General features: G+C 36.7%; 2 protein-coding genes across 6 annotated transcripts in view; both read right to left on the minus strand.

Annotated features, from left to right (window-relative positions):
* Positions 1 to 14,687, minus strand: part of LOC106088463 (peptidylglycine alpha-hydroxylating monooxygenase) — a 17,389-nt gene extending 2,702 nt beyond the window's left edge. Inside the window, exons 1-7 of the mRNA XM_013253987.2 lie at positions 14,011 to 14,687; positions 7,273 to 7,330; positions 7,128 to 7,215; positions 1,839 to 1,911; positions 1,633 to 1,765; positions 1,511 to 1,559; positions 1,101 to 1,439 (exon numbers count right to left, since the gene is read on the minus strand). Of these exons, the coding sequence (XP_013109441.1) occupies positions 1,101 to 1,439; positions 1,511 to 1,559; positions 1,633 to 1,765; positions 1,839 to 1,911; positions 7,128 to 7,215; positions 7,273 to 7,330; positions 14,011 to 14,214 (944 nt within the window). The 5' untranslated portion in view covers positions 14,215 to 14,687. The remainder of the gene's footprint in view (positions 1 to 1,100; positions 1,440 to 1,510; positions 1,560 to 1,632; positions 1,766 to 1,838; positions 1,912 to 7,127; positions 7,216 to 7,272; positions 7,331 to 14,010) is intronic.
* Positions 14,688 to 16,603: 1,916 nt separating this feature from the next.
* LOC106088457 (obscurin) lies at positions 16,604 to 104,077 on the minus strand. 5 transcript variants are annotated; one of them, XM_059368519.1, is made up of 33 exons: positions 103,841 to 104,076; positions 103,171 to 103,325; positions 93,196 to 93,323; positions 92,972 to 93,127; positions 92,678 to 92,848; positions 88,150 to 88,315; positions 53,821 to 53,913; positions 44,999 to 47,507; positions 37,709 to 37,987; positions 37,207 to 37,363; positions 35,178 to 35,263; positions 34,757 to 34,892; positions 34,525 to 34,706; positions 33,026 to 34,447; positions 32,674 to 32,961; positions 32,435 to 32,601; positions 32,258 to 32,372; positions 31,959 to 32,195; positions 31,533 to 31,901; positions 27,038 to 27,294; positions 26,763 to 26,974; positions 26,563 to 26,702; positions 23,360 to 23,552; positions 22,304 to 23,296; positions 21,931 to 22,232; positions 21,512 to 21,866; positions 21,311 to 21,451; positions 21,048 to 21,233; positions 20,164 to 20,983; positions 19,402 to 20,102; positions 17,371 to 19,155; positions 17,199 to 17,304; positions 16,604 to 17,131 (listed from the first exon to the last, which is right to left on the minus strand). In XM_059368519.1, the coding sequence occupies exons 2-33, from the start codon at positions 103,177 to 103,179 to the stop codon at positions 17,000 to 17,002; spliced, it is 12,993 nt and encodes a 4,330-aa protein (XP_059224502.1). In that variant the 5' UTR covers positions 103,180 to 103,325; positions 103,841 to 104,076; the 3' UTR covers positions 16,604 to 16,999. The 5 variants fall into 5 exon arrangements, with proteins under 5 accessions (XP_059224502.1, XP_059224504.1, XP_059224501.1 ...); XM_059368521.1 differs by having other exon boundaries at positions 37,709 to 37,825; positions 45,839 to 47,507; positions 103,841 to 104,071; XM_059368518.1 differs by having other exon boundaries at positions 32,435 to 32,961; positions 103,841 to 104,077.
* Between the last annotated feature and the right edge of the window lie 13,344 nt (positions 104,078 to 117,421).

Below are 117,421 nucleotides of genomic sequence, written 5' to 3' on the forward strand. Positions count from 1 at the left end.
CCTTCGAAAATTACCAAGCTTTCGACCGACGGATATGGCTTGATCGACTCAGAATGTCAAGACGCTCAAGAATATATATACTTCATGGGGTCTGAGACGAATATTTCGAGGAGTTACAAACATAATGACGAAATTGGTAGACCCCCATCCTATGGTGGAGGGTATAAAAATTGCTTTAAAAAAGTAATTGTGAAAGAAAATATGGCCATCTTTTGATTTTCGTTTAATAGAAAACATCAATAAAATTTTATTTTCGTAGAAAATTTCGTAGGAATATTCTTAAGAAAAGAATTTCAAAAACGCGGAGCAACAGCAAGAGCCGATGGCATCGTCTAGCGTTCGAAGCCATCAATACAACTTCTAACAGATGCACAGAATCATGTGTACCATGGAAGTAGTGTACTGGTCGCAGACAAAAAATCTATCATTACACAAAAAAACACATGCATTGGGAAAAGTAAAGCTAATAGACAGGGTTGTCGAGCGTGGGAAATGTGGTATTTGTATCATAGAGGCCTTTTCGCAATAAACACAATTCAAATACAACATACCAACGTACGGCCCTTGAAGCCGTCAAACCTAATATGGTTGAAAAGTCATCTAACAAAAGACAAAACGCAACCCATAGTGATTGGTGTGTGTTGCGATCTCTGGCTATTCTTTTCCATTTGCAAAAAAAAATTCCGATCATTGAACTCGTCTCGAAAGAGAAACAAACAAAAATTGTGAAATGATGATGATCTTCGCCCTAATGGCTGGTACTATGTTCGTTTTTCACCGTTGAAATCCTATTTTTCACCATTACTTTTTTGAAACATTGCGAAAAACAATGATAAAGTAAAAATTTTATTAAAATTTTGCCATAAGCAATGAGGGATGGTCCTACTGAAAGAAATCAGCAAGTTTTTCTGCTTTAAAATCTATTAGCTAAAAAAGTAATCGCCAAAAAATATTGCCTTAACAGGCAAAAAAAAAATGAAAATATAATTTTTGTAGATTTCATATCAAAGTTTAATGGTTTTCCATGTTAGTCTTTTCAAATTATCAGCATAATCAATCTATTTTGCTTCATATACCCTTTACTATCCCCTAAGACTCACCCAATTTCTGTTATTCTCCTTCGATGACTTTCCATTGTACATCTCGCCGCTATTAAATCACCCTTGACAATTGGTTCCTTATCTTCAACAGGATAAAACATTTGTGGTGTCAGAGGATCTCGTTTGCCCAACAATGTCCAATGATGCATGCCATGATCATCGGGTCGCACTCGATAGCCCGAAACAACTTTGCCCAAACTATGAGTGTGTGTGCGATATGCTATGGGATAGATGGTTTTGTTTTCGCTGATCTCACAGGATGTTTCCATGTGTTCCACAGACATGGGAGGTATGGAGCCAGCAGTGCCCATTAAAAGGACACCAGCTAATTTATCCATGCTGTTGAGAAAATAAACATCAGAAAAATAAATAAACTTCGAAAGAAATGTTGGAATGTTAAAACAACTCACGGTTTTTCTGTATATCTTATAAAGACTCCCGAATCATCAGTGCTGCCATCTGTTGGTGATATTTTAAAGACAGTACATAACATTTTTGTTTTTCGTATGATTTAAGTATTTTTTTGTCTTACCTTTAAACTTTGTTATAGTGGCGTAATGCACCTGTAGCACTATGTACTTAATGGGTGAATCACTGCCCACCTTGAAACCCACTCCTTCAGGTAACTCCAGTTTTGGAGCATCTCTCGCCCAGGCATATAATATCTGTAAATACAATTTTTTTTATTATTTTGTTTAGATAAATTTCATTAAGATTTGTTTAGGGTTTTTGATTTACCTGTGAATGTGATTGAACTCCACAGGGACTTGCCGTATCTTCGGAAGACTTTTTGGCCATTTCACCGCAATTCCTGTGAAAAAGTGAGTAGTGAGTGTTATATACAAGTAAGGGTCAGCTTGTTTAATAAATCGTTCATATATATTGTCATATATTGTTATAATGCTGATCAAATCCATTTCTACAAATAGAGAATCTTAGAGATTTCTGCTCATACTATTAAACTATTGCTCGGACTATAACCACCCTACTGCTGTTGTTGTAGCCACATTTGGAGGTGGAGGTGGCGATCTTCGTCAAGACCTTATAAGTGAGCAAGCTCGCTCCAGTTCATACGATAGCTCGCAGCGGGAACATCATGGTTATTGGTCTTTAAAAGGCGTCAATAGATCTCCTTGTCATATCGAACATCATAGACACTCAGTATTTAAACAAGAGCCGGTGCCACAAGCCCTCTTACTGAAACTTTTCACTCGATACCGCTGATTGTCCACGACTGCAGTTGCAGGTACTACGTATAGAGCATTCTACTATCCGCAACATGTGGACGCCCAGCAGCTCCCAGCAAAGCTTGTCGTGATGACGAGAACACCACTCAGATTGCAGCTCAAAGTTCTAACCTGTGTGGTGCTCATAGTTATTCCCTGCCGGGAATCTTCCCCCTTGTCATAGAATATAACATTATCTGCTAGAAGAAAACTTTCACTTATTAAAAGCTTAAGCTAACAGTTTTTATACCATCCACCATAGGGTGATATTTTTAGTCGATCTAGCCATGTTCGTCCGTCCGTCTGTCTATCGAAAGCACGCTTACTTTCGAAGGAGTAAAGCTGGCCGCTTGATATTTTGCACAAATACTTCTTAAAAGTGCAGGTCGATTGGGATTGCAAATGGCGATGTGGTCCATTTGCAATCTCAATCGACCTACACGTTTTGATGTAGCTGCTATATAAACCGATATTTTATCTTGACTTCTTGAGGCACTAGGGGGCGCAATTTTCATCCGATTTGGCTGTAATTTTTCACGTAGTGTTTTGTTATGATTTTCAATAACTGTTCTAAGTGTGGGTGGTTGAAATCGGTACATAACATAATATGGCTGTCATATAAACAAATCGTGGGTATTGACTTCTTGAGCCTCTAGAAGGCACAATCCTTTTTCGATTTGGCTGAAGCTTTGCATGACGTGTTTTGCTATGACTTCCAATAACTGTGTTAAGTATTTTCTGTGAAAATCGATATTTTCTGTAAAAATCAATATATTCTAAGAAAATCGAAAATTTCTAAGAAAATCGAAATTTTCTAAGCAAATCAAAATTTTCTGTAATAATCGATTTATTCTAAAAAAATCGAGATTTTCTAAGAAAATCGAAATTTTTTAAAAAAACGAAATTTTCTAAGAAAATCTAAATTTTCTAAGACCATCAAAATTTTTAAGAAAATCGAAATTTTCTTGGAAAATCGAAATTTTTTTTACGAAAATCGATATTTTCTAAGGAAATCGAATTTTTTAAGCAAATCAAAATTTTCTAAGAAAATCGAAATTTTCAAAGAAAATCGAAATTTTCAAAGAAAATCGAAATTTTCAAAGAAAATCGAAATTTTCTAAGAAAATCGAAATTTTCTAAGAAAATCGAAATTTTCTAAGAAAATCGAAATTTTCTAAGAAAATCGAAATTTTCAAAGAAAATCGAAATTTTCTAAGAAAATCGAAATTTTCTAGGAAAATCGATATTTTCTAAAAAAAAACCGATATTTTCTAAGAAAATTGATATTGTCTAAAAAATCGTTATTTTCTAAGGAAATCAAAATTTTCTAAGAAAATCGAAATTTTCTAAGAAAATCGAAATTTTCTAAGAAAATCGAAATTTTTTAATAAAATCGATATTTTCTAAGGAAATCGAAATTTTCTAAGAAAATTTAAATCGAAACATTAAGAAAGATAGCTTGTATGAATACACCCAGTTTAAAAAAAAACCATGGCGTTTTCAAATTGACCTCACTTGTTCGTAAAATTGAATCAACACAAAGATGTTATCAGATCAACTACAAATGCTCATAAATCAATAGAAATTTTTCGTCAACGAAACGTTCGAAACTGTCCCCAGGCGTCCACATTCTGACAATATCTTGTATACATTTGTTTAAAGATTGCAAAAAGTTTTTCTTTCTGTTGAGAATCGAATCTGTGTTCCATCCATCCCACGGTTGTGTACTTTTTTATATTACAACTTAGAAGTAATATAACAAATTTTACAGACAAACCTGCTGGTTTTCTAATAAATGCAGACACATTTCTTGGGTGTTAAATTTTTAAAAAGTGGTGACTTTTAAGTAGTCATTAAATTTAATTATTTTCATTCTATTTCGCAATAGATAACAACGAAATGGAAATTTTAATGGTCCAAGTTGTTGTCAACCTGGTCATCCTGCTTGTGATACCTCCAAATATCGATCAATATTATATATTTTTAATCATCCTCATTTTCTATGTTGATCAAATGATGTCAGCCCGCCCATTTGTCCAAAAACCCAATACTAGCATACCCTTGGTCAGCTTCGCTACCCCCATTTATTAGTGCAAGATTTCCCATTTAGCCAAGGTGTACCTGCAACCCAATTTTCAGGTCCTAACTTAACACATAATTTAAGTAATATTTTCTACGTTTTAGTAGCTATATGTACGAATTTCTTCCAAATAGTACCAATAACAGCACAATATATATCAATTTTTATGCCCAATTCAATATTTGGTACCAAAATGTACGAATGTTCCAGTTGTACCTACATTTAAATTCCTATCCGTAAAGAAAGTACAAATGACACCAATTGCGTCAAAAAATATAAAGTTTTGAAACGATTACAAGCACACTTATTGGATGTCATAGAATAAGTCCTCGCGAAAAATTTCTGCCAAATCGGACAAGAGTTGTGGCCTCTAGAGAAGTTGTTAGGGAGATCGGTTTATAAGAGAGCTATATCCAAACTTTGACCGATTTGGCCCTTTTACAATCCCAACCAACCTATTAGGCAAAATTTGATCCTTTGAAAGTTAGCGTGCTTTCGACAGACGAAGGGACGGACATACGGACATTGTAACATTAGTCGTTTTTTTTGGAAAAAATAAAATATATTCTAATCTAATCTAAATTCATTCACTCTATAGGTCAAGGCAGCTTTTTAAGAATGCAGTTGAACATTGAGCTTAAACAGTCCTCTCGCTTGGGCTTAAAGTCACATTCACCCCAACACGGTCCTAACCACAATCACGCTGTAACTAAAGTTCATGGGTATTTCTTCTATGGCAAATAGGTGAGGTACGGCGGCTAAGCTTGCATTTGCTCTTCAGGTTGACTAATTCCTCTCAGTTATTTTGAAACAAGAAAACTGATCCTGCTGGCTACGCTACATTCTTAATACTAAAGTTTCTTAAGGTTTCTGGGTCAACAGGGAAAGATTCCGAAACAACATGGCATTTGGATGCAATAACATGTGTTTTCCACCTGCCACTTTCACACTTTTGGACACATCACTACTACGCGATGCATATATTCGCTTACACTAAATGCAGAGAAAATTTCGATTTTCTTAGAAGATTTCCATTTTCTAAGAATATATCGATTTTTACAGAAAATTTTGATTTTTACTGAAAATTTCGATTTCCTTAGAAAATTTTGATCCTTAGAAAATTTCAATCTTCTTAGAAAATTTTGATTTCCTTAAAATATATCGATTTTCATATAAAATTTCGATTTTCATATAAAATTTCGATTTTCATTAAAATTTCGATTTTCATAGAAAATTTCGATTTTCATAGAAAATTTCGATTTTCATAGAAAATTTCGATTTTCATAGAAAATTTCGATTGTCTTAGAAAATGTCGTTTTTTTAGAAAATTTCGATTTCCTTAAAAAATTTCGATTTGCTTAGAAAATTTCAATTTCCATGGACAATTTAGATTTTCTTAGAAAATTTAGATTTTCCTAGAAAATATCGATTTTCTTAGAAAATTTCGATTTTCTAAGAAAATTTCGATTTTCTTAAAAAATTTCGATGTACTTACAAAATTTCGATTTTTTTTAGAAAATTTCGATTTTACAATTTTTGTTTGTTTCTCTTTCGAGAAGAGCCCAATGATCGAAGATACAAATAGAAAAGGAAAGCCAAAGATAGCAACACACACCAACCACTATGAGACGCGTTTCGTCTTTAGTTAGATGACCTTTCAACCATATTAGGTGTGATGGCTTCAAGGGCCGTGCATTGGTATGTTGTATTTGAATTAATTGCGAAAACGCATCTATGATACAACCCACATTAACCAAGCTCGAGAACCCTGTTTACAACAGGGCAAACAACTTGAAAAATTAAAAATTTCGATTTTCTTAGTAAAAGTCGATTTTCATAGAAAATTTCGATTTTCGTAGAAAATTTCGGTTTTCATCGAAAATTTAGATTTTCATAGAAAATTTCGATTTCCATAGAAAATTTCGATTTTCATAGAAAATTTCGATTTTCATAGAAAATTTCGATTTTTATAAAAAATTTCGATTTTCATAGAAAATTTCGATTTTCATAGAAAATTTCGATTTTCATAGAAAATTTCGATTTTCATAGAAAATTTCGATTTTCATAGAAAATTTCGATTTTCATAGAAAATTTCGATTTTCATAGAAAATTTCGATTTTCATAGAAAATTTCGATTTTCTTAGAAAATTTCGATTGTCATGGATAATTTCGATTGTCATGGAAAATTTCGATTTTCACAGAAATTTTCGATTTTCTTAGAAAATTTCGTTTTTCTTTCGATTTCCTTAGAAGACTTCGATTTTCTTAGAAATTTTCGATTTCCTTAAAAAATTTCGATTTTCTAGAAAATTTCGATTTTCATAGAAAATTTCGATTTTCATAGAAAATTTCAATTTTCATAGAAAATTTCGATTTTCATAGAAAATTCCGATTTTCATAGAAAATTCCGATTTTCATAGAAAATATCGATTTTCAAAGAAAATTTCGATTTTCAAAGATTTCGATTTTCAGAAAAAAATTCCGATTTTCATAAAAATTTCGATTTTCAAGAAAATTTCGATTTTCATCGAAAATTTCAATTTAATCAAAAATTTCGATTTTCGTCGAAAATTTCGATTTCGATAGAAAATTTCATTAAAAATTTAAATTTTCTTAGCATCTCTTTTTGCGTGGTGTTACAATGTTATTATTTTAATGTCAGTTTTATTAGGTTAGTATCATTTCCAGATGCCTATGGTCTAAGTTGAGAAAGAAACTCACCATACAGTTTTACTTGATCCAGGTTCACCACAGCCATAGACCAGCATATGATGCGCCGTATTCATGGTGGCATTTGGTTCATAACCCACTGAAATTTTGGGAAAAAGCGTAATAAAAAAGCAACTAGAAAATATAAAATACTCACCTATATAATAACTTTTCGAAAAGTCCACTTTTATGGGTGTACACAGATATAACTCGGGCTAAAAAATTAAAATGGAAAATAGTTTTTAAAACTTTATAACGATAAATAAAATCGATGTAATTACGAGGAACTAGGCAAATGATGGTATTCATTAAAATTCATGCAGTATGCTAAATTTATATTCGAACTCTCATCAAAAACCAATATAACATTTGTTAGCCACAATAAAAAAAAATCTGTTTTTATTTTTTTACCAAAATATAGACTATAAATGAATTTTTTGTTTTAAATAAATTGGAATATCGAAATTATGCTTATGCCAAGCTTCAAAAATATATTTCGATGAGTCATTGGCCCATCAAAATATATTTTTAAATCTTGGATTAAGTGGTGTTGCAGCTTCAAGCAAGTACAGTGAACAAAAAAAAAACAACCATATCAAAAGCTTCCGAGTACGTGATCTTGTATTTTCCGCCTAACATTTTGCATCTCTGGGTATCTTGAATATTGTTTTTATATGTAAATGATGTATTACATATAAAAATGGACTAGATATGAATTAAAGCGATAAGGGTAACATTTTCGGATGATAGCGAGCTATCAACAGTCAGACAGATGTAGATTGGCATTGTGATTTAGAATATTTGTATAATCTTTAGTTAATATATCGAAGCATTACACATGTTACGATAAAGTTTTGTGAATAGCATAAAGAATAGCGGTAAAACTTCTCTTATTTCAAAGAATGCCGACCGATTTTAGTTTAGGAGCATCCAAAAACATACCGCCGAACAAATCGTCAAACAAGACAGTATTGCAAATTTGCCCATGAACATTTCATTAAAGAACAGGGGCAAGTCGCCAGTATTAGGGAAGCATTAGCCAGAGCTGAACATATATTCTGATGTTCCCGCTCGAATTGGAACTGTGGTGTTCAGTGTCCAAATTGCTGAAAGTTTCTACCAGTTTCGCATTCTTTCAAATTTCTTCCTAAAGTGTTTTTGAAAATGTACATTCCATTAAAAAAATAAATTATGTTCGAGAAATATTTGCTAAACAATTTTGGAGTATTGCATTGCATATCGTTATCTTTCACGCTTAAAGTGCCCCAACAGATTAATTTGGCTCTCAATAGGGGATCTTAATTGTTTAAATAAAACCACTTGAGTTAACTAGTCACAGTCCATGAGTAAACGCTTCTAAGATAACAAAATGGGCAAATGCAACATTTTAAACAAAAAAGTTTCAAAAGTTCAATAGAAAGTTTTAATGAATATAAAAAAATATAACTTTTTAATAACACTGTCGACTCAAATCTTAGGTTAAAGAAATTGCAAATTCACGGTATAGAGTCAAAACCAAAATGTATTTGGGTTTTCGGTAGAAAGCAAATTTGCACACAATTTGATGTTCAAGAAGATTTTGATTTATATGAAAAAATTAGATTTTTATGAAGAATTCGATTTTTTTGGGAAGAGAAGAAGAAAATTGGAAGAAAATTACTTTTGATTTTCAAAGAAAATTTCATTTAATTTTCAAAAAAAATTTTATCTTCAAAGAAAATTTCTTTTAATGCAATGAAATCGGACTTGAAAATCTTGGGAAAAGTTCAATATGCATGTAAAATTCGATATGTATATAAAAAAATTTTAAATTTTTAATTTGGAAACCGACAAAGAAAATGTTGACATTCAAAGAAAATTTAAGTTTTTATAGAAAATTTCATTTTCCATAGAAAATTTTATTTTTCATAGAAAATTTAAATTTTCACAAAAAATTTCGATTTCCGAAGAAAATTTCGATTTCCAAGAAAATTTCGTTTTCCCAAGAATGTTTCGATATTCAAAAAAAAGTTTTAATTTTCACAAACAATAATCGATTTTCGAAAACAAATTCAATTTTTAAAGAAATATTGATTTTCAACGAATAACGACCTTCATAGAAAAATTCATTGAATTTTGTTTTTTTAAAGAAAATTAGTATGGACATTATATTCACTGAAAATTTTTTTTTACGAAAATCTTCGATTTAGTAGAATTTTCGATTTGCATAGAAACTCCCTTTGAAAATGTATTTTCAAATAAAATTCCAGTCAATACTTTTGTCTATCAAACTTTTATCGAAATTTGAATTTGAATATTTCGATTTTCATGGAAAAATTTTAATTTTCATAGAAAATTTCGATATTCATAGAAAATTTCGAGTTTCATAGAAAATTTCGATTTTCATAGAAAATTTCGATATTCAAAGAAAATTTCGATTTTCATAGAAAATTTCGATTTTTATAGAAAATTTAGATTTTCATAGAAAATATCGACTTTCATAGAAAATTTCGATTTTCATAGAATATTTCGATTTTTATAGAAAATTTAGATTTTCATAGAAAATATCGACTTTCATAGAAAATTCCGATTTTCACAAAGACAATTTCGATTTTCATAGACAATTTCGATTTTCATAGAATATTTCGATTTGCATTGACAATTTCGATTTTCATAGAAATTTTCGATTTTCATAGAAAATTTCGATTTTCCTAAAAAATATCGACTTTCATAGAAAATTTTGATTTTCATAGAAAATATTGATTTTCATAGAAATTTTCGATTTTAATAGAAAATTTCGATTTTCTAAAAAATTTCGACTTTCAAAAATTTCGATTTTCTTAGAAAATTTCGATTTTCATAGAAAATTTCGATTTTCATAGAAAATTTCGATTTTCATAGAAAATTTCGACTTTCATAGAAAATTTCGATTTTCATAGAAAATTTCGATTTTCATAGAAAATTTCGATATTCATAAAAAATTTCGATTTTCATAGAAAATTTCGATTTTTATAGAAAATTTAGATTTTCATAGAAAATTTCGACTTTCATAGAAAATTTCGATTTTCATAGAAAATTTAGATTTTCATAGAAAATTTCGATTTTCATAGAAAATTTAGATTTTCATAAAAAATTTTAATTTTTATAGAAAACTTCGACTAACATTATATATCGATTTTCATAGAAAGTATGAATTTCCCCAGAAAATTTAAATTTTCATAGAAAATTTAATTTTTATAGAAAACTTCTGTTAACATTGAATATCGATTTTCATAAAAAGTATAAAATTCCACAGAAAATTTCGATTTTCATAGAAAATTTTGATTTTCATAGAAAATTTCGATTTTTATAGAAAATTTCGATTTTCATAAAAAATTTCGATTTTCTAGAAAATTTCGATTTTCATAAAAAATTTCCATTTTTTTTATAAAATTTCGATAGAAAACTTCGGTTTTCATAAAGAATTTCGATTTTCATGGAAAATTTAAATTTTCGTAGAAAATTGGGATTTTCAAAGAAATTTTCGATTATCAATTTTATTAATTTTTATACAATTTTGATTTTTACAAATAATATCCACTTTCAAAGAACTTTTAGTCTTTACAGAGTTTTCAGTACAGACCAATATATATTATCAGTTCACTTTCCAAAAAAATGTAATAAGCCTCCATCTGCAAAGTCAAATTTTCCCATTAATATGTTTCGCACATATCACCGAGTGCAGTCCGATTCAAGTCTAAGCTCAATGAAAAGGGACCTGCTTTTTATAGCCCAGTCCGAACGGCGTGCCACAGTGTGACACCTCTTTGGGCAGAAGATAATACATGTGTGCCATACCAAATTGTAGAGTACCTCACAAATGTCGCTAGCGCACAGTGTTGCCAAATCGAAAAATCTTGGAAATAATTCTGGAACTTTTGAACGGATGAAGATATGGACACGAAACATAACACAGTCAATGTTGTGGAATTTTTTAATAAGCGTGCAAAATTTGGGGACCGTTGTAGGTCTTGACGCTGATGCATGGGGGTTGAAAGTTGGTGTCCTCGTTCATGTTAAACTGCTGTCGATCGGATTCTCTTTTTTAGAGGTTTAAAAAATAAAATTTTTTGCCCATGAACATTCCACTAAGGAACAGGGCAAACTTCTCACATATCGATGAGCGCAGTCCGATTCAAGTTTAAGCTCAATGATAAGGGACCTCCTTTTTATAGCAGAGTCCGAACGGCGTGATGCAATGCGACACCTTTTTGGAGAGAAGTTTTACATGGCATAGTACCACACAAATGTTGCCTGCATTATGAGGGGAAAACCACTGGTGAAAATTTTTTCTGATGGTCTAGGCAGGATTCGATCCCAGGCGTTCAGCGTCATATGCGGACATGCTAACATATGCGTTACGGTGGCCTCTTTCAGAGGATAGGGCTCGTAAAAACCCTTCAAAAACATACTATAATGCCTATCTCTAACGGTTTATGAGTTATTAGACTTCAAAACTTTTTTTTTTTGAAAATTTTAGTCACGTTATTGTCGATATATCTGAAAATGTGGGACTATTTGTGAACCGTTTGAAATTTATTTACATCGTTAGGAAGGTTACAATATTCTACGAATTTATTCGGTTCAAAATCGAAATTTTCCGAAAAAAATCAAAATGTTAAATTCTTTTGTAAAAAATCTAACATCATTATTTCCTACATTACTTTTTTTCTCAAATTGCAAGGCACTGATTCCCAAGTTCTTGACACTTTCAAATAGCTCCACACGTCTACTTGCTACTAAAGGTTTCTACGAGGGTTGCCTTTTATATTTCGACATTAGAGAACACAAAAACAAATGGTTTTATTGGTTTGAAAATATTCCCCCTTAAGATCTTTCGACCAATCGACACGACACTATTTTTAACGATTTACAAATTTTGTAGGATCCAATGTGAACAAATTTTTTTGACTGTCAAATGTGGCACCACTAATGCCTATGGATGTCTCAACCTCACAATAGGTCACATGACGATCTTGCAATATCAGTTGCAATTTTGAACGACCTTCACGAAATTCGTCTTGGAGTGAACATCGCCCTCGGTTGAATTCACCATACCATCGGCAAACACTGGTCCTTGATAGAGCTTCATCGCCAAAAATTGAATTACGGGCATCGATGCACTGTTGTTGAGTTAATCCACATCGGAAGTTGTAAAATAAATGCACGAAAATTTTCACGATTTAGTTCCATTTTTCTGGCGAGATGAATCTTTTAAGTTAATGTAAACTACACAAATATCGCTCGTATGTCAAAATGTTCTGAGTACGCATAACCTCAAAAATTTCAAGCTTTACGATAGAGCTGTCATTTGGCAGATTACAACAAAAGGGTTGTCCAATCCCGAAATATAAAAGGCAACCCTCGTATATGCTAGCCATAAACGTGTGAGAAACAGCTAGTTTCACTAAAAAAAAGGCTCATTTTAGCGAGGCTTCTACTTTATTTTAGCCATTTTAACGCTTTATAACAAATTAGTACATATCTTATCTTTTTCTAACTCGCATAACTTTTGACTGAAGTAACGTTTTTTTGTCTAAAATTTATTTCACTTTAATTAGAAAATTTCCAAAACACTTGAATTGCATAAAAAATATCGAATATTAGAGAAAATACCAATTTTAAATCAAAAATTCGATTTGCATTCGATTCGATATGCAGAAAACATCTATCAAAATATATCGATTTTCAAAAAATATAAATTTTCAAGAATATTGATGTCCATATAAAATTTCATAGACATGTTCGCAAATCAGTTTTCAAATCAAAATCAGTTTTATTCCAAATTTCATTAAATATAATTCTGATGAAAAATTCAAGGAAATTAAATGTTTGATTTAAACTCATGATGTTATTCCTCATAAAAATTCAAATTGGATAACCATTTTCCTCTTTGAGTTTTCAATACGACCTATTATCTGAGTTTATTTATGAACAAACACTTGAAGTGAGCATATATGGAACTTATTTTTAAATTGAAATCAAAACGGCGATCTTGCTGTGTCTGTAATCAAAACTCAGTCAGGGTTATGAAAACCGATGGCGAGTCTTTTTTTTCCAAATGGGCAAATCAGCAAGATACTTCAATATTTGAGACATGGGGCCATGGCGGACAGACATGCAATGATTAGAATTGCGCTTATGGAATGAAATTCAGATTTTGTTGGCCTTTCAAGGCAGTGCAAAACAAACAGCAAAAATGAGCGAAAATATGCAAAAGAAGTGGCAGGAGGCAGGAGAAGTAACACCCACTTGGCTGCGCGACCCCAAGTAAATGCCAACAAAGCAGCAGGTATAGAACAGAGTTGGCGTAGGTTTCATAGCAACAGGAGATGGGACAACAGCGTCGTTATTGAGAGTGTAGGTGTTTAATTGTTCTTTTTTTTCTTTTGGTTTTGTGGGTTATTCAAGTGATGGCAACCACGGCACAAGAATAAAAACAAACACCTACGCACACACAAACGCATTCGTAGTCAAATGAAGTTGTTATTGCTGTTGTTGTTGATAATCCCGACGTATGGTGATGGATTGTTGGTTCTTGGCTGACGTACATCCCAAACTAGGTGTGTGTGTGTGTGTGTTTGATACAGAGCAGATGAAAAAATGCCACCTGTTAAATTTTCCCTCCACTTTCCTAGTTCTTCCCTCACTCACTCTCTCTCTCTCTTTCGCTCTTTATGGGGATAACCAAAATCGCAAAATATAATCAATCCGTACTACGCACTCTAATGATTTATGTGTTGTTTTTGTACAAGGGAGATGGGGTATTTGTTCTTAGCGTGGTGGGAGGTGAATTTTGCCTTTCATTTGCCTTGTTTTCCAGATTTTTTGACATCTTATTATTGGTAGGGGATTTTTTGAGACGCTCGAAACTTACCGTTTTCGGCCGTACATTGGGCATTAGAAATGGGAATCTCCCCACTTCTTGATTAACCTCCTCCCTCAACTGTTCCCTGTAAATGGAATTGTACTCGTCCTCATCCAAGATGCCATATGTTAGCGGCAGACAGCAAATAGCCAACACGGCCAAAATTGTTAACACTTGTAGCCTTTGAAGAGCCATCCCTGAGTTAAATGCCATAGCCAAGGAGTTTTTTTTTTGGCGTTTTATTGGTATGAATGAGTGTATGGGGGGTTTTTTCTTAAGAAATTAACTTTTGTTTTCTTTGTAGGTATGTGGGTTTTTTTGACACAATTCGATTTTACTCTTTTTGCGTTGGTTTATACTGGGTCTTATTGCTAATTTTGTCACTTTGGCTTTGTTGGGCTTAAATCACTTATATACAAAATTTGGGGTTTCTTCTTTTTTTTTGTATTCTATTAACTGGAAATTGACACTGGGTTTTGTTGTTTTTATGGTTTTTTTTCTATTGAGTTGTTGTTTGTTTTGTGTTGTGGTTTGCGCGAGATGTTACAAAATTATTGGATGAATTTACTTCTAAAATTAATAAAAAGAATTATGTGTACTCGTCGTTTTATTGTTCTCTAGTTTCGTCGTCACTCCGCTCTTACTGACTCTCCGTTTACGGTAGTCAGTGGTTGTCGTTCGTTTGTATTACAGTTGGCTGGCTGGCTGGCTGGTTTGGCTGTGCTGCTTTGCTCTCTCTCAGCTCAGAGCTCTGAGCCGCAATGGTGTGTGCCATGCAAACAGTGTTGCCACAATGAGGGAATAGCTTGAAAAGGTTGAAGGGTTGAAAATGTGATAAAGTAAATTATTTTAAGTAAGGGTATTTTAGATTTTATTTTATGTTGATTTTAATTTGGATTTCAATTAATAAGTTGAACTAAAATTTTGTTGTAAAACTTACGTTTTATTTACTTTAAGCAATTATAATTTTCTTAAGTTTTATTCATTAATTTTTCATTGGGGGTATACTAATTTCGTCATTCCGTTTGTAATACTACGAAATATGCGTCTAAGATCCCGATCTAGCCATGTCCGTCCGTTTGTCAGCCTTTCCGTCTGTCGAAAGCAGGATTAAAGCTAGACGCTTGACATTTTGCATAAATATATCCTATTAGGGTAGGTAAGTTAGGATTGTAAATGGGCCAAATCGGTCCATGTTTAGATATTACTGCCATATTAAACGATCTTGGGTCTTGACTTCATGACTCCTTTGCAGAGAATCTTTGGACAAAAACTATGCCACCAAGATTATGTTGGCCTGCTTGGAAGTGCGTTCAAACATGATCTATTGGAAATTCCGACGTATATCACATACATTTCCGACGCATAATACCTACGTCAAAAACGACATAAACCCAACCAAAAAACAGTTGTTGACAGTATTGAAAACTAATTTGGAAATCGAAAAATTAGTTTCAACTTTTGTGAAATTATGAATATGGCAACACTGGCGCATAGGTTAAAATGAGCTCCTATTACAGAAAACGTCTGACTTCGAATCCTGGCGACCACATCAATAACCTTTTTTTCTGTTATTCTTCCTCACTAATGGCGGCATTTGTGAATATCTTAACGTGTTCAAACGGCTCCGGAAGGCAGAGAAAAGATTTAAAATAAAAACTGATTTATATAGCAACAAAAACAAATTTAAAAATGATTTATGACGTTTACTGCTTTTAATACGTTTTATACAAGTATATGAGGTTTTCGACGTTTAGAACTTGTTGACAGCCGAAAACCTAAAAACCAAAATATATATTTTTAACTATATTTTATTTTAATTTATTATTATTTATATTATTATTTTTAATTTTATTTTATTTTATTTCATATCAACTTTTTTTATTTTTTTTATTTTATTTCGTTTTATTTTATGTCATTTTATTTCTAATTTTACTTTATTTTATATTGTTTTACTTAATATATTTTTTTTTTCTTTTTATTTCACCATTTATTTCAACAATTTCTTATTTCCTTATCAATAGCTTGAAACATATTAAATGGCAACGCTGGTAACCGTAACAGAAAACAGTGGTGAATCGAAACGCAATGAGATAATGAAATCATATTAACTGCTATAGCCCCGTTAATGCCTTTACAAAATTATTGGAACGTGGTGGAATGGAAACACTATACTCAACCAACATCAAGCCGCACTAACCTGTTTTGTTTTGGTCCACTTGCGTTGCGAGAGAAAACGCTTAAAAGAGAGCGGCAGAGAGTGAGAGCAGAACCAATAAGGTTAACTGCGGCCTACCACAACTGACATTAGGCCAACCAACCAGCCATATCATATACTCGGTTAACACAGCCTGTACAATCAGCTGTTAGTTATTGTCTCTGTCATAGCAAATGTAAGTAAGGGCATTTAGTTCCGTTTCCGTTACACTGACATTCCATTGTTGTAATCACAATGTCACAAAGGTTTTCAGGAGCGACCAATTAGGGGTTGCAGTTCAAAATTCATATAGGAATGCTAAATCCTTTGAATAAAAAAAAAGGTTGTTTTGTTTTGTTTTTTTAAATAATTATTTATTAAATAAAATAAATATACAACTTAAAATTGGCTTTTTGGTTTTGTTTAATTTTTTATAATTTTTTTTTTGATTTTATTAAAATTTTCTAAAAATAGTTTTCTTAAGAATTTTCATACCAATAAATTCAACAATTTTTTTATTTTATTTTATTTCTAGAGATAGCGGTTTGGTTTTTTCATAGTTTTCATGTTTCAAATAAATTTTCTCTATACAAATTTAGCATTTTTGAAAAAGAGTAGAGTTATTTCGTTTCGTTTAATAAAAAATGTGGGCGCTGTTTTGGTTTTTCATGGGGACGAACTTGAAAATTGTTTAAATGAGATTAGACTAGAATGCAGGCTGCCCAAGCACGGTCGACGTTGTTGCAGTAGTAAATGAAGAGAAATTGTATTAAAAATATAATGCATTCTGTTACAAAAGACTTAATAGGTGGTGAAGAGCTCTTCCTGTATGCTATTGGAACGCAATAATTGCGAGGGAGTGGGACCACCTTCATAGGAGATTTTGGGTGCAGCGCTGGAGGATTTTTCAGAATGATACTCATCGGAGAATTCCTAAAACGAAAGAAATGGGAAAGGTTTGATACAAATTTTTTTGTTTTCCCCTTTTTAAGCAGCCTACCTTAAGACGATTGCCTAGGAAATGTGCTCTCTCCCGCTTCTTAACCATATAATCGGAGGCCATAAGCCATCTGTTTTCCTGGCAGTCTTCGGTGTAAGGACGTTTGCTGTAAAAACAGTTCATATTTAGTCTCCATTTTCATGTTCCTTTTGTTCCAACCAAAACAACTCACCTTGGATGACGCTTGAACAAGAACATTATGAATCTTGTGGCCTCTGGTGTCACCTCCTTGTAGAGATTCTCAAATCGATAGCGTACATAGACAATATTCTGTTTGGTCTCATGTTCATCCACACCACGGAATGGACTGACACCGGACAACAAGAGATAGGTGAGCACACCCACTGACCAGATGTCGGTCTGAGGGAACACCGTCTCCTCCATAATCATTTCGGGAGCCTGGAAGTCCAAATTGCCACAAGGCTTAACAAGGCCACCCATCTTGCTGACACGCTTGGTGCAGCCGAAATCAATCAGTTTCACTTGCATGGAACGTACAGAAGCCATGACCACATTGTCGGGTTGTATATTCAAATGGGCAAAGCCGCGCCAATGCAAATATTGCAAGGCATCCAATACTTGGACAATGACGGTGGCCACCATTTGTTCGGTGTATTGATGGCGACTGCTGAAATAGGTGAGCACATCGGCACCCTGCAATTTTTCCATAATGAAAATGGCAATGGGCACATTCAAGGGCTTATAGGCAGCAAAGAGAGCGGGTATGCGTTCATGTCTAAGGGTCTTGAAGTTATCGAACTCCGCAACAATATCCTCCTCATTTTGATCGGTGATCTCGAAGATCTTGGCCACAACAATGGCATCACTGGACTTTTGAATGCCCTTGACAATGGTGCTGAATTGACCGCGGGCTATTTCGGAGATGAAGCTGTATTTCTCATTCACCGAGTGATCGGTGACCCAGTTGGGTGGCTCTCTCTCACAATGATAGTCGGTGTGCACCCGCTCCTCTTCGGGTACTACCTCATGGCCGCTTTCGGTCAATTGCTGCAAATGTTTCATGGCCTTGGTGATGTGAATCTTGGGAGCATCATGGTCTCCGGTGCGCGCCGACAAGGGTATACCCATCTCACTCCAGCCAATGCGATTGCGGGAGGCCAAACGGAATTGGTATTCGGTGTTGGGCTGCAAGTCATGCACCAAATAGAATTCGTGGTCGATATTGTCGGCAATGGTGGTCCAGGCTTCGGTGTCGGCCCGCTTGTATTGCAAACTATAGCATAGAACAGAAGTGTGGCCATCATCACGTGGTTGTTTCCAACGCAACAGAATCTCGGTGGCGCTGGCGGCAGATATTTCGGGCGAGTCTGGAGCATCGGGCAACGTGGCAATGACGACACGACATCTAGCTACAGTCTGGCCAACAGTGTTGCGGGCCACAGCCTTGTAGACGCCCACATCGAATTGCATGGCGGGCTCGAAGCGCAAAATGGAGCGGCCATCCTCATCCGTGTGGAACTTGATGCGTGAGTTCTCAATCAACACCATGTCGTTCTTGAACCATTGGACTAAAGGCTTGGGATCACCCACCGCAAAGCAATGGACATGGGCCGGGTGGCCTTCGGTAATGGCCAAAGATTGGGGCTTCTCGCGGAAGAAGGGTGGATAGCCCTCGCGTCTAGTCTCAATGTAGGCCTCGGCCTCGGTATATTGATCGAGGCGGGGGCCAAGTTCAGTGCGCAAACGACGTATGGTGTATGAGTCTTGGGCCGAGTACATGCTGATGCGGCTGCGAGTGCGTTCATCATCGATTTCTTCGTCCATGATGTCGGTGAAGCGACGGCGCTCACGAATAATGGGCAACGACCAATCCACACAATCGTTGGAGGCAAACGAGGGTGAGCGGCGATGGGCCACCTTCATGTATTCACGCAAGCGTACGGGGAAGCTGGTATCACGCAATTGCAACAAATAGGTATCGGGGCCATATTGGTAGCTAGAAAAAAACGGGAAGAAAACAGAGAGAAAGAGGGAAAAAAGAAAAGGGGAGGGAAAAAAATTAAACTTCCGTATGCTTAGACAAAGGTCATTAAAGCGAAAGCCTGGTTTTGTTGCTAAAAAGTCCTGTTTTTTTTTCTCAATTTCCAATGCAAGCAAGTAAGCCTTAAGCATTCCTAGAGGGCAATGGGGGAAGGCGCGCTTTCCTTTCTCCCTTGGCCCTCCCTCTTCGTTGGATACTTACTGACTCTCTGATTGTATAATGCCCAATTCATAATCAGGATGCAAGAATTTCGAATAGGTCTCAACTCTCTTAGTGCGTGGCTTGGGCTCTGGCGTGCGCTCTGGTGAGCCCTCTGGGGTGTAGACCATACCCGGGGGATAGACCATCTTGGAGGGATGGGTCCAGCAGCTGCTCAAACGACGACGTCTAAAGTAGTGCTTGCACGAAGCATTGCCATACCAATCCCTGAAGTCATTGTAATAGTTCCTCAGGCGATCGGTCTTAATGAGGTATTCCTCATCGGAGGCCTTGCGATCCAACATAAAGAACCAGGGATGTCTCAAGGCAGTCTTGACATCCATACGCTCCTCGGGACTGTAGACCAGCAGGCGTTTGATAAAGTCGCGACCATCATCCGAGATGTGAGTCCAGATGGAGTCGCTGAAGTCCCAATGGCCCTCCTTGATGCGGGTCAAGGTCTCACGATCGTTGGCACCACGGAAGGGATTGTAGCCGCCCAGCAAGACATAGGTGATGACACCCACAGTCCACATGTCATGGGAGAAACTGACGCCCTCCTTGTTAACCACCTCGGGGGAGACAAATTCAGGTACACCATAATCCAAAGTGGTCAAGGCATGGGTGTGTATGCGGCGGGCCAAACCAAAATCGGAGATTTTCAGGAAATCACCACCCACCACAGAGATCAAAAGGTCCTTGATCTGCAACAAACAGAGGAAGGAAATTTTGGCACACTTCACTTCAAAAATACCAAGAACTTACCGTCAAGCCCATATGGCCCATGCCGGCTTCATGCATATGCTCCAAACCCCACAACGTCTGCCTGATGTAATTGGCTATGTCACGTTCCCTGAAGTAATCCCTTCTCAGCAGATTATCACGCACCAATTCACCGCCAGCTGCCAATTCCAAAATCAAGGTGACATTACGCTCTGTATCGTAGGCATCATGCAAGCGTATCAAGTTCCTATGGTTCAGCATGTTCATCATTTCCAATTCATTCAACATGAAGGGACGCACTTCCGAACGGCCATACATAATCTTGGCGGCATAGTTGTCGCCCGAAGATCTCTCAGTGGCATGATAGGTAATGCCCTGAGTGCCGCGACCCAACTCATCACCAATGTCATATTTATCCTCAAAGCGGAAGTTCTTGGTGCGCACATAGGGATGACGACCATAGGTGTGCAGCACATATTGATCCTCACTATCCTCAATGTGCACCATGACGGAGTGGGTAACAGTGCCGGCCACATTGCGGGCACTAATCGAATATAGACCACGATCCTTGAGTATGACATCACTCAAGGCCAAAACATAGATATTGGGATCTAGGACACGCATTTTAATGCGGGTGGTCTCGGCCAAGGGCTGCCAGTCTTTGTACCAACGAATCTCCGGATGGGGCACACCCACCACATGGGCTTCAATGCGGCCATTTTTGCGGGCCATAATAAAGGTCTCCTCGGGACGTTTGGTAAAGCGGGGATATTCGGCAATTTCCAGGCGTACACGTTGGCGAGCCTCGCCATGTTCATTGGTGGCCACGGCCTCATACCAGCCTACATCGCGGTCCAACATTCTAAAGAAAAACAAAGTTAAAACTCAGACAGATCCTAGGAGTGACTTAAAGGGCTGCCACTTACTTGTTGACAAACAAAGTGGCTTGGCCATTGCGAGTGTAGCTGTAATCGAATCTGCCGCCAGGCTCAATAAGCATGTCCTCAAAGTAGTAGGTAATCTTGGGCTTGGGATAGCCATAGACATACCAGGTGAGTTCCACATTGTGACCCTTTACACCAAATGAATGTTCGTTTTCACGGCGTAGGAATCTGAAAGGCGGAAAAAGAAGAAGAAGAACATGAACTGCATGCTCTTAGGGGGGCTTGCCACCCTAAGAAATACTTACTGAGGAGCTTGGGCCAAACCATCATGGGGTGGACATTCAATGTCAAAGTCCTTGGGGAAATAGGGCGAAGTTTCTGGTCTAAAGTCAATGCCAGGGGACAAGTAGGTATAAGTCTTGGGCTCCACAGGCAAAAGTTTGGATCTGGAAAACAAATAATCTTTGAGAATAACCAAACACTTAAAAGGCTTCTTAAAGCCTTACCTATAAGTCTGGGCATAGGGACTGGGATCGCTAACGCCAAACTTATTCTCTACACGCACACGGAAACGATAATCCCTGAAGGGTTCCAAGTCCTTAATGTGACAGGCACAGCTGCGTATGCCAGTGCGTACTGTACGCCAATCGCCTTCGGGCATATCCATCATCTCCACTTGATAGGTGACTGGGTAACGGGGGGCTGTGGGCACCGAAGGCTTCCAAGCCAATTGCAAATAACGATCGGACATCTTCAAAATAATGGGGGCATCGGGCAGAGGGTTGGGCACACCGGTGTTTTTGTATTTCTTGAAATCGCGATACTGATCGGCCAAGGCACCTTGTACAGGGCCATCAAGAGCTTAGAGGGAGAAGAGGGAGAAGTTTAGGCTTTGGGATTTTTCCTATCAAGTTTAGCCACTTACTATCAAACACCAATTCAGCTTCACACTGCTCCTCACCATGAGGATTGAAAATGCGGCAGCTGTAGCGACCCACATCACCCTCATCGGCATTCTTAATGCACAAACGCAACAGGCCGCTGCCTTCGGTGTCGAAGTGCACACGATCGGTGGGGAAGAGTTTCTGGCCATTCTTGAACCACTCCACCTCGGGTTTGGGATACCCAGTGGCCATGGCCGTAAACTTGGCATCCATGCCAGGATAAATGTCAGAGTCACCGATTTTCTTCAAGAATATGGGAGGCTCAGAGCGGGCATGTTTCTTACTAAAAAAAACCAAAAAAAAAAAAAAATCAGCAGAGTCTTCTTTTTGCTCCCAAAACCTAAAATCTCTTACATTTCATGCACCACATCCAAACGGCCTTGGGTCAAATCCTTGCCCTCACGATTGGTGGCAATGCATTTGTAGCTGCCCTTATCGGCATCTCCACAGTTCTTCACCGTCAAGGTATGATGATCACCATCGTGCTTCATGTAGTACTTATCGCCATCCTCAATGGGCTTTTCATTGAAGTACCACTTCAATTCGGGATATGGCACACCGGAAACGGTAACCGAAATCTTGGCATCGCCTCCGTATACTTGCTGTTGGTCGGTAATCTTTTGTGTGAATACAGGCTTCTTATAGACCTTGCGGACATTGGCATTACATTGGGAAGTGTCCTCACCCAAAGGATTGGCCAACAAACAGCTGTACACACCGGAATCGGCAGTCTCGGCGGGCTTAATGTGCAAACCCACATGTTTGCCATCACAGGTCATGAGTATGCGTTCAGAGGGTTGTAGTGGCACACCATCCTTACTCCAAATCGTCTCGGGCATGGGATTGCCCAAGAAGGGTGCGGACATGGACAATTCCTGGCCTTCATCGGCATTGGCATCGCTCAAAGCAGAAATGAAAGCAGGGGCTTCTTCGGCAGCATTTTCATCGGTGACTGGGGCCACAAACAATTTGGCCTTAGAGGCAGCACTGCCCTTAACATTGGTGGCAATGACTTCATAGAGACCGGAATCGGCCACCGAGGGCTTTTCAATGATCATCGAATAGGTATTATCGGGATTCGATAACAAGGCATGACGTTTATCGGCTGCCGATACTTCGGTGCCATTGTGGAACCATTTCACTTCAGGTTGAGGATAAGCCAGAACCTTGACATCCATTTTAACGGGGAAACCTTCAATGCTGCGGGCATCCTTCAATTCGGCCACAAATTCAGGTTTACATTCCTTGGGCAAAACTTGGACCTTGGCAACACCTTGTACCTCACCTCCACGGTTGCTAATCACACACTTGTAGACACCGGCATCTTGGGGTGTAGTGACATCAATGCTAAGGAGAAATAGATTGTCTTAGTAAAATACCGGGAATTTTTGTTTGGGCAGGAATACTTACGCAATACCAATTTGTCCATTGGGATTGTTGATGAAATTGATGGCCTTGCTGGGACGTAATTGCACACCATCTTTGTACCATTTAATCTCAGGTGCTGGGAAGCCATTAACCTTGGCATTCAATTTTAGGGGTTCGCCAACAGTCAACTTTTGATCGCCAATGGGCTCTACGAAAGTGGGAGTCAAGGGCTTGGCTGGAAAAACAGAAAACATAAGACATCATCAGTTATGGAAGGGTATAGGTTAACCAAAATGGTACTAAAAAATGGTACCCTTACTGGACACATAAAAGCACAAAAGCAAAAACAGAGTATTCTGCATTGCAAACCTTAAAGAAAAATTTCTTAAAAAATATGATATTAGGTTAAAAATATCCCCTTTGTATTTTTTTGGTACCCTTAAACGAAAAGTACAAAATATGGTACCAAAAAAAAATTATCTAAAAACTTCGACAAAATTTGTTCATGGCATTTTTTTGGCTGCCATTCTTTTCCAATTATTAACTAAATATTGGTACTAAATTTAGTACCATGTTTGTACCTTTTTAAAAAATGGTACGAAATTAAGTGTCAAGAAAAGTGTCTAGGAAACTATAATAACTGATAAAAACATGGGTTCTTCGCATGGGATAAAAAGTATGAAACTCATTTTGGAACTATATAATGTACCATTTGGTACCTTTTCTGACCTACTTAAATGCCTAAAGTTATAAACAGAATTTTATTTTTTCAGAAACAAAAATAACTGATTTTTTTCAAAAAAATTTTTAACAGGTTAAAAATGGGCACAATGTGTTTAATTTAGTACCTTTTAAGGAATAGTACGAAATACAATGGCAAAAAATTGTCTGAAAGGTGTTTTTGGGTATTTCGTTTGCTGCTTTTGGATCAGCTACTAACTACAACTCAACAGAGAACAGGGTTCTGTTCTAATTTTGTATTTTGACAGGGTTCGCTTCGGTCTAAATTATTTACCACTTGTAACTTTTATACGAATAGAACGAAACAAAGTGAGCTTTATTTAAATGGTACCTTTATACGAATAGTACGGAATACAATAGGAAGGAAAGTGTCTGACAAATTATGACAATTTTATTTCGCTAACATTGAGTTGAAGTAAAAAAATAATATTGGTACTAAATTTTGTACCACTTGGTACTTTTGTAAAAATAGTACGAAATAAAGCGTCAAGCAATGTCCAAAATATTTGCTGCATTACATTTTAGTCCAATTCAGTGCAAGTCAGTCCGTCTGTATGTTGAAATCACGCTACAGTCTTCAAAAATAGAGATATTGAGTTGAAATTTTGCTCAGATTCTTTTTTGTCCATAAGCAGGTTAAGTTAGAAGATGGGCTATATCGGACTTCATTTTGATATAGGCCCCATTTAGACTGATTTAGGGTCTTAGGCCCATAAAAACCACATTTATTATCCGATTTTGGGATAGTGAGTTGTGTTAGACCCTTTGACATCCTTCTTCAATTTGGCCCAGATCGGTCCAGATTTGGATATAGCTGTTATATAGACCGATCCGCCGATTTAGGGTCTTAGGCCAATCAAACCCACATTTATAATCCGATTTTGCTGAAATTTGGGACAGTGAGTTGTGTTAGACCACTTGACATTTTTCTTCAATTTGGCCTAGATCGGTCCAGATTTGGATATAGCTGCCATATAGCGGTTTTTATGGTCTCTCTATTTAAGGTCTTGCGCCCATAAAAGTTTTTGGCCCAGATCGGCTCAGAATTGGATATAGCTGCCATATGGACCGATCTCTCGATTTAAGGCTTTGGGTCCATAAAAGGCTTATTTATTGTCTGAAATCGCCAAAATTTGGGACAGTGAGTTGTGTTAGGCCCTTCAACATTCTTCTTCAATTTGGCTCAGATCGGTCACGATTTGGCTATAGCTGCCATATAGACCGATCCCTCGATTTAAGGTTTTGGGCCCATAAAAGGCGCATTTATTGTCCAATGTCGCCGAAATTTGGGACAGGGAGTTAAGTTAAGCCTCCGACCCACTTCTGCAATATAGCACAGATCGGTCCAGATTTGGATACAGCTACCATATAGACCGATCTCTCGATTTAAGGTTTTGGGCCCATAAAAGGCTTATTTATTGTCTGAATTCGCCAAAATTTGGGACTGTGAGTTGTGTTAGGTTCTTCGCCATCCTTCTTTAATTTGACCCAGATCGGTCCAGATTTGGATATAGCTGCCATATAGACCGATCTCTCGATTTAAGGTTGTGTACCCAAAAAAGGCACATTTTTAGTCCGATTTCGCCGACATTTGGGACAGTGAGTTTAGTTAGGTTCTACGACATTCTTCTTCAATTTAGCCAAGATCGGTCCAAATTGGGATATAGCTGTCATATAGACCGATCTCTCGATTTTAGGTTTTGGGCCCATAAAAGGCACATTTATTGTCCGATTTCGCCGACATTTGGGACAGTGAGTTGCGTTTGGTTCTTCGCCAACATTCTGCAATTTGGTCCAGATCGGTTCAGATTTGGATATAACTGCCATATAGACCGGTCTCTCGATATAGAATTTTGTACCCATAAAAGGCACATTTATTGTCCGATTTCGCCGACATTTGGGACAGTGGGTTGTGTTAGGTTCTTCGTCAATATTCTGCAATTTGACCCAGATCGGTTCAGATTTGGATGTAACTGCCATATAAATCGATCTCTCGATTTTAAGCTTTAGCCCCATAAAAGGCAAATTTATAATCCAATTTCGCTGAAATTTGACACAGTGACTTATGTTAGGCTTTTCGACATCCGTGTCGTATATGGTTCAGATCGGTCTATATGGCTATTAAAAAAACCAATATTTGGTTTCACAAAATTGAACAATGACTTGTACTTGTTAGACCACTCAATATCCGTGTCGAATTTGGTCCAAATAGGACCATATTTCGATAAAGCTGCTATGGGGGCATAATTTATGCAATTTTCACCGGATTATGACGAAAGGTGGTTTACATATATACCCGAGGTGGTGGGTATCCAAAGTTCGGCCCGGCCGGAACATAACGCCTTTTTACTTGTTTGTACTTTTTTTGGTATTCTTAGTACATTTTTGGTATTCTTAGTAAATTTTTGGTACTTTTAGTACCATTTTGTTACTTTTTTATTACCATTTGCATAAATGTTCCAAATAAAATCTCAAATGTTTTAAAACTCAATTGAAATACTTACGTGTAACCGCTACAGCACACAAGGCCACCTTCTTGCCATGTTCGTTGGTAATGGCCAATTTGTAGGCGCCCGAATCATTGGGTGTGCATTCTTCAATTTCCAATTTGCACAAGCCCTCAGGGGTGGTGGTGATCTTGATGCTGCAAAAATATAAAACATAGTAAATTATTGAGTTTTTCTGCAAAACATCTGCAACTCACTGTCCACTGGGTTTAACTTCCTCGTTATCCTTATACCACTGAATAACAGGCAAAGGACTGCCATCTACAATGCATTGCAAAGTCAAAGGTTCGGTTTGATGAACCTCCTTGGTGGGTTCCAAATTCTTAACAAACATGGGAGCCATCTCCAGCATGGTAAGCTTGAAGGGACCCTCAGTGGTGCCAGTGTCATTGGAGGCCACAGCGGCGTACTAAAATATAATTGGAGAGAAGATATGGCAAAACTATTTTCACCTGTTTTCAAAGTTACTCACCTTGCCAATATCGTTCATTCTGAAGTGCAATACCTCAAGCTCACTGGCCATTTGATCGTAGGCTACAGCATTATCTTTGATGCGATACAAAGGTTCACCAGTAGCCTTATCAGTCATCTTATCATCAATGGGCTTGCCATCTCTGGTCCATTCAACCTTGGGCAAGGGCACACCATGCACCACTACCTGGGTCAGGGCAGGATGATAGTCATGTACCACCTTATCTTCGGGTGGTGTAATAAAGGTGGGTTTCTCGACTAAAAATTAAAAAAAAATTAATTATAACAACCTTTTTTGTTGTAAAAAGTCTCGGGTTTATTTTAGGCAAAATTCCTGATATTCTATACACAATTTTAAGCGGAATTTGGTAACATAGCCTATAGTGAATGATAAAATCCGGGAATTTTGGAAATTCCCAAATTTCTGGGATTTTAAATATATTTCGGAGAATTCAAATATATTTCTGGAAAATTACTAGTGCTATTTATTTTAGGCAAATGCTAAATTTTTTTATTCTATTTTTGCTAAATTTCTGGGATTTCGTAAAATTTTTTACATTTTGAAGAGTTTTTGAGATTTTTATACTTTTTCTGGGATTTCCATAACATTTCTAGGATTTTAATTAAATTTCTGCAGTTTTGATTAAAATGTTTTGGGGGAAATCACATAAGAATTAAGGGATTTTGAAAAAAAATTTGTGATTAAAAAAATTCTGGAATTTTGGAGCAAATTTGGGATTTTGATAAAGTTCTGCGATTTGGAGAACATTTCTGGGATTTGGAGAATATTTCTGGGATTTTGATTAAATTTGTTATATTTTGATAATATTTCTGGCAATTTTATACACTTTCTGACAATTTCAAAGTAATTGATTTAATTTCTGAGATTTTGATTTAATTTTCTGTATTTTTTGTACCTTCTGGGATTTGGATAAAATTTCTGAGACTTCGATAAACTTTCCCGGATTTTGAAAAAATTTAAAAGACTTTGATGATTTTAAAAGTATTTGGGGGAAATCACATAAAAATTACGAGATTTTGAAAAACATTTTGTGATTAAAAAAATTCTGGAATTTTGGAGCAAATTAGGGATTTTGAAGAAATTCTGGGATTTTGATAAAATTTCGGGGATTTTGATTAAATTTGTTATATTTTGATAATATTTGTGGCATTGTTCATCCTTTAGAATGACTGGAAATTATTTTAAATTAAAATTTTTTTACAGAACAAAATTTAAAATCCCACAGACATGTTTTTGATATCCGAAAATGTTTGTGTTGAGGCTCATGTTACATTTTAATGCCCATTTTCACAAATCTTAATGTAGCGTTAAAGTAGTTCGAAGTTCGAAGAATTTTATTCCAAAATATTTTTAATAAAAATAAAAAACAAATTTATTACCCTTCCAATTTTGCGAAATACACCACTATGAGCTGTCAACAGTTTTTTAAAACTATTTTAGAAAATCGTATGAAATCCCAGATGTTTAGAAATAGAATTTCATCAAAACCCCAGAGTTTTTTTATTCAAAAAAATTTTTTTTTTCATAATCCCAGCATTTTTATGTGATTTTCCTGAAATGTTTTTCAAATCATTAAAATCCGAGAAATTTTATGAAAATCTCAGAAACTTTATCAAAATCTCAGAATTTTGTCGAAATTTCAGAAATTTTAGCGAAATCTCAGAAATTTTATGAAAATCTCAGAAATTTTACCAAAATCACAGAAGCTGTATTAAAAATACAAAATCCTCAATTAAAAACCCAGAAATTTAATCAAAATCCTAGAAATTTTATGAAAACCCCATAAAGTATGTAAAATCCCAGATATATTATCGAAACACAAAAATTTCATCAAAATACCAGAATGTTTTCCAAAACTTTTACACAATCCCAAAAAATTTATAAAATTTAAAAAAAAAAGAAATTTTTTAAATTTTATGAAAATCCCCGAAAGTTTATAAATAATGGGATTTCAAAAAAATGTGGGATTATAAAAAAAATTTGGGATTAGGAAAATTTTCTGGGATTTTTAACAAATTCTGGGATTTTAAAACAATTTGTGCTTATGAAACAATTCTGTTACTTTGAATTAATTTCGGAATTTTGTAATAATTCTCTTATTTTCAAAAAAATCTGTAATTTAAACATTTTGGGATTTTGGAAAAATTCTGGGATTTCGTATAAATTCTGGATTTTGAGTAAATCCTGGGATTTTTAATAAATTCTGGGATTTAAAAAAAAAACATTATGGGATTTTAAAAAATAATGAATTTTAAAAGTTATGGGATTTTGAAAATTTTCTGGGATTTGGAACAAATTCTGGGATTTTAAAACTATTTGGGATTTTAAAACAATTGTGTCATTTTGAATTAATTTCGGGATTTAGTAAGAATTCTCTTATTATGAAAAAAATCCGGAATTCCAAATTTTGGAAAAATTTAGGGATTTTGGAAAAATTCTGGGATTTTGAATAAATTCTTGGTGTTGAGTAAATTCTGAGATTTTGAATAATTTCTGGTATTTTGATAAAATCTCCAATTTATAAAATTCTGGAATATTGGAAAAATTCTAGGATTTTAAAAAAATTCTTCGTTTTCGAATTTCTTAAAAATTTCCAAAAAAAACCCCTTTAACAATTATGAAAAAAAAAACCTCTTTAACAATTATGAGAATTCTGGTTCTGATCTAAATTCTGGTATTTTGAAAAATTCTAAGATATCACAAAAATTCTGGGATTGTAAAAAAAATATGGAATAAAAAAATTACGTTATTTGAAAAAAAAAGGATTCTAAAATTTTGAAAAATTTCTGGGTTTAAAAAAATTCTGGGATTTTTGAAAAATTCTAGAAAAGTTCTGGGATTTAGAATTTGCCAAAAATTTACTTTGCATTTATGTGAAAAAAAATCCAAAAAACTAAATTGCCCTTTAACAATTATGAAAAAAACTCCCCCCTTTAACAATTATAAGAATTCTGGGATTTTGATCTAAATTCTGGGATTTTAAAAAATTCTGGGATTTTAAAAAATTCTGGGATTTCAAAAAAAATCCGGAGTTTTGAAAAAATTCTGGAATTTTAAAAAAAATTCTCGAATTATGAAAACATTCTGGGGTTTTTCAAAAGTTCGGGGATTTTAAACAATTCTGAGATTTTGATAAGATTAAGGGATTCTACAAAAAAAAAATTTTATGAATTTAAAAAATTCTGGGATTTTGAAAAAATTATGGGATTACGAAAAAAATTTCCAAAAAATCCCCTTTAGCAATTATGAAAAAAAAACTCTTTTAACAATTTTAAGAATTCTGAAATTCGGTTATTTTCCATAAATTGCGGGATTTTGTAACAATTCTGGTATTTTTAAAAATTCATGTATTCTGGAGTTTTGAACAAATATCAGGGATTTTGAACGCAATTCTGGGATTTAAAAAAAAAACCGTAATTGAAAAATTTAAGATTTTAGGATTTTGAAAAATTTCTGGGTTTAAAAAAAATTATGGGATTTTAGAAAAATTCCAGAATTTTGGATTTAGAACTTAGCAAAAATTTCTTTTGCATTTATGTGATAACGAAAAAATTTCCAAGAAAAATCCCCCTTTAACAATTATAACAATTCTGGGGTTTTCATAAAAATTCTGGAATTTGATAAAAAATCTGGGATTTTGATAATAATACTGGTATTTTGATAAAAATTACGGCAATTTAAATTTTTGGCATTTAAAAAAAATAGAATTTTGAAAAAAGTCTTGGGTTTTGAAAATCTTCAGGGATTTTGATCAAATTATGGGATTTTAAAAAAAGTTAGGATTTTGGAAAAATTCTGGAAATTGAAAAAGTTCTGAGATTCTGAAAATATTATGGGATTTCTGGAATTTCGAATTTCGAAAAAATGTTGGACTTTGAAAAAAAATTGATTTAAAGCTCTGGGATTTTAAAAAATTTCTGGGATCTTAGAAATAACTCTGGGATTTTGAAAAAATTCATGGATTTGGGAAAATTACTAGGATTTTGAGTAAATTCTGGGATTTTGAATAAATTCTGGGATTTTGAATAAATTCTGGGATTTTTAATAAATTCTGGGATTTAAAAAAAATCTGGAATTTAAAAAAAAATTCTTCAATTTCCAAAAAAAATCTATATGCATTTATGTGATTACGAAAAAAAACAACTTCAAAATATTATGCATTTGGATTGCATTGCACCAAGTTACGACATTGAAAGATTTCCTTAAGTTTTCATGAAAATTTCTCAAATATTTCAAATTTATTCCGGGTAGATTTCTAAAATCTCCCGTATCATGGAAGATTTCTTTAAGTCATTACAGTACTTAAAATATTTCAAGACATTCCGGGTAGATTTCTAAAATCTCTCAGGATACGAAAAACAATCCAATGTTTTCAAATAAACAAGACAATTTTGAGAAAAACAATCAAATATGGAAAATATTTTTCAATTTCCTTCCAAATGTCAGTCCTCACTTCCCTTCTCTTTCAACTTACCATGTACATTGAGATTAAAGTCCTGAGCGGTAGTACCCTCATTATTGACAGCCGTCAAAGTGTAAGTGCCGAGATCATTGGAAGCCACAGCTTGGAAGACCAAACGATATTTATTGGCATCAACATCAGCGATGACCTCACAATTTTCATTATTGCACAAATTCTCATTGCCACGACTCCAGGTGACCTTGGGCTTGGGATTGGCCTTGACAACAACATCAAAGCAAACAGTTTGACCGGGCAGGCAACCCTGGTCTCTAAGGCCAATGATTTCGGGTTTGGATAACACATCGGCAAAGCAGCCAACAGTGATCTTGCCATATTTGTTTTCCAATTGCAACTCATAGCGGCCATTGTCCTCGTGGACAGCTAAAAACAAAGTAAATTAAAAAAAATTATCTCCTATGTGGGTTCAAGTTCACTCACTGGAATCAATGTTCATGGTGCAGGTATATTCCACCAAACCATGTTGCAATTCCTTTTTGGCCACACTCAATTTCATATGCTCATGATTGCCTTCGATGGGTTTGCCATCCTTAAGCCAAACCATTTTGGGTTCAGGATCAGCGGTAAAGACCACAGGCAAGCTAAGGGGTTTGCCCTTGTGGGTGCTGACATCGGTAAGACCCTTTTTGACAATGGGTTTGCGGTATTCGGCAATGCCTAAAGGAAAAACTCAAATGTTAAAGCTAAGAGTTCAAAAAATGTCTACAGAATCAACCCACCTGACAGAGAAAGTACACCTTGATGGGTCTTCTCGCCAACTTTGTTCTTGATGACCACTTTGTAGGTGCCAGCATCTTCCAACTTCAAGGATTTCTTTTCCAAACGATATTTATCCTGCAAGGAGATGTTTCAACATCAAATCCTAGTTTCTTTCCATTATTCATTTTTAAACCTACCCCTTCCACAATTAGGGCGGTATTGGCATCTTCCTTAATCTCCTTGCCATCCTTATACCAAATAGCCTCGGGCTTGGGAATACCATGGGCAATGACCTCATATTTCAAAGGCACCGATTCAAAGCTGTGTTGTTCAAAGATGTCCACATGATCGATTTCGGGTTGAGCTGAAAATGGAAGACAAAAACCATTATCCTGCCTTCTCCTCCTTCTCTCTGGTACAGCTTTGCTAGCCTTACTCAAAACATTAACTTGACATTTGGACACAGTCTCGCCCACATCGTTTTTGGCCCGAACTTCATAGGTACCCGTATCTTCGGGTTTACACAAATTCAAGGTCAAATTATATTCCTCGTAACGCTTGGAGTCATGAATGATCTTCAAGCGGGCATCGGCAGAGCATTCTTGGCCATTCTTGAACCATTTGACAGTGGCCTCGGGTTCCGAATAGATTTCGGCTTCCAAAGTAAAGCTCTTGCCCTCCTCCACTTCGATATCCTTCAATTGCTTCTTGATCTTGGGTTTGCCTAAGGGGGTAGCGAAAAAGAAAAATTATGTTGAGCTAAATTTCCCCTCCCACCCCCTACTTACACTTCACAGTCACCACACACTCCTGTTGCAATTTGCCATAATCATTCATAACGACCACACTGTAGGTACCCTGCAAAGCTGTGGTGGCCTCCTTCATAATCAGTTTGTAGTCATTGCCTTCCTCCTGGCGACGGAACTCCTTGCGCTTCTCATCGATCTCTATGCCATCGATGAACCATTTGATGCCCGGTTTGGGGTAGGCATCTACGGCCACATTAAGAGTAACATCGGTATCACCCTCGGTAATGATGAGATTATTCAGTCCCTTGGTAATCTCGGGAGTGCATTTGATCAGCAGCTTAGTCTTGCTGGTGGTGGAACCATGCTCATTCTCAGCCTTGACTGAGTATTCGCCAGCATCGACACGTGTCACTCCGGTTATCTTTAGGGTATAGCAATTGCCATCGGTGGATACCGAATATTTGCTGTTCTTCAGATTGATTTCCTTGCCATCCTGGTACCAGGTCAACTTGGACTCCGGGAAGGCATCTATGCGGCAGGACATGATGACAGTCTCCTTTTCGCCATGCACATACTCCTCCTCCAAGGTCTTGACAAATTCGGGCTTGGAGAAGACAGTGACATTCCAATACTCCGAGGTTTGGCTCAACTCATTGGTGGCCCTTATCGAGTAGTTACCCGATTGAGTCAATTTAATCTCCTTGATCTCAATGGTAATCTTCTCCGTATGCTTGCCCACACTGGTCGAGGACATTTTTACATTCTTCTCCTCAATGATGTCCTTGCCATTCATGGTCAAATTCAAAATTGGTTTGGGATTGCCCTCAATCTCAACTTCTATTTTAACAGTCTCTTTGACTTGAACCACAACGTCCTTGACCTTCTTGATCTTGGGCGGGGCCTTGACAACCAAGTTGATCTCTGAGCTATCCTCACCCAATTCATTCATGGCATGAATGGTGTAGACGCCAGCATCTTCAGTGGTGGCATGCTTGATCAGCAAGGACATGCTCTCATCACTCTCGTACAGGAATTTGTGACGGTCGTCGACTTTAACTACCTCGCCATCGTGCTTCACCTGGACGGCTGGCTTGGGGAAACCCTTGCATTGCATTTCCAGAATGGCAGTGCCTCCTACGTGCGTGTTAGCTTCACGGAACTCAATGATCAGAGTGGGCTTCTCAGGCTCCCGGTACAATGTTTGAACGGATCCTTGAACCGAAAGCTCGGCACTGCAGGAGATATTACCAGTGGTGGTTTGTGCAACGCAAGTGTAGATGCCAGCGTCCTCAGGCTTGACATGTTGGAACACCAAGGCTAGGGAATCTTCGTCTTCGCCGAACAAGACTTTAAAACGTTCTTCGGGATCAAAGGGAGCACCATTGCGCTTCCAGCTGAACGTGGCCTTCTCACCAGGCTGTAGAATTTGTCCAGCCAAAGAGCCGAAGGGATTTTTATCCTCTGGAATTAGAGAGAGAGAGAGATAAGCAGCAAAATGAAACTTTGAGAACATTACAGTTTTGTGATCGTTAACCTACCCACTGTGGTCACTTGGGCCTCGCACACAGCTTCGCCAAACTTATTGACAGCCTTGCATTGATAGGTGCCCGCATCCTCCTTGATGACCTCATTGAGCACCAACTCATAATAGCCCAAATAGTCTTTCTCACGCACAATAGTTATGCGATCAGATTCCACAACTTCTTTGCCATCCTTGAAACTGAGCAACAAATTAGAAAAATATTTCAAAAACAGTGGAAGGTTACCTACAATTGCACCTTGGGCTTGGGATCGCCCATCAATTTAATCAAGAAACGGAACTGAGTGCATTCCAACATCTCAGCATCCTTGAGACTGCAAAGGAAGACGGGAGCCACATTTGTTTGGCTTTCATCGTGACCGGAGGCTGGGAAAAAAAAAATTAATTTCTTTAAGTTTTTGTCTAAAAAATAATTTTTAAAGAATAGTTTTTTTTTTCAAAATAATAACCCTAAAAAATTTTAAAAATTTTATTTTAATAATTTTTTTTATATAAAATTTTAATTTTTTTTTTTAATTTTTGTAAATTTAGCTACTCTTCGTTTGATGATTCTTTCAAACTCTCTTAAACTCAATACCCAACTTGAAGAGATTTTAATTTTTCAGGATACATATCAAGTTATTTTTTTTAATGCAATTATCCTCTACTTACCTTGGCCTACAGCCAATTGAGCGGTACATGTGGTTACTTCGGCGCCAGTGCTGGCCTTGGCAGTATAGGCGCCAGTATCGCGTTCACTGAAAGGCAAAGAGAGGCGGTATATTAATTTTGCCATGTTTGGTGGTCGTAAAAATCTAGGACAATCTAGCCGTTTCTGTCCGTCTGTCTATCAAAGTCACGCTACAGTCTTTTACAAATTAAAACGTATTAAGTTGGCCGAGTTAAACCTTGGGAACCCACCACCATGGATTCTGCTAACAATGTACACTAGTGAGCTTAGTTGTATGGCATGTGTGTACTTTACGTACCAATTTTATTCCAAATCACTTACCAATTTTCTGCCGTAATCAGCAGACCGTTTATATGGGAGCTATATGAGGTTATAAACCGATTTGGACCATGCAAACTACAACTGTTGGAAGTCATAACAAAAAATTTTTCCTCCATGTGCTCAAGAAGCCAAATCGGGATATCGATTTATATAGGAGCTATATCAGGATATAGCCCGATTTGAACCGCAATTGGCGCTATTGCTTAACATCGTAACACTACATTTCAATTAACACGAGATTTCAGCCCAATTGTTTAACATATATGGCCTCTAAGGACTCAAGTTGTCGAATCTGGGGATCAGTTTATATGAGGTCTTTTTTTCCAAATATGAACCGATATATCCCATTGGCATCCACAAAGACCTACGACAACCGACAACGACCATAAGAAGTAGCTGTGTAAAATGTCAAGCGGATTTCGACTGACGGACGGACATGGCTAGATCGACTCGGAATGGCAAGACGATCAAGTATATATATATATAAACTTTGCTGGATCTCAGATCAATATTGCGATGAGCTACAGACGGTATGACGAAATAAGTATACCCCCAACCTATGGCGGTGAAGATAATGAACTGAAACTTAGCACAGGCTTTTTTGTCCATAGGCAGTTTAAGTGGGTGACTTGGGGATGTTGTAAACTAAGCAATGAATCGGGTTGGTTTTAACTTGAAAATCTAGTCTCGGAGGCCACCGCAACGCAGAGGCTAGCATGTCCGCCTACGAGATCGGTTTATATGGGAACTGTATCAAGCTATTGATCGATTCAGACCATATAAGAAACCTATGGTGAAGGTCATGAGAGACGCCGTTGTACAAAATTTCTTCCAAATCGGATGAGAATTGCGTCCTCTAGAGGCTCAAGAAATCAAGACCCCAGATCGGTTAATATGGCAGCTATATCAGGTTATGTACATACTTAGCACAATTATTGGAAGTCATAACAAAACACCTAATGCAAAATTTCAGCAAAATCGGACGAGAATTGCGCCCTCTAGAGGCTCAAGAAGTCAAGACCCAAGATCGGTTTATATGGCAGCTATATCAATACAAGAACCTATTTGAATCATACTTAGCGCAGTTTGTGGAAGTGATACCAAAACACCACGTCCAAAATTTCATTCAAATCGGACGAGTATTGCGCCCTCTAGAGGCTCAAGAAGTCAACACCCAAGATTGGTTTATATGGCAGCTATATCAATACATGAACTGATTTGAACCATACTTAGCGCAATTGTTGGAAGTGACACCAAAACACCATGTCCAAAATTTCAGTCAAATCGCACGAGAATTGTGCGCTCTAGAGGCTCAAGAAGTCAAGACCCAAGATCGGTTTATATGGCAGCTACATCAAAAGATGGACCGATTTGGCCCATTTACAATCCCAAATGACCTACACTAATAAAAAGTATTTGTGGAAAATTTCAAGCGGCTAGCTTTATTAATCCTTCGAAAGTTAGCGTGCTTTCAACAGACAGATGGACGGACATGGCTAGATTTACTTAAAATGACATGACGATCAGGAATATATATACTTTATGGGGTCTCAGACCCATATTTCGAGGTGTTGCAAACAGAATGACTAAATTAGTATACCCCCATCATATATACGTGGTGGTGGGTAACCAAAGTTCAGCCCTGTTAAACTTAATATGTTCTTATTTATCATCTCTATTAAAAATTACCTGCAATTCTTAATGTCCAAACGATATGAATTCATTGGAGCTTCAGTTTGTACAATGCGATCGGCTAATACGTCATCCAAGGGTTTGTTGTCTTTCAGCCAAGTGACTTTGCCTGGTTTCTCTTTAAACTGGACTTCGAAATGGGCGGGCTCGCCAGCTATATACCAAAAAACGGAATGGAAAGAAGGGACAAACAAAACAAAAAAGAGGAAGAGCATATTAAATGTTGATAATTCAAAAAATAAACAGTTGGCAACACTGGCTGTCTACAGCATTATAGCACTACTTTTGTTCTGTTTTTTTTTTTTATTCCATTTAATCATTTTTTTTCTTTTCTTATAACACAATATTTGTTTTCATGCCATTGTGCGTTGTATGAACAAAAATCAAAAAATAAATTGCAAAAAAAAATCAAAATAAAAAACCATGTGACAAAAATGATACAAAACAAAAAACAAATGTTGTTTTTTTTTCTTTGTTTGTTTGTTGGATAACCACTTACGTTGAACCTGTACACATCGTAGCATACGGATGACAACAGGTTTCTCAATCGATTTGGGTGCACGGCCCTCCATCATTAAGGATGTGGTGGAGCGTGCTCCGGTGGTTCTATTAGATGCTACGGATAGACGGGAGTAAGGACGATCTTCTAATTGACTTTCAGGTCGTAGTGTTAGTGTAGTAGTGCTGCCAACTAATGCATTTCTTGGTGCCTTTAATGCATCTACATCAGCTAGACTATCGTAAGAGGTTCCTCTCGAAAAATCGCGTGTCCTACTGCCTACATCACATCATGTGGGGCAATTGGCCAGGCGATTGATCAAGCATGCGATGCGACGTCAATCGATCACAGATAACGGCAGATAGCAGCAGCGGCATTAGCATAAGCCCGTTATATAAAAAGGCATATTCATTTGTGTCGTGTCGGCATGCCCATGCGTGCATTTATGATTCGGGACAAATTTTGATTTAGATGAACGGGATCGGGAGACGTGATATTGTGTATTCATTCATATGATACGATCATGGTGTAAGAAAATTTTGAATTTGGCAACATTGGCGGCATTGGCAGCGATATGATATTTGATTTAGCATTGGCATGGGACAAAATTTTTTGTAAAAAAAATTTCATTTTTGGGAAAAAAGAAAAACAAAAAGCTTTTTGTTAGACAGAGAGTAATTTTGAAAAATAAAAACAAATTATTGACACTCATAACGAATCAGTTTACGCTCAAGATATCAACAAATAGATATTCCATCAAAAATAAAAATCACATTTAAAATTGTTTTTTTTTCACATATTCTAGACAAACATACAAAAAAGTGCTTGGAGACAAAAATTAAATCACAAAAATTGGAAACATGAAAAAGGGAATTTCACTTTCAAAACAATTTTCGCTTATTTTATTTATTTTTTTAATTGTAAGTTAAAACACAAATTATAACATTAAAGAAGTCAAATGCAATAAATTTCCTAGGGCGGAGAAGAAAGAAGCATTCAGAGTTACATTTCTAGGGTTCCTTTAAAAATGCCAATGTATTTTTATGTCCACCATCAAATGATGGGGTATATTCATATTGTCACTCCGTTTGCAACACATCGAAATATTCATTTCCGACCCTATAAAGTAGATATATTCTTGTTCCTCATAAAGGTATAATACGATCTAACTAAGTCCGTCATAACGTATGTCCTTCCGTCTGTCCATTCGTCCGTCCGTCCATTCGTCCCTCAGTCCATTCATCCATCCGTCCATTCGACCATACGTTTATTCGTCCATACGTTTATTCGCGCGTCCGTCCATTCATCCGTCCGTTTATTCGTCCATCCGTTTATTCGTCCATACGTTTATTCTTCCGTCTGTCCATCCGTCCATTCGTCAGTCCATTCATCCGTCCGTTTATTCGTCCATACGTTTATTCGTCCGTCCGTCCATTCGTCCGTCAGTCCATTGGTCCGTCCATTCATCCATACGTTTATTCGTCCGTTCGTCCGTGCGTCCGTCAGTCCATTCGTCCGTCCGTCCATTCGTCCGTCCGTCCATTCGTCCGTCGGTCCATTCGTCCATACGTTTATTCGTCCATACGTTTATTCGTCCATACGTTTATTCGTCCATACGTTTGTTCGTCCGTCCGTCCATTCGTCCGTCCATCGTCCATCCGTTTATTCGTCCATACGTTTATTCGTCCGTCTGTCCATCCGTCCATTCTTCCGTCCATTCATCCGTCCGTTTATTCATCCATACGTTTATTCGTCCATACGTTTATTCGTCCGTCCGTCCATTCGTCCGTCCGTCCATTCGTCCGTCAGTCCATTGGTCCGCCCATTCATCCTTCTGTTTATTCGTCCATCCGTTTATTCGTCCATTCATCCGTCCGTTTATTCGTGTCCGTTCGTCCGTCCGTCCATTCGTCCGTCAGTCCATTCGTCCGTCAGTCCATTCGTCCGTCAGTCCATACGTCCGTCAGTCCATTCGTCCGTCAGTCCATTCGTCCGTCCGTCCATTCATCCATCCGTTTATTCGTCCATCCGTTTATTCGTCCGTCCGTCCATTCATCCATCCATTTATTCGTGTCCGTTCGTCCATTCATCCGCCCGTCCATTCGTCCGTCAGTCCGTCCGTCCGTCCATTCATCCGTCTGTTTATTCGACCGTCTGTCCATTCGTCCGTCCGTCCGTCCATTCATCCGTCCATTCGCCCGTCCGTCCTTCCATTCGTCCGCCCGTCCTTCCATTCGTCCGTCCGTCCTTCCATTCGTCCGTCCGTCTGTCCGTCGCTCTGTCTGTTGAAATCACGCTACAGTCTTTAAAAATGAAGATATTAACCTGACACTTTGCACACATCATTTTTTTTCCATAGTCAAGCTAGTTTCACAGATGTACTATATCGGACTTAATATTAATATAGACCCCATATAGACCGATTTTCGATTTAGGGTCTTAGGCTCATAAAAGCTGTATTTATTATCCTTCTTAGCTTATATTTGGCACATTGATTGGTTTTAAGATCAGCGACATCTTTGCCGATTATCGTCCAGATCCCTCTGTACATTAATATAGCCCCCATATAGACCGATCTCCCGAGTTAAGGTCCTAGGCCGATTAAAGCCACATTTATTATCTGATTTGGCTGAAATTTGTCACAATGACTTGTGTTAAAATCCCCGACATCCGTGCTGAATATGGTTTAAATCGGTCTATATCTTAATATAGCCCCCATGTATACCGATCTCCTGAATTAGGGACTTCGGCCTACAAAGACTGAATTTGTTACTGGATTTGGCTGAAATTTTGGGCAATGACTTGTGTTAAGATTCCCGTGCTGAATATTGTTTAAATCAATTTATATCTTACTATAGCCCCCATAAAGGCCGATCTCAGGCCGATAAAAAGCGCCTTTATTGCCCGATTTCGCCGACATATAACACTGTAAGCTGTGTCCAGCCCTTCGACGTCCGTATTGAGTATGGTTTAGACCAGACCATTTATATAGCCTCCATATGGATCGATCTCTCGATTGAAAGAACGAATATACGACACGGATGTCGAAAAGCTTAACATAAGTCACTGTGTCGAATTTCAGTGAAATCGGATTATAAATGCGCCTTTTATGGGGCCAAGACTTTAAATCGAGTTATCGGTCTACATGGCAGCTATATCCAAATCTCAACCAATTTGGGCCAAGTTGTAGAAAAATGTCGAAGAGTCTAATACAATGCACTGTCCCAAATTTCAGCGAAATCGGACAATAAATCCGCCTTTTATGGCTCCAAAACCTTAAATCGAGAGATCTGTTTATATGGCAGCTATATCCAAATCTGGACCGATCTGTGCCATATTGCAAAAGTATGTCAAGGGGCTTAACTTAACTCACTGTCCCAAATTTCGGCGACATCGGACAATAAATGCGCCTTTCATAGACCCAAAACCTTAAATCGGAGGATCGGTCTATATAGCAGCTATATCCAAATCTGCACCGATCTGGGCCAAATTGACGAAGGATGTCGAAGGGCCTAACAGTGCTCACTGTCCCAAATTTCAGCAAAAGCGGATAATAAATGTGGCTTTTATGGGCCAAAGACCCTAAATCGGAGTATCGCTCTATATGGCAGCTATATCCAAATCTGCACCGATCTGGGCCAAATTGACGAAGGATATCGAAGAGTCTAACAGTGCTCACTGTCCCAAATTTCAGCAAAATCGGATAATAAATGTGGCTTTTATGGGCCTAAGACCCTAAATCGGAGTATCGCTCTATATGGCACCTATATCCAAATCAGGACCGATCTGGGCCAAATTGACGAAGGATGTCGAAGGGCTTAACACAACTCACTGTCTTAAATTTCAGTAAAATCGGATAATAAATGTGGCTTTTATGGGCCGAAGACCCTAAATCGGCGGATCGGTCTATATGGGGGCTATATCAAGATATAGTCCCATATAGACCATCTTCGAACTTTACCTGCTTATGAACAAAAAAAAAGAACCTGTGCAAAATTTCAGCTCAATATCTTTATTTTTTAAGGCTGTAGCGTGATTTCAACAGACAGACGGACAGACGGACGGACATGTCTAGATCGTCTTAGATTTTTACGCTGATCAAGAATATATATACTTTATAGGGTCGGAAATGGATATTTCGATGTGTTGCAAACGGAATGACAAAATGAATATACCCCCATCCATTGGAGGTGGGTATACAAATTTGGACACTACCTGCTAATTTCAGGCAAATCATATAACAATTCCGACCTCCAGAGGCTCAAGAAATAAAATCGGGAGATCGGATCAGACCAATCGGATAAGAATGGCGGTTTACAGGGGCTCCAGATGCCATATCGGGAGATCGGGTCATTGGGGAGCTATATTAGGTCATAGATCAATTTGGACCATATTTATCACTTACTTATACTTATCACGTTATAACAGAACGCTACCTGCATATCTCAAATTGGGTCATATGGGAGCTATTGTAAAGGGTGATTTTTTTGAGGTTAGGATTTTCATGCATTAGTATTTGACAGATCACGTGGGATTTCAGACATGGTGTCAAAGAGAAAGATGCTCAGTATGCTTTGACATTTCATCATGAATAGACTTACTAACGAGCAACGCTTGCAAATCATTTTCAGTGAATGGGCCCTAGAAAAGTTGGCAGAAAATCCGCTTTTTTATCGACAAATTTTGTTCAGCGATGAGGCTCATTTCTGGTTGAATGGCTACGTAAATAAGTAAAATTGCCGCATTTGGAGTGAAGAGCAACCAGAAGCCGTTCAAGAACTGCCCATGCATCCCGAAAAATGCACTGTTTGGTGTGGTTTGTACGCTGGTGGAATCATTGGACCGTATTTTTTCAAAGATGCTGTTGGACGCAACGTTACGGTGAATGAACACATTTCGAACCGAACACTGATTTTGGTAATAAAATTCAATGATTTGCAAGCGTTGCTCATTAGTAAGTCTATTCATGATGAAATGTCAAAGCATACTGAGCATCTTTCTCTTTGACACCATGTCTGAAATCCCACGTGATCTGTCAAATACTAATGCATGAAAATCCTAACCTCAAAAAAATCACCCTTTATATAAAGTTATTAACCGATTTAAGCCATAATTGGCACAGTTGTTGGAAGTCATAACAGAACCCAACCTGTAATATTTCAGTCCAATCGGATACGAATGGCGGCTTCCAGAGACTCAAGATGCCAATCCGGGAGATCGGGTTATAAGGGAGCTACATCAGGATATAGACCGATTTGACCATAATTATCAATAATGTAGGAAGTTATAACAGAACCTGCATATCTTAAATCGGATCATACGGGAGCTATATAAGGTTATTAACCGATTTGAACCATAATTGTCACAGTTGTTGGAAGTCATAATAGAACACAACCTGTAATATTTTAGTACAATCGGATACGAATGGCGGCTTCCAGGGGCTCAAGATGTCAAATCGGGAGATCGGGTTATAAGGGAGCTACATCAGGATATAGACCGATTAGGACCATATTTATCACGAATGTTGGAAGTTATAGCAGAACGCTGCCTGCAAAATTTCAGCCAAATCTGGCAACAACTGCGGGTTCCAAGGCCTCAAGATCTCAAATCGGGAGATCGGGTTATAGGGGAGCTATATAAGGTTATAAACTGATTTGAGCCATTTGTTGGAAGTCGTTGCAGTACATTACCTGTTAAATTTCAGCCCAATCGGATAAGAATTACGTTTTTCACAAGCTCAAAAAGTCGAATGGAAGAACCATTTTATATGGGAGCTATATCTAAAACTAAACCGATGTGGCCCATATGCAATCCCCAACTAATTACATCAATAAAAAATGTCTGCGCAAAATATTAAGTGGATATTTTTTCCGTTATCGTAATTTCGACAGATGGACGGACGAACATGGCTTGATCGACTTAGAATGTCAATACGATCAAGAATACATATATAGTTTATGGGGTCGCAGATCAATATTTCGGGATGTTACAAACAGAATGAGTAGGTTATTATACACCCTTCTCATGGTAATGAGTGTAAAAAAGAACTTAGAAATAACAACATGAATAATTTGAGACGTATTGCTACTGTCCTGAACTACATATGGGAAATATTACAAACCAAAGATTTGAAAGGTATACGAATAACATACAATTTCTCCTTCTGCACACTTTTAACTTTTTGCAAAAATGCTTTTGAATGAATGCTTGTATATTCCGACTATCCCGACCTACTTTATGCCGCCTACCACGCTAATATTTCCACTGTACGGGTAGCTGATGCAAAGAGTTACCAAGTTTATACTAATACCTCCCAAATTAGAAATGACACACATTATATTGGGTTGCCCAAAAAGTAATTGCGGATTTTTCTTATAGTCGGCGTTGACAAATTTTTTCACAGCTTGTGACTCTGTAATTGCATTCTTTCTTCTGTCAGTTATCAGCTGTTACTTTTAGCTCGCTTTAGAAAAAAAGTGTAAAAAAAGTATATTTGATTAAAGTTCATTCTAAGTTTTATTAAAAATGCATTTACTTTCTTTTAAAAAATCTGCAATTACTTTTTGGGCAACCCAATATTTGCGACATTGACAATAATTCCTTACTACTTATTGCAAATTCGCAACCTGAAGAAATTAAAATTCAGTATTCACAAAACTTAATATAGATTTCCTTTAAGAACTGTCAAATATACCTATTTTAGGGCCTCATTAAGTTTTGTGAATATGGGTTTATAATAAACATATAAACACTTGTCCTGCCTACGTTTGGATTGAAAAAATCCCCTGACAACAGAAATAAGCCTATATTCTTACTGCTTTTAGAGTTTAAAAACTAAAGCCTTGAGAGACATCTATAGATTTTAATGCAATCTTTACTTATTTGATTTCTATTGTGAATGGTCGATGCTAACGTCCTCTTCTATGACGAAAAACTATAAAAAAAAAATTACCTAAAACATCAACTGACTTAATATTATACCTTCCAGTTTGCTGATGTCTAGATAGATTGGTTCCTACTGACCCTATCTACGTACGTTATAACAAAAACAACAATCTATCAACAAATATCTTTTGTTTAACATCTTTTATTTTTCTATCTGGCACACAATCTCTAGTCAGCTGTTTCGACCGATAATATCAAGTTATCGATAACAAATAGCACATTGAACTTTTAATTGAGACAAGAGTAAACTAACAAACTTACTAATCACACACGAACACATCATGTCCCCACACACCAACATGACAACAGTTAAACAACAACACTAAACACACATCATTAGCTTACTCTCATACTGCTTGCGTGAAGCTACCGATAGATAATCCTCGGTACGAGCTACACTATGCTCCCGCGTATGCATACCACTGTACATGGATTCTGGATATTCATCTTCGTAATCACTTAAACGCGATGGTTCTTCAACAATTTCATAGATGGGTCGTTTATGGCGTATTGGAGGTGTAAAAATGTGAATAAAATCACGCGACGAGGCCTTACTGACCGTATCCACAGCATATTTGGTGGAATCTTTCGATTTAAGGACCGTCGATTTAATGGAGCGTATCTTTTTTTTGGCATTACGCAACGAGTTATCATAGTCATCGGAGACATAGATGCCCTCCAGAAAATTGGCTGATTTCATTTCTAAGGCCTCATTATGCACTACAACTCTCGGTATTAGGGTAATAGGGGGAGGGGGCAAGGGTACAGATTTGACTAATAGTATCTCAATGGAAGTCTCATAGGCAATGCGCGGTAGGGGTTGAAAGAAGCCAGGCATGCGCACATAATGCGGGGGCAAGGGTGGAAGCGGTGGTTCTGAACCATCGCTGAAGCCATCGCGATTTTGTTGTATGCTTGAGAGGCGGTTATTCCATAGGGCAAGCGAAGCGCTGTCTTTGATGGTATATACATTGGTGGGACCCCCAGCGCCGCCACCGCCGCCGGAGGCAGTACCCTCACCTCCGGCAACTTGACGGCCTAGGGATTCCTGATAGCCGGCAATGTCGGAAAGCTCAATGGTCTTGTGTCGGGGTACTAGTTCTTGTGTAACGGTAATTCGTGGTAGAGCTATAGGCTCGGGTTGAGGCGTTAAAGCGGGATTTGGTTCAGGCATTTCGATCTTACCAAGATTGTCGGTTTCAGCTTGTTGAACTTGTTCAAGTTGTTGCGATGATGCACTTGTGGTTTCAGCCTTAGCTGAGGTTGCAGTTGAGCTGTGAGCTTCTTGGGAAGCTTCAGCCAACGTCTGACAACTTTCTATTGCCTGGGCGATTGTTTGTTGGACGATTTCCTTTGATTGCTGTTGTACCTCGCTGGTGATAGTTTTTTGGACTTCTGTGGATTCTTTGAATTCCTTGAGTTTAGCCTCAAAATGTTTATTGGTCTCGGTGGGTTGTTTAGCCCCCGTTGCTTGTGGAACTTCGGTGAAGTATTGTTTTTGGGTGTTTTCTCTCAGCTCCTTGAGCTTCGCCTCCAGAGCTTTCTCAGCCTCTGTGGTTGGTTTCACCTCAGTGGACTGTTGCACAACAGTCTTCTGTTGGACTTCAACAACCTTTGTAGCTTCCGTAGATTTTTGTACTTCTGCTGCCGATGGAGTTGGTTTAACCTCCTGAGAGGGAGCTGAGATGGATTTGGTTGGATCAGCCTCCGCTGGTAGGCTTAGAGGTTCTGGGGCTGCCTTGGATTGTTCCTCTTTCTTTGGCTTGGTTTCTACTTCTTCTTTCCTCTTTGCTGGTTCTGGGCTGGTAACTTTTTTCAAGGGGCTCTCCTTGGCCTTGGGCGGTTCCTGTGGCTTTTCTGGAATTTCAACGCAAACTTCTGTCTTGGTGTCTTGGGATGAACTGAGATTCTGTTGATGCTGGCGATCTACCACCTGTTCATTTTTCACAACCACCTTTTGCTGTTCCTCCACAGACTGCGATTGAGTGGTGGTGGTGGTGGTGGTTGTGGTTCTCTCTCCACCTTCTTTTTGTGTGTGTGATACCTTGGAAACTACCTCGGATTTTTGTTGTATCTCCTCTGAGTGTTGCTGCTGCTGCTGTTGGACCACTTGATTTGAAGCCAAGGATTTTTGTACTGATTTGGTGCGATTATATAACTCAATGGATTCTTGTTCTAAACGCAGCAGCTCTTGATATTCCGCTTGATAGCGTTCCTTCTCCTCCTTGCTCAGGAAATAATCTTTGGCCACATCCGAAGCCTTGACACTGGAATCCGGATTATAGGCCTCGGCCTTTTGCGGCAAACCCAAGGAGATATCCTCCAAAACCTGTGTCGAGTCAATGCGTATATCGTCTGCCCTATGTTCCTGCCAGGTAACGTCCTTATCTAAGTGCGTACAAATCTCTGCATACCATTTCTCTCTCTGAGCCTTATCGTCTTTGTGTGGTTTCAGGCAAATCGGTAAATTGGCACTATCCTTGGCATTCGCTTTGGCAGTGAACTTGATTAGATTCTGTGCTGCATTCTCCTCCACCTGACACTCGGGCAATTTGATCAGATCCTGTAGGACGAAAATTGATTTTTGATCGCCAACCTTGCGAACCTTGCAGATGAGAATGCGTGACTTGAAGAGAAAGAGATAACGTTCGTGGGCCTTGTTGTCCTTGTCAATGACCGTCCACCATTCATGCAGCAGCAGGCGTCCGATTTTGCTGATATTGCCGCGATATCCTTCAATGCTATTTAGAAATGCGCTATCATAGGCTCGGCTGGGAACGCTAAGCATTAACTCTAAAGCCTTTTGGATATCTTTGATATTTTCTTTTAAGCTCAGTGAAAATTTAAGCAAATCCTGTGAAGTAAAACAAAGTTGTTTGTTCGGTTTTTCTATTTTGAAGGTTTTTTTTTTGAGTTTTAGTTTGTTCTAGAGAGTGGTTTGCTGTGCGTTTGTTTGGGAGGAGTGGAGGAGGAGGAGTAAGGCATGTTTTAACGGATTCAAAGGAATGAGTCATGTACATTTTATAAGGGTAAGCTAACTTGTCAAAATTCCTACTGAACCCATCTATTATCTATCAAAAAAAAAAAAGATAAAAATGATCAGGCTTGCAAATCCGTAAGCCAATGAGAGGACACTCAAAGCGACCACAATGCCCATGGGGATCTGAAGAAACACTTTTGAGAAATCTGTCCATGCCTTTAAAGACAGTTAGCAGATAAAAAATTTCACCAGACAAATTCCTTCTATGACCCTAAGCTGGTTAAAGTCTGGTATCGTATCCGCACCCAAGTGAAGGAATCTATAAACCCCAACAGCCGGGCATTGACATAGGTAATGTACCAATGTCTCATCATTTTCCCCGCATACCCTACTCACGCTGTCGCTTGCCGCATCTTTCCTGTATAAGTGCTCCCATAGTCATATGTGTCGCATAAGGATACCGAAAGCTATTCTGTTTTTATTCTGGTCCAGTGCAAGTCGCATGTTCTAGATATAATTCCAGTGCAAAGCTCTCCTGGATAGTTATCGATAACACGCAACAATAAATATTAGGTTGCCCAAAAAGTAATTGCGGATTTTTCATATAGTCGGTGTTGACAATTTTTTTCACAGCTTGTGACTCTGTAATTGCATTCTTTCTTCTGTCAGTTATCAGCTGTTACTTTTAGCTTGCTTTAGAAAAAAAGTGTAAAAAAAGTATATTTGATTAAAGTTCATTCTAAGTTTTATTAAAAATGCATTTACTTTCTTTTAAAAAATCCGCAATTACTTTTTGGGCAACCCAATAGTTATAAGGGATTAATAAAGATTTGCACTATAAAGAAGCAAAATAAGACAAAGCTACATTTCTCCCAGGGATCTAAAAGCCGACATACGAATAATCGATTAACTTGATTTTCAATGGTTAATAAGTTGAATAATCGATAAGTCCACTTTAACTGCCATAATCGATAACTGCTTATAATTTTAATACAAAGAATTTTGGCGAGAAAACCAAACGTTACAGAGCGATTGTCTAAAATTGACTTTTGATTGTGCTCCGAAGTCACAACTAGGCTCGGACTGCGTCGCCACGAAAGGTTTCGCCTGTAAGTCTAGTACTGATTTCATACGCAGCGAAAATGCCTATTAAATTATAGTGAAATCCGACGGACTCTATTTGCCTGAACACAATCAAAATTCAAACAACAACTCACACTTCGTCACCATTTCTTTCAATGCGTTACGGTTATTCGGGTGAAAAGTCGATGTCAGTACAAGACTTTACCAAACTTATTCATGGCAATCCTCTGGCCCCTACGGCCAATTCGTCTGTAATTTCGTTCCCTTCTACTCCGCTGTGGCCCGGCACCCAAACACCATCCCCAGATAAGGCTTTTATCTCAATCCTACACTCCAACACTATTTGTGACCGTACTGTCACTGTTGTAAGGAAAATGCTTCAGTTCTGAGACGACATTTACATTACCTTTAACCTTATCGTCCAGTTTTTAAATGCCCTGGTGAACAGTTTATGGTCCCTGTGAACATCTTTACGGACAAAAACTGGATATCAGGGTAGCTGTATTCTTAGAACTGAGGCATTTTCGTACATTTGTAACCTTTTGTTGAATTCACTTCAACAACAGCAAGAAAATTATTTATGGCGCCATCTATGGTGTTTAAGGTGGAGTTACATACCTCGCGCAGCACTTATACGTAACTGCACGTGCGTGTCAAAAAAATAAAATGGCTTAGTTTTTACTGTGTGAGTTACACAACAAATGCACGCACGCATCTGATGGAATAAGTTAACCAACTCTTAAGGTGGAGTTGCACACCTCGCGTAGCACTTATGCGTACTTACGCTTAGTTAGTTAGTTTGTATTGTGTGGGTTACACAAATTCAACAAAATTGAGGACACCGTGACGCTGAACGCCTGAGTTCAAATCCTGGTGGGACCATCCAAAAAAAATGCTGGCAACATTTGTGAGACACTATCCCATGTTAAAACTTCTCTCCCAAGAGGTGTCGCCTTGTGAACTCGGCTATAAAAAGGAGGTCCCTTATCATTGAGCTTAAACTTGTATCAGGGCGCAAAAAATATGATTGGACAATGTAAGCATGTCCTCCTATGGCGCTGAACGCCTGAGTTCAAATCCTAGCGGGACCATCAAAAAAAATTTCTCCTAATGCTGGCAACATTTGTGAGACACTGTGCCATGTTAAAACTTCTCTCCCAAGAGGTGTCGCCGTTTGAACTCGGATATAAAAAGGAGGCCCCTTATCATTGAGCTTAAACTTGAATCAAGGCGCAAAAAATATGATTCGGAAATGTTTGCTGTTCACAAATGGTTTCGCAGTCCGTAAATTAAAGAAATTCTTTTATTAAAATCATATTAAATCACATCATTGCCAATCTCCATTGAAATTAACTTCGGAAATGACATAAATAAGCTGATTTTGAGAAATTTGTGCGCAGCAAAAGACGCATGGTTTGTAAATTAACCAAAAGAACGCATGTTAGCCCATTAGATTGTTCAAGTAAGCTTGAGTGCGGCGCGTGGTATGTAACTCCACCTTTAAGATCACAACAGAATGAGAGCGTCGATCTTTGTTTTTGAGCTTCGCGTTGCAAAAATGCTACTCTAAACACAAATTCCACAAAAGCAACGCGGAAAAGTTACAAAATGTTCAACTTTGATGCCTGAAGGCGAGCGTCATTCTGTACTGCCACACCCGAAGTAGTGTTTTTAGTTGTCAAAGTTAAAACTTGTTTAACTTTTGCGAGTTGCTTTTTTAACTTTTGTTTGCAGGGTTGAATTCATTAATGCGACGCTCCTCAAAGCGCTCATTCTGTTAAGGCCTTAAGTACCGTCGTGTTAAAAAATGCAACTCTGCAAACAATTTTCAAAAAATCAACTACTAAAAGCACTATCTACATGTGAAAGCACTGACTGACGCTCATTTTCAAGCGCCAAAGTCATGATACAATTTAGAGGTAGCGTCATTAGCACAACAACAAAAATCTACCCCCAACGAAACTACCTTGACTGTCAAATGCCGTTAATCGAAATGTCAAAGTGGTTTTAGATAAACAAATAAACTTTGTTTTACAACTTATCTTCTTCAAATCCGTTTTATATTTGTATTTTCATCATTATAACACTGTTGTTGTGCTTATGTGTGGAATATCGGATCAAATTCAAATTCTTTTTAAGATTTTAGAAAATAATCACAGCTGTATTATCAAGCATTTGACATTTAGATTAACTGAAAAATCAAAACAAATATAAAAAAATTTACTCAGCTGTTTGCATGACCTGCGTCAAAATTTTTTAACTTTACCGTATTGCTTTTGTGGAATTTGTGTGCAGAGTTGTATTTTTACAACGCGACTCTGAAAAACAAAGCTCAACGAGCTCATTCAGTTTTGGCCTTAAGGGTGATCATGCTGCAAATTAATTCATTCTAACCGTCTACACTGCTCTTTAAATCCGGGTTTAATGGCTCGATCATCTGTTTTCCCTTTATGAAATCAGCTGACGAGAGCCTTAACTCCGGATTTAATGAGCAGTGTAAACGGGGCTTAAAACGTTACCACGGAAAGCTTAGCTGAAAGCTACCGGGCACGTCCACAGGTTGCGGAAGGTGGAAAGCTTCGTTTTTATGCAGAGTAGCTGCAAATGCGGCTGCGGGCAGTCAGCGATTTTCGAGAGGAGAGTCTAAGTGAGGAGGAAGCCACACTGGCTCTTACTTAAATACTGAGTGCCAATGATACTCGAGATGACAAAGAGTATTATTGGAGCCTTCAAATAACCAATGACCAATATCAGCGTCTGTTCCCAGGTTAGGGGCAGCTGGAGGCGAGCGTCGGATCTTGAAGCAAGCGGCTTTCCACAACGAGGGATACATGTGCAGTCCCACAAAACCCATGCGGTTGGGCCGTGGGGCCAGAAACCCGCCCCGGAAAACTATGAGAACTATCATGAGAAATAAAGGAATAGTAAAAGCGGTGCTTAAAATCGTGATGGCAATATGGCAAAGGAAATTGCATGATATCCTTTTTTAGTTGTACTGGATGGAGGCCACCGTAGCGCAGAGGTTAGCATGTCCGCCTATGACGCTGAACGCCTAGGTTCGAATCCTGGCAGGAACATCAGAACATTTTTCAGTGGTGGTTATTCCCTCCTAATGCTGGCGACATTTGTGAGTGATGGCAATATGGCAAAGGAAATTTCATGATGTCCTATTTTAGTTGTACTGGATGGAGGCCACCGTAGCGCAGAGGCTAGCATGTCCGCCTATGACGCTGAACGCCTAGGTTCGAATCCTGGCAGGAACATCAGAACATTTTTCAACGGTGGTTATTCCCTCCTAATGCTGGCGACATTTGCGAGTTACTTTACCATGTAAAAACTTCTCCCCAAAGAGGTGTCGCTCTGCGGCACGCCGTTCAGACTCGTCTTTGAAAAGGAGGCCCCTTATCATTGAGCTTAAAATTGAATCGGACAGCACTCATTGATTTGTGGGAAGTTTGCCCCAGTTGCTTAATGGAATGTTCATGGGCAAGTTTGCAGTTTGCAGGATATTTATCCATATAATGCGATAACAGACAATAATAGCAGATAAATCGTGGTTTACACCACATACTGGTAGTACTAAAATACAACATAGCAAAAAAAACCTGTATAGCGTCCGTCAGTCTGTGACCGCAGAAAAATTTGAAAAGTGTTGAAAATTCGTGTTCACATTACTGGGAGAATACTGGAAGAAGCTTAAACATGGTCCTTCCAACCGGACCTAGAATCATATTCAAAACATGTTGTGTGTTGCTTTAATACAAAACTGTGACACTATCAGCTTCCATTGAGACGGATGTTTGTTTACCATCTCGGGGTCCGAAGCTTCACAAGCGCATACGTTCAGAAGGCAATGGAAGCCAATTGAACATGAGCAACATTGTCTTCACCCTGTCATTTGTCTATTTTACACTTATTAAAAAAATATCCCTGAAATTTTCGTAGAAAATGGACCTTGGGATTGGGTTTAAAATAATATTGTTATTATAAAGGATTTAGGGAAAAGGAATTTTGGTCAACGCTTTTGTGTATCAATTCTAGTGTTGATGAATATTGTACAGTGTTGGGAAGTGTGTGAAGAACATAGAGGTTAAGTGGTCTGTAAAAAGTTAACTGTGGCTATAGTTACTGTTAGAAAGTGGGGATTTTGAAACTGACTAAGTTTAATCTTACTAAGATTTTAATTGATCATAAGCCTTAAAGGGATTGAAAGTTTTTCAGTGTGAGAGTAATAGTGTTGGGAATATTATTTAGGTATATAAATATATAGTGTATGTACAGTGTATTATTGCTACTGGATATAAATATTGTGGTGGGAAATACATGAAATTTCTGATTTAGAAGTCAGAAATTTTAATTGATCATAAGATGTACAGGGAAATTGGAGTTTTTTTTATTTGAGAGTAAAAGTGTTGGGAAGTTTTTTTCATATATGTAAGTATGTATGCTAGGTATGAATATTCTAGAGTGGTATATATTTTTGGAAAAAATAGTTCATTTAAAATGTTTGCTAAAATTTTGGCTCATTATGTATATGTTTGTGTGTGGAAGGACAAATCACTGAGAAAATGTGGTTCTTGTTGTTTTTATTTATAAAGCTTTTGAAGCAAGGCTTTTTATGCGAGTTTAGTTTAGTTTACACTGTGAAAAAAGTTATGTGCGAGAGTAATGTACTAATTTTGTTTGGTTTTCTGTGCATGTTTTTGAAAGTGATCGTTCCAAGAAGGCTCAAAATAGTAAGTGAAATGTTGTTGCTTTTGCCCAAATACATGTTTATGAATATGCTTGTGATGGTTTCTACCAAGTATGTATATTTGTATGTTTGCTTGTTTAATATTTATAATATATTTTTGTTTCTTGTTGTGATTAAATGATTTAAATATTAAACTAAAACTTTAGTATTTAAAAAAAAGTAAGTGCCTATACATATGTATATGTTGGTAGATATGTGGCTACGTATATTTTTGTTATACGGAAACATTTTAAAAAAATAATAATTGTTTATACTTGTGCATAATTATTAGCTTTAATAATATTAATAAATATAATTTTGTATAAAAATCAAATATTGTTTATATGTTTTGTTTTTTTGTTTTGTACATACCTTTAGTAATAGTTGATAATCGTTAATTCGTTGTATGGGCAATTTTAAATGTTCACTTAAAGTTTTTTCGTCGTTATATCTAGTCGAAATTTCCTGTAAAACAAAATCAATAAAAAAAATAATTATAAAAATATTTAAAAAAATAATTAAAAAGAAAAATTTTCTGAGTAATTTTTGTTATATTTCTTCAATTTATGAAAGATGCGATATTTTTGTCTAATAAATGACTGCTATTGACTGATTTTATTTTTCTTATACTCTCCACCATGCTATGAGGGCATATAACCTTCGACATTTCATTTATAACCGCTGAAAATATTGGTCTAAGACAGTGGTGCACAAAATCAAAATGAGACTGTATGTGTGAGATGCTCTCTTCAAGATTTTTTCTACATCTCCATCAGTAAAAGTTTGTTTATTTTGTTAAATGTTATGGATTTTAAAATCATAAACCTAATATTGAGGAAACTTAAATAGTTTTCCCTTCTTTTCTGGAGTTAAATCAGAAAAAACAAGTAATAGCGTGCTAAGGGCATTATATACCCTCCACTAGGATTGCATTTGTCAAGTTCTTTTCCACGGTATCTCTTTTTAGGCAAACAAATGATAAAAGAAAAGAACTGCTATGCTATTAGAGCTATATCACATTAGAATCGAATATTGGATACCATAGTAGAAGTCATTGTGTGAAATTTCAGCCAATGTGAATAAGAATTGCGCCCTTTAGGGGCTCAAGAAGTAAAATAGTGAGATCGGTTCATATGGCAGCTGTATCAGGCTACAGGCCGATTCAGACCATATTTGACACCTATGATGAAAGTCATGGGAGAAGCCGTTGTATAAAATTTCTGCCAAATGGGATAATAATTAATCCATCTAGAGGCTCCAGAAATCAAGACCCCAGATCGGTTCCTATGGCAGCTATATAGGGTTATAGACCCATTTGAGCTATACTTAGCACTGTTGTTGAAAGTCTTAACAAAACACGCATGCAAAATTTCAGCCAAATCGCATAAGAATTGCTCCTTCTAGTCTTGAGCCACTAGAGGGCGCCCTTTAGGGGCTCAAGGAATAAAATAGGAATATCGGTTTATATGGAAGCTGTATCAGGCTATAGACCGATTCAAACCAAATTTGACACGTATGTTGAAGGTCATGGAAGAAGCCGTTGTACAAAATTTCAGCCAAATCGGATAATAATTGCGCCCTCTAGCGGTTCAAGAAGTCATGATTTAAGATCGGTTTACATGGCAGCTATATCAGGTTATGGACCGATTTCAACCATACTCAACACAGTTGTAGGAAGTTATAGCAAAACACGTCGTGTCGAATTGCAGCCAAATCATATAGGAATTGCGCCCTCTAGTGGCTAAAAAGTCAAGATCCATGATCGGTTTATATGGCAGCTTTACCAGATTAAAAACCGATTTGAACCATACTTAGCACTGTTGTTGAAGGTCTTAACAAACCACGTCATGCTAAATTTCAGCCAAATCGGATAAGAATCGCGCCCTCTAGTGGCTCAAGAAGTCATGATTTAAGATCGGTTTACATGGCAGCCATATCAAAACATGAACCGATATGACCCATTTCCGATCCCAACCGATACCTATTAGAAGTATCTGTGCAAAACTTCCAGCGGCTAGCTTTACTCCTTCGAAAGTTGATGTGCTTTCGACAGACAGACGGACATGGCTAGATCGACTGTAAAATGTCATGACGATCAAGAATATATATACTTTATGGGGTCTTAGGCGAATATTTCGAGGAGTTACAAACAGAACGACGAAATTGGTATACCCCCATTCTATGGTGGAGGGTAGAAAAAGGGGTTCAAGGAAAAACCTTACAATTTCCAGAAGACACACTATCCAAAGCAAAAAACTGTAGACTCGAAAGAGAATAGGAGTTGCTGATCGTGCATGAACATGGTGAATTTACTAACATATTGTTCTCTTATAAACAGTGTTGCCAGTATTTGAGATTTCTCCTCAAATCGGGGACTAAATTTTTTCCTTGGGGATTTGAATGGGACTCGGAGCATAAATCGTGGATTTTTTTGATAATTTTCTGTTCAACATTTTGTATTTTGCCTTAAATATTTTTTATAGCAATTCTTGTAAACATCTAGACAACATAAATCGGTACAATTAACACCAAGCTATACTTGCTGTGTTTTATTTCAGTACTATATGGAATAAATCACGATTAACCGCCTATTATTATCTGTAATCGCATGATATCGATAACCTTCCAAGACAACTATGCACTGAAATTCTATCCAGAACATATGACTCGCACTGGATAAGATAAAAATAAAACAAAGCAGCTGTACCAATGCAATATTTTCTCTTTTTTAGTTTAGTATTATCACGATTAGTCATTTCTTAATATCTGTTATTGCATGTTATCGATAACTTATCAGTACAACAATGACAACAATTTTATCCAGAACATTTGATTTGCACTGAGTAGGGCTAAAATTAAACAAAGCAATTATGTCCCTGTTATTTATAGAAAACTGTGCAAAGCACGTTTTATCCACTAATTGCATGATAACAATAACAATCTATTTAGTCCAACTTGTCAATGGTTATCTTTCAAGTGCACCTGATTTGGTTTGAATGTATAATGGTAAAAAAAACTGACCATATATCGCTGTCCATTTTTTACAACTTCAAAAATTATATATCTGTGCCTTTACGTGACACACATACTTAGTCGGTTTGACCGTCAGAAAAAAATATTTTTCTCCGAGAAATTAACTGTGCGGTTAAATAGGTCTATAACCTGATATAGCTCCTATATAATCCGAACTCCCGATTTGAGCCCCTGGAAGGCGCACTTTTTTCGTACAAATTTTGCACATAGTGTTCTGTTATGGCTTCCAATAACTGTGTGTAGTACGGTCCAAATCGGTAAAGAACCTGATGTAGCTCCCACGATCTTCCGATTTGACTTTTTGAGCCCTCGGAAGCCTCATAGTGTTCTGTTATGACTTCCAACAACTGTGCTAAGTACGGTTCAAATCGGTCATGAACCTTATATAGCACCCATATAAACCGATCTCCCGATTTGGCTCCCTGGAAGCCGCACTTTTTGACCGATTTCGTTGAAATTTTGCACATAGTGTTCTATTGTGACTTTAAATAACTGGTCTAAATCGGTAAAGATACTGATGTAGCTCTCATATAAACCGATATCCCGATTTGACTTCTTGACCCCTTGGAAGCCTCAATTTTCATCCGATTCGGCTGAAATTTTGCACATAGTTTTCTCTTATGACGTCCAACAACTGTGATCGGTGCGGTCCAAATCGGTAAAAACCCTGATATAGCTCCCATATAAACCGATCTCCCGATTTGACTTCTTGAACCCTTGAAAGCCTCAATTTCCATCCGATTCGGCTGAAAGTTTGCACATAGTGTTCTGTTATGAGCCCCTGGAAGCCGCAATTTGTTTATGATTTGGTTGAAATTTTGAGTTTTAACAACTGTGCCAAGTACGGTCTAAATCGGTCAAGAACCTTATATAGCCCCGATTTGACTTCTTGAGTCTTACAAACCACGATTTTTATGCGATTTTACTGAAATTTTGCATAATGTTCTGTTATGACTTTCAACGACTGTGCCAAGTACGGTCCAAATCGGTCTATAACCAGATATAGCTCCCATATTTTAGCAGAATCCATGGTGGTGGGTTCCCAAGATTCGGTCCAGCCGAACTTAGCACACTTTTAATTGTTTTTTTCTAAAAAGCCTTTCTACATTATTTCGGGATTTTTATTGGGGATATACACTTGCAATTGGGGATTTTTAGGGACAAAGGGTCTACATTTGGTGAAAAGGGACGGAAAAATACTGGCCACCCTACTGACAAGAAAATTTTACCAATAGAGCAATTCATAAACAAAATGAACGTGAACGGACACTAGAGATTTGATATGTAGGTATTTCGTAGCAGAATCTATGGTGGTGGGTTTCCAAAACTCGGCCCACTAAGCACGTTTTGACTTTTTATCATTTAAACCAACAAACAAATATTTTGGCTACAAAAAGAAATGTGGTCATGTAAATTGGTAAGATTTCATGCCAGCTAACCTGTACATCGCCTATTTGGTTTAGCTTAGGTTGAAAAGTGGGTGCAGATATTAATCCGCCACATGTCACATACACCTAAGCTAGTAATCGGCTGGTTGTGCGCTCTAAAAACTAAAAAGTAACCTCGAAAAAGAAAATCCAGTTTAGGCATTCCGTGCTACTTACAAAATCCTTAATTGTTTTCCATACCACTCCCCAAAGTTGGTTCACGGCTGGTATCGTGTTCCACCTAAGTACCGGTGTCTGACAAAGGAAATGCTCATCATGTCTCATCATCTTCCCCACATGCCCTACACACGCTATCACTGCGTCACCGATTTTGCATTAGTGAGCTTGTAGTCCTATGTGTTCCCATATGACACCAAAAGCTATACTGACCTCCTTCTTACTTCCTTTCAGTAATAGCCTCGTTCTCTCACGATCCGGATCACCCCATAGGATTTTCGCCGTCCTACCACCTGTTTCGCTGTTCCACAGTGTTACATGCGCGATTGTCGCCCACGGATCTTCGCCCGCAGGATCGTGTTATTGTCAGGCAGTCTTAAACAGATCTCAGTCCCTGGGTTCTCAATGTAGACCCCCAGGCCCACTCTGTTCCCTAGTTTTGATCGTGTAACATGATCTTCCAGAAGGCAATACTAGAGTTCCGTCAGTTCAAGACTGTGCAGTGCCTCGCAGTCGACCTCAAGTGTCGTCTTAGGTAACCGATCGGAAACCTCTCCCATTCCATCCAGGTTTCCTATCGTCGCCTCGATTATACCGTGATGGTATGAGCTGCTCCCATCCCCAATCCATTCTCCCATCGCCTTAAGTCTTATAGCCGCAATGGCTGCCTCACATTTAATCTGTATGTCAATGGGTAGGAATAGTCGCCAGTATCCTAGTGGGCGTGGTCCCCATCGCTCGGCTTACTTGACTTACTTATTCATTTATTATACCCTCCACCATAGGATGGGGGTATACTAATTTCATCATTCCGTTTGTAACACCTCGAAATATGCCTCTAAGACCCCATAAAGTATATATATTCTTGATCGTCATGTCATTTTAAGTCGATCTAGCCATGTCCGACCGTCTGTCCGTTCGTCCGTCGAATGCACGGACGAACTCCTTTCGGCGCAATTCTCATCCGATTTAGCTGAAATATAGCATGAAGTGTTATGTTGTGACTTTCAACATGTGTGCTAAGTATGGTTCAAATCGGTCGATAACCTGATATAGCTACTTTATATACCGATCTTGGATCTTGACTTCTTGAGCCAATAGAGGGCGCAGTTTTCATCCGATTTGGCTGATATTCTGTATAAAGTTGTTTGTTATGTCTTCCAACAACTGTGCTAAGTATGGTTTAAATCGACTTATAACCTGATATAGCTTCATTATAAACCGATCTTAGATCTTGGCTGGATCTTGAGTCAATAGAGGGCGATATTCTCATCCGATTTGGCTGAAATTTGGTATGAAGTTGTTTCCTATTACTTCCAACAACTGTGCTAAGTATGGTCTACATCGATACATAACCTGATATAGTTGCCATATAAACCGATTTGGGATCTTGACTTCTTGAGCCACTACAGGGCGCAATTCTCATCAGATTTGGCTTAAATTTTGTACCAACTTGTTTGTTATTACTTCCAACAACTGTGCTAAGTGTGGTTCAAATCGGTACATAACCTGATATAGCTGCCGTATAAACCAATCTGGAATCTTGACTTTTAAAGCCTCTAGAGGCCGCAGTTCTTATCCGATTTTGCTGAAATTTTGTACTACAGCTTCCGCCATGACCTTCAACATACATGTCCAATATGGTCTTAATCGATCTATAGCCTGATCCAGCTCCCATATTAAACGATCTGCCGATAATGCTTCTTGAGCCTCTACAAGGCGCAAATCTTATCCGAATGGACTGAAATATTACCCAATGACTACTACTGTGGTCTTCAACATTCAATTCACTTATGATCCGAATCGGGCTATAACTTGATAAATCTCCAATAGCGTAACAATTATTATCCTTTATTCCTGACAAATGCGATCAATGGTGGAGGGTATATAAGATTTGGCCCAGCCGAACTTAGCACGCTCTTACTTGTTTATATTTTATTTTATTTTATTTTATTTTATTTTATTTTGTTTTATTTTATTTTATTTTATTTTATCTAATTTTATTTTATTTTATATTGTGTTGAATTTTATTCGTATATTTGCTGATTTATTTTTTAATTTTTAATTATATTTTGTTATGATTTGAACTTTACTTTCTGCTTGATTAGATTTTTATTTAATTTAAAGCCTTTTTCTTCCAGAATTTTTTCTATTTTTGTGTTGGGAAAATTAGTAATTTTTAAATTTTTTAATACCCAATACTGAAGTGTTAATTACAAGTCTGCCCATTTGTTATTTGCAGCATTTTATTATTACGAGAACCAGTGCAAATTTTTTTCTTTTTTAAACTTTACCATCAATTTTGATTTTTTTTTTCAGATTATTTCCTTTTTGTTTTGAGTTCATTTGATACACTGTCTATGCTCATGCCATTTTGGCCGATCATCATGATGTGCTGACCCAACCAACCAACCACCCACCCAGATTATAAAAAAAAAATCTATTTTTAAAACCATTTCAAACTTTGTTTACGATTTTGCACCCACAATTTGGCAATAAGCAAAATAGCAACTACAACAACAACAAAAATACCATTTGGCTGAGTTTCATCGAGTAATTAATTTCATTGGCTGATGCTGTTTTACTTTGCTTTTCATCTCACTGCATATACAGAAAAAAGTATTTTTCATTACTTGAGTGAATTTGCAGATTTTGTTATTTCAAATTGTTAATTTTTATTTTCTTTCAAAGGTTTTTGTTTCACATTTATTTGTTAAGTAATATTTCTTTTGGAATAAATGCTTCTTTTCTTTGCTGTTATTATTTGTTAATTAACGTTGTGACATAATTTATCAACAGTTGGTATTTTAAATGATTTGAAAATTGTTACAAACTCGTGACATTTGTGAACGATTTATTGCGGCAACATTCTTTCACTTTGGTGATCAAAATTTATAGTTGATATTTGTGTTGTTTTTGTGTTTTTCAATAGAATTTAAATTTTTTTCAAGGTTTTGAGATATCAATAAAAGGCCTTGTTCTGCAATTACACAAAATTCTGAATTATATGTAAACAAAATGTCATAATTTTACTGCTAAGGTCATGTTGTTATGACATCTACATAAATTTTATTGCATACGATAGCAAGGTACACATTTGTGATCTTGTCTGAAAAAGAAGTGTAGAGTGTACACATAGTCCCGGACTGACCAAATAAATAGATTTTCGATGTTTCACAGTCAGTTGAACCTCTCCCAAAACTAAAGGGTGATTTTTTTGAGGTTAGGATTTTCATGCATTAGTATTTGACAGATCACGTGGGATTTCAGACATGGTGTCAAAGAGAAGATGCTCAGTATGCTTTGACATTTCATCATGAATAGACTTACTAACGAGCAACGCTTGCAAGTCATTGAATTTTATTACCAAAATCAGTGTTCGGTTCGAAATTTTGACAAATTTTGTTCAGCGATGAGGCTCATTTCTGGTTGAATGGCTACGTAAATAAGCAAAATTGCCGCATTTGGAGTGAAGAGCAACCAGAAGCCGTTCAAGAACTGCCTATGCATCCCGAAAAATGCACTGTTTGGTGTGGTTTGTACGCTGGTGGAATCATTGGACCGTATTTTTTCAAAGATGCTGTTGGACGCAACGTTACGGTGAATGAACACATTTCGAACCGAACACTGATTTTGGTAATAAAATTCAATGATTTGCAAGCGTTGCTCGTTAGTAAGTCTATTCATGATGAAATGTCAAAGCATACTGAGCATCTTTCTCTTTGACACCATGTCTGAAATCCCACGTGATCTGTCAAATACTAATGCATGAAAATCCTAACCTCAAAAAAATCACCCTTTACAATACATTAAATATAAATATTCTTAAGCACATATTTCAAGAAAATTTAATATTTATAAAATTTTCTATTCCATTTTTCAAAAGTAAAAAAGATCGGTACATTTGCTTTAATGTTATAGCCTCCAAAACCTACATCGCACACTGTATTAGAGCATATAAAACGCTAATGTTTTGAAGTTACAATTATTGAGGTCCTAAGGAGCCCCATTGTGCAGATAACATATGATAATTGAAATATTAAACTCAACCTAAGTAATTGTAAGAGAAACGTTGTTGTTGCTTTGCAATGTAAAGCAATGAGCCACAAGTATGGCCTACAGATGACTAAGTGTTGGGTGGTGTGGTAGGTATATATACACATAAACAAATATAAGGTCTTTGTGTAAAGCAACAGCTATAGTATTATTAACATTATAACTGTAACTCATAGTGAGGTGAGTAAGTGCGAGTACATGCGAGTACATAATTAGTGCTCTCAATAATAGTGGGAAATTTGGTAGGTAGTATATCAGTGAAGTTGGTAGCATATCAATGAAAAGGTCATAGTAGTTTATAGAATTGGGGTTAATAATGTGTGGGTTCACATATATCGGGCATAATTTTACATTTAAACAGCTTAAGAATCTGGCATGCAATATCAGATTGAAGTATAGGGGGTCACAGTGGAGCACGAATTTAATATCCATATTTGATTCGAAATATCTGAGTACCATCCCTCCCTTCGAAAGCACTTCTCACTTCCCCTAATTTTCAAAAACACCAGATCTCGGAGATTGGTAATGCAATTCGTTCGAATTTTTTTTTTGCACTCTCACAGTTAAAACAGTTAAGCCTCGGGGGCCGTCCAAAACCCGCCAAATGGGTATATAGACCAATCACGACAATATAGAGCTCAAACGAAAGGTGCTTGAGAGTGAAAACGATATCCAATTGAAGAGCCATGTTTTTGGGGAACTGCCCCACCCGAAAATACCTCCCTATTATATGAAAGCTATTTGATGTGGAAATTGATTGATTTTCGGGAAATTGAAACTAATTTTCGGGAAAAAGACCTTGGAGTCCTTACCGCACCCTTAAACAGAATTTATTTACCGATCTGCCTTTATGGAGCTCATATCAAATGTATTTGAAAGTAGAGCACGAAGCTTAAATTTACTTAAAGGGCCAAATGTCTGGGTGCCCACCCCACACCCGAAATACCCCCTAAGCAGGAAGGCCAAAGTGTCCCCACCTTAAAAATATATTAAAGAAGGCGCAGCGCAGCCCGGTTCGGCTAGTCTATATATATAAAAGAGTTGAGTGACTGACTGATTGCTGACTGATCATCGCCCAGCCCAAACGGTTAAAGCTATTGTAGAATCATGAAATTTTGCATGAATGTTGGTATTGGGTCATAGGCACTGGATAAGGCTGGATTTGGTGATATTCGTACGATTAGGTACTAAAAAGTACCAAAAGTACAAAATGTCACATATTTGCCCAACGCGAACGTAAAGGGCTAGAATTATGTTCTTGGGCTCAAATCAAAGTACGTCTCGGAAAAATAAGTTTTGATAAAAAGATTTTTGGAAAATCGTAGAGGAAGTGGGAGAAAAAGTACGTTTAGTACCGCAATTGCTACTATTTGGTACTTTCTTTGTAAATTGAACTAGAGCTCTGAATTTTGGAACATGATACACTGTGGCAACCTTAATTAGATAACTATAAGAGTTTTTGGAGATGTTTACATTTAGGTACGAAATGGTTGAACTTTGTACCGGGCGGATGTATAGAGGTAGAATTTTGAAATATGACTTAAAAGATATCTGGTGCAAAAATATGAGAAATGTATGAGAAATGTTTACATTTAGGTACGAAATGGTTGAAATTTGTACCGGGCGGATGTATAGAGGTAGAATTTTGAAATATGACTTAAAAGATATCTGGTGCAAAAATATGAGGGTAAAAAGAAAAAATGGAAAAATAGTAATAGTAGCGGGAAAAAACGTACGTTTAGTATCGCAATTGGTACTATTTGGTACTTTCTTTACAGATGCAGCTAGAGGTCTGAAATTTGGCTTGTAGGTACAACTATGAAACAACAGGACAACTAGGTACAATTGGAAATATATGATGGGCGACTAAATGATTTTTTGGCAATTCGAATTTTTTTGTACCCAGATTGGTACTTTCTTTATAGATGGAGCTAGATGTCCGAAATTTGGCATGTAGGCACAACTAAGAAATTAATGATATAGAACTTAATGATCTATTCAAAATTCGTACATTTTGGTACCACTTGGTACTTTCTGTTCGGATGAAGCTTGACGTCTAAAATTTGGCATGTAGGTACAACTAAGAAATATATGATGGTAGCCAAATGATGGTGACCAGAGATTACTCAAAATCGTACTTTTAGGTGCTAAAACGTACAAAATGGTACATTCTTTACGAATTGAGCTAAAGCACTCCAGACTAGGATACAGTTAGTACCCCAAAAACATGAAATTTGTAAACAAATGTTGGGGCCAAATAACCTGGGGGACGCCCCATCTAAAGACCAACCAGTACGGACATGTTTACCGACTGGGACAATATGGGTATCAAATGAATGGCATTTAAGAGCAGAGTACGACCTTTAAATTAAAATGCCAACATAAGTGTCGGCGGGATCCCCCACCCCCAAAAACACCACCCAAAAGGACACTTTTACCACTTTTGGCAATATAGATATCAAATGAAAGTTATTTAAAAGTATAGTACAAATCTGAAACAAACATTTATTCATTGGTGTGTGAGGGGCCCCACCCTCCAAAACTCCCCAGCAGGACATATTTACCCATAGGGACAATATGAATATCAAGTCATTCGTATTTAAAAGTAGAGTAAAAAGCTGATATAAAAATTTATTCCTTCGTGTCTGAGGTTCCCAAGGTGTCTACAGGGCCTCCTCAAACCCAATACCCCCAAAACGGGCACGAATGTCCAACATCACAATATGAGTATCAAATGGAAGGTCTTTGTGAGTTGACTAAACATTTGGGACAGAGTCTGTGACCGGCCCACCCACTAAATACTCTTCAATAGGACGTGTAGATCTTGCGGGATAATATGTGACTTTAAAAAAGGTCTATGTGAGTAGCGTTCAAATCTATTGTTGATATAAGGATTCAAGTATCTAGCTCACGCCCTGCCGTTCAGCAGAACATGCATATCGCTCCCAATAAAAATAACACCAAACTGTCATGTAATATATTGTACTCAAATTAAAGGATGGGTTAATTGTACTCAAATGAAAGAAATGGGTTAAGCAAGCAAAGATTACTTGTATGGACTATTTTTTGGATTTCACTTGAAAATGTATGAATATGTTGCTAACTCAGTCGCAATTCTATTTCATATTTTTTTATTTAGTTCTTATTGTTTTTTTTTTTTTTCATTTATTTATTTACTTTTTTATATTGCTATGACCCTGATCGACAAATCCCACATATCATTTATAATATTTTGACAATTCTTTCAATATTTGTTTCTAAATATCTGTTTTTATTTATAACAGGAGGCTGTCTTTTTTTTTGTGCTGCAGACATTTTGTCATTAATCTAAATTTATTGCCAATTGGAAAGTGTCCATTTGGTGTATATAAAATTTACCATAAGATTTTTTAAAAATTTCAAAATGGACATCTTCCAATTGATGAAGGACAGGCACAAACTGTTTATTTACACGAAATGTTTAAATTAAACAGCTATGAACATGCATGTGGGCTTATAGTTTTAAGAATTACATGGAAGGTTGTAACCTAAGTCATATTTGCTGTGTTCTATTTTAGTACTGGATGAATATGACGTGAAGGAAAAAAATATAACGCAAAAAATGTATCCAGTGCAAGTTTGACATAAGATGGTAGCACCGTTTGCCAAACTGTCATAAAAATGTCAGGAAAAACGTGAAAATATTTGTAAAATTTATAAATAAAATTTGCAAAACACGTGTGGGAATAGAAGTTAAATAAAATTTATTAAGATTTATGCACGCAATTTTATGAATAATTGTTTTAAATTTTATTTTGCCATTCACAATAGAGGATTTCTGCGGGTGGCCACACTAATTTGTGACAAATAAATCATGGCAATCTACATAAGCCTGCACTGATAATTTATCAATAACTTAATTTTGCTGGACATATGTCATTTCCATACAATTTTCGCTGCGTTGCACTGTATGGTACTAAAACAAACAAAGCTTATATAATGGTTTAAAGAGATCGCCGTTGAGATTTGTGTTATACAATTGCCGTTATGATATTCCATAAACGGCAATGCGATTCAAAGAAGGTAACACTGTTCAAAAGCCTCTAGAGATGCTTAAACAACTCTGTTACAATTTTGAAGACTTTCTTATCGACGTCATAGCTATCGATAAGACAAATGGTATATACCATATAGACATTAAAAAGAGCGCGCAGGGGAAAATGTTTTATTGTTTTGAAGCTTTTGGCTGGTACTATGTACGTTTTTCGCAAGATTTTTTCGTGATTACTTTTGTTAGATAATAGATTTTCAAGCAAAAAAACTTGCTGATTGCATTCAGTAGGACCTTCCTTCATTACTTATGAAAATTTGTTCTTAAAAGTATTATCTTTTCATTGAGATTTTTCTAGTGTTTCAAAAAAGTAACCGTGAAAAATATGTGGTTTCAACTTTGAAAAACGAAAAATATTTTTGGAATCCATCTGTGACTGATACAAACTTGTATCAACAAATGCTTCCACTGGTTTTAAAAAAATCAAATGCAACTTAATGTGAAAAATGAAATTTGCGATAAGAAATATATTGGATTCTTTGGTCAAAATTTCGAGACGGTACAAAACCAAGTTGGGACTTTACTAAGTTATACATGGTGGGAGGGTAGAAAAATGTTTCTACGTTTTACTATTTTTTTTTTAATTTTTTCGTTATATCCCTAAGTTGTTGGTCTCATTTGTAACTACAACATGTTTGTGTGCTTTAAAAGCTTATATTCACACATACATTTACCCGACAACATGCATTTTCGTTGTAAAACAAAATCATTTTAATGGTTTTCAAATTGGCATCGTTAAATCACAAAATGTCCTAATTTCGAGTGATTCCGTTGAACAAACAGCTTGCAAACCAAGAGATGATCATCCAACACAGCCTAACAGCAACGCAAACAGTTGTCATTTTCTGATGAAGTGGGACAACATTTGTTTCGATTTTTAATTGAATGGACCATGTATTTTTTATTTTCTCTCGATATTTAAAAAAAAAAATTTCTTCGAAAAAGCATATCACTTGCGTATGCATTTTAGGCGAACATGGACATAAATAATGTTTCGATATAAATACCATTTTCTCCCTCTCTCTCTCTCTCTCTCTCTCTCGATACAAAAGAGAAAGTGCCTTTGAGAGGCAGGAAGGAAGAAGGTCTTATGTACATACATATATTTGAATGTGTCGAACATTTCTAGTAGCCGACTGGCAATTTGTATCCATCACAATCATTTTCAGTTTCCAGTTGAATGACTGCGACGGCGTCGGTCGTTTAGACATCATTCCCAGTGAATTTGCCAAGAATTTTTGTGTTGTTTTTCTTTTTTTTTTCATATTTTTTTCTTCAAACAAACACATCAAGCTGAACAGCAACAATTTATGGGAACATTGAGAAAAATTGCTAGAAGTATGTTTTTATTTTTTTTTTTTGTTCTTAGTTACGTAGCATATTTATTTTGCAACAAATTATTTTAATATGTACTAAATGGAAGCCAAATATTAGCACAGTGGGAAGCTTTAGGTAATTTGTTGAGGATACTAAAGGAAAACAGTAATGGGTATACAAGAGACCAAGCACATATGAAGAATTTAAAGCTATAAAGTTTGACCGGATCAAACTGGCGGATAGGACAGGGCATAACTATATGGCCTTAAAATGAGGATCACGATATAGCTTTATAGGGTAAGAAATACAATAGATTGCAAGCGAAATTAGTGCAACTTCATTTCTGTTGGAAATGCATCCCAGGATCCACAGTCATTTCAGTATGACATTTTCCTACGATCCAAACCAAACTCGATTTGCATGTTTACTAACATATGTTGCAAACAATTATTTTGACGTGTACTCTTCTCCTTAAAATTAGCATTTGGGTATTTTCTGGGATTTTAGTCCTGTACCAAGGAAAGTAACATTCAACAAATATTGACACATTTTCACAAATCCGTTATATTTTTTGCCAATTGTTTTAATCATGCCTGTTCCGGTTTTCGAAAACGCAAAAGGAACGATTTTCTTATTTCTTACATAAAAATTGAAATACTTCATTCAAATTTCTATTCTGTAAGAGGAATCTTAGGCAATTTCAAACCTGATATAAGGTTTGTAATGTGTCCGCAAACCTAGTTTTTGAGTTTTGCGAATTCATAAACTGAAAAAGGCCAAATATGTACCGTCCCATCTCAGTATTGCCGATTTGGGTATTTTCTTGGATTTTAAAATACTGTCCGCCATAACGAAATACAACTTAACAAATTTTGAAGTGGGTTTTGGTTTTTTTTTCTAGCAATGTCATATGCGCTTCTGACATGGTGGGTGCAAAGTGCAAATTTGCCCATGAACACTCCAATAAAAAACAGGAGCAATCTTTTCACATATCAATGAGTGCTGTCTTATTTGAGTTGAAGCTCAAAAATAAGGGGCCTCTCTTTTAGAATGGTTTTTACATGGCTGCCATACCAAATGGTACAGGGTCTCAGAAATGTCGCCAGCATTAGGAGGGGATAACCACCGCTGACAATTTTTTCTAATATTCTCGCCAGGATTCAAGTGCTCAGAGTCATTGGCCGACGTGCTAACGGCTGCGCTACGCTGGCCTTCTCTGAGATAATGATACTTTCTTTCAACTATCTCAATTTATAGTCTCCTCCCAAACATTAACATAATGGGCATTTTATGGAATTTGACGATTCAATATTTCTGAGAACTTCTAAAATCATTTTTGCCCGAAAACAACCAAGAATTTACAATTTAAAAATGATTTTTAATTTGGTTTTAAATGTACCCTCCCCCTGTATTGACGCAGAGAGCATTTTCTGAAAATTAAGTCGGGGAAAGCAAACTTGTGAAATAACACAAAAATGTTAAGCATCTAAATATTGTACTGTAAATACATTTTTGTATGGATTTTAAAATTACTAAAACTGTACGTACTTTTCCCAGAACTGAGTGTATTTTCTGAGATTTTAAGAGATTGTCGGGAAACGCCAAACATTTATATGAACATTAAAATCAATGCATTAAACATAAATTTTTATTTCAATATGTATTTTAATTTTTTCAATATGTGATTTCCTCTCCAAGAACAATGTTTATTTTCTGAAACAATGTGAAGTATTGCTAATGATCGTCGTTGCCATCTCTGGTATGGAAATGCCGTTATAAAGGTATCTAATGGCAATACAGCTCAAAGTAGGTAAAACTGCTCAGATGCTTCTAAAGAGGCTCAAACAACTCTGTTATATTCATTAAGGTCTTATTGACGTAATGAGGCTGGTACTCTGTTCGCTTTTCGTAACGTATACCAATATTTGTTTGCAATTACTTTTTCATGTTTATAGATTTTGAACCAAAAAAACTTGCTAATTCTATTCAGGAGGACATTCTCTCATTTTTGCTTATGGTAAAATGTTAATAAAAGTATTTTGTTATCATCGAAAAAAAGGAAAGTAAAAAAACACGACTCAAATTAGGTAACACTGTACAAAAGCCTGTAAAGAGGCTTAAAAAGCTCTGTTATAATTTTTAAAACGTTCTTATCGACGCCATAGGTTAAACAACAACCTGGTAATAACGTTGTATACTATGTGGAACACATTGTCACCGATTAAGCAAGCGGTTACCATGAAGACATTAAATGGGTAGTGAGCAGCGGAAAATGTTTTGTTGTTTGTGGCTTTCTCAGGCAAAAATTTATTGGAAATAATCTGTAACTAATGCAGCCTTTATACTTTATCCTATGTTTAAGTAAATAACATTTTTGGGTATTTATAAAGCATACATTTTTTTTCAAATGCAACGACTAGAAAGAGTTATTGCAACACATTAGCTTAAATTTCATAGAAATCGCATGAAAAATATACCTTATGTGTCATCAAAAAGTACGGGAGTGCGGCATTATTTTCTTGTTTCCTGGGAACAATTAGTTTTGGTAGGTTTTTTGATGTGAAAATTTTACACATTGACCAAACAAAAAAAAACGGAACTTCAAAAAGACCACAAATATGAAAAAGTTAATTTTAGTTCTATTAGTACATTTTAATATGGATTTTAAAATTGTTTTTTGATTGCAGAACTAAAATTGAGTGTATTTTATGGGATTTTATGATATTGTCGGCAAACATCAAACATTTATGAAGGCATTCAAATCAATGCATTAAGCGTACCTATTTATTTAAATACATATTTTTATTTTTGCCCAAGCACATAAGAAATTTTCTGAGACAATACATTGAAATTTAAAAACGATAAATTTTCCAATTTTTTTAAAGAAACATTTCCTTTTTTCACAATTGTTTCCATTGATATAAAGCATTTTTTTTTTATTTTTAATGATAAGTTAATAAAGCCTTAATTTTGCGTTCTGTTATTAAAGATAAAATGAAGCTTAAAATATCGTTTAAAGTCAATGCGACTCAAAGAAGGTAACACTGTTCAAAGCCTGTAAGAGACTTAAACAAACATCTTATCGACGTCATAGATTTAACAACAACCGGATAACAGCGTTCTGGTCTATGTCGAATACACTATTGTTGACTAAATTAACGGTATACATGATACAGACATTAGAGAGAAGTTGAGTAGTGGAAAATGCCTTGTTTGTTTCCGCTTTCTCGGGCAAAATACTATTGGAATGCATCTGTACTGAACCAACCTTATTATATATATAAGTCTTAAAGGCTCTGATAGACGGCATGTAAATGTCTTATGACATGTCAAATTTAGCAAATTTTAGATGTGTTATGACATGTAAATTTTTGTAGAGTTATACACGACGTGTTATACAAATGAAATTAACTAATATATGAAATTCGCTTTTCAAAACAGCACATGTATTATTTTCCGATTAAAGCGTGCTCTATTCCTTTTGACAAAAACATAAAGAAATCAGCTGTTTTTGTTGTCAGTCAAATGAAAGCAATCCCAAATGTAATTGTTTTCACAAATTTATGATTTAACCAATTTTCTCACAACTTTGACAATTTTTACGCATAAAGAATCAGCTTTTGCTCAAATTTTTAGGTTATGTCATACGAAAATTACATACAGGTGTGATAGCAAAAATGATGAATTGTATGTAAATTGGCAAACATTTTCAATTATATGTGAATACAAAAAGTGACATGTCATAAGACATCTTCATGCCGTGTAATAGCGCCTTAAGTAAACAAATTCTGTGGATTCTTAGAAAAACATACATATTCAAACGCAAACTTACGTACCACGCTACAAAGAGGTAGAAGGAATTTATATAAAAACAATCAAAATTGCCGTAGGAAATATGATAGGCATTTTCTTAAAATGTGCAATGGTAGGGTCATTACTTTTATGATCAAGGAAGAACAAGCATCAACATTTCCATTTATAAATGGAAATGTGGCTCAATATGGGTAACGGTGTTCAGCAACAGCTAAACAAAAGTCACAATCTAAATATAATTTTGAAAGCGTTCTTATCGGCGTTATAGAAAAAGCAACAAGCATTGTTTAGTATGGGGAATACATAGTTGTCGATGAAACAAACAGTATATCCCATACGGAAATTTAATAGAGAGTGAGCGGCGGAAAATATTTAGTTTGTTTGAAGCTTTCTCATGCAATAATTCATTGCAAATAATCTGTAACTGATGCAGTCTTTTCATATATAGATTCTCTTTAAGTTTTATATAATTTTTCTCTGCTGCAATGAAATTTTGCTGCGATTTTTTGCTACTGTCAAGAGAAATTGTTAAATATCGAATAAATCCAATTTCCATTAATATATTTCTATGTTTTTTCTCACTAACATTGGTTTACAAAGTATTCTACTACCCCTACGAAGCTTAACCTCTCTATGGCCTACAAAATATTTTGGCCCACCGTGTTGTCTTTAGCCTTCATCATCATCAGCATTTGATGGACGCACCAAACGGACAAATGACACTGACGGCAGCCAAAAAAAGAACATATAAAAAAAAACGAAATTATTTACATAAATCTTTGGTTTAGCCCCCAACAAGCACCAGCATAGCCGCATCCCATGCCTCTAACATAAATAAAGATTTGTTCGAATAAACTTTTGAAATGTTTTTCCTTCTGTCTTTTCATTAAGCAAAATAAATAAAAATTCGCCGAAAAAAATAATTATGTTGGCAAAAAGAAAATCATAAAAAAGTATGAGAAAAATAAGAAATCGAGTGCTGCCATATCTGATAGAAACCCGTAAATAATGAATGCCTTGCACGAGAGTATATTGCTTAAATAAATTTAAAAAGATATTTTGTAATAATTCTTAAACTAGCTGTGGTTCGATGACATTGGCGGTGTTGGTGGTGGTGGCAGTGGCAGTCATAGAAAATACTATAATTTTGGCAAACATTTTATTTGAAGATTTTATTTTTTCCTTTTGTTAGGCCCATTAAAAACTGACTGTATCATGTTTTCAAAGAGATATCAAATAAATGTGTATTTTAATGGTGGTGTTTTCTTGTTTGCGTTTAATTTTCTTTTTGTTTTTCATTTCATCTTTTGCTCAGAAAGTTTAATGTACACAATTGGGTTTTAATATATTTGTTAATTGACTATGATACAGGGGCGCCTTTGAGGCAATTTTTTGTCAGACTGAAATTCAGTTTGAATATTATAAAATATTTCAAGAAGAAATAATTAGATCATTACTACAAGTATTTTAGAAGGGTATTTACAAAAAATAACATTCGATAAATTATGTTTAAATTACTCTCGGTTCCAACTTTGGGCGAAATTTAATTTAACATAATATGTTGTATTGCAATGATCATAGCTATGGTACAGAAATTACCGTTATGATTACTTATGTAAATTCCGCAAATGGCAATGCAGCTTAAAGTAGGTAACACTGTTCAACTCTCTACCAGATAACAATGTTGTATACTTTGTCGAATATATTGTTATCGGTTAAACCAACCTTTGTACTATGCAGACTTTAAATAGGAAGCAGCCTGCGGCTTTCTCAGAAAAAAGTTTTTGAAAATCATCTGTAACTGGCGCTGATATTTACAAAACTTAATGTAGTTTTTTTGTCAGTTCTATAGAGGAAATCAGTCAAACAACGGAAATCAGTCAAACTGAACGGCATGCCGCAAATCAACTCGTCTGTGAGGTGAAGTTTTTACATGGCATAGTACCTCACAAATGTCGCCAACATTAGGAGGGGAAAATTCGAACCCATGTGTTCAGCGTTATAGGCGCACATCCCAACCTCTTAGCTACAGTGGCCTTCTCTTTGTAAAATAGATGTGTAAATTACCTTATTTGGTGTAGGATGTAACTTTATGGAAACAGTAATCAATGTTGACACATTTCAATTTCATGGATTTTATCTGAATAAAAATATTTGCAATATTTCACTTTTGCGCTTTCGTACACGGATGACCATTAAAAACAAGAAATTTAAATTCAAGTGCTTTGCCTGCTAGGGCGAAGGTAATTTATTTCATGCTAGTTAAATGAGATTGGTATTTTCCTAAAATGTTCAGTGGTATGGTAGTAATGAGGCGGTAATGCAAAAGTCGATAATGCAGTTCAAGTGAAGCTTCAACCACAACAACAGCGCCGTTATAATTGAAATCCATCTTATCGACGTCATACATGTAAACCACAACCAGATAACAGCGGCATATACTAAGTGGAATACATTAAGTGTGTTCGTGTACTCAAAAATTTGTGCAAATTTTGCACAAATTGTTACAAGAAGTCGTTCGCGTACTTTATTTGCCAGCAGATGAGAGTGGGAGAGTGCGTAATAGCGAGGGAAATTTTGGGAGTTTGGCAATTGAGAGAAATTGGCAAGCTATGTCTACTGGATTTTTTTCCAGCACCACCGAACAGATGCTTTCTTTAGAAACCAGCTGCTTTATTTTTATTATGCAAATTTTTACTGGCAATACAGCCTTATTCTCTTTCATACATATTTAAGGTAAAATGTTTTTGGATATTTGAAATGCAACTTTTTCTGTATCATGCAGCACAGATGTACATAGAACATGGCTTATATAAATGACCAGCTTACATTCCATCGAAATTGGATAAATAAGATCGAGAGAACGGTAACACAGTGGAACTCGATTAAAATACACAATCCAAAGGACCTTAATTTTGTTTCTAGTAGATTTTTTTAAAATTCTGTCAAAAGTAAATTTTAGACAAACACAAAAACATTCTTGCAAAATTTAAATTCTAATTTTGGCCACATCATAAATGGAGGTCCTGTTTATTGGGTTATTGGGGTGTTCTGACGTTGAAAATGTTTTCTCATGCTCTCTTTTGTACCCAGGCGTTCGGCGTCTGCGACATGCTAACCTTTGACCCCTACATATTAACCAATGAGCAAACAATTAAATTTGTTATAAGGGCGGTATGTCCCTCAAACGAAGTTTTCGTTGCCTTAAGAAATGAATTGACATATCCTAATCGAAATTTTCGGTTTGCTTTGTGTTACAGGGTGACATTGAAAGCACCTTTATTACATTTTGCTTTAATCACTTTTGGCGCCACGTAATGGATTTATTTACACAAAATAACACTAAATTTGTACGTAACGTAACGCAGTTTGATTTTCCCCTCCTAATGCCACATTTGTGAGGTACTGTGCCATGTAAAAACTTTGTGAGGTACTGTGCCATGTAAAAACTTCTCTCCAAAAGGGTGTCGCATTGGGGTAAGCCGTTTGTACACGGGTATAAAAAGGAGGCCCCTCATTGAGATTAAACTTGCATCGGACTGCACTTATTGATATGTGAGAAGTTTACCCCTGTTCCTTAAGAGGAAATGAAAGGCGGTGAAGGCAAGAGGACTGCCGTCAATAAACTTGGTTAACCCGAAGCCTTTCGGGTCGACGCAGTCCGAGTTAAAGGAGTGGGCAACGAATGCGCATGCAACCTATGGAACACCGAAATGATCGGTAGGGCGGCGAAAATCCTATGGGGGATCCAGATCGTAAGAAGACGAGGCTATTACTGAAAGGATGTAAAAAGGAGGTCAGCATAGCTATTGGTACCATAACGTGACAAATAGGACTACGAGCTCATTTATGTAAAATCGGTGCGGCAAGTGATAGCATGTGTAGGGCATGCTGGGAAGATGATGAGAAGTTGGAGCATTTCTTTTTATATCATTTCTTTAATATCTGCACCCTCTTTTCACCCTAACGTAACCTAATGGAATGTTCATGGGCAAAACTTGCGTAATTTTCATAAATTTTCAAAAACAAAAGTGACAGATTAGTCAAACGAATGCATATTTTTTGGTCACCATGTGTTTGCTACCATAGGCATATGTTTAGCATTTGAATAAAGTGATCAGTGTAATTACTATACATATGTAAACCAGGTAACGCTGTTTAATGTTTTTTTTAGCTAAAGAGGCGCCAGTTTGACGGTATTATCGACCGCATAACAATGCCATTTACTATGTGGAATACTTACAATACGATTAAACAAAAATGGAAAATGTGGTGTTGTTTTGATAGGGTGAAAAATGATTGGAAATCAAACAAATTAATTATATAAAATTAAATACGCCAAAGGAAAATGTTTATAGCTTCCTTAAAATTTTCAGTGTTTCCATAAATGTCATTTTGGCTCAAAGTGGGTAACGCTGTTCAACTAAAGCTAAATGTGCGTCAACAACTGGTAATGTTTTTGAAAACGGGCTTATCGTCGTACAACTGATATAAAGGAAACCAAATTCGTGATCCCCAATGTTTTGTGGTGGGTATAAAAACTTGTGATTTAAACAAAGTAATCAAAATAAACCATTGTTTAAAGCAGGACTGCGGAGTCTGACCCCGTCTGTCTGCTACGCTCCTTCATTTTTCTACTGCCAATTTTTCTTAACCCTAAGGAAACTGTGGCATCTTTATTATCAATTTTTGTAGCTTTTTCATATTCTGCTTGCTGTGTACGTCTATTTTTTCATTTTCTCTTCTTTTTATTAAACAAAAAGTCTTGGCCTAGAATAATCATCATTTCTTGAATATAGTGGGCGTTTTGAGAATACAACTGGCAAATAAAATCAGACATTATTTAGAAAGAAGAAAAATAACAACAACAACAAAAACTAAAATCTTAAGAAATAAAAAAGAAAATTCTATGCGGTAGCGATTATACATACGGTCACTCGCAAAGAAAATTTTGTGGAAAAAATCCAATTTTATAAGAGTGTGCGGGAAAAATGTTTTTTCTAGCAAAAATTTATATAAAAAAATTCAAAAATATATATTTGGATAATGAATTATTTCAAGAGTTCTTTGTTTCACATAGGTTTTCCATCTCCATGTCCAAGTTAATTAATTATCAATAAACGTTTATAAGCTTTTTAGCATTAAAATTTGAATTTGATTGACAGTAACAGAGAGTTTATAAGCAGCTTATTTATCAGCAGTAGGGTTGTATACTTAGAGTATTCAGTGTGTGGGAAGTTAAATGCACTGTGTATATATATATTTCCTTTTATATGTAATGGTGTGAAGTGACGTTTTCCATATTGCAATATTGTGTTTTTCTTTTCTTGCAAAAAATTTTTTCTCACTCACTTTGTCAAGTGCAAAGTAGACAGACACTTTTTTTTAATTTTTTTCTAATTTTGCACTTTTTTTCAATTATTTATATTCCTTATTTAAATTTCTCTAATTTCAATGAAAATTTATATAATTCTTGGGTTATTTCTAGTTGTGTTGTTGGTTTTTCTTCTTTGGTTTTTCTTGCTTAATTCCAATATATATTTTTTCACTCTTTTTTTGCTTTTTCAAAAAAAAACACACGCACTCACACTTGCACAGTGTTTCTGATCTTTCTCCTTGCTTTCAAAAAAAATTATATATATTTATAACGGAGAAAATAAAATTATATATATGTATATCTATATATATATATAATCTATGTAGCTGTATAGGATTTCTTTTCGTTTTTTTTTTCAATGCTTGTGTTAAATTTGCTCTTGGAGAAAAAATTTGTTTTTCTTAAAAAAATCAAAAAATTTGTAGCCACCTAAAGTATCCACCACGTTAGATCCCCACAGAAAAACAGACACAGTGTTTCAGCGCGACACGAACACCAGCACGTCTAAAGAGTGACTGAGGTGCTTTGGCTGAACTTTCGGAAAAAAGCTTCCAAGACGGCCAACCACAATAGTAGAGCATCGCCACCATCATCGGCATCAGCATCAGCATGTTGTTGGCGGTGTTTCGTCGATTTTCGCCTTTTGGTCGTAGATCTAAATCTAAATATAAATATTATGTCTTTAGCTCTATTTTAGATAATTATTGAAGAAAGAACCCAAAAAAACCAAACTGCAAGAAATACCAAAAAAAATTAGCAAAAGAATCCCTCAATAGATTTTCGTAATAAAAAACAAGTTGGTGCATTCATGCATCCAACCAATCATCCATCCCAAAAGGGTTTTTTTCTTGCTTCAAATTGAAACAAAAGCTTTTTTAATTGTTTAACAAATTACACCAAGTTCAAAAAAAGAGTGCCACCGAAAATTCTTAATTATTTTTAGTGCATTCAACAAGTGTTTGGCTTTTTGCACTTTGCCAGGATTGTCAGAGGAATTTTCGTCCGTCAGTCATTTCATTCATACACTGAGACGAAACGAAGATAAATTATGGTGTGTCAAAAGCCAGCAAACAAAATTAAATCAATTACACCATACCACAAAAATTATTATTTCGAAGAAAGAAAAAATCGATTAAAGGAATGAGGCTTCGCAGCAGATTTCGCCACCAAACCGAGTCGATAATGCAGTAGACGGTGTCAAATGACAGCAATAAAAAAGACATGCTTCGAAAAAAAGTGTGGCCAGATCACCCATACATATTTTTAATACGTGTTGGCAACATTGATTCGCATTATTGTCTTGTTGCAGCTACAGTTCATATTCGATTGAATGAAGAATGAAGAGAGAAGCCCAAACTTGACTTTTTTAACTTTGAAGTCTAGTACTGACTTCGACTTTTCGGCCGAACAACAAGAAAATGCAAACACATTCCGTAGAAGTAGTTCTATGAGCAAAATAATAGCGACATGTCGCTGCGCCAATACTTATATCGCTTCAATTAATTGCCAATGTAATTAAAATCTAACGAAATAGGCACCTATCAAATCTGTTTCGATGACGTTGTTTTGTGGTGTGTAGTTGTTTGAATTTTTGGTTGTATTCTGGCAAAGAATAGAGTCCGTCGGATTTCGCAAGAATTTAATAGGCATTTTACTGTGAACGAAGTAAAGTAAACCATATCAAATATTTTATCTTCAAAACTTAAATTTATTACAAATCTTCCCTTTTCTCTACCATGTAAGTAATTGTTTAGTGGCAGCCCGCCATTAGAATCACTTAGACGTTATCGTCCATTAAGATAACACAGGAACAGTAGAAGAAAGATTACTTCTAGTTACTACCGTTGAACCACCTACATCGCTTTAAAAACCTATAGACTTTCGAATCTTCATATCCGCGAAATTAGAAATGAAACCTGCAGTGGAAATCCTGCCAATGCGTGAAACACACACAGCAGATGTCCTATAGTCTCTTCCTCCGCGACTTCCTCACAGCATCTGCAGAAGTTGTCACTCGCAACCTTCAGTCTGTCGGCATGTTTTCCGATCAGATAGGGTGTTCGACCTGTTATGTTGGCCACAATGACTGAGACATATGTTCTAGCGACAGCAAAGTGGTAGACCTCTTCAAATTTAAATTGGGCCACATAATTTTGGAGTTTTCACAACCCACAAGTTTTTACTATCCATCATTTTTTGACATTCAGGCCTGATCCTGAAGAATTAGCTTACATGTAGATAGGATAGGATCTTCCTCAGCCTAGAACTCTCAGATGTATGCTCCCCCATGGAACTGCAGAATTCTAACCAGAATTTTTTCTGAGGCTTTTTTAGCTCAGCCTTATAGACTACTCAGTCGTGTGATGCCATAGGGGCTGTCGCAATGTTAAAGAGTTTTCTTCAACTCTTCCTATGGCCAACCGGTTCTGGGGTCTGGCGGTCGCTGTTTGCCACTTGGTTTGGCTCTAGGACATTTTTACATAAGCGAGTCACTCAGGGCCTTTGTGATCCGCTTGACCATTATGTTTATGGCCTTCTCAGATTCCACTTCTTTTTCAGGGATAGTCGTGCAGAATGTCAGCCAAAATTTATTCCAATCTGCCTTTCTTCTACTGTATTTTCTCCAAATCTAAAACCCAACACTTCTCACTCAAATATCCTACCACTCATATTTTCTACTTTGTATCAGAGAATATGAGCGTAATATCCAGTACCTCATGCCTGTTCCTGGTAATAATGGTCGGTTTATTTCAGATTTCCAGATTTCAACTTATATTATATGCGATAAGCAGCTCACCCCTTTCGTTGACATCCGAACTTCCCCATATCTGGTGTTGTGCATCAACATCACTTCCCACAATGGGGCTCTATTTTCCCAGCAGAAGCGGCTTCAACCAGCAACGTAAGGCTTGTAGGAGGCATCTTTGAATCATGTGCCTTAAAGTCAACCAATTATGAGAATTTTAACCTCAAGGTTGGAAAAGAAAAACATAATTTAAATCCAATGAATTCTTAATCGACGAACCACTCCTCCAAACACTCATGCTTCCTGGATCAGAACATCGTCAAATCCCTCTGAAATCAGAAGGACCTTTAGAGCCGCCGATGATACCTTAAAATGGTGTCGATTTATCTGCAAAAAACCGGACCATAGTCAAGATTTCGAATTTTCACCACTGTTGCTCTTCGTCTGAGTCCGCAAGATTCTTTCAATCTTTCCTTACGCTACCATGGACAGTTGAGAAAGCAGTGAAACTACTCTTTCTCTGGACAATGGATATTTGCGTGTAGACAATTCCTCAGATGCCTCACTAGTTGCTACTGGCGCACGCTTTGAGCCCAATCCAACCGGATGACCCACCCACACAAGGCTTGTCAGTGGCATTCTCAGTCTGCTGCTTTCTACCAGACATTAGATGTGTGGTTGATAGTTCCTCAGACAATCATTCAGGAACAACTACTAGGTCGTCTCCCGACTCCCCAATCCAGGTCGCTTCTATACACCTTAAGCTTCAGCTTGTTAAATCCGTAGGATAAAACTCCTTCAGACTTGTTGAGGTCTGCGAGAAAGCGTTAAGTACGAATTCTGCATGTCTCCGGTAGCCATTTGGTTCATTCAATCTTCCAGTCGGTGGTTTAAAGATCGGAATCAAAGGCCCTTAGTCTTTCAAGTATGAAGCTTGAGCTTGTTCAATCCGTAGGATACAACTCCTTCAGACTTGTTGAGGTCTGCAAGGTAGCTGAGGTTAAGAACGAATACTACATGTCTCTGGTCGCCATCTGCCTCATCGAATCTTCCAGTCGATGGTTTAAAGATTTGGAGCACAATCCCTTAGTCTCCCAAGTATGGACTCAGGATCTGTGTGAATCCTTGGTATCCAAACGAATGCCATTGGCTGGAGGCCTAATCTTACCAATCATTTTTTAGAACGCAACGATACATTTCAATTGAGCGTTGATCCAGCATGCATCGTCACAAACTGGAGAAGGCCCAGGCAATTCCGCAAGTAGTATACAGATGACTGTCCATTGACTATCCCACTCCAATTGTTCTCAGGAATGCAGTCTTGTTCTTCTTCCTTGTCGACAAATACCATCGCCATGCCTGTGCTTAGTGACATGGCAAAGGTTTTTGGACTCATATTGCTATTGCCTATTCGCCTTAGTTCTTTTAGGGACGCTATGCCCTCATGGTGACCTCATCATTTTGGCTGACTGCTGTACCGTTTCCTAATCTAGGCGTGTGGCTTTTGAGGTGGCCAGCGAATCAAGGGAGCCTCTCTCCTTATCGGTGAGAGTTTTAGGATCATTCGCCCCAAGCCACTCAATAAATCTGGCAACGAATTTCATTATTCCAACCTCTTGAAGAGCGTATTGGTTTGCCAGAGAAGGCCGATTACATTGGCAAATTATAAGCATGTAAAGATGAAATAGGTTCGGCCTTATACTCAAGTCTCGAACCAGGCGTATTCGTCAAAAGCTCCAGCAGACCAGTCGTTTGTCCCCTAGAGGAGCCAGGCGCAACCCCTCAACCAGTCGAGTTCTCAGTAGCAGAAAGCATTATACGTCCTGATTCCATCACCGCAGGTATTGGGTCTTTGGAGATCATTCTTAACCTACTCCTCTGCTCTACATCTGCCCCTCCACTGGAAAATGACGCAGATCATCAACCGCCTAGGGGATAACACTAACTTAGACTTAACATTTTAATTCCGTATACCCAGGGAAATATGGTAGCAAAAATTGGGCAGTAATATTTTGCTGAAACAGCAAACATCTTCTGCTGTTTTCCGTCTAAGACGGAACACACAGTGATACCTGCTTCCTTAAGAAGAAAGAATGTTCCATTTACTGAAAGCGCGAAAAACCTGGATGCTTTGCTGGACACAAAATTGAACATTTTAAAAAGGGCAAAAAAGGCGGTTGGAGCCGGAGGCGGAGCCATTGGCAAATGTTGGGCGGCTTAACCTGCTTGTCATGCACTAGCCGTATACTGCAGTTGTGAGACCTATATAACTATATAGTGTTGTGGTTTGGTAGATGGCGCTCCAAAAAACCACCTTTAATACCCAGCCGTATCCAAAGGAACCCTCGCGGTGAAGTCGCCACCATTTGTATTTTGCATTAGCAATTTTGCACTAAATACTTCAGACATTGTCCACTTCGTTATAGGGAAAAGCAATTTAAGACCCAAAATGGTATAGTGATACCATTCACGTCATATTTTAATGTGTTTTTTATTTATCTTTTTTATTTAATTTTATTGTTTGTTGGTGTAAGAAAATAGTTTTACGAAAATGCAATTTTTTCGGTCGGTTAATACAAATTGGGTTGACCGCAATGAAATTTAGAAAGTCAACACACATACATACAAACATACGCATAAGTACATGATCCCCATATACATGGGGGTATGTTTGTACGTAAACGAAATCGCTTGAATTGATGTGGCATGTGTAGTATGTACAGAGTGCAGATATGAATAATCCCACATAATTCCCCGCCACAATTATGAAATATTCTTCGTATTTTTCAAAACGAACAGCAAAAAAAAAAAAGAAAAACCACAAAGATCGCACAATCGTCTCAGTACGAAGTGAAACTTTCGCTCACGACAACAAAAGCTCATGTAGTGTTAACACTTTGTCGTCGGTGGTTTTGTTTACTCACACGAAACGGAAATGAAAGCTTTTTGTTTTGATGTCTATTTTTTTGTCTTTTTTACGAGTATGCACACATGAGTGCGTATGAACAATCATTTAACACACTCATACATGTATCATAAATCTTCATTTCGCCTCACTGGAATATGGAAAATTGAAAAATAAATTCATTGAGCAGAAAGCAGATGATTTTGCCACAGAACAATAAATCAGAGAAAATTTCTGTAAAATGTACATTTGCTGACGTTTACAAATTATTCCGTTACTTAATAACGGATTAATGGACATATTCAAATTTAGTGCTTTGCTGAAAGAAAACGAAATTACTCCAAAAATTAATTATTGAATATTAAATTGATATTTTCAGTTAAAATATTTTATTAAATTGTAATTTTCGTTTGTGAGTATGTGTTCGCTTGTGAGTTTATCTGTACCATATAGACTGAAAACCCGATGAACTAATTTTCTTGAAATTTTCAAGAATGGTTGGTGAGGGTCGTAGAGGTGTAGGCACAACTTTCAAGCTGACACATAGTGTTACCAAGTTCGCACTGGTACATCTGTCAAACTAGAAATGATAGCTACATGATATTTGTTTTATTGATAGCTGATTATATTGTCAACAGGTCATCACAAGCTTCTGATTTTTTTTAAAAAAGAAAGTTATTCCTGATAGATATCAAGTGTAATAGTGTGTTTGCGTTATAACTGGCTGGAAAATCACAACCGGCTATTGTTGGCGAACTCAAACACCTCAAAGTGAACAAAATGTTTGTGCATCGCAACATAGATCTTTATAATGATACTGGTAGCGTAAAAATACGACAACCACACCAAAAAGGGTTCGGGGAGTGAAGACTCAAATTTAACTAAATCCACGCAGCAGCGGCAATCAAATGGCTAAATATCTGAAAATGTCCCGTAAAAGGAAAATGTCCCGTATATGAAAAACCGACCCCTATAATTTCCAAAAGGCACACGACCTTATACCAAATCAAAAAAGAAGATAGACTCGATAAAGGAAAGGAATTGCAGCGCTTGCATAAACACGTTCAATTTTCAAATAAAAAATGTAAAGAAAACGAGGTTAAAGTAAAGACTTACAGTTTTCAAAAGGCGCACGATCTTACACCAAATCAAAAAGTTAAAACCGATAGAGGAAAGGAATTGCTACGATCGCGTTGAATTTTCGAACATTGACCGAAGGCTCGTGCGATAATTTGACCCTATAAAAGGCCAGCCGAAGTAATTTTTTATCTCAATCCAGTCCAACCGAAACCGTCATATTACTTGGCTATGACAGAATATTTCTTCCACTAGTCGAACGTAGAATAGCGTTCCAAGCGCCTCGATCCTCTGCGCTCATTCTAAAATCTCTGACACCAAGTTTCGAGGTGTCTCCCACAACTTGATCTTTCCATCGGGCTTTTGGTCTTCCCTGTTTCCGTGTACCACCGTATTTGCCTTCAAAAGACTTCTTTGCTGGAGCTTCTTCATCCATTCTGACAACATGACCTAGCCAACGCAGCCGTTGTATTTTGATGCGTGTAACTATGCTATCGTCGTTATACAGCGCATATATTCTTCATTAACGCAAACTGGTCCATACATTTTACGAAGAATCTTTCTCTCAAATACTCCAAGCACTGCCTCATCTGCTTTCACAAGTACCCATGCTTCAGAACCATAAAACAGCACGGGTAGTATCAGTGTCTTGTATGGTGTAATCTTCTTCTTATTTCTAAACTGCTTACCTAATCCAAAATAGCATCTGTTTGCCAGTATTATTCTTCGCTTAATCTCAAAACTGATGTCATTCGTTTCGGTAACGGCGGTGTCGAGGTAAATAAAGTTACTGACTGTCTCAAAGTTGTGGTTCCTAAGTTTCTCCATTTTCTTCATCTGCTCGGTTGTGCAAGGCTTTTTGGGAGTTGAAGCCATCCATTTCGTCTTATCTCCATTACTGCCAGACCCATTTTCACTGACTCTCTTTCGATTCTTTCAAAGACTGCAATTACTTCCTCCCTGTGACCGACCTATGATATCGATGTCGTCGACATAGGCGAGTAGTCTGAAACCTCGTTTGGTATTAAATGGTTCGGAGAGATTCTTTTCTAATCTTAGTGAGGAACGCGTATCAGCTAGTGTCATCCTGCAGAGTCTTATTTATTTTGCAGGGATACCAAACTCAGACATCGCTTGAAATACCTTTGAACATAATGGAGTATCGAAGGCGGCTTTGTAGTCAACAAAGAGATGGTAGGTGTTGATTTGTCCTTCTCGGGTCTTTTCCAGGATTTGGCGCAGTGTGAATATCTGGTCCAGGATGGATTTACCAGGTCTAAAGCCGCATTAATAGGGCCAAATTATCTCACTGACTTTAGGTTTTAATCTTTCACACAATAAGCTCGAGAGTATCTTGAATGCGATGGGGAGGAGACTTATTCCTCTGTAGTTGGCACATTCCGTCTTGTCTCCTTTCTTGAGTACGTGACATAGTATGCTGAGGTTCCCATCATCGGGTATGCGTTCTTCTAGCCAGATTGCGCAGATAAGCTGATGCATACGCCTTATCAGCGTGTCACCTCCGATCTTAAATAATTCAGCGGGTAATCCGTCGGCTCCTGTTGCCATGTTGTTCTTTAGTCGGGTCACGGCTATTTGGACCTCATTCTGACTAGGAGGTAAACATTCTATACCATCATCAGAGATTGGTTCTGTGGTATCCTCTTCGCCGCCAACGTCGGACACTAGCAGTTGGGTAAAATGTTCTTTCCATATCCTCAGCATGTTATCTGTGTCAGTTACCCGATTTCCCTTCTTGTCTCTGCAGGAGGATTTGCCTGCACCAAAGCCACAGGTTTGATGTTTTATTCTTTAAAATTTGAAACGGTGAGTAGTTTAAAACTTCTCAACATAAGACCCAAATATGGTTTGGATCGAACTATATTTAGATATAGCTGCCATATAGACCGATCTCCAGATAAAGGGTCTAAAGCCCATAAAAGCTTAATGTTTTAACCGATTTCGCTGAAATTTGAAACGGTGAGAAGTTTTAGGCCTTCCAACATAGGACCTAAATATGGTTCAGATCGGACTATACTTGGATATAGCTGCCATATAGACCGATCTCCAGATAAAGGGTCTAAAGCCCATAAAAGATTAATGTTTTAACCGATTTCGCTGAAATTTGAAACGGTGAGTAGTTTTAGGCCTCCCAACATAGGACTCCAAGATGGTTCAGATCGGACTATATTTAGATATAGCTGCCATATATATCCATCTGCCGATACAGTGTCTGAAGCCCATAAAAGCATTATTTTTTAACCGATTTCGCTGAAAATTAAATCAGTGTGTAGTTTTAGGCCTTCCAACATAGGACCCAAAGATGGTTCAGATCGGACTATATATAGATATAGCTGGCATATATACCCATCTGCCCATAAAGTGTCTGAAGCCCATAAAAGCTGTATTTTTCCCAATTTCGCTGAAATTTTAAAAGGTGAGTATTTTTAGGCCTCCCATTATAGGACCCAAAGATGGTTCAGATCGGACTATATTTAGATATAGCTGCCATATATATCCATCTGCCGATACAGTGTCTGAAGCCCATAAAAGCATTATTTTTTAACCGATTTCGCTGAAAATTAAATCAGTGTGTAGTTTTAGGCCTTCCAACATAGGACCCAAAGATGGTTCAGATCGGACTATATATAGATATAGCTGGCATATATACCCATCTGCCCATAAAGTGTCTGAAGCCCATAAAAGCTGTATTTTTCCCGATTTCGCTGAAATTTTAAAAGGTGAGTATTTTTAGGCCTCCCATTATAGGACCCAAAGATGGTTCAGATCGGACTATACTTAGATATAGCTGCCATATAGACCGATCTCCCGATTAAGGGTCTGAAGCACATAAAATCTTAATTTGTTAACCGATCTCGCTGAAATTTGAAACAGTGAGTAGTTTTAGGCCTTCCAACATAGGACCTAAATATGGTTCAGATCGGACTATACTTGGATATAGCTGCCATATAGACCGATCTCCAGATAAAGGGTCTGAAGCCCATAAAAGCTTAACGTTTTAACCGATTTCGCTAAAATTTGAAACTGTGAGTTGTTTTGAGGGTCAAAACATAGGACCCAAATATGGTTCAGATCGGACTATATTTAGATATAGCCGCCATATAGACCGATCTGCCGATAAAGGGTCTGAAGCCCATAAAAGCTTTATTTATTACCCGATTTCGCTGAAATTTCAAACTGTGAGTTGTTTTGGGGGTCCCAACATAGGACCCAAATATGGTTCAGATCGGACTATATTTAGCTATAGCTACTATATAGACCGATCTCCCGATAAAGAGTCTAAAGCCCATAAAATCTTTATTTTTTATCCGATTTCGCTAAAATTGGAAACTGTGAGTAGTTTTAGGCCTCTCAATACAGAACCCAAATATTGTTCAGATCGGACTGTATTTAGATATAGCTGTCATATAGACCCATATGCCGATTAAGGGTCAGAAGCTCATAAAAGCTTTATTTGTTACCCGACTTTGTTGAAATTTGAAATACAAAATTAAACATTGACTTTTATTCATTAGACCACTCAATGTCCGTGGCGAATTTGGGTGCATAACTGATCCAATTTTCACCAGATTGTGACGAAAGGGGATTTACATATATACCCCCAAGTGGCGGGTATCCAAAGTTCGTCCCGGCCGAACTTAATGCCTTTTTACTTGGTTTTAATAAAATATTTTTTAACATTGACTGCATAACCATACACTCAAACTGTGGCCCAAACAGTTCATGGCCATGGTCATGATCTAAGGACGCCCAAAATGAAGTGATTTCCGAATTGAAATAAATTCAAAAACAAAATCTTGTTTATTTTTATTACAAACATATTGAAGAACATAAACCTAATGATTCTATCGAAGAAAATACTCAATAATTGGGATGTAGCAACAAAACCAACAACAATGCCACCGGACAGATAATGCTGGCTATCATCAACACATACTCCGTTCCTTCAGAACACAGATGTATATAAGCAAATGGAATTTGAAAAAAATAAATAAATAAAAGTTCTAAACATTTCGAAAAAATCGTTGTTTTTTCTAGGTCAATTCATTTCATTTTCAAACACACTAGGAACTGTGCTATGATGGCTTTCACTCACTTAATATTCCAATTTTGTCTAAATCCCAAAGTTTTTTTTTTTTGGTTATATCCCAAATTTTATGTTTGGTGTTGGGTGAACTTGAACTTGTTGTGGTAGGAAAATGTAAAAAAAATAAATAGAACACAAATTCAGAGATTCAGGTGAATGGCAATAATGATAATGATGATGATCATCGCCACTATGACGAACGCCCATGAGAATGCTAAGGAGTAGTAATGAGTCCACCTCATCCATTTGTGCGTTTTCCGTCCGTCTGTTCATCCACCTCCTCTTCATTATTGTGGCCACGTAGGTGGTGTTGACGGCAAGATCTTTAAAAATATCCACAATAATTTCTAATTTTACCCAGTCACCAAAGAATTTGTTGTGAATCTCTTTGGGTTTTTGTAGTCTATTCGATTTTGTTCTTTTTTTTTGAAATTCTATCATAAATCATGAATGGCGAATGACGAAGGCAAACACTTTTGTTAAATGAGCTATGCCATGTCTCATGTGTTTAGCCGTTAAATTTGAATTTGATTTTGTTTTCTTATTTTATATGTTTTTTGTTATTTGATTTTTACCTGAAAGAATGTAAAAGCCTCTTTGTTCGATGCTAGGTACTCCTGAGCTAAGGGTTCGGTTTTGCAATATTTTACATGCATATCGAAATCACGTTCCAATCGCAAAAAGGTCTTGACGACCATATTCGGTTTGTCCTTGTAGTATTGGACGCCATCATTAAATACCCTAAACAAAATTTAGAGAAATACATTAAAAGATCAAAAATAAAATGGAAACACAAGAGCAAAAGCTAGAATTCAAAGCGTATTGGCCATGGAGAAATGAAAGTAATGAGAAAAATTTATGATATCCTCACAATTTTAGAGTATGGCATAAGCGATTGCAAAAAAAAAAAATTAAAAAAGAAAAACAAATAAATAAAAATATTGTATATATATAAAAATAAACAACAATATTGAAAATCTAAAAAAATAAAAATAATAAATTGTCTATACATGCAAAAAAATAAAATTATTGAAATATATTTGCAACAAGTAAATCTGTTTTATTAGGGAAGTACTAGGGTTGCCCAAAAAGTAATTGCGGATTTTTCATATAGTCGGCTTGTGTCTCTGTAATTGCATTCTTTCTTCTGTCAGTTGTCAGCTGTTACTTTTAGCTTGCTTTAGAAAAAAAGTATAAAAAAGTATATTTGATTAAAGTTCATTCTACGTTTTATTAAAAATGCATTTACTTTCTTTTAAAAAATCCGCAATTACTTTTTGGGCAACCCAATATTTTTATAGTAACTCCACCGTTGAACTTTGGTTGTGAAACTTTTATGAACTTTGTCTGTGGCATGGGATGGCTTTTTTACGCAAAAATTCAAAATCTCTTTTATGTCACAAATACTTCGTTTGCAGCAAAAGACGTTTTCTTAAGCGAAAAGGTGATTCTTTTGGTTTGTTTTTATCTTGTGTCTCATACATTTAGCAGAGTATAAAAAGGGTAAATTTTTAAGAGCTATTGGAAAGTTTTTGAAAACAAAAACGCATAAAATTCAACTCTTTTCAACATTTTGGCCGATATCTCTCGAATAAATGCTTCAATCTTCTCTTCCAATACTTCAATTTCAGCGGGCTTGTTTCTAAAGACATGAGCTTAACATAGCCCCACACGAATGTGAAATAAAATGTTCACCGAACTCGCTTCTTAACCACCGTCTTGTTAAACCGCATGTCAAGTTCTTGCATTTTGGGTAAAAAAAGTTGGATATCATTTCAAGGTAGCGCTCACCATTCACACTTACGTTACGATTCGCATCGTCTTAAAAGAAGTACGGCCCAATGATGCCACCAGCCCATAAACCGCACCAAATTGTGACTTTTTTTAGATGCATTGGTAGCTCTTGCAGTTCTTCTGGCTGTTCATCACTCCAAAATAGACAATTCTGCTTATTAACGTACCCATAGAACCAAAAATGAGCTTCGTCGCTGAACCCAATGAAGCGCGCCATGAACTTTCTACAGAGCACTCATTATACCCAATACCACTACTGTGGTACAGGGTATTATAACTTAGTGCATTTGATTGTATCACCCAGAAGGAAGAGAGATAGACCCATTGATAAGTATACCGATCGACTCAGAATCACTTTGTGAATCGATTGTCTGTATGTCTGTCCGTTCGTCTGTCTATTCATGTTAATTTGTGTACAAAGTACAGGTCGCTTTTTCATCCGATTTTGTATGGGCAAATTTGGTATGGGCATATTTTTCGGCCTAGAGACAAAGCCTATTGAAATTGGAAAAAATCGGTTCAGATTTGGATATAGCTCTCATATATATGTTCATCCGATTTGTAGTAATACTAAAATAAAATGGTCGTTTGTTAACCGATTCTCTCGTAATTTGGCAGAAAGTATTTTCTTATGACTCCCGACATTACCGATGAATTTCATGGAAATCGATTCAGATTTAGATATAGCTCTCATATATATATATATATATATATATATATATATATATATATATATATATATATATATATATATATATATATATATATATATATATATATATATATATATATATATATATATATATATATATATATATCGCCTGATTTTTACTCCTAGAGCCACTGCAAGCGCATTTAATGACCAATCTTCCCAAAACTTCGTACAACGACGACTGTGACAGTATCTGAGAATATGGGACTCAAATAAAAGGTATTTGGGAGTAAAATACAAATCTGATATCCAAATGGGAGACCAAGTTTCTGGGGGTCCACCAATTCCCCAAAACACCCCCCAAAGAGGACCTATTTACTGACCATAGCAATATGGGCCTTTAATAGAAGGTATTTGAGGGTAAAATACGAATCTGATATCCAAGTGTTTGGGGGCCGCCCAACCCCAAAAACACATTTGCTGACTTTTCCAATAAGGGGTTTAAATGGAAGTATTTGAAATAAGAAAACGAATTTGATATCTAATTTCGAGGTCAATGCATATATGGGGTTCAAATAAATGGTATATACAATAGATACATGAGAATAGTGCACGATACTGATATATTTTCAGGGCTTACGGTTTGGGGGACCACCCCACTCTCCAAAACACCCCTAAATCGGGCATATTTATCGACCATGTCAATGTGGGGATCATATGAAAGGTATTGGAAAGTAGAGCACGAAATTGATACTCATTTTCTGAAGCAATTTTCTGGGGGTCAACCCCTTTCTTAAAATAGACCACAAACAGCAATTATTTACTGACCATCGCAATATGGGGCTCAAATAAAGGTATATGGGAGTACAATACGAATATTCAAATGTGGGACCCTGTATTAGCGGATCCGCTCTTTCCCCATAAATCCCCCAAAGGAAAAAATTTGCTGACCATGCCAATATGTGGCTCAAATGAAAGGTATTTGAGATTAGAAAACTAATTTGATAACCAATTCTTGGCCACATGTTTGGAGGACCCCGCACCCTATAAACTCTACTTAAACCAATGGCAATATGGGGTTTAAATAAATGGTATTTTAGACAAGAGCACAGGGCCAGATGTCTAGGGGACCAGTTCACCCCCGAAAACACCCCTAAATCGAACATCACGAGAATATCCGGTGGAAATAGTCTTTTTAGAATGGCATTAAACCCTCCGAGCGAATTCGTGGTCCAATAAAGTTCATATGGGATTCAGATAAAGGCACTTATATTATTATACTGATAGTCAAGCGGTATGCATATACTATTTTCGTAGCATGGTATTTCACTAAAAGCTGTTTAATTGTCGAAAATAAATATACAAAGGACAATTTTGTCCCATATATAGTAAAAGAAGGCGCAGTGGAGCGGATTAAGCTTGTTCTATATAAAAATAAAATTTTTAAAAAAAAACTTCTTAAAATAAAATTTTGCTATGAAAATTAAAACTTTGCAAAATTTTTTTAAAGAATAACTTTTTAAACAAATTTTCTATAAAAATTAAATTTTGACAACATTTTCTATAGAAATGAAGTTCTAATTATTTGTTAAAGATATACAATTTTAGTATAATTTCACAAAAAATTCTATAAAAAAAAAATTTTTTTTTCTTAAAAATAAAATTTTGAAAATTTTGCTATAAAAATAAAATTTTGAAAATTTTGCTATAAAAATAAAATTTTGCTATAAAAATAAAATTTTGCAAATTTTGCCATAAAAACTAAATTTTGACAACATTTTCTATAGAAATGAAGTTCCAATTATTTGTTAATGATATAAAATTTTAGTATAATTTCACAAAAAATTCTACAAAAAATTTTTTTTTCTTAAAAAAAAAATTTGAAAATTTTGCGATAAAAATAAAATTTTGAAAATTTTGCTATAAAAAAAATTTTTTGAAAATTTTGCTATAAAAATTTATTTATTTTATTTATTTATTTTCTATGGAACCAAATTAAAAAAAAAAATAAAAAAATAAAATTTTAAATTTTTAAAATTTTTCAGAAAAAGTGTGTTCACATAGTTTTTTAAAAATTATATATTCAAAAACTCCATAGAAATAACATTTTACCAAAATGTTCAAGTTCAATTCTAAGAAATTAAAAAAAAATTGTATATTTTATAAAAATATTATTAGGACAATTTTTGTCTATAGAGATAAAATATACATATTCAAAAACTCTATAGAAAAAGCATTTTAACAAAATTTTCAAATATTATTCAAAGATATTTTTCAAAAAAAATTTTGCTCTGAAAATTTTTAATAAAAATAGTAGTATTTTACAAATATAGTACAATTTTGGTATAAAAAGATAACATTTTTCTTAAAAACTAATTTTTCTATAAAAAAAAATTAAAAATAAAACTTTTAACTTTAAAATTTGTCTATGGAATACAATTTTAAATACATACATAATAAAATTTTTAAATTAGATTTTTGAGTTTTATTTATAGGTATATATATACATTTTTTTCAAATAACTTATCGCCATACTCTGCCATTGTGAAGTTTGCAAATAGGAATACATATCATTTTAATGATGGGTGATTAAAAAGCAGCAAAACATGCGTAATGTATTGAAAACAGATGCGTGATTAATTATATTTAGCACTTACTTAGTGTGAAATTCGGCTATTTGTTGGAAATTGCCAAATATAATGTCCTTGCTATCACGCACAGTTCGAGGAGCATTTGCCGCATCTACGGCCTTAATATAACGATCGACTACATTTTGTAAATCTCTACCAAATTCCTCCTCAGTATCTAATAGCTCTCGTATTACAGCCCTAAAAAGAAGAAGAATAGGTAAGTGCTCACATCAAGAGAGAAACAGTGAGAGAGAGATAGAAAAGAATGAGAGAGAGTGAAATATGAAAGCATGCATGAATATGAGAGCGTGAGGTACATACTTTTTTTGGAAATCGACACTTTCCTTATCGTTGCCATTCAACATGGACGCCGTGGAACTATCCTCTAAAATATTACGAGGCACCCAACCCTCTTTGGCATTGTCACCGAAGACACGTACCAACCATTTTGCTGTGGTATTCGAATCGGCGCCACTTCTAAAATTTCATTTTGAGAGAAATTAAGAAATTATTGTGAACTAGAAAGAGGCATAGCATTTACATACTTTTTTACGGTACTCTCTGTGGTCTCTGTCGAAGTCTTGAGAACCTCAACAATGTCACCGCGTTGTAGGGTAACGGAATCGGTAGCCTCTGATTTGAAATCCTGATTAACAACTAATATGTCAAATGCCTGCAAGTATAAATCATATTAGTACAATCCTGCAAAATTATGGATGTGGACTATGGCGGCAACTGTCATAAAATGTTTGCAATGTCGGAAGAAATCAACTTGAATGGTTGCATTTTAAACAGAATGCAATATGGTTGGAAGCTATCTACAAAAGATATTTTTTCACCACTTCAGTCTATCGTTTTTATATTTTATTATGAGTAACGTGTACAAGTTATCGATTTCATTAAACTAATCACAATTCACGCACCTAAGCTAACCTAATGCAGAGTTTACATGGCACATCTGATGTATGGTCATTGTAATAGTATTGGTGAAAAAAAGGTGTATGCATCACATGTACACATAACCATCAATCATAGCTGAAAAATCAAAATCATTAGATTTTTGTCGATGAATGGCGTCTATCGATTACCGTTTACAAAGAAATGTGTAATCATTAATTGAAAGATATTGAAAAACACGTTTTGGGCCAACTACTCAAATACAAACGTTTTGATAAATTTGTAAAATTGCAAATTGCAAATAACTTCTCACATATCTATGAGTGCAGTCCGATTCATGGAGAAAGAATTCAAGGTGGTCTCATTTCAAGTTTAAGCCCAATGATAAGTGGCTTCCTTTTTATAGCTGATGAATTTGTAAACATGAAAAAAATTCCTCACCAATGTGTGACAGATTGCCTTCATTTGAAAGTCCAACATTGCAAATTAGTATTTATCGATAATTATTTGCAGTGCCATGGCAATCCTGACAACAGATATTCTATATAAGCCCGCACTGATAATTTATTCAGAACCTCGTATAAATTTCATTATACGATACTTCGTGATTAGAGAACACAAAACACAAATATTAATCATTGAAAATCACTTTATTGTCCCCATTAAAATCTATACACTTTTGCATGCATTTGAACCAAGTGTCGAAGCACATTCGCCACTCTGATTAAAGTATATCCAAAACATGCATTCTGAACGCATCAAACGCTTCTTCAGGTGTCGAAAAACTTTGACCTCTTATGTTATTTTTTACGTATGGGAATAAAAAGAAGTCATTCGGTGCCAAGTGAGGACTATAAGGCGGATGACTCATTAAATCGATATTTTGAGTGCTCAAAATTAGAGCTGGCAAAATATCGATGAGACTATCGATATAATGGATATTTTATTTTTTGTCTGAATATCGATTGATATTTTTCCTATCGATACTATAGGCAAAATTAAATTTTTTGCAAAGTTGGACACAAGCGCACCATGCGATATTGAATGTATGCTGGTCCCACTAATACCTAGGGTTGTTTCAATCTCATGATATCTTGCAATATCAGTTAGCGCAGAGCATTAATGGTTTTTGGAACAACAACAGATTTTAGACGATCCTCACGAAATTCGTCTTAGAGTGAACTACGACCTCGGTTGAATTCATCATACTATCGATAAACACTGGTCCTTGATGAAGTTTCATCGCTAAAAATTGAATTAAGTTCATCGATGCACTGTTGTTGAGTTAATCCACGTCAAAAGTTGTAAAAAAAAATTCGCCCTCTCACAATCCGGATCACCCCATAGGATTTTCGCCGTTCTACCGACTGTTTTGGTGTTCCACAGTGTTATACACACGTTAGTCGCCCACGCCCTTAACTCAGACTGCGTCGTCCTGAAAGGCTTCGTGTTAATCAAGTTCATTGACTGCAGTCCTCTGGCCTTCATCGCCAAATCGTCTGCCCTTTCATTCCCCCTCAGAGAATGCGTTAATCTCCTTCTTACACTGCAAGGACGTTCGTGACCTTACCGTCCTGGTTGTTATCGCCTTTATGGCCATTTTACTGTCGATTACTTTTTGACAAATTACAATCGTAAGTCATGATCCAATTTGTACTTACGGAACGGAATTAATCTTCGAACAAGAAGTCGATCAATAACGAATGCGAGAATAAGGCCCCAGAATACTGATTCCGTCATTCCGTTTGTAACACCTCGAAATATGCGTCTAGGAACCCATAAAGTATATATATTCTTCGTCATGACATTTTATGTCTTTCTAGCCATGTTCGTCCGTCTGTCGAAAGCACGCTAACTTTCGAAGGAGTACAGCTAGGCGCTTAAAATTTGCATAAATATATCTTATTAGTGTAGGTCGGTTGGGATTGGAAATGGGCCAAATCGGTCCATGTTTTGATACAGCTGCCATATAAACCGATCTTTGGTCTTGAGCATCTAGAGGACGCCATTCTTATCCAATTTGGTTGAAAATTTGCACATGGTGTTTTGGTATCACTTCCAATAACTGCGATAAGTATGGTTCAAGTCGGTTCAAAACCTGATATAGCTGCCATATATACCGATCTTGGATCTTGACTTCTTGAGCATCTAGATGGCGCAATTCATATCCGATTTGACTGAAATTTTGCATAAAGATTTTTGATATGACCTTTAACAACAGCGCTAAGTCAAGATCCAACCGATCTTGGATCTTGACTTCTTGAGCATCTAGAGGGCGCAATTCTTATCCGGTTTGCTGAAATTTTGTACAACGGCTTTTCCCATGACCTTCAACATACATGCCAAATATGGTCTTAATCGATCTATAGCCTGATACAGCTCCCATATAAACTGATCTCCCGATTATGCTTCTTGAGCCCCCACAAGGCGCAATTCTTATCCGAATGGACTGAAATGTTACCCAATGACTTCTACTATGGTCTTCAACATTCTATTTACTTATGGTCCGAATCGGCATAACAGTTCTTATCCATTATTCCTTGTTTGCCAAAAAGAGATACCGCACAAAGAACTCGACAAATGCTATCCATGGTGAAGAGTATATAAGATTCGGCCCGGCCAAACTTATCACGCTCTTACTTGTTTCCTTTCGGTTTATGTCACGTGGATCTTTATACTAGCATATTTTATTTAACGTCAATTTCCCACATTAAAGAATAGGAAACATTTACATTTTTCATATAAATGAGTGCAGTCCGATTAAAGTTTTAGCATAATGATCAGCGAAAATTTTTTGCTGAGTCGGATCGAAGCGCAGCTTGACGACACCTCTTCGAAGACAAGTGTTAAATGGCATACGTACCAAATCTATGGCATACATCACAAAAGTCGCCAACAATAACAAGGGAAAATTTCAACTGATGGGTCAACCAAATCAACAGCAGGACGGTTAAAATTAACACATTTAATGAGCTTGTCCCATAATTTTTCGCCAATTCGTTCACTTGTTGTGATTTGCTAGGTTTTTGCTTTTTTACACAAAATGTTACTCTTTTTAACGCTTTTTACAATTTTGGTTAGGTTTTTTGATGGTAAATTGTTGGCATCACTGCATGATATTATTGAATATCAAATTACTCCGTGAAGAACTAAGTACTGCAAATGAAAATGTTTCACATATTTTTCACAATTATATGGAGTTTCACTGCAAAATCTGAACTTAATATCCAACTTTAGTATGTTACTACTTTTTCATTTCATTTAATTATACTATCCACCCTAAAAGAAACCTAGAATGTTTCATAATTTTTAACACAAAATGTTGGCAACTGTCACTCAATTGAAAAATGCCGAATTCTCATCATTGTTTTCCAATAATTACCTTTTCTGCCAATTAACATTGTTTCTAATTAACAATAACATTACAAATGCTCAATCGATTTGTGCTAATAAACAACAGATGTCACTAAATAGCCTATGCGCCATAGTGCTACTAACACAACATAAACAGAGCACGCCTTGTAATACAATGAATGCACAAAGAATTACAGCCAAATGTGTAACGGATATGGCACAGTGGTCTGGTTGCCAAAAAAATCTTGTTTACCAAAAAAAAAAAAAAGAAAATGAGACTCTTTTGATCTGTTCACGTTCAATTACTGGATGTTACCTTGAGAAAACATAAAATTATAAATTCATTAATCTTAGAGTGAAGAAAAAATAGCAACAACAAATTAAAAAAAAAACTAAGGCTGAAGGTTGATCACCATCTATCCCTCGTTCTTTCTCTTCTAAATGATATCTTGAAATGTTAGGAAAACTAAAAATAAACTGCTCAAAGAATGACAGAAATGTAGAGGGAGAGAAAAAAACGAAAACACAAAACCTAAACATAGTAAAAGTGTTGCCCACTCATCAGCCAGCGTATGGGGCAAAGGATGAAAATGTCAACAAAGCGTTACGACGTAAAGTGCAAAATTGTCTTATCATCTGTCAACAGTTTTCGGGTGCCATGATTAAAATTGACAGCAAGATGCTAAACAGCATTAACATTTTCTTCCTAGCCCATAAACAAAGCGAAACATTTCGTATGCAACACATGCACACAGAATTTGCTGATGTTTGCATTCGTGTTTTGTTGATCTTTCGCTTCATCATTGCGGTTGTATTTTCTTTTAAAAGATTTTTATTTTCACTTTTTTTGCTTTCTTATCTCCTCTCTTTTGTGGTCGTTGAGGAATGCAAGAATTTGTTGAAGTATTTTTATTTGCTTTTTTTTATGATTTTTTCTGCATCTATTTCAGCATTTGCTCACTGTGTCATTGGTTCATAATGAAATAACACCACTTACAATACCAACAACTACTACAACAAAAATTTAAAGAAATTTCTTTTGTGAGGAATACGAAAAAAAAAAATTTTTTTGAATTAAAAATAATTTTGCATTAGTTTTGGTTAAACGAAAAATAAAACGGAAAAAAGTAACGAACCGCTAAATTAAATTGGAAGCAATTTTGTGCAAGAAACCATCTGACAGGCATATGATCATACACTGAAAAAAAATATTATAGAAGGATTTCAAAGTTGGTAGCCAAAGTTTTACCTTAGAAATCTATATCATAAAGAACAGTTGGATGTCTGAAAACTTTTAGAATGTCCTTCAGAGGAACTGGAATCAGTGGGTATGCTTCTAGCTTCATGTAAGCTAAGACAACAGGATTAGGCCTGAAGGTCAACTAATAGTCACAAAGGGGGAATTGTGAACATTCCAAAATTATGCGGCCTATTGTAAAAACTGTCGCTTGGTAGAACAGACATCTTGGCCATTGTGTCCGTAAAGACAGTTCACTGTCTGAAGGGAAAACATGTTCATAGACTGAAGGTTGCTAGTAATGACTTTTGCAGAACTGTGAGGACGTCGAGGAAGAAGAGACTACCCAGCAAACCAAATGTCGGATGTCCGACACGTTTCGGAACAATCTTAGTACCGATTTCTGTTCGACTTATCTGAGTGATATTTTCATCCATATCTCTACATTAAAAGAGATATTTTTGTTATTCATGTTACTTTGCTGCTTGTCTTGTTGATTTTTCAAACTCTCTTCTCGAAGCTCCGAAGGTAAAAGGTAGAATTGCCCAAGTTCGTACAGATTTCGTTCCGATTTCGTACCGATTGAATTGCTGGGTAAAGAACATCAGTTGTGTGTGTGTTCCGCATTGGGAATCAGAAGAAATTCTACTTTGGGCTCTCATTTCTTTGAGAACTTGTCTGATTAAGCGGATGTGATCATTCACAAATTGTTGGGCTTTTTGAAGCCATCTGGAAGCTTCAAAGGTAGAAACTAGAAAGCATCTTCCTTCTCCTCTTACTGTGATATCACAATGGATGAAAACGTCTAAGTGAGTCTAATGGCAGACTACCACTTAAACCTAAACTAAACTGACAATTGGGTTAAAAATTGCGCACTCCGTGTCATGAAAGTAAAAAGGTAACAAGTTTGGCCGCGCCTACCACCATGGAAAAATTTATTATCCTATAGTTTCCACTATATATATATATAGTTATATCCCATTATGCTTCGATTGGATGATATTTGGTTTGGATGCCCAGAAACGTTATACAAGTGCAGAGAAATCGCTTATAAAAATGCGCATTTTATGGGTTTATCAAAATATTATTATTTTGATATGGAGTTTGACAGTTGTTCACGTGAAAAGCCGAATAGAGTACCAACCCTAAAACTCTAAATTGACAGATGGATCTGTATGGCAGCTAAATCTCTAACTTTACACGCCAAAGATGTATATTTTTATATCCTCCACCATAGTATGGGGGCATACTAATTTCGTCATTCGGCTTGTAATGTAAAATTGATCTGAGTCTCAACAAAATACATATATATATATATATATATTTATTCATCTTGACATTCTAAGTAGATTTAGCTATGTCCGTCCGTCTGTCAAAAGCACGCTGACTTTCGAAGTAATTGAAACTTTCCACAAATACTTCCTTTAAGTGTAGGTCGGTTGGGATGGTATAGCTGTAATATAAACCGATATTGGATCTTCACTTCTTGAGCCTCTAAATAGCGCAATCATGTCCGATTTGTCTGAAATATTGTATGAGGTGTTTTTTTATGACTTCTACTGTGCAAAATATAGTCACAAACGGTTCATAACGTGATATAGCTCCCATATAAGCCAATCTGGGATCTTAACTCTTTCGCCGCTAGAGGGCGCAACTATTATCTGATTTGGCAGAAATTTTGCACATGGTGTTTGAGTATAAATTCCAACAACTATGCCAAGCATGGCCTAAATCGGTTCATAAGCCACACAAATCGATCTCTCAAATATACTTCTTAAGCCTCTAGAGGGCGCAATTCTTATCCGATTTGGATGACATTTTGTGCAACAATTTCTTTTATCATCTTCAAATATGTTGTGAATCGGTCAAAGAGCGACCCATATAAACCGATCTCCCGATTTTACTTCCTTAGCCCCTATAGGGGGCAATTCTTATCCGATTTGGCTGAAATGACTTCTACTGCGGTCTCCAACATCCAAACAAAGTATGGTCAGAATCGGTCCATAACTAAAGTAATCATCTGTACCTGTATAGTATACCTCCATTCTATGGTGGAGGGTATAAAATTGTAATATAAAGTATTCAAGCTAAAATTTGAACCATTTTCTAAGATCAGTGTTAACATTACTAAGGTATTTATTGCGCAAATGCAAATATGAAAACAATTGATCTCATCGACAGCCCGACTACCCTATACGTTCAAAGGTATGCCAAGCGACATCTTAGTTTGGTAGCCCTGCAAAATTGATTATACTCTGCAGGATGACGCGTTCCACAGTAACAATTGGAAAGAATCCCTCCGAACTGTTCAATGACAAGCGAGAGTTTTCAGATAGGGAGCCAGCTTTTCGTGTGAATTCTTTAATATCATGCTGGAGAAGTAGCAAGGGACTTCATGCTACTTGCCTATTGCAGGCGTCATAGATATTATGGGTCGGATACCAGAACCAGTAACTGCAGTCTTTAAAAAGATTAAAAGGGAGACAGTGAAAAAGGTTTCAGCAGTACATGAAGACAAGACAAACTGGATGGTATTTACTCTCGGAACGTCCTGTACACCCGGCCAAAAAAAAAACATGTTGAAAACTTTAACTTTGAGTACCATTAGACCAATCTCCCAATTTTACATGAGTTGAGTGCATACAAGTCGTAAATTTCATCTAATTTCGATAAAGTTTAGGATGGTAATACCATTAGCTCCTTCTACTTCTGTATTAAGTAAGGTAAATAGAGATCCACTTTTAGAAATACAAGTGAATTATATAAAACTTATATAAGTGAATTATATTAGTTCTTCTTACGTTTGATCCAAGTTTGGTATAGACTAACGTGACTTCTCAAGCTAATTTTTCTCCCAACTCCGCTGAAACTCTATACATCGTTTTATACAGATCCTAAATTCATTAAACTTTTTAAAAGAGTTCTCCAAAGATTTATGGCTCTACTTGTTTTTATACCCTCCACCATAGGAAGGGGGTATACTAATTTCGTCATTACGTTTGTAACACCTCAAAAAGTAATTGCGGATTTTTCATATAGTCGGCGTTGACAAATTTTTTCACAGCTTGTGACTCTGTAATTGCATTCTTTCTTCTGTCAGTTATCAGCTGTTACTTTTAGCTTGCTTTAGAAAAAAGTGTAAAAAAAGTATATTTGATTAAAGTTCATTCTAAGCTTTAATAAAAATGCATTTACTTTCTTTTAAAAAATTCGCAATTACTTTTTGGGCAAGCCAATATATATATTCTTGATCAGCGTAAAAATCTAAGACGATCTAGCCATGTCCGTCCGTCTGCACGTCTCTCCGTCTGTCAGTTGAAATCACGCTACAGTCTTTAAAAATAGAGATATTAAGCTGAGTTTGCCCCGGTTGGGTCATATTTGGATGTAGCGGTTCAGATTAGAATATAGACCAATCTCTCGATTTAAGGCTTTGGGTCCATAAAAGTCGCTTTATTGTCCGATGTCGCCGAAATTTGGGACAGAAAGTTAAATTAAGCCCCTCGACATACTTCTACAATACAGCACAGATCGGCCCAGATTCGGATATGGTTGCCGTATAAACCGATCTCTCTTTTTAAGGTTTTGGGGCCATAAAAGGCGCATTTATTGTCCGATATTACCGAAATTTGGGACAGTGAGTTTTATTAGGACCTTCGACATCTTCCTGGAATATGGCACAGATAGGTCCAAATTTGGATGTAGCTGCCATATAGACCGATCTCTCTATTTAAGATTTTGGGACCATAAAAGGCGCATTTATTGTCCGATGTCGACGAAATTTGGGACAGTGAGTTTTGTTAGGCCCTTCGATATTCTTCTTGAATTAGGCTCAGATCGGTCAAGATTTGGATATAGCTGTCATATAGACCGGACTCTCGATTTAAAATTTTGGGACCATAAAAGACGCATTTATTGTCCGCTTTCGCCGAAATTTGGGACAGTGAGTTGCGATAGGCTCTTAGACAAATTTCTGGAATTTGGCCCAGATCGGTCCAGATTTTCATATAGCTGCCATATAGACCGATCTCTCGATTTAAGGTTTTAGGCCCATAAAGGGCGCATTAATTGTCCGATTTCGCCGAAATTAAGTACAGTGAGTTGTGTAAGGCTCCTCGACATCCTTCTTAAATTTGGCCCAGATCGGTACAGATTTGGATATGGCTACCAAAAAACCAATATTTTGTTCTGCAAAATTTAACAATGAGTTGTACTTATACGATATACGACCATATTTTTATAAAGCTGCTATGGGGGCATAAATAATGCATTTTTACCGGATTATGGCGAAAAGTGGTTTACATTTATACCAGAGGTGATGGGTATCCAAAGATCGGCCCGGCCGAACTTAACGCTTTTTTACTTGTTTTAATATAACATTTTTCATTTTCAATTTCTCACACTCAGTTGTTTATCGAAATTTCAATTCACATTTTCCAAAAGATTCACCAGTAAATGAGATAAACAGATTTATAATTGTTATACCAATATAATTTTTTTTCTTTTAAAAAATATTTAAAAACTTGAAATTTTTAATCATTTATTTAGAAGCATAAAAGTGTTTAATATTGAAATTTTTTTCCATAACACGTTCGTTAATTGTTTTATAATCTTTTTTCATTTGCTTCAAATCCCATTCGTATTTCTATTTTTCGTACAATTTTTTAACACTAAATGCTGATTTAAAATTTTAATTTGTTTTATTGTATGTGGTTTTAAATATACAACAAAATACACCATTCTCCACACAACATTTAAAATGGCTAATTGTAGAAATTTCCAAATATCCATTAAATTTTTTTTATTATTATTTACTTCAAATTTAACTCGTATTTTGTAAAATTCCTTAAAAAGGATTCGTTATTATTTGTTTTGTATTATTTCCTTTTAAACATTGCAAACATTTTAGACAGGCTTTTATTTCGTTGAGTGTATGTCCACTGTAGTGTGGTATTCCGTCAAATATGTTTTTGACACCTTAAGTGAGATGTTGTTGGCGCTGAAGCGAACGAAGTTTTCTCCTTTGACTCACCGTTTCCATTTTCAAATTTCACAAAATATTTCGTATTTCGTTGTTACTTTCTCTCTCGTTCGCGTTTTGTTTCTTTTTTTTTTTTTGTTGTTGGTCACCTTCTTCTATTTGAATTTCTTACATTTCATATTTTCAATTACAGATTCATAAATTCACTAAAAATAGAAAAGAAACGAGGGAATTTTGAATTATTGAAATTCAATATGGTAACACCAAAACAATGGCCCTCTGTATCCGCTGATTAATTGACACTTTTTTGGCTAATTTTTCCAAAAGGTATTAACCAAGATTCACTCAAGCGTATTATGTAACGTCTTTTTTAACTAGAAAAGATTTTTTCTTAGGAAATTTTCTTTTAAATTTCATTAAAATTTCGGTTAGAAAAATTTTTCAAATTTATAAACTTGTGGCACTTTGGGTCTACGGCGCATACAAACAGGCCGTGTATGCGATTTGTTTGTCAAGCTTTATGAATTATTGCAAATATATGTAGGTATATAAAATTTTTTTGGTTGCAAAATTTTCTCAGAAGCTTAATGAAAATTTTCACTGGTAGGGTACGTGTGATGGCAATGCGTTTTTGTGCGGATACTTGGCGATATGGCGACGGCGGCGAATAGACAAATTATAACCGAAAATCGAAATGAGCAACGTTCAAGAAGCAACCAACCAACGACAACGAGAGATGTACGTACGACGGCAGCAACGTTTCAAGAAACGACAACAATTTTTTTTATTTATTTATTTTAAAGAAACAACGATAGAAATCTGGCCACGTTAAATGATGCCCAATTGAATTGTGTGCCACTCGAACACCCCGAGTACAGCGATCGATAGATCGATCGATCGACTCGAGTCACACACTGATTGATATTTTTTGTCACAATCGAGATGCTATTTTTCTTTTTTTTTGTAATGCAATTTTCTTCTTTTTTTATTTGCAATTCTTCCTTGCCGATTCGATTTGCTTGACTATCGCTGCTTGGATTCCTTTTTGTTTTGCCTTTTTTTAAATGGACGACGGGAAAAATCGGTACCGTCAACCCGTTCGTTGTGCTATTGTAAATCACCCAACGACATGAACGAGACACAGACCCGTGTTACAATAAACAATTCGGTGTGTGCCTGTTGAGTAAAGTCGGTCGATATTTTTTTACGAAATTTCGCTGATATTTATAGACGAAATATATGTAGAACTTGTTGTTGTTGTTTTTGCTGTTTCTTTTTTTTTTTTGTTCTTTCAATTTCTAATTGTTGTTGTTGTCTTCTTGGTTGCTTTTGGCCATTGCAGACTGAGTAGTACTACATGTGCACAAACTCTGTTCTAAGTACAATATTTCTCATTGGTTAGGCTTTTGAGGGAAATACAGCAAGAAGAAATGAATTTTATCTCTAAGGTGACCAGTGGTCGACTTTGAAAGTGTTTGTACATTTATGAAAGCCATATTGTTGGACCTGCGGTAAGGCGGGTATGGAGCCCTTACCTCCAAAAATACAATATATCAACCTTATCCACAAATTTTACAACAATAACATAAACCCCTAAAGGCTGGTACTATGTTTGCTTATCGTGGAAAATTTTTTTTTTTTTTCAGCCAACAGTTCAGCTTGTCAAAACTTGAGTGATCTTTATTACAAACTAGCCGAACCAGGCCCGCTCCGCTGCGCCTTCTTTTACTTTATACGAATTTTAGTTAGGATGTAAGGTGTACTCCATTCTTAAAATACTTCATTTCAGCCCGATATTCTCATGATGTCTGATTTAGGTGTGTTTTCGGGGGTGAGGTGGTCCCCCAAACACTTGGCCCCGAAAAATGTCAGCATCGTGCTCTTCTCTCAAATACCATTTCTTTAAACTTATTTTACAATTGGTTTTGAGGGGAGTTTGCAGGATGAGGCGTCCCCCAAACACATGGCCTCAACATTGGTTATCAAATTCGTTGGTGCCGAATGTTGATATCAGATTCATGGTATACTCCCAAATACCTTTCATTTGAGGCCCATTTTTACATAGTCGGCAAACATGACCGGTTTGGGGGGTATTTTTGGGGGATGGGGCGGCCACTCAGTGACTTGGCTATGAAAATATATATCAGATACGTGTTGTACTCTAAAATACCTCTTATTTGAGGCTCACATTGCAATATCAGCAAATACTTCATAATTGGGTGGTGTTATGAGGGTGGGGTGGCCACATAGACACTTTTCCTGAACATTGATATCAGGTTGGTGGAAGTAATTCCAAAGAGCTTTCATTTGAGCTCCATATTGCTATGGTCGTAAATTTGTCCTCTTTGGGATGGCCCCATAGACACTTTTCCCGAATATTGATATCAGATTCGTGTTTTATTTCCAAAGAGCTTTCATTTGAGCCCCATATTGCTATGGTCGTAAATTTGTCCTCTTTGGGGGATGTTCTTGGCGATGGGAGGCCCCTACACACTTGATCCCACATCTGGATGTCAGATTCGTATTCTACATTCAAATACCTTTTATTTAAGCCCCATATTGCCATGGTCAGTAAATAAGTCCTCTTGGGGAGGTGTTTTGGGGAAGGGGTGGACCCCCAGAAACATGACCCCACATTTAAATATCAGATTCGTATTTTACTCGCAAATACCTTTTATTTAAGCCCTATATTGCCATGGTCAGTAAATAAGTCCTCTTTGGTGGGTGTTTTGGGGAAGGGGTGGACCCCCAGAAACTTGATCCCACATTTGAAAATTAGGGTAAGGGGGAGTGTCCGCTCGGATCCGCGGGTCCGCGAATATCGAATTCGTGCCATTGTAGCCTATGACGCTGAACGCGTTCGAATCCTGGCGAGAACATCGGACAAAGCGATACTTGTCCCCTCTTAATGTTGGCGACATTTGCAAGGTACAATGCCATGCGTGGTCATTTAAAAATGTTCCCCAAAGAGGTGTCGCACTGCGGGACGCCGTTTGGACTCTGATATAAAAAGGATGTCCCTTATCATTGAGTTTAAACTTGAATCGGAAAGCACTCATGTGGGAGAGTTTGCCCCTTCCCGATTCCTGGTGGCAATGTTCTTCCTTGTTCTCATTAGGGCAGAAATGGCACCTCAGACATTTCGACTCAAATATGGATGTCAAATTCGTGCTGCACTTCCAAATCCATTTAATTTGAGCTCCATATAACCATGGCCGGTAAATATTAACCGTTTGGAGGGTGTTTTGGGGCTGAGGCGGCCACCAGCACTTTGCACTGAAAATACATATAAAATTCATTCTTTATTCCCAAAGGAAATGAAGTTCAGTTCAGGGGATACTTTAAGGTGTATTGGCTCCAAAATTGGATATCAAATTCGTTTTCTACTTTCAAATACCTTTCATTTGAGTCCCGTATTGTCATAATGAGTCAAATAACCCATTTGACATATCTTTAGGAGGAAAAGCGCCACCTGGACTTGAATGCAAATTTTAATGTCATATTCGTAATCTACTCCCTAATACCTTTCATTTGAGTCCCATATAGCCATGGTCGGCTAATATGCCCATTTGGGGGTATTTGGGGTTGGGCGACCTCCCATTACTTGGACCTAATGTTTTATGCCATATTTGTAATCTACTGCCTAATATTTTTCATTTGAGTCCCATATTGACATGAACTTCGAATATATCTGTTTAGAGAAGTTTTTGGGTTGTGGGGCCCGCTGGGTACTTGGACCCAAATTTTAATACCATATTCGTTTTCTGGTCTCCAATACCTTTCTTTTCTTTTGATACCCTTATTGTGCCCATCGGACCACTTTCGGTTATGGGTGGAGTTTTTGGGGTAAGGGCGAGGATCCGCTTCCACCCGATATCTAATAATTATATAGCCTACGTTTCCTTCCAGACAAACGTCCACAATCTATGAAAATTTTAAGATAATCGGTGCAGCCAAGTATCATAAAGTCATAATGGGTCTAATGGCGTTTTTGAGGGTTGGCGTGACCCCCTATACTTCGTGTTGATTTTGTATGCCAAAATCATGTCCTCCTAGGACATCGATGTCCTCCTAGGACATCGCCATGTAAAAGTAATTAGAAACGATGCCTAAAAGTAAGTAGTTATTAGTTTTTGAATGAGCCTACCTTTCTGGTTATTTAGTAATGAGAGTTTTTGCGGGGTTTTATAGAATAGTACGGAAAATTAATGTCAAAACTCTAAAATATGTGGCTGATATGAACAGATTAATAAATTAATAATATGAAATAAAAAATATCGAAAATAAATCCCAATTTCATAAAAATAATGAAAACAATTAAGAGCGTGCTAAGTTCGGCCGGGCGGAATCTTATATACCTTCCACCATGGATCGCATTTGTCGATTTCTATGCGCAGTATCTCTTTTTAGGCAAACAAAGAATATTGAATAAGAATATGCTATTGTGTAATATTTCAGTTCATTTGGATAAGAATTGCGCCTTGTAGGGGCTCAAGAAGCAAAATCGGTAGATCGGTTTATATGGGAGCTGTATCAAGCTATTGATCGATTCAGACCATATTAGAGACGTAAGGTCATCCAAATCGTTTGAGAATTGCGCCCTTCAGAGGCTCAAGAATGAGAGAATGAGAAATGCGCGCTCTATGGACTCAAGAAGTCAAGATCCAAGATCGGTTTTTATGGCAGCTGTATCAAAACATGGACCGATTTGAATCATACTTAACACCTTTATTGGAAAAGATACCAAAACACTACGTGCTAAATTTCAGTCAAATCGGACAAAAATTGCGCCCTCTAGAGGCTCAAGAAATCAAGACCCAAGATCGGATTATATGGCAGCTATATCAGGTTATGAACCGATTTGCGCCATACTTAGCACAGTTATTGGAAGTCATAACAAAATACCTCATGCAAAATTTCAGCCAAATCGGACGAGAAATGCGCGCTCTATTGGCTCAAGAAGTCAAAATTGCAGATCGGTTTATATGGCAGCTATACCAGATTATGAACCGATTTGAATCATAATAAACACGGTTATTGGAAAAGATACCAAAAACTACGTACTAAATTTCAGTCAAGTCGGGCAAAAATTGCGCCCTCTAGATTCTCAAGAAGTCAAGACCCAAGATCAGTTTATATGGCAGCTATATCAAAACATGAACCGATTTGGCCCATTTACAATCCCAACTGACCTACACTAATAAAAAGTATTTGTGCAAATTTCCAGCGGCTAGCTTAACTCCTTCGAAAGTTAGCATGCTTTCTACAGACAGACGAACGGACGGACGGACCCATTATTAGGTATGCCTATGAGTAACAAGAATTTGCTTACTGGTATGTCAGTGTGTAATGACATGTGCTTACCTAGTTTTTGCTGGGTGACTTTGTTTTGGTTTTGTTGTATTATCCCTACTTCTATAAAATGATACAGATTTGTAATGCTTCAATTTTGGGAACATAATCAAGATTTGTGTATTAATTTAGTATGTTCTATTAAAGTGAGTGGCTGTGTATGGAAGTAAGACAACATTTATTTAGAATGATGTAGGGCATACAAAGCCTATACAATCACTGTAGTATTTTGTTTTATTTTTTTTAATTTTTTTTTGTATTTCTGTATTTTATTTCCCAATATTCATTTCGTTTAACAAGAATTTCTATACATTTGAAATGTTATATATGAACTTACACACATGTATATAATCTGTACATACAAATATATTTATGTTTATGTACATATGTACATACATTTGTGAACCTATATACATTTGTGTGTGCATATATGTAGCTCAGTATATATGTATGTATATATGTTATTTGATCAAATCATCCTTATAGGCAAAGCGTCCTCCACAAAAAAAAAATAATCTTAAGCACAATCACCAGCAGTGAATCCATTATCATCATAGTAGACAACTCAATCATCCCCATCACTAACAACCACAGGCTTTATATTGCTACAAAATACATATGCATATATAAGAGATTATAAGAGTAGGTCAAAGATTATACGAAAATAGAAAATTAAAATTTTCTGCGGTGGTTATCTCCTATGGAATTGAATCAAAAAAAAATTTACAAAATCTGTCATTTGTCTCCTGAGCGTGCGTGAAGGTGAGTCCACATAAAAAAGTCGTAGGTGAATAATTTTTTTTTTGTCATATGAGCGTGCGTGAGCATTAAGGCCTGGTCATGCCCTCGTAAACTCACCGTAAAAGTTTAATAAATGTATCGTAAATGTAAAACGGCAATTATGCTTATAACAAATCCTAGCATTTGACATTTCAAATTAACAAAGTTTAAAATTACGAATATTAGGAACAATAAATACGGTGCACTAACTCCAGAAGTCTTTAATGAATCAACAAAATGCATACCTCATAGTCAAGTTTGAGGAGTACACGATGCCACTCTTCCCGGATAATGAGGGAGCATTTTACAACGTAGAGATAGAGTCGATAGTCACCACTTTGGGTCGCTGGATGTTCAACAAAGTTTCTTTGCTACGTGGCAGGATTATCCACGCGGACTGCGGAGATAGTGTGGTCAGAACACGGATGACAAGAGGGGCGCCTCAGGGAAGGGTGTTCTCCCCAATTCTCTGGAATCTAGTGATAAACCAAATTTTGTTGGATCTCAAGAGATGGCGTAAGAATGATCGCATCGGAGGATGACGTCGTACTACAGAGTTGGCCCTCTTCACTTCGAGATATAAGTTATCGGAGTTTAAACTCCAGTCTGGACAGGTGTACAACAACCAAACCGCCATCTTGTCATCAAGCTGATCTTCGTTTTGCCAACACGCGCAATGCCAACAAAAATCTGCCATCTTAATACTGTCAAACCTGGCCGGCCACCTTTTTAAATCCGCCTTGCATTTTCCATTGTTTTTTTAATGAAAGATATCATCGACCACCACCATAGGATGGGGTATACAAATCTAGTCATTCCGTTTGTAAAACCACGAAATCTTCCTCTAAGACCCCATAAAGTATTGGGTTGCCCAAAAAGTAATTGCGGATTTTTCATATAGTCGGCGTTGACATATTTTTTCACAGCTTGTGACTCTGTAATTGCATTTTTTCTTCTGTCAGTTATCAGCTGTTACTTTTAGCTTGCTTTAGAAAAAAAGTGTAAAAAAAGTATATTTGATTAAAGTTCATTCTAAGTTTTATTAAAAATGCATTTACTTTCTTTTAAAAAATTCGCAATTACTTTTTGGGCAACCCAATATATTCTTGATTGTCTCGACATTCTGAGTCGATCTAGCCATATCCGTCCTTTCGTCCGTCTGTCGAAATCACGATAGAGGTCGAATGCATGAAGCTAGCCGCTTAAAATTTGCACAGATACTTAATATTGATGTAGGTCGTTGGGGTTTGTAAATGGGCCATATCGGTTCAGATTTAGATATAGCTCCCATATAAACCGATCTCCCGATTTGACATCTTGAGCCGCTGAAAGCCGCAATTTTTGTCCAATTCGGCTGAAACTGCATGCGGTGTTCTGTTATGACTCACAACATCTGTGCCAAGTTCGGTCCAAATCGGTATATTACCTGATATAGCTCCCATATAAACCGATCTCCCGATTTGATTTCTTGAGCCCTTATAAGCTACAATTTTTGTCCGATTTTAACATGTAGTGCTCTGGGATGACTTTCAACAACTGTGCCAAGTACGGTCCAAATCGATCTATAACCTGATATATCTCCCATATAAACCGATCTCTCGATTAGACTTCTTGAGCCCTTATAAGCCAAAATTGTTGTCCGATTTGGCTGTCATTGTTTGGTATGTAGAATAAAATTATGGCCCTTAACTAAATTTATTTTGTATGCATTTTTAGCATGGGTTCTGCTAACGAAAATATCGAATGTTACGATTATCGATAGTTTGCCAGCTCTAAACCCATGGTGTTGAGTTCCCAAGATTCGGCCCGGAGTAGGTCGTTACTTGCCCTTTATGTCGTTACTTGCTCTATCTCATCCTGAGACAGTAACATTTCTTGTATGCCTTAACTCTCTTGGAGTCTACGTCGTGTAAGCATGACATATTTACCAAATAGTGTACCGTTAACAGCTGAGTACAATTTTTTCTCGCGAAGTGCACTAACTGTCAATGAGTTTTGTCACACACAAACAACGAAAAATGACGGGAACTAGTAAAAGTGCGTTGGTATTTAACACTTCGAAGAGCTAAATATTTTTACAAAATATTACCATATTTGGAAAATATTAGATCAAAATATTTCGATTTTGCATTAAAATCCGGACTCTAGTTATGTCTAAGGTAAAGTTAATAGGTCTATTTTTTACCACCATACAGTGCTGTGCAAATTATATGGAAATGGCCACTTACCAGAACAACGAAGTACTGGAGAAGTATACGGGGCAGGCTTATGTTATAAATCTATCTCCAGATTTATACTTAATGTTTAAGAGTTGCCATGATATGTTTTCACCATTAATTGTGGCCACTTGAAGAAACGGAGAAGAATAAAACAGACGTTTTGTAGTTTTTGTATATTTGTATAAATTTAATATTACAAATAAGAATTCTTTTTTAATTACAAACCCCTTTTAATATTTTTCAATTCTATTGTTTTGTTAGACCTATAACTCAAATGCAATAGTCTAAATAAGAGATTATTGCAAAACGTTCATGCAAATTACATATGCCATTTGTTTTTTTGCAAATCAACATGAGTGTTTGTACATATTTATGTCTAAATAAATTATTGTGAATTTTGTTTGGGGCCAGCAGCCATATTATAAATAATAGGTTTCACGAAAATTGTCATATATATCTTAATAATAATATCAAAATAAACCAAACAAATCTGTGGGTATAATGAAAAATGTCAAATTAAGAAATTGTAATTTTCTTTTTTAAATAAATAATCAAATGTTTGTACAATAACAGGCTGCACACTTATAAATTTATGTGAAATCTTTAAGTTTCCTACTAAACAAATGCCCTTGTCATCAACTAAGGCATGTGTAGAGAAAGAGAGGAGAAGAGAGCCGACTAACGGGCAAACATAAGATTTCCCTTCTTTAATAAACATACATATGTACATATAATCAAACACATATATACACATGCATATGTATGTATAAATGTATGTGAATATTGTATGGCAACATCTTCTAATTTCCCTAGTCTATTTGTCGTTAATGTCAAAACATGATCATTTTTGTTGTAATGAGACACATTCAAATTTCCCTTTGGTATAACACAGCCTACACTTATACCTTCTCTCTTTCTCTCTCACTCTACGACTTTAGGATAACAACATTAAAAGTGGGTGCCAAAAAAATTAAAAGACAACGGAACCAATTCGGCTCAATGAATTTATGACGATAATAATTAGACAAAAAGCTGTTGTGGGGGTAAGGTGGCAGAGTGCTAACTGGCAGGCCTTCCCACCAGCCCGTCATTGAATGAATGGGTGAGTGTGCACTTGTAAACAAACATAGTTTTGGATTTAGTCACACCAAACCAAAAATAATCACCAAAATAAACACAAGCCGCCACCATCAACAATAAACATCGCAGAATACACCTGTGAGAGGCGATTTATTCTTTTTCTTCGCTTGTTTTTGTCTTCAGGCCAAAGATGTTTAGGCAGGTTTATGTACACACACATACACTCACACACACATGGTATATAACAACATACATTAATATGTTTTTGGCTTATTTGTGAATTCAAAAATAAAATGAAACAAAATTTTATATATTCCGCTGTTGGATATTAAATGAATGGCCTTCAGATATCAATCTTTAGCTAGCAAATGGCGGAAATAGTACGGAGACAAATTTTTAATTAGTTATTAAATCATATTGGCAGATATGATGCACAAACATACACAGGCATCAATTTTACATGATCATGGATTTTATTTTTTCATTTATGTATTTGCATTTAAATGTGCATGCATATGCATGTTAATATTTCAGTTTTTATATCTTGCATATCATTTTAGAGGTAATCATGTTCACTGGTGCGTGTGAATGGCGATGCCTATGAATTATTATCAATCACACTTGAAATGTAACTGGCAGTAGATGACACCAATGAACTTGCCTTCTGTGGGCACACAGACTGTACTGCACATTATTTTATTTGTATAGCCTACACCACCACTGTGGTACAGGGTATTATAACTTTGTGCATTTGTTTGCAACGCTTAGAAGGTGAAGAACTAGACTAATTGATAAGTATACCGATCGGCTTAGAATCACTTCCGTCCATGTTTTTTTCACGTATCCAACTCGCAAGGGATGTCCCCTATATATGCAGTGCATTGCGTTGGCAATTAGGAAAGTTAAGGGTTGGAGGGGGGAAGAGGGAGTAGTGTATATTGATATTCGCCTGAAATATCTGAACGTCAATGTCAATGTTCGGGCAAAAAATGAATTTTCTCGGTAATGCATGGTTCGGGCGACTGGCCAATCAAATACAAATGGGTGTGAGTTTCTGGCAAGTCTTGTATTCCTGGTGTACATCCTAACGTCAGGCATAAGAAGACGAATATCCCTGGAACACACGTCATGAAAATAACGATAGAGCAATACAGCGCCACCATAGGGCAGAGGTTACCATGTCCGCCTATGACGAGAACATCTAAAAATTTTCAGCGGTGGTTTTCCCCTCCTAATGCTGGCGATATTTGTGAGGTACTGTACTATTTGGAATGGCAGCCATGTAAAAACTTCTCCACAAAGAGGTGTCGCACTGCGGCATGCCGTTCGGACTTGGCTAAAAAAAGAAGACTTCTTATCGTCGAGCTTAAACTTGAATCGGACAGCACTCATTGATATGTGAGAAGTTTGCCCCTGTTCCTTTATGGGCAAATTTGCATTTGCTATACAGCGCTACCCACATTCCGACGATGTTCAAGAGATGCAATAGATTTGGATACCCTACTGTCCCCAATCAACACCATCGCTCTCCGTTAAACCCGGTCAAGTAGCTCCAAGGATGATTTTGGAGCTCCTGCCCATATATGAGAGTTATATTCCATCCTCGGCCTGATGTTGGTAGTAAAGATATTGAGCAGATCAGATGAGGTGAAATATTTCTTGCACCGCTTAAGAAAGCTCAAACACTTTAATGCTTCTTTCGACACTTTGAACAGGTGTTTTGACCAACGGACATCACATTGTATCTTCATGCCCAGAACATCAAGAGCATCTGAATGCTCAATATCTATATCGTCAATCGGTAATGCATTGTATCGACGATTGAAGTGGGTCAGTAAATCGCTTGTGGGACAAGAAACAGCACTGCGTCTTCTATGCGTTAAAGTCTACTCTGTTCATTCAACCCCACTCGGAAATGGCCAACAAAACCTGGGAGAGCGTCTCATCCATAATACGTCTCCTGTCCACAATTTCTTGAGGACTGGGCCTATGGTCGAATGAATATGAATGACACAGACTACTGTCATCGGCAAATGAGTAGTCGGATTCGATGTCTGACCCAATAGATCGTCAATGAGAATTAAGAAAAAGGGAAGGGGAAGGGGAAAGGACAGAGCCTTGTTGCAAACCTGCGGTCAATGTATACTCATCGGATGAGAACCCATCTACAACAACTCGTATTGTGCGATCTCTGAGAAAGCTTGATATATGTAAATGGAATGGAGTTATTGCCGACTCCAAAAGCGACAAGCTTTGATAAAAATGCACCGTGCCAGACCCTATCAAATGCCTTGAAGATATCCAGAGCCACGACCTCACTCTCTCACCAAACTGGTGGATAGAGCGACTCCATCGTTCCGACAATAATGCCTTTAGGTCTCCCATAGAGCGATTTTTGCAGAATCCATACTGTCTGTCGCTAAGAAGTCCATTGGACTGGTTAACCATACTCTCCATAACCCTGGAGAGCGCAGAGCATATCGCAATTGGCCGGTAATTCGTAGGGTTGTTCGCCCCACCTTTTTTAGGGATTGGCTGAACGTTCGCAACCTTCCAACGCGCCGGGAAAACTCCCGCACGGTAAGCAAGTTTGACAAGATTGCGTAGTGGACGAGCAAGCGTCGAAGAACACTTTCAAAGGACAAGTGTTGATATACCGCCCGGGCCCGGAGATTTATTAACGTCGATATCCGCAAGATCAGATTTAGATATAGCTCCCATATATATCTTTCATCCGTTATGGCATTTTAAAGCTGTAGAAGTCCCAATATTTGTACGATTTTTAATAAAAAAATTGGCATGTGGTGCTCTACTTGAAGTCTTCATATGTTTGCAAAATTTTATAAAAATCGGTTCAGATTTAGATATACCTTGCATATATATATTTCACTTGATTTGGACTCTTAAGGCCATAGTAGGCACAATTTCGGCCTGATTTCTTCAAAATGTAGCTTAAGGTGTTTTATTTAAAGCCCCAATGCGACTACAAAATTTCATAAAAATCGGTCCAGATTTTGATATAGCTTCCATATTGTCATTTATCCAATGTGGTCTTTTAAGGCAGTAAATGCCAAAAATTTGGTCACATCTCTACAATATTAAGCGTGAGATATTCTATTTGATGCCCCAGTATGTGTGCAAAATTTCATCAAAATTGGCACAGGTTTAGATATAACTCCGATATAATCTTTAATCCGATATGGCATTTTCTTACAAGGTTCTATATGATTTTTCAATAGGTATCCAAATTAAAGTCTGACTAGATTTGGAGGTAAGTTCTTTATATTAAAAGTACTACATACACTAGGTGGTGCAGAGTATTATAAAGTCGGCTCCGCCAGACTTTTGCCTTTCCTTACAGATTTATAGTAGATCTCCCATCCTCCACCATCGTCCTTGATCGTCTTGATATTCTAAGTCGATTTAACTCTGTCCATCCGTATGTCGAAGCACGCCATCTTTCGAGGGAATAAAACCAAGCACTTGAAATTTTGCACGAATACTTCATATTAGTTTAAGTCAGTTGGGATTTTAAATGGGCTATATTGGTCCATACATTGGTACTGCCCGATTTAATTTTGAGGGGCGGCCCGGGAGAGGGGCGGACCCTCCCCCTTACCCAAAAATAAAAGTGGATCGATCGGGACAATATGGGATTCAAATGAAATGAAAGGTATTCAAGAGTAGAGTACGAATTTCAAAAGTTAGGTCCAAGTACCAGGGGCCGCCCCAGCCCCAAAACCCCTTAATATAGGTTTATTTGACGATCATGACAATATGGGACTCAAATGAAAGGTATTCGGGAGTAGATTACGAATATGGTCAGGAAGCGGGAATAGGCTTTATAATTTATTAATAACGAAAGGGGGGACCCTCCACAGGTACCTCAAAAACACCACCCAAAATCTAAAGTGGACCGATAAGGACAATTTGGGAATCAAATGAAAAGTATGCGAGAGTAGATAACGAATCTGGCATACAAATTCATGTCGAAGTATAGGGGGTCACCTCACCCCCACAATAACGACCAAAATGGCCACATTAGCCAATCACGGATATATGGGACTCGGTTTGTTTGTTCCGGAAGAACCGATTTTCTCGAAATTTTCGCTTATTGTCTAGGTTGGTACGGAAGGAAACATAGGCCATATAATTTTTCGGTATCGGAAGGGGGGCGGATCCTCCCTCTTATGCCAAAAACACAACCCAAAATCAAAAGTAGACCAATCGGGGCAATATAGATATTAAATTAAAGGTATTGGAGAATAGAATACGAATATGGTATTAAAATTTGTGTCCCAGTACCCACCGGGCCGCCCCAACCCCAAAACTCCCCCAAACAGATATATTGGAGGTTCATTTCATTAAGGGGCTCAAATAAAAGGTATTCGGTTGTAGATTTCAAAAACGCCATTAGACCCATATGACTATATGATACTTGGCTGAACCGATTTTCTTAAAATATTCATTGATTGTGTACGTTTGTCTAATCGGGTGGAGGCGGACCCTCAAACCAAAAACTCCTCTAAGCAGATATGTTCGAAGTTCGTGTCAATATGGGACTCAAGTGAAAAGTATTAGACAGTAGATTACAAATATGGCATAAAATATTAGGTTCAAGTAATGGGAAGTCGCCCAACCCCAAATACCCCCAAATGGGCATATTGCCGATTAAGGCTATATGGGACTCAAACGAAAGGTATTTGGGAGTAGATTACGAATATAATATAAAAATTTGCGTTCAAGTCTAAGTGGCGCTTTTTCTCCTAAAGGACAATATGGGACTCAAATGAAAGGTATTTGAGAGTAGAAAACGAATTTGATAACCAATTTTGGAGCCAAGTGTTTCGGGGTACGCCATAAAGCACCCG

Source organism: Stomoxys calcitrans, chromosome 5, assembly GCF_963082655.1.
Source record: "Stomoxys calcitrans chromosome 5, idStoCalc2.1, whole genome shotgun sequence".
NCBI lineage: Eukaryota > Metazoa > Arthropoda > Insecta > Diptera > Muscidae > Stomoxys > Stomoxys calcitrans.

Excerpts from the sequence above, each read along its gene's own strand:
- LOC106088457 (XM_059368518.1), bottom strand. Across the intron at positions 23,553-26,562 it reads GTGTGCTGTAGCGGTTACAC|CCAAGCCCTTGACTCCCACT; the intron begins GTAAGTATTTCA and ends CTGTTTTTCCAG. Across the intron at positions 21,452-21,511 it reads CCCTATGCCCAGACTTATAG|ATCCAAACTTTTGCCTGTGG; the intron begins GTAAGGCTTTAA and ends TTTGTTTTCCAG.